We start from the raw sequence: 144,179 nt of genomic DNA, 5'->3' as shown, positions 1-144,179 counted from the left end.
TCCGAGTTTTGGAACTCGAGATATGATTTTTAAGGCGACAGTGACGCAATTTTCCAGCCTGTCTGGAAAGGCCAAATTGGTTGGTACTTTGAGAGGATTTGGCCCGTTAACCCCTCGTGTCCGACACCGGCGACGGTCACGGGTTCGGGGTGTTACATTTAATTGGTATCAGAGCTATGGTTTAGTCGGTTCTAGGACTACCATAGCGCGTGTGAGTCTAGCTATACATGCCAAATTGTTAGTGCTTAATAATGTGATGACTTCTGACGGTTGAAATTTTTGTTTTGATTAGCAATGGAACCCGGGGTAGAGAGACCCTTGGCGGATGACGTTGGAAGTGTAGCGGCTGCTCCTGCACAAGGGACACCGCCTGTTGAGCCTCGATCATCCGCGAATAATCAAAATGAAGGCGAAACAAGCCTTCTTCACCATGATGAATGAGTGGGTCGCGAATATGCCCGAACCAATCCGGCTGTCCAACCATTCCCGAATTTAAATACTCCACCCCAAGAGCCCGCAATGCCTCCGATTCTTCGATCCTGTGAGGATGAGTAAACCACCGTGGACTTGATTAGGAAGCGTGGGGCCGAGGAGTTCAAGGCCATAGTTACTTGATGATGCCGAAAAGGCCGAGTTCGCTCGATAACACCATTAGAGTGTTAGATGAACTGTCATGCACACCGATGAATGTCTTAAGTGTGCTATATCCTTGTTATAGACTCACTTACTATTGGTGGAGGACTTTAATTTCCATAGTCCCAAATGAACGAGTTACTTGGGATTTCTTTCAATCCAATTTCAAAGAAATACATTAGTCAACGGTTCATCGATCGAAGCGTAAGGAATTCTTGGAACTCAAGCAAGGCCGAATGATCAGATCTCGAATATGAACATGAGTTCGTAAGACTTAGTCGGTATGCTCGGAGTGTGTGGCTGATGAGGTTGCGATGTGCAAAAGATTTGAAGAAGGATTGAATGAAGAGTTAAAGTTACTAGTGGGAATTTTGGAGATAAAGGAGTTCGTGACACTAGTCGAACGAGCTGCAAGGCGGAAGAACTTGGGAAGGAGAAGAAGAAGGCTGAATTTGAAGCAAGAGATTACCGTAAAAGATCGATTTGAGTAAAGCTCCGTTCTCGGCTGTAAAGAGGTTCGGGGAGGACACCAAGAAGTCGAGGACGATCGGGAATTTCCATTAGAGCCCGACCATTGACGGACTCGAGCTACTTCAGTAGCTAGTATGGGCAATAATCGTCAAGAGAGACCCGAATGCCCCAATGTGGAAGACGACACCTAGGTGAATGTTGGGGTAAGTCTGCATTAATAGGGCTCATTATGGATGCGGTTCAAGGACCACTTCATTAGAGATTGCACGAGCTAGATGAGAGGAATAAGACGCAAGGTGCAAGACCTAGTGGAACGACGGTGGAGGTAGGCCCCGAGAATCTCTCGGAGGTAGGGGTGGTAATCGAGAGGAGCCTCTAATACTGGTGTCCGATCCGAGACCCGTGCTCTGCTAGAGCATATGCCATCCGCGCATCGAGAGGAGGCATCCTCCCCGACGTTATCACCGGTACTTTTACTCTCTTTGATACTATTGTGATTGCATTGATTGACCCCGCTCTACTCACTCATATGTATGTGAAACCTTAGCATCCAAAAAACTCTACCGTTGAGTCTCTTGAGTTCGTAATTCGAGTGTCAAACCCTTTGGGTCAATACGTGCTCGTTGATAAAGTGTGCAAGAGATGCCCCTAATAATTCGAGAATCGCTTTTCCTACCGATCCGATGCTTCTACCATTTAATGAATTCGATGTTATTCTTGGTATGGATTGGCTGACCAGTACATGATGCAAGGTGGATCGCAAAAGGAAAACCATTGATTTGAGGAGTGCAAATAATGAGGTAGTCCGAGTCGAGTCTCATCGATTTAAAAGGAGCGCCAATGATAATATCTTCTATGACCGCTCGGAGGTATGTGAAAAGGGTGTGAAACATACCTTGCGTATGTGTTTGAAAGTAAAGAGACGGAAAGGAAACTCGAATCGGTACCGTGGTTTGTGAGTATTCGATGTTTTTCCCGAGGAGTTACCGGATTGCCACCGGTTCGAGAAGTGGAATTCGCATCGGTTGTACCGGTACTACACCGATTTCAATAGCCCCGTATCGTATGGCATTAACGGAATTAAAGGAATTGAAGGTTCAATTGCAAGAATTGACGGATAGAGGTTTCGCCGACCGAGTTTTTCTCCATGGGCGCTTTGTATTGTTTGTGAAAAGAAGGACGGAACCATGAGGTTGTGCATCGACTATCGTCAACTCAATAAAGTGACGATAAAGAATAAATATCCATTGCCACGAATTGACGATTTGTTTGATCAATTAAAGGGAGCCTCGGTGTTTTCAAAGATAGATTTGAGGTCGGGGTACTATCAGTTGAGGGTCCGAGAATCGGACATACCCAAAACCGCTTTTAGAACGAGGTACGGTCACTACGAATTCTTGGTGATGCCGTTTGGGCTCACTAATGCCCCTGCGGTGTTTATGGATTTAATGAATAGAATTTTCAGGCCACTATGACAACCGATATACGTGTATGAGAGGCTAAGTTTAAGTAGTAAGGCCGAATAAGTTGTGATTAAGGCACTTGTGAGTTTTGGCCAAGTAATTTACAAATTAAATTAGAGTTCTTGTGATATTATCTTTGATTGTTTATAATCGAAAAAATGGGAAAATTAGCAAGGGTGGTGGCGAATGTCCAAATATAAATATATGCATGTGTGATTAGATTATTGATAGTATGGTAATTGCATAAGGCTATTAGTCAAATAGCTAAGGACATAAGGTAGCAAGATAAAAAAATTTTACCATGTCGTTCGTATGTCATTAAATCATTAAAATGTGGATACCAATATATGAACCAAAGCGGTTGAATGAGTTAATTTATTTGTTTAAGCTCAAGATCTTAAAGGAGAGGCATCCAACAAGGGAAATCAAGGTCATCGAGTAGCCGACTGGAACTACCTTGCCTAACACAAGGTAAGTCATTAAGCATATATTTGGTATTGATTTAAATGATCATAATATATATGCAATTGTGTTTAATGAATTGATGTGTAAATGGAAATGTATGTGTATGGAATGATGCCATCGTTGAATGTATAAAGGTGGTAAATTGCATAAAGTATTGGTCTCGGCACTAAGTGTGCGGGTATAAATGGACACGGTGACAAGATTGGCACTAAGTGTGGGTATAAATGGACACGGTGACAAGATTGGCACTACGTGTGCGGGTTTAAAATTGTACAGCACTAAGTGTGCGAATTTGATTATATAGCACTATGTGTGCGAGCTGATTTTATAGCACTAAGTGTACGGATTCACTATATGCTCTCGCATTACAATTGGCACTGAGTGTGCGACATTATCGAGTTAATCCCGGACAGCGGATCGGGTAAGTACCTTGAGCTCATGACGAATAGGCAATATGTTCATGCTCGGGGTTGAGCTTGGTAAGCTTTAAATCTATGTGATGATTGCAATTGTGTGATTGTGGTGAAAATGAGTTAGTGCGTGAAAATGCCTCAAATATCTTATCGTATAAATATGAAATGTGGATGTATGACTTGGTATGAGATTGAACCGAAAGGTCCGAGGAATTATGGTATAGTTTCGATATGGATGAGTACCTAGCCTCGCTTATTGTTTCATGTTGTGATAACTTTATCAATGGGTGGTTGATGAATGCTTATGACTTACTGAGTTATAAACTCACTCGGTGTTTTCTTGTCACCCATTTTAGGTCTCTTGGACTCGTATTGTTGCGTGCTCGGAACCGTCGTTGAAGTCATCACACCGGCTGGAAATCTTTTGGTATTGTCTTCGTTGTTGAAGAACATTTGGCATGTATAGGCTGTTATGTTTTGTTGAACTGTGGGTTGTAAACTTTAAGCCATGTGAAAATGGCCTATGTGGTCGCCGAGTGGGATGCTAGAACCTATAGCCACGAGTCTTAGAAACTTTAATTTTGATAAGGTGGCCATAATTTGTGTCATGTATGATGGATGATTAAGGCCAAGGAAAGATTCATGAAATTAGCATAGTCTCTGCAGTAACTGTTGCGGACAGCAGCAGTGAGATGAGATTGAAAAATCACTAAAATAGTAGAAGTAGAATTAAATAGTGAATAAATTATGAAATTTAACCTTGATGAATCTATTCTTATATGGATGAAACGAAACGACCATATGAGCAGTATACTGAGAGATATTAAAGTTCTCGTGAGACAGGGCCGGAACGGTTTCTGGGTCCCCTGTCGCGACTTTGAAAATTTACTATAAATTATCCAGAAAGAATTAGAAGTCATGCCTTATATGTGCAGATTTCATTTTGAGTCTAGTTTCATTAGAAACAATCGACACCAGTATTAAAGCCCTGTACAGAGAGATATTCAAGTTGTAACGCGCAAAGGTCAGTGTAGTCGACCCCTGTAACATGGGTGACTTTAACTAATAAACTGTACCAATTGGCCCGACCAAAAATTCTAGAAATAAATAAATGGATGGATATATTAGTCTCAATTCAGGGAAAATTTACGGAATCAGTTTCTGAGTTTTGGAACTCGAGATATTATTTTTAAGGCGACAGTGACGCAATTTTCCAGCCTGTCTGGAAAGGCCAAATTGGTTGGTACTTTGAGAGGATTTGGCCCGTTAACCCCTCGTGTCTGACACCGGCGACGGTCACGGGTTCGGGGTGTTACATACACCTTCACATTCATCACATCGGCCATTAGGCCTTATCACATATATATACACTTTCACATTCATCACATCGGCCATTAGGCCTTATCACATATATACACACTTTCACATTCATCACATCGGCCATTAGGCCTTATCACATATATATACATTTTCACATTTATCACATCGGCCATTAGGCCTTATCACATATATATATCTCATACATATTTCATATTTTTCTTGTACATCAATTTCAGCAATAGCTTATAAGCAACTCAAATAGTTTCATCAAAGTTTACAACAAAATCACATATTCACTACAAGCAGTTTTCCTGAGCAACAGTCACTAAATTGTTTATAACTGGAGATACAAAACTCAAAATCAATTGACATTAATTTTCCCCGAATGTAGACTCATGTATCTTTCATCCATAAAATTTTTAGAATTTTAGGCGTGGCCAATCAATACCAGATTTTTCTTAAAGTTTTCCCCTGTTTCACTGTTTGACTAATCTGACCACTCCTCACTACGAATCAGATTTCTCATTGTACTGAATTCAAAATGTGTTATATTCAATTTCATTTGAAACTAGACTCATTAAAGAGTCTAAGAATATAAATTTTACCTTATAACCATTTTTGTACAAATTATAACGATTTTCTAAAAACAGAACAGGGGATTTCGGAGTCATTCTGACACCGTCTCACACAAATTTAAATATCTTTTTATAGGAAATTTCTTTGCTCACACGGCCTCTTTTATAAGGAACTAGACTAATTAAGCTTTGATTACATATTTTATTCAGCCTATAATCCCACACCAACAATTTATGGTGATTTTCTAAAATCACGTTACTGCTGCTGTCCTAAGCAAATTATTACAATTTGCTCTTAAATTTCCAAGTCCAAACACTTATGAACTTACCATTTGAGTTTAAAACATATCATGGCCACATCATATCTTATTAAATCAACTCATTATGTTCTATTATGATTGAATTTACTCAACGTTTAATCACTTAAAACTTACCTCGGATATTTTGAATAGTTGCGGATAGGCTACTCGATTGCTTTTTCTTTTCCTTTATCTGATTTTGACCCTCTTAGCTCTTGAGCTTGATTCAAACAAATAGATCTTATTTAATAACTTATCAAATTATCTATTCGATTAAATACATGTATATTATACAATTAAGTGCGAATGATTTTATTAACTAGTTATTCAAGCATTATACATATGCTCTACTCATGCCCCCATCGAACATAATACTAGCTTAATACCTTGCATATTAGGATTTCATAGACATCATTTAGTTTCACATAGTACACATATTGTCCCAAATCGACACAAGAGTCAAACGCATCACTCAAAATGCCGAAATCCAATTAAGTCTACCATTATAGCATTATCATATTTATGTACTTGGTAAGTTGGGTTTGAACATGTTTGGCACTAGGTGTCCAACCAAATATTCCTTGAACACTAAACTCAATTTATAATCTTTCCTAATTAAAACATTTAACACCGATTAGACATGTTTACAAGCCTAGGCTGAATATTATTTTAGACATTCGAGAAATCATTTCTCAACTCGTGATTCACTAACTTGGGAGTTATTTTCTAACAAATTTTAACTTACTCTAATACCGAATGCTACTCAAGCTTTAAGCTCATGTCCTTTCATTATTAAGCAAATGTTATAACATAACTAACATCCCTTTTCAATCCGAACATCAACACATAAAGAAATTAAACACAAAGATTCATAGTCAAACCTATACATAACATCATTCAAGGTTTAATCCCTAAATTCATGCACAAAGCCGAACCTATTGAGAGATGTATATAAAACAATATCTAGTTAGTACATTCAAGCACCTACGGCATTCCCTTCAATTTAATACTAAGACAAACCAAAAGATTTATTCATGTAAATTCAAAATTTCAAGTTCATCTCTTTCACATATAAATACCAAAAATTAAGTATTAGTAGCTTAAACTCTATTAAACCTTAAAACATCAATCTATCCCTACCATTTTCCCCATGGCTGAATGCTCAAGACACCATAAAACTAAAAATTTTGTCATGGGCTATGTAATGAACTTAACATCTAACTCAAAATATGCTAAAAAATCCATAAGCTAACATGAATTTCTCACCTTATTCATGACTTAGAATCACCGAAGGGTTGCTCCTCTCTCCTCTTAGAATCGGCCAAGAAGAAACAAGAATAAAGACTTGTTTCTTTCACCCCTTTCCTTCTTTCTTCTTCTTCTTGTACGGCTAAGAAGAACAATGTGATGCCTTTTTTTTCTTTCCTTCACCCTTCATCCCCTTATTTTATTACTAACTCATTATTTTATTCTTTCCAACATGAACATTAGCACACCATGCTTAAAATATGCTATGACCCATAGCATGGCCAGCCACTAGCTCAATTTTTGGGCAATTTGACATGCAAACCCTCACTTCTATAACATGCATTAACGTGCCACTTTACATTTGCCTAGCACACTTCTAAATTTTCTCACATAAGTCCTATTTACTAAATTTCACCTACAATTAGCAAAATTCAAATATGAAATTTTCACACATGCATATATACATATAGTAAGCATTAAACATGACAGTTAATTATTTTTATGACTCGGTTTTGTGGTCCCGAAACCACTTCCGACTAGGGTCATATTAGGGCTGTCACAACTCTCCCCCACTTAAGAAATTTTCGTCCCCGAAAATTTCTACCGATGCATAGTTTAGGATAACGTCCTCTTATTGAATTATATTCATATAAACATTAGCTCATTGATACCAATTGTAATTCATTATTGATTTCGCATCGAGCTATAAAATCATTTTCTTATCTTAAAACAAATACATAAACATTTCTACAAGTATGCACCTATATCTCATTTTCTTGATTTCATAAGCAATAATCACTTAATTTAATTCACAATGCATTTCAAACACATTTTAAGCACGTTTTAACATGTATAATTCACATCATCAACCCACATATTCATTCATGTATAAGTCAGTAACTCAACCGAAAGTACACACATACTCAAACACCCCAATAAATATCCTTTATAACTCTATCGTATCTCAATATTCAACTTAACTTATTTCCAATGTAAAATTCAACTTCCACACACGAACATTTAATTCATTCAACACATTCAATCACCGTTAATGCTACCCGTATACGATCGATTAGGCATAAAGCCTCGTATAGTACATCGGCATGGGATTTATGTTAGCACGTAACCCATATATCCAAAAATTATCAGATTCATCACAAATTCTTACACTTTCAAATGTCGAACTTAATCGAAATAATTTCTTGAATATGATTAACAACAAAAAATAGGGTCATTTAGCAATAGCACATATGACTTCATATACCAAGCATTCCATAGACTAAATCAGTAACACATTTATAACTTGAATTCATTTCTTAACAACATATCCACCATCTTTTACTTTCATCCGATTTTCTCATACCTTCCGTACATACCGTATCACTTATTCGATCTTACTTAATTTATCATCTTAAATATACCCGTTGAATCATTCAAATCATTACGGATACTCATTAAGCACATATAGCTCTTACAATGCCATATCCTAGATATGGTCTTACATATTCTCACATATCGAGCCGATGCCATGTCCCGCACATGGTCTTACACACTATCTCAAATCAATGCCTTCGTCCCTGCACGAGGTCTTACATGAATTCCACTTCACACACTTAGTGCCCATCGACCGATCTCGCACTCACAAGGCTTTCGGTTAAAGGAATTTGCACACACACAAAGCCTCTAATCATTCACACACATAGTGCTCTTATTCATTTGTTATTACACATTGAAATGACTTAACCAAGTCTACAAACATCATGTATGTACACTTTTAAACATATCATCTCATTTAAGTTTGAATTCGTATAGTAATGAACACTTAAACTTTGCTCAAATTACCAAAGACGAAGCCTACTAGGCACGAAGGCCCTAATACACGCCACCAAAGATGATTGCTCTTCTGGACCTAGCCGGATACATCACTAGCACGAATGCTCTTCGGGACTTAGTCCGGTTGCATTACTAGCACGAATGCTCTTCTGAACTTAGTCCGGATACATTACTAGCACGAATGCTCTTCTGAACTTAGTCCGGATACATCACTAGCACGAATGCTCTTCGGAACTTAGTCCGGATACATCACTAGCACGAATGCTCTTGAACTTAGTCCGGATACATCACTAGCACGAATGCTCTTGATTTAGCCCGATATATCACTCTCAATTCTCATGTACATATACATATATAGCAATACACATTAGTATATCATTTACGTTACTTGAATACAAACACAACATGCTTATCGACCATTCAACTTCCAGTTCCATAGCCACATACAAAAATCACATTTATAGTCATAACACTCTTTCAAAATTGCATCACTTATACCCTTAATTCAATCCAAATCGAAATTCAAATACGAGTACATGATACGTACCTGATCAACTTAATAATTTAGGCATATCTAAGTGAAGTTATATCGCAAATTCTCATAGTCAGAAGCTTGCTACAGCTCAATCGGGATGAAGATTCATTACAATACAGCAACCACAGTCGTCTCGTACGACCCGTGCAACCTTAACAATTTTAACGGCGAAAATGGGCCCAAGCCCAAATACGGCCCATGTAAGCCCACACACTCGTATGGCCCAATAAGCCCAAATAATGGCCCTGGCCATGTAACCACACAACTGTCCCAATTATCTCCACACAATAGTGTGGTTTACCCGTGCAGGGCCTACGAGCCCGTGGGCTCACACGACCCATTTCAGCCAACGCGGCCCAAAACGGCCTAAACCCATGAGATCGCTCATGGTGCCCTCTACTGTCAAACGCACGTTTTATGTATTCGATTCACCATACGAGCGAGCACACGCTCATGTAACGTGTATCAACATGCTTTCTGGCTTTTGCCGATTAATAACTTTACAGTGTGATTACACATCTGTTATGAATCTGAAGTTAAACCCGCGCTCTGAACACACTTACGCCTGAAGAACAAATAATGCGATAACTAATTTACTTAACCTATGTCTCGATTGGAAACTAACAGAGTTCCAAAGCAATCATAATCACTTACCCAAAAGCCAACAATAATCGCACCCTTGATCCTCAATCGGTGTGTCAATCAACTTCGATCACTACCTACACCAAAATACCACCTTCTATATCACACTCACATTTGAAACATAAAAACATCATCACAACCGTACCATACTTACCACAACAACTGAGTAGAGTACAGACTATTGAAGTAACGCACACAGAAGCTCGTATAAAAATTGATCTATACGGTAAAGGAGATAATCGGCAAGAAGAGATAAAGTTAGAAGATGGGTCACAAGGTGAAACATCCCGAAAGGGAAGAAATGGAACCGTGGCTTACCTAACAAAGTTCGGCTAACACAACAACAACTGAGTAGGAGACAAAAGCCACGCACCAAACCCAACCGGTCACACCACACTTGCCAATCGAAAGCAGAACAAAGAAGTAAGATGAGTATTTAGTTAAGAAAAACCAATAAGGGAGGGAGGAGGAACAAAGCCGAGATTGCTGAGAGGAAACAACAATCGGCCAAGAAAGAGGGAAAAGAAAATAAAACCAAATGAGAAAGGGGAAAAGGAAGTTATTAAGTAAAGAGATAAAACCGTGAAGCACAAAAGGAATAAGACATGAATGAACAAGCACAATTCGGTCACGACAAGTAAGGAAGCCAAACCCCAAAAAAATTTAGCCAAATTTGGCACCAAAAGAAAAGAAAGAAACCAAAACCGATTTTCCCAAAAAGAATCCCCTAATTCGGCAAAACCTCAAACAACCCTCACACTAACTCAAACAATCCTTTCCTACCTCAGCCGAAACTCTCATGAACAAGAATCCACTTTCGGCACAACTTTCCCCACTTTCAAAGTTCTACAAAATCCTCCTAAAATCCCTCCTCCTTAACCAGCAGATTTTCGGTGGACTACAACAACCCACACGGCAGAGCTGCAAAAATAAACACCCTTTGCACACAACAGGGATTGAACTCAAGCCCCTTAGCATAGCAACACGCAATTTGCCACTAGACTAGCAGTCATTTTATGACACATCTTTCCCACATTTATTTGAGAAGCTCAACAACAGGCGACAGGGTTTATTCAGGCCAGAAATCAAAATTTTGTACAAGCCAAGGCTTGAACTCAGGACACCCAACCACTGAAACAAGCATGTATTATGCAACACGATAGACAAAGATAAAGACCTAAATTTTTAGGGCGTTAAAAGTACATACTGTCCATCATTGATTACTTCACTTTTCTTGAGGGCCCAAGAAAGATCAAAACCAAACATTAAGGGCCAATATGTTCAATGTTGCATAATAAGGCATGACCTTGAGAAGTTACTGAAAAATGTTGGACTATTAAACCAAGTGGAGCCAAATGAACTGAATGAACTAGAATCTGATAAGTCATCAACTAAGTCTGAATCAAAAGTTGACTCAACAAATGCCATAAAAGAAGTAGAAATTGAAGAGGAACCAAACAGCCTTGAGTCGAGGGTGGACCTAAATGCTATTGAACCAGTGGAGCAGAGTTTTAATCCTGAGTTGACCATTCCAATTCCATCTTCTTCAAACACTATGAAGAAACTAAAATTCTCAACTATGATGAATATGTGGAAATTCATGCATAACCAAAAATAAGCTTACTGGAGATATGGAAAAATTAGAGATGATTCCATATGAAATACTTTTAAGAATATCTTTAACACTTTTGTTCCTGAGTTCCTAGATCATATCTTCAAGACATGGCCAAGAGGAGATTGTGGGATCAAGTGCGACAATAAATGAAAAAGGAAAAAGACGTGAAGGATGACACAAATAAAAAAGGGGGAATTTCTTTTTCTTAGCATTTATTTTATTTTTAGGCATTTATATTTCTTTCATAGTTATTATTTTACTTTGGCATAATAAATAAGATATTGCAAGCATGTAAAATAAGTTCAATGCCTCTTCATTAGAAAAAACTGAAGTGATGTGGTAATAGGAATTAACATTTCTAGGATGGATTGTTGAGAAAGACTTGGTACTTAAGTAGTCTTCATGACTCACCTCTCTTTCTTACAACCCTACCTGGTGTACAATTTTCTTTCATTACTTTGTTTTCGCAATGAAGACATTGTTTCTTTTTAAAAGGGGTAAAGCAATATTAGCATGAATTTTAATTTTTTTTTCTTAAGTAGGTTTCAATGGTTTCACATGAATCTGAAATAAAATAATGTTCAGAGAAAGTTTTGTTCATAAGTTAGATCAAATGCAAGTATGATTTCTGGTTTTGTTTGAGTTTTTTTATGTTATCCTGAGTTATGGAATGCTTTATGTTCTTAGGTGAAATAATATGAGGCATAAGAATCTAAACATGATTTAGGCACATTTTCTTTGGATCGTTTGAGCCTTTCGAGCCTACCATATATATTTGAGCCTCGAAACCTTAATTTGAGCCTTAAAGCCTATTTTATTGTTATTTACGTACATTATAAGCCACGCTACCATCTTTTTAAATTTTATTTTATTCTTGCACCTATCTTAACTATACTTGTCTTGGTAAGCAAAAATCAAGGAAAATTTTGAAAATATGTACATGTTCTTCGTATGTTTAAAAAAAAAAGCTCTTTTCAAATGTTAAGCAAAAAGAGAAAAATAAATACTCAAAGTATTGAGAAATGTTGGGCATATGCTTCAAAATTAAGTTTAGGGGGTAGAGAACCCATTAGTAGGAAGAATGTACCTTGAAAAGATCCAAGACAAAGTTACGATTAAGATTATTAAACCTAAAAATTCACTTCTTTTTATCCCTACCTTAAGCCTAGCCCCATTAAAACCTTATAAAAGACCTATTGATTTGGATGATTATGCTGAGTACATTAGTGGAAAGGAATTGCTAAGTTCAACATATAAGGGCCATTAATTAGACCTTGTGATTGCTTTGTTTGGTTGATAAGGAAACTTTGACCGAATGGTGAATGTTATGTATGACCGTGAAAAGCATGTACTCTATGACTGATGCTAGCATTTTTCCGCACTTAAAATAAAATTTTGAAATAATGTTTGCATTTAAGAGACATATCAATAAAAAGAGTTTGTGAGCATGACTTCGTTGATGCATGGTTATGTGTAGAAATTGATATTGTTTAAACTTATTGCAAAATTTTCCTTAGCAAAAGTTGTGCTTTACATGAAACATTACTCAAGATAAGAAATGGATTAAGTTTGGGGTGTATAAACTCTAATTTATATAGGTTTTTTCTAGTATCTTTCACCACCTTTTTACTTAAAAATAAAACTAGTCCCAAGTATTTGTTAATTAATTTAGTAAATTTTGCTTAAACCTCGATAATGGAAATGAATTTATAAAATATATAATTTTGTGCATAAATTAAATTATTACATATTATTTATTAATGTGTTATAGACCATGAAGTTTGTGACAGCCCTAAAGTGAACCTAGTCAGAAAGCGGTTTCGGGACCGCTAAACCGAGTCACCGAATTATTTGAATACAATATTTATTGTCTAAAATATGTGATTATGAATGTGTGAAAGTTTTAAGTTTCGATTTAGTAAATTTCATGTGAATTTAGTCAATAGGACTTGTGTGACACTTTTGAAATGTGATAGGCTAATCTATAAGGATCTAATAGTGCATGTAAGCAAAAGGGAGGACTTGCATGTCAATTTTCCCCTTTTTAATTGCTAGTGGCCGGCCATGACAAAGAATTATGGGCAAAACATGTCATAGACATGTTATGTTGGAGCATCATGGGAGAAAAAATAAAATAATGAAAGGGAGGAGTGATGAAAAAAAAATGGTCTCATCCATTCCCCCCCCATTTTGCCGTGAGTTGTAGAAAAAAAAGAAAAAAAAATTGTTCATCCTTTTTCATTTCTTTGAGCCGAAAATTCTAAGGAAGAAGGAAGGAGTTCTTGCTTTATGCTTGGTTTGGAAGAGGATTAGGAGGAGGTTTGGCCATACTTGTATCAAGATTAAGGTATGTTTGATGTTGTGCCATGAGATTCATGCATGTTTTTAGTTGCTAGCTTGAGTTCTAATTAACCCATGGTTCAAATCTTTGCTAAGTCATGGGGATGATATTCGGCCAAGGTGGATTTTGTGTAAATGCCATTGCATGTTAAATATGAAGCTTGCTAATGATACATGTGATGGTGGATTGATGGCTCTTGGACTTTCTTTTTTTTTAGCATCCTTGAGTGAGACATTAAGTTCCTTGTTCAACCATGACCAAAAATTGAAATGGTATGGGGTTGTAAGGCATTCGGCCATGGTAGGAAGTAAAAGAAAACTATGGTCGTTGTTCAAGTTATTTGGATGGGAAATGGTAGTAAGGTGAAGTACAAATGTTAGTGTTTGATTTACTAGTGTATAAGTGCGTATTAGCCTAGTTTTGAACTTGAAACAAAATGGTGTTTAGTCGATACAAGTGACCATACTTGTAGAATGTACCAAGTGTTGCAATCGGCCTCAACATAGACATGTATGTTCGGCCACATGAATGAGTACATATGTTGATGTGTATGTTCGGCCTTAGGTAGCCTATTGATGGCTTTAGCTTGACTTAGAAAATTCGGCTAAGGGGGAAATATTAGCTAGTATGTTGAATTCGATTCGTGATTTCGTACACATGTGACTCTAATGTCTAATGTATATATGAGCTTCTCTTTGATGTTTGAATGAATTGTATTGAATTGCTTGATGTGATTAAAAATGTGCATGACCATTGTGTATTTGAGCTAAAGGGTGGCCATATGACCTTTTAAACTCCTTGTCATATTCGGCCATAAGCTAGCATAATGAGACTTTAATAAGTTAAATTTGTGTGAATTAGCTCAAGAGCTTAGAGGACCACAGTTGGATAAGGGGAAGGAAAAAGTGATCGAATAGCCGTCGAAATCGCTCGACCACATCCGAGGTAAGTTTTCGAGTAATGGAACTTAGATTATGATCTAATTAGATTATGTAATAAACCGAGGTAAGTTTTCGAGTAATGGAACTTAGATTATGATCTAATTAGATTATGTAATAAACAAATCAAAATCATGCCCTTGTATATGGCTATTGAGCCGAAATTGTAAATATGATAAGTGTCTTGTGTTTGAGCTTTGGTAACGAGAATGTAATAAGGATGTGTTATGATTTGTTGATATATGTGCTTGGTTATCCGAATGGTATCCGGGCTAAGTCCCAAAGGCTTTTGTGCTAAGTGACTAAATCCGGGTCAATTCCCGAAGGCATTTGTGCGAGTTACCAAAACCGGGTTAAGTCCCGAAGGCATTTGTGCGAGTTACTAAATTCGGGCTAATTCCCGAAGGCAATTGTGCGAATTACTATAACCGGGCTATGTCCCGAAGACAACCGAGCGAGTCGCTATATCCGGTTAAATTCCGAAGGTACGTGATTCGGGAATGAGCAATCTTGCTGTAAAAATTTCAGTTAATACGCTTGAAAAATTCCAGCAATGAGGTATGTTCATATGTTCATTGGAATAGTTGATTCCCGTCGAATAATATTCGCTCAGTCGAGTAGTGAGCTCCCGGTATTTGGCTAAGATGATCCCTCATGTATGAATTCAGGGGTTGGAATGTGAAGTAGGAATGATTTTGAGAATATGTATATACGTAATTATCCGTTTAGTTATATGAATGCTATACCTCTGATGTGCTTAAATTCTTTGCTCGAAACTTACTAAGCATTAAGTGCTTACTCCGTTTTCTCTGAATTTTTGTTTTATAGATTTTGGCTCGTCAGCTATCGGACTCGGGATTTTGGAAGTCAAAGTCTCCCACACTATCAAAACCCCCTTTTGGTACAATTTTGGTTGAACTTTGAAATGGCATGTATAGGACTACCCCTTTTGTTGTTGGTCATGTACTCATGGATTTTGTGTAAATTTGGATAGCCATGCGAAAATGGCTTATATATGTTTTTAGCATAGTACTATAATCGTTTTGTATGTGGATCATTAAGAGGTACGGAAATGTTTGGAAACGATTAGCCATTGGAATGGCTAATCATGATCATACTTTGTGCTATGTATGCAAAAAGGGCTAATTGAATCATGGAAATTATTAAATAGGTAAAGTCTACCTCAAGAGCAAATGATGGCAGCAGCAGTGATGTGGATGTGAAAAATCACTAAAAATAGTAGGAATGGAATTAAATAGTGAATAAATTATGTAAATTAACCTTGATGAATCTACTTTCATATGGAAGAAACGAAACTATCATATTAGTTGTATGTTAAGATATATTTAGGTGTTCGTGAAACAGGGCCAGAACGGTTTCTGGATTCCCTATTCCGACTTTGGAAATTCATTATAAATTAACCAGATATAATTAGGAGTCATACCATATATGTATATATTCCTCTTTGAGTCTAGTTTCTATAGAAACAAACGGCATCAGTATTGAAGCCCTGTACAGGGAGATAACCAAGTCGTAATGCGCGAAGGTCTGTGTAGTCGATCCCTGTAACATGGGAGACTTTAACTAATAAACTGTACTAATTGGCTTGACCAAAAATTCTAGAAAAAAATATGTAGATGGAAATATGAGTCTAGTTTCACGAAAAAATCACAAAACTGATTTTCGAGTTTTCAAACTCAAGATATGATTTTTAAGGCGACAGTGATGCAGTAACCAGCTTGTCTGGAAATTTTTAAATAGACTGTGAAAATAATTAAGTTAAGTCTGTATGCCCCTTGTGTTCGACTCCGGTAACGGACTCGAGTACGGGGTGTTACAATTTTATTGGTATCAGAGCTACGGTTTAGTTGATTCTAGGACTACCGTAATACGTTTGGGTTTAGCTATACATGCCATTTTATGTGATTATTTGATAGTGTGGTGATTTCTGACATTTGCAAATGTGCTTATTTATAGTAATGGATCCCGATCCCGACCGAGCAGTAGCTGATGATCTTGAGAGTGTAGCGCCTGCTCCCGCACAAGGGACAGCGCTGGCAGACTCTCAACCTATTGCTAGCAATCCGAATGATGCGGCTAGGCAAGCTTTTTATAGTGTGATGAATGATTGGTTCAACCAATACATTCGAACTAATACGGCTGTTCCACAACCTCCATTCCTGACTAATACAACCCCCGAACCTACAATGCCTCCGGTAACTGACCAAATAAGGTCAAATAAGCCCCCAGTTGATAGAATCTGAAAACACGGGGCTACTGAATTTAAGGCTACGGATAGTGATGATGCCGAGCAAGCTGAATTTTGGTTGGACAACACTATTCGAGTACTCGATGAACTATCTTGCACACTCGATGAGTGCCTAAAGTGTACTATCTCCTTGCTACGTGATTCTGCCTACTATTGGTGGAATACGTTGACTTCAGTTGTGCCTAGAGAGCAAGTAACTTGGGAGTTCTTCCAAACCGAGTTTCGAAAGAAGTATATCAGTCAGAGGTTCATTGACCAAAAACGGAAGGAATTTCTTGAACTCAAACAAGGTTCTATGTCGGTTACCGACTATGAACGAAAATTTGTGAGGCTTAGCCGGTACGAACGAGAATGCATTTCTTCGGAAGCTGTGATGTGTAAACGCTTCGAAGATGGGCTGAATGATGATATAAAGCTGTATGTTGGCATTTTGGAAATCCGAGAATTTGTGGCACTTGTCGAGCGAGCTTGCAAAGCCGAGGAGCTCAGTATGGAGAAAAGAAAAGCTGAGGCGAGAGCAAAGGAGTTTCGTAAGAGGTCTTCGGGAAAGCCCTTCCCACAGTCATCAAAAAAATTTAGAGATGGCTTAGGCCGGTCTAGAGACACTTCGGGCTTTTCTAGACGAGATCGCGATCGACCCCCTGTGAGCACACGAGTCACTTCGATCGCCAGTGTTGGAAATGATCGTCGAGACAGAACGGAATGCCAATATTGTGGCAAATGGCATCCTGGGAGTTGTAGGTTCCGTGACCGCTCCTGTTACAAGTGCGGATCAGTTGACCACTTCATTAAAGATTGCCCGAGGTTGTCTCGAATGAATGTAGATCGAGTGTGAAACCGGTGCTACCACTGCTCGAGGTAGACCATCTAGAAATACGGGCAATGCTAGTGGTGGTCAGAGAGGATCTAGAGATGCTGCAACCAGATCTGAGGCTCGTGCTCCTGCTAGGGCTTATTCCATACGCACACGCGAGGATGCTTCCTCTCCAGATGTTATTACCGGTACTTTCACTCTCTTTGATACTAATGTGATTGCTTTGATTGACCTGGTTCTACTCATTCTTATATATGCGAAACCTTAGCATCCAAAGAAGACTTTACCTATTGAGTCTCATCGAGTTCGTGATTCGGTGTCAAATCCTTGGGTCGTTACGTGCTTGTCGACAAAGTGTGTAAGAAATGTCCCTAGTAATTCGAGGTTCCTGCTTTCCCACGGACTTGATGCTTTTGCCGTTTGATGAACTTGACGTTATCCTCAGTTTAGATTGGTTGACCGTGCATGATGCGGTTGTGAATTGCAAAAGCAAGACTATTGATTTGAGGTGCGCAAATAACGAGATGATCCGAGTTGAGTCTACGGACTTAAAGGGTTGCCACCGTAATATCATCAATGTTGGCCCAGAAATATGTAAGAAAGGGGTGCGAAGCATACCATGCGTATGTACTTGATGATAAGGAGTTAGAAATAAAACCCGAATCTGTGTCGGTGGTTTGTGAATACCCGGATGTTTTTCCCAAGAATTACCGGTTTGCCACTGCTCGAGAGATAGAGTTTGGTATTGAGCTTGTACCGGACTACGCCGATTTCGATAGCTCCGTGATCGTATGGCACCAACCGAGTTAAAAGAGTTGAAAGCTTAGTTGCAAGAATTGACGGATAGAGGTTTCGCCGACCAAGTTTCTCACCTTGGGGTGCACCAAGATTGTTTGTGAAAAGAAGGACGGAACCATGAGGTTGTGCATTGACTATCGTCACCGAATAAAGTGACGATAAAGAATAAATATTCGTTACGCCTATTGATGATTTGTTTGATCAACTAAAGGGAGCCTCGGTGTTTTCAAAGATAGATTTGAGATCGGGTTATTATCGATTCATGGATTCGAGATTCGGATGTACCCAAAACCGCTTTCGAATGAGGTACGGTCACTACGAGTTCTTAGTGATGCCGTTCGGGCTCACTAATGCCCTCGCGGTATTTATGGATTTGATGAATCGGATCTTCGAGACGATGATTTAGACCGGTTCATAGTTGTGTTCATTGATGACATCTTGGTCTATTCAAGAGATGAGACCGAACATGCCGAACACACGAGATTAGTGTTGCAAATTTTACGGATAAGCGGTTATATGCTAAGTTCAGCAAGTGTTAGTTCGGTTAAGAGAGGTTAGCTTTTGGGTCATGTGGTATCTGCGATCGGTATTCGAGTCGATTCGAGCAAAATTTCAGCCATACTTAACCGGAAGCCTCCGAGAAATATTACCGAGGTTTGGAGCTTTTTGGGACTTGCTTACTACCGACGGTTTGTAAAGGTTTCTTGATGATAGCCACACCCATGATGAAGCTACTTCAAAAGATGTTAAGTTCGAATGGACGGAAAAATGTCGAAAAAGTTTTGATCAACTGAAAACTTATTTGACTAAGCTCAATTTTAGTGCAGCCCGAATCGTGCAAAGAGTTTGTCATCTATAGTGACGCCTCCTACTTGGGTTAGGTTGCGATTGACGCAAGAAGGTCGAGTTGTGGCCTATGCGTCGAGACAATTAAAGCCACATGAGAAAAATTATCCGACCCATGATCTCGAATTAGTCGCCATCGTATTCGCTTTGAAAATATGGCGACATTACTTATTTGGTGAGAAGTGCCATGTATTTTCGGATCACAAAAGTCTCAAATATTTGATGACTCAAAGAGACTTAAATCTGCGACAAAGACGTTGTTGAAAGATTATGAGCTTGTCATTGACTATCACCCGGGAAAGGCTAATGTGGTTGCGGATGCCTTAAGTCGTAAATCACTGTTTGCTTTACGAGCAATGAATGTACACTTGTCCGTTTCTACCCGACAATGTGTTAGTGGTCAATTAAAGGCCAAACCATTATTGATTCATCGATTCGTGAAGCTCAGAAAGCCGACGATGAGTTGGTTGCAAAACGGGCTGAAGGTGTTCCGAATGTGGAATCGGAGTTTCAAATTGATGATAACGATTGTTTGAGGTACAGAAATCGGTTGTGTGTTCCAAGAAATTCAGAACTCATTTCGATGATTTTGAACGAAGCTCATTGTAGCCGAATGTCAATTCACCCGGGGAGTACAAAAATGTACAACGACCTGAGACGCCAGTTTTGGTGGCATGGTATGAAACGAGACATTTCTAACTTTGTTTCGAAGTGCTTAGTATGTCAGCAAGTGAAGGCGGAACATCAAGTGCCCACGGGTTTGCTTCAGCCGATCATGATACCTGAATGGAAATGGGAACGAGTCACGATGGATTTTGTATCTGGGTTGCCAGTGTCGGCAAGTAAGAAAGATGCGATTTGGGTCATTGTTGATAGACTGACTAAGTCGACTCACTTTATCCCCGTACGTACGGATTTTTCATTGGATAAACTAGCTGAATTGTATATTTCTCAGATTGTGAGATTACACGGGGTACCGATTTCTATTGTGTCGGATAGAGATCCGAGATTCACCTCGCGATTTTGGAAGAAATTGCAAGAAGCTTTGGGTACCAAACTGCATTTTAGCACTGCTTTTCACCCCCAACCGATGGCCAATCCGAGCGGATAATTCAGATACTCGAGGATATGTTGAGATGTTGCATCCTCGAGTTTAGTGGTTCGTGGGAACGGTATTTACCTTTGATTGAATTCGCCTACAAAAATAGTTTTCAATCAAGTATTAAGATGGCACCTTACGAGGCTTTGTACGGGCGTAAATGCCGTACACCATTGTTTTGGACCGAGCTCGGTGAAAGTAAAATTTTTGGAGTCGAATTGATTAAAGATGCTGAACAGAAAGTAAAGGTAATCCGTGAAAGTCTGAAGGCGGCCACAGATCGTCAGAAATCGTACGCGGATTTGAAACGAAAAGACATTGAATATCAGGTGGGAGATAAAGTATTTCTTAAGGTTTCGCCTTGGAAAAAGATACTCAGATTTGGCCGTAAGGGCAAGTTGAGCCCGAGATTCATTGGGCCGTACGAAATCTCCGAACGAGTTGGTCCAGTTGCGTATCGTTTGATTTTGCCCCCTGAACTCGAAAAGATTCACGACGTCTTTCATGTTTCGATGCTTCGATGTTATAGATCTGATCCGTCTCACGTAATTAGTCCATCAGAGGTTGAAATTCAAGCCAATATGAGTTATGAAGAAGAACCGATTCGTATCCTAGCACGTGAAGTGAAAGAGTTGCGAAACAAAAGGGTTCCTCTAGTGAAAGTGTTATGGCTCAAACACGGAGTCGAAGAAGCTACTTGGGAAACCGAGAATGCCATGAAAGAACGATACCCAAACTTATTTACCGGTAAGATTTTCGGGGACGAAAATTTCTTAAGTGGGGGAGAGTTGTGACAGCCCTAAAGTGACCCTAGTCGGAAAGCGGTTTCGGGACCGCTAAACCGAGTCACCGAATTATTTGAATACAATATTTATTGTCTAAAATATGTGATTATGAATGTGTGAAAGTTTTAAGTTTCGATTTAGTAAATTTCATGTGAATTTAGTCAATAGGACTTGTGTGACACTTTTGAAATGTGATAGGCTAATCTATAAGTATCTAATAGTGCATGTAAGCAAAAGGGAGGACTTGCATGTCAATTTTCCCCTTTTTAATTGCTAGTGGCCGGCCATGACAAAGAATTATGGGCAAAACATGTCATAGACATGTTATGTTGGAGCATCATGGGAGAAAAAAATAAAATAATGAAAGGGAGGAGTGATGAAAAAAAAAATGGTCTCATCCATCCCCCCCCCATTTTGCCTTGAGTTGTAGAAAAAAAAAAGAAAAAAAAATTGTTCATCCTTTTTCATTTCTTTGAGCCGAAAATTCTAAGGAAGAAGGAAGGAGTTCTTGCTTTATGCTTGGTTTGGAAGAGGACTAGGAGGAGGTTTGGCCATACTTGTATCAAGATTAAGGTATGTTTGATGTTGTGCCAGGAGATTCATGCATGTTTTTAGTTGCTAGCTTGAGTTCTAATTAACCCATGGTTCAAATCTTTGCTAAGTCATGGGGATGATATTCGGCCAAGGTGGATTTTGTGTAAATGCCATTGCATGTTAAATATGAAGCTTGCTAATGATACATGTGATGGTGGATTGATGGCTCTTGGACTTTCTTTTTTTAGCATCCTTGAGTGAGACATTAAGTTCCTTGTTCAACCATGACCAAAAATTGAAATGGTATGGGGTTGTAAGGCATTCGGCCATGGTAGGAAGTAAAAGAAAACTATGGTCGTTGTTCATGTTATTTGGATGGGAAATGGTAGTAAGGTGAAGTACAAATGTTAGTGTTTGATTTACTAGTGTATAAGTGTGTATTAGCCTAGTTTTGAACTTGAAACAAAATGGTGTTTAGTCGATACAAGTGACCATACTTGTAGAATGTACCAAGTGTTGCAATCGGCCTCAACATAGACATGTATGTTCGCCACATGAATGAGTACATATGTTGATGTGTATGTTCGGCCTTAGGTAGCCTACTGATGGCTTTAGCTTGACTTAGAAAATTCGCTAAGGGGAAATATTAGCTAGTATGTTGAATTCAATTCGTGATTTCGCATACATGTGACTCTAATGTCTAATGTATATATGAGCTTCTCTTTGATGTTTGAATGAATTGTATTGAATTGCTTGATGTGATTAAAATGTGCATGACCATTGTGTATTTGAGCTAAAGGGTGGCCATATGACCTTTTAAACTCCTTGTCATATTCGCCATAAGCTAGCATAATGAGACTTTAATAAGTTAAATTTGTGTGAATTAGCTCAAGAGCTTAGAGGACCACAGCTTGGATAAGGGAAGGAAAAAGTGATCGAATAGCCGTCGAAATCGGTCGACCACATCCGAGGTAAGTTTTCGAGTAATGGAACTTAGATTATGATCTAATTAGATTATGTAATAAACAAATCAAAATCATGCCCTTGTATGTGGCTATTGAGCCGAAATTGTAAATATGATAAGTGTCTTGTGTTTGAGCTTTGGTAACGAGAATGTAATAAGGATGTGTTATGATTTGTTGATATATGTGCTTGGTTATCCGAATGGTATCCGGGCTAAGTCCCGAAGGCTTTTGTGCTAAGTGACTAAATCCGGGTCAATTCCCGAAGGCATTTGTGTGAGTTACCAAAACCGGGTTAAGTCCCGAAGGCATTTTGGGAGTTACTAAATCCGGGCTAATTCCCGAAGGCAATTGTGCGAATTACTATAACCGGGCTATGTCCCAAAGACAACCGAGCGAGTCGCTATATCCGGTTAAATTCCGAAGGTACGTGATTCGGGAATGAGCATTCTTGCTATAAAAATTTCAGTTAATACGCTTGAAAAATTCCAGCAATGAGGTATGTTCATATGTGCATTGGAATAGTTGATTCCCGTCGAATAATATTCGCTCAGTCGAGTAGTGAGCTCCCGGTATTTGGCTAAGATGATCCCTCATGTATGAATTCAGGGGTTGGAATGTGAAGTAGGAATGATTTTGAGAATATGTATATACGGAATTATCCGTTTAGTTATAAGAATGCTATACCTCTGATGTGCTTAAATTCTTTGCTCGAAACTTACTAAGCATTAAGTGCTTACTCCGTTTTCTCTGAATTTTTGTTTTATAGATTTTGGCTCGTCACCATCGGACTCGGATTTTGGAAGTCAAGTCTCCCACACTATCAAAACCCCTTTGGTACAATTTTGGTTGAACTTTGAAATGGCATGTATAGGACTACCCCTTTTGTTGTTGGTCATGTACTCATGGATTTTGTGTAAATTTGGATAGCCATGCGAAAATGGCTTATATACATTTTTAGCATAGTACTATAATCGTTTTGTATGTGGATCATTAAGAGGTACGGAAATGTTTGGAAACGATTAGCCATTGGAATGGTTAATCATGATCATACTTTGTGCTATGTATGCAAAAAGGGCTAATTGAATCATGGAAATTATTAAATAGGTAAAGTCTACCTCAAGAGCAGATGCTGGCAGCAGCAGTGATGTGGATGTGAAAAATCACTACAAATAGTAGGAATGTAATTAAATAGTGAATAAATTATGTAAATGAACCTTGATGAATCTACTTTCATATGGAAGAAACGAAACTGTCATATGAGTTGTATGTTAAGAGATATTTAGGTGTTCGTGAAACAGGGCCAGAACGGTTTCTGGATTCCCTGTTCCGAATTTGGAAATTTATTATAAATTAACCAGAGATAATTAGGAGTCATACCGTATATGTCTAGATTCCTCTTTGAGTATAGTTTCTATAGAAACAAACGACATCAGTATTGAAGCCCTGTACAGGGAGATATCCAAGTCGTAATACACGAAGGTCAGTGTAGTCAATCCCTGTAACATGGGAGACTTTAACTAATAAACTGTACTAATAGGCTTGACCAAAAATTCTAGAAAAAAATCTGTAGATGGACATATGAGTCTAGTTTCATGGAAAAATCACGAAACTGATTTTTGAGTTGTCGAACTCAAGATATGATTTTTAAGGCGACAGTGATGCAGTAACCAGCTTGTCTGGAAATTTTTAAATGGACTGTGAAAATAATTAAGTTAAGTCTGTATGCCCCTTGTGTTCGACTCCGGTAACGGACTCGAGTACGGGGTGTTACAAAGTTCATTTAATAAAGAGCTTATTATAAAGTTACATGAACATGAGCTATTTATTTCCTATGTTGGACAGCAAAACCGTGCTAAATGGGTCAACAAGGTGATATTCAGACCCAGTTAAAATAATGTTAGATGATGGACAAGTCTGATTATTTAATGGGTCACAGAAACGTCTAACAAGTGAGAGTCAAGCCCAAATTCGACACAAGCATCTTGGCTACCCAAAGATCTATTTTGGGATATTTACTAGAGGTCCATTGAAACTGTCTAACCCATGCCTAAATTTAGCATGATTCTATGCTCAAATAAAGGAACCATCATTCACCTTCTTCAACAAAATGTGGCTGGCCAAGATAGGGAGAAAATGAAGGGATTCCAATCCCTATTTTTAGTAAAATTTACCATCTACTTCAAGTATAAATACCCCCACTCATTCTACATTTCAATCATACCTCATCCCTATATCCCTCATCCTTTACTCAATCCCTCATCCGTTACTCAATCCCTCATCTCTCATTTCATACCATTCTTTCATTTTCTTATTTCCTCTCTTCATTTCCAGGCATAGCATCCAATATTTTCTTTCTTAGCCAAAAACCTTGAAAAGATTATCTCTTGCTCGACCACCTTGAGGAGCCATTAGCAAAGGAGCAACACAAGGATCGGAGAGTTCACAAGACTACTGATTCGATAGAGTTTATTCTTCCTTTACTTTGTTATTTTTATTTTAATCATGTTTGCAATGTGCTTTATTAGCTTGTCATCAACAATGATAGCTTCATTCTGTTTAGCTAGGATGATTGCATTTATTTATTGAAGTTTGTTTAAGTCATGTCTATGGTGTTTGTGCCTCAGTCGTTTAAATCATGTCTATGGTGTTTGTGCCTCAGTCGATCATGTTCTCAATTATACTCAAGTATGTATTTCATTCATACGTGATTGGATACATTAGAATTAGTTTAGAGATCCTAACCAGACGATGGCTAGTGGACACAATAATTGAAATGTGCATGCTTAATTTAGATCCTAACCCAACAAAATTAAAGGTTCATAATAACTTTAATGAGCTCTATTATCTTGCATAGCTTTTAGGTTTATGTGATTAAACTGTTTCAAACCTAACCCATCCCTATTACTTCACATGAATCCTAAGAAACCCTTAGTTTAATATGATCAGTAAAATACATGTTGTACTAAGTAAAAGATTCTGAAATGCCTTAAGTTGGTTTCCGAACTAATGAAAGATCGAGTTGCCATGGAATAATTTCCAAACACTGTTATGCATGATAAATGTAAGCTAAGTTGAATGATGTAATTATCCTAGGCTATTCATGTTATTGATGGTTGAAGTTTGTATTTTTGTTATATTCACCCATAAATTTCATTTTATACTTTGCATTTAGTTTAAATTGCATTAGGGATAAATATTGCATCTATATAATTTAATTTACTTAATCACCCATCACTCAAGATATGGTGTTTTTATCATCAAATTGTTAACTTTAATTTTGCAATATATTGATTAACATACATAGTCCCTATGGAGACGATAACTCTTTTTCTTACTTATTACTTGATAACGACTGTGTACACTTATACAAACCGAACATTACAGTCTGCAAATATACGGGCTAAGTTGTAATATAGATTCAACAAAGTAGGTGAGTATTTTGAGGATCATACCCTAGGGAGTGAATACTAAATTAATATTAACCTTAGAGAAAACAGATCTAATTTGTATTTTAAGCATAGTATATTACAATGAAACATAAATAGAGAAAATATCTTTAAATATAAGAAAAGAAATAACATGCAGAAAATAGTGACAACAAAAAACCTAATATTCATACTCAACAAAATCTAAGTATGGGTGATTAGCTCACTTCAGTAATCATAACTAATTCCTATTTCGAATTTCTACTCAATCTAGTCATTACCCTAGCAGGATCTCTCGATCTTCCACTAAATTAAAGAGTCAGCAAGAACTACTTATCTCTTTAACTCACAGTCTAGATCAGTTTGGGGATAAAGTGCTCACTTATAGGCCATACTAATTTTTGGTTAATTCCCAGCTAAATGACTTCCTAGGGTTGTGAAGCCTAAGCTTTACTTTCTTCCTCTCCGAAACAGTTGATCGGCTAAGAAAACCCTACATATCATTTAGTTAATTACACCTCCACTCACTAATCCCCCATAAGAGGATTAGTTCATCACAAAATCCATAAGCATAGTAAACTTGATAAATAAATTAAACATAAAAAACAACTCAATAATAAGGTTTAAGATAATCCTGATTATATTGATTAAATTGAAGAAGTGAAATCCATAGAGAGTTGGTCAAATCCACAAATTAGATTCTCCGTTGAACATGAGAAAAATAATTAAAAATAAATCTAAAGCCTAAGAGTAACTGAAAACTAAAAACTAAATTACAAAGAAAATTATGAACTATGAAAATTGTCCCTAAACAATTGTCTAATAAGTCTATTTATAGAGTTAGGGTTAGCCATCATCCTTAGCCTTAAGTCTGCTAAAGTTTATATGTAAAAATACATTGTGCAAACCAAAATGCCCTCAACTCATTATAATTTTCCTAGCAAGGCCTGTGTCACGACATCCAAGGTAGTATGCTTGACACAAGTTTGGCTTCAGGGATGTGCCACGACATCCTTTGGCTGGAGTCGTTGTAGCTTAATCCAGCTAGCCTAGGGACGAATTTGCAAAACTGTTAAAAGATTAGGGTTTTTCCATGAATGTGTTCATGTTGTTTTTTATGTTTGATGGAAGAAAATGAATCTATGTTGTTAGGTAAATAACATTTGTAAAGTGATTTTGGTTGAAAATGTCAATTAGGGATTTATTTGTAAATTCTATAAAATGTGTGGTGGAAATTGTGAAATAATGAAATGTATGAGTTGTTATGGATGCATTGAAATTTTTCTAGCTTGGGTTAAGGATGAATTGTAACACCCCTTACCCGTATTTGAGGTCGGGACAGGGTACGAGCCATTACCGGGAAAGTACACAAATATTCATGCAAAATCGGGTTATAAAACTTCCTTTCAAACCAACTTCAATAATATACATGTTTAACATCCCTTATATGGACCTACGAGGTCCATAACATGCATTGGGGATAGTTTGAGACCAAACCGAAAACTTTAGAAAAACTTGAACGATTTTTCCTTTGAACTGAGTCACACGCCCGTGTGAGACTGGGGACACACCCGTATCCTCGGGCCATGTAATTCTCTGACTATGACGTCAACACCAAATTAAGGTCACACGGCTGCACAACATGCCCGTGTGGCCAAACCATGTGATTAATTAAAAATTTAATGATTTTTTTCATAAAATGGTGCAGACTTCACACAGCCAGAGTACACACCCATGTGGGTAGGCCGTGTCTCTCACACGGCCAAGCCATATGCCCGTGTCTTAGCCCGTGTGTTTACTGTTGGACATTCTAACTTGTAAAACTAAGGTGCAGGGGACACACGGCCGAACAAAACTCCCATGGGGCAGACTGCGTGTCACACACGGTCTAGACACACGTCCGTGTGTCTGCTCATGTGGACAAATTCTAGGCTATTTTCCAAGCCATTTGTCACCTTTAAGACTGACTTACTTATACATTTTTCTTAGCATGCAACAAGGCACATCTAGCTACTCAAGTACCCACATTCATGATTAAAAGATTAAAATTATGCCCCTAATACTATTTAAGTCTATCTCAAGTTTACAAACTTCCTTCAATCTTTTCATACTAATATGTAACTACTAGGTTTTATAACCCTCTTTCCAACTTTACCCATTATTACATTGTTATAGCCATCTTTATAGTTCATGATTCATCACAATTCAATAAGCCATTATTCACATCCATCATTCTCAAACAATCACATTAACATGAACACTTGCATGCATGCATGATTAATAAAGGTTACAACCCAATAGTGAAATATGAACCATATCTCATGGCCAGATACGAAATGATTTGTTAACAAAATCTCATGGCCAGATACAAAATGATTTGTTAACCATCATAAGCCATTACACTTGGCTAATTTAAATGACACATATAACTAAAAAGATAAGTTACCCTATACGTGCCATTATATCAAAATGAATAGTTCTTTTATTCCCAAAATGAGATTGCTGATAGTGTGATCAAAGCTCCAACCATCCTCCAACCTTCACGAGTTCGTAGGCTCTATAAGACAGAGGGAAGTGAAACGGGGTAAGCATTACATGCTTAGTAAGTTCGCATAACAAAAAGTAAACTTACCGGTCATTTTAACACATAATCTTAATAAGCCATGTTATCCATCAATTATAACTAATTTTCCCTAAACACATGATTTCAAGATCCATAGATGAGCTCATCATATCATGTACACATTCAAATTCATATTTCTCAAGTCATTTACATGTACTTTATCCATTGAATCATTGAATTCCCGATGGATATTTCATCATTTAGTACACTCTAAATGTACAATTTACTGACCGTCAATTCATATTCAGTAGTACCCTTTCGGTACACTCTCGAGCCACACCTCTTACAGCAGAATTACCAGACCAAGCTAAATTCTAGCTGTGCCATGTACTCTAAGGGCTTTTTTGGATTACCAGTCCAAGTTAAAACCTTCTTATGACAAAGAATTCCCTACAGAGTCCAATCTGGATTACCAGTCCAGGCTAAATCCAGTCAATTAGGATTACCAGTCCAAGCTTAATCCTAGCTGAAACATATGATCGATAGGCTCGTTTCAGGATTACCCATCCAGGCTAAATCCTTTCTATAATGAGATCAATGGATTACCCGTCCGAGTTAAATCCTTTATGCAACACATGCAGGATCCCATTTCACGTTAGAAATAACTTATCCATCGGAATTCAGTATTCGAACGGAATATAAATCTTTTCACTCAAATTCAGGATTATGGACATTTTCATACAATTCAATACAACACAGCAATAGAATCAACACATTTATATATATAACCGGTTAAGTTACACGAACTTACATGAATGATGTCTCGGGTTTGGATTCTGACTATTCCAAAACCTTTTGTTTTCCACGGTCTACTTCTGGAATTGGTCTTTCTGAGTCTATATGAACAAATTAAATTATTAATTCATCACATTCTTCAATTTTAGCTCGAAAACTTACTCTATGGAAAAATTACCTTTTTACCCTAACTTTGTACATTTTTACATTTTAGACTCTAGGCTCGTAAAATGAAATACATGCATTCCCTTGTTTTCCCAAGCCTAGCCAAATTATATTCTAGCTGATAATAGCCCACATTTTCCTTTATTTCTCTTTTCTACTACAAACTTTTACAACTTTTGCAACTTGGTCCTTTTTACGTGTTTTCATGGAAAACCACTTAATAAAAGATGTTTATCATACATCAAACTTTCATATTCCTCCATTAAACACCAAAATACAAACATGTCACACATGGGTAAGTTTTTGAACATGAACCCTAGCTTAAAATAATGGTAGAAATGGCTAGAACATGCTTCAAGGATCTCAAAAATATAAAGAACATAAAAAATGGGGCTAGGAAGCACTTACAATCAAGCTTGAAATGTTGAAAACCCTAGCTATGGAACCCTCTGAATTTTCAGCACACTATGAAGAAGATGGACAACATTTTTACTTGATTTTTCCCTTTTAATTCTTTCATTAACCAATGACCAAAATGCCTTTAAGGCCTTTCTTTAAAATTTTACCCATGCATGCCCATTTTTGTCCAAATTTTTAGAACTTGGTCAAATTACTATTTGAGAACCTCTAATTTATAATCCAAACTCAAATTCATGCTAAAAGCTTCTAGAACTCAAGTTTTTCAACATATTCAATTTAGTCCTTAAAACTAAATTGGGCATCTTAAGCATAGAATTTCTCCATGAAATTTTTACACAAGCATCTATCCTCATACAAGGCTCATAATAATCATGAAATAATTATTTCTATTTCAGAGATGTGGTCTCGAAACCACTGTTCTGACTAGGCCCTAAGTTGGGATGTTACAACTCTCCCCGCTTTAGGGATTTTCGTCCCCGAAAATCTTACCAGTAAAAAGGTGTTGGGTATTGGTTTCTCGTAGTCTCTTTAAGCTCCCATGTAGCCTCTTCAACTCCATGCCTTTGCCACAGTACTTTTACGAGAGCAATATTCTTATTTCTCAATTATTTGACCTCCCGAGCTAGTATCTTAATCGGTTCCTCTCTGTAAGTCATATCCGAACAAATCTCAACCTCTATTGGTGAAATTACATGTAAGGGATCAGATCGATAACGGTGCAACATGGATACATGGAACACATCATGAATTCTTTCCAACTCTGATGGCAACGCCAACCAATATGCTATCGGTCCAATCCTTTCAGTAATCTCTTACGGCCTTATAAAATGAGGACTTAATTTGCCTTTCTTTCCAAATCTCATGACTTTTTTTCCACGGAGACACTTTTAAAAATACCTTATCACCAATTTGATACTCAATTTCCTTTCGTTTCAAATCAGCGTAAGATTTCTATCTGTCAGAAGCAGCTTTTAAACTATCACGAATGATCTTTACTTTTTCCTCGATCTCCTTAATTAAGTTGACCCCATGAATCTTATTTTCTTTGAGCTCAGTCCAATATCGGGGTGTTCGGAATTTACGCCCATATAAAGCCTCAAAATGTGCCGTTTTCAAACTTGATTGATAACTATTGTTGTAGGCAAATTCTATCAACAGTAAGTACTATTCCTAACTGCCTTGGAATTCAAGAACACAACACCAAGCATATCTTCCAAAGTCTGAATTACTCCCTCGGATTGGCCGTTGATTTATGGATGGAAAGCGATATTAAAATTTAGTTTCGTGTCCAAAGCTTCTTGCAACTTCTTCCAAAACTGAAAAGTGAACCCCGAGTCTCTATCCGAGACAATCGATAAGGGTACTCCGTGAAGTCTCAAAATTTCAATAATGTACAGTTTGGCTAACTTATCAAGCAAGAAATTGATTCACACTGGTATAAAATGAGCCGATTTAGTCAACCTGTCAACTATGACCCAGATGGCATCTTTCTTCTTTGGGGTCAAATGCAACCCTGTTACAAATTCCATGATAATACGATCCTATTTCCACTCAAGAATCATGATAGGATGAAGTAACCCTGAAGGCACTTGATGTTCGGCCTTTACCTGTTGACAAATTAGACATTTCGATACGAACTCTGAGATATCTCTTTTCATGCCATTCCACCAGTACGATTTCTTCAAATCATTATACATCTTTGTACTACCTAGATGAACTGATAAACAACCTCTATGCACCTCATATAAAATATTCTGAATCAACTCGACGTCGTTCGAAACACAAATCCTACCACAGAACCTCAAGCAACCATCAGAGTCAATTTAAAAATCTGGTTCACTGCTAGACTTGCATTGAGCTCTTTTAGCTTGTAACTCTTTATAGACTTTCTGGCTATCACAAATCCTTTGAAAAAAGGTCGTTTTAGCTCTCAACTCTGCTAGGATCGAGCCATCATCAGACAAATCTAGCTGTGTACCCATAGCTCTCAAGACAAACAATGATTTCCTACTCAAAGCATCGGTTACTACATTCACCTTACCCGAATGGTAATCAATCACAAGCTCGTAATCTTTGAGTAATTCGAGCCATCTACATTGCCTTAGGTTCAAATCCTTTTGATTCATCAAGTATTTTAAGCTTTTATGATCGGTGAACACCCGGCATTTCTCACCATACAGATAGTGTCTCCAAATCTTTAATGCAAAAACAATGGCGGCCAATTCCAATTCATGTATCGGGTAGTTCTTCTTGTGAGGCTTCAACTGCCTTGAAGCGTAGGCTACCACCTTACCTCCTTGCGTGAGTACACATCCCAAACCATTCAAGGATGCATCACTATAGATCACGAATTCTTTACCCGACTCGGGTTGTACCAAAATCGGTGCTTCGGTCAATAACGCCTTTAGTTTCTCAAAGCATTGCTGACAACTTTTTGACTACTCAAACTTAACATCTTTTTGGAGCAACCTGGTCATCAGAGCGACCATAATAGAAAATCCTTTAACAAATCACCTGTAGTAGCCAGCCAAACCTAAAAAGCTTCTAACTTCTATAACGTTTCTCGGCGATTTCTATTCGATGATAGCCAAAATTTTACTCGATTTGGAAACTTGTTCGGGTTGGAAGATCGTCGAAGACCTATCACACTATCCATTGGGTATATCAATATATTTTGATGTTTTAAAGTCATGGTTATAATGGCATGTATAGGTGTTTTGTACTTGTAAACAGCCAATATGTTTGGTTGGTAAATAAGGTACTTTGGTTGATGACATTTTGGTGCTTGTTGGTTAATGTTAAAATGGTTAGTGATGATATATTTTGAATGGCTCTTTTGGTATGCTTGAATGTGATCTTAGGTATGACTTGGTATGGAATTATGTTGCAAATGTTGAGTTAATAAATGGCTAAGTTATGCTTATGTTTAAGTATCTTTGATGCGATATGAATTGATATGCCTATTGGCATATTGGTTGTATGCAAAATACCACATTGATATAGCTTTATTATGCACATTTTAGGTACATTTTTAAATGCTTGAAATAGGTGCAAAGGGCTTGTATGTGTAAGCATGATTTGGGTGAAGGAAATAGCTTGAAAGTGGCCTATTTCTTATCCACACGACCTAAGACACGAGCATGTGTCTCAGTCGTGTCTCCCCTATAAGTTTCAAAGGGCTGCAAGTCAGGTAGTTACATGGCCTAGCACACGGCCTGGCACATAGTCGTGTGGCTTGGTCGTGTGACCCAAGTCAGTGAGTTACACGGGCACCGACACAGGCTGGGACACGGCCATGTGTCTCTAATTCGAATGCCTACATGACCTGAGACACGGGTGTGTGTCTCAGCCTTGTGACCCCTGCAATATGAAAATTTTCAACCTTTTTTATGAAATTCTATATGATTTTGATTTAGTCCCGAGTCGTTTCTAATGTGTTTCTAAGACCTCGAGGTTTCGAATAAGGGACGTTATGAATGTGATTGATTGATAATTACAATGATTTATGAAATGTTTTGAATTGAATGTTTAAAGTTATGAATTTTTGCTAATGCTCTGTAACCTTATCTCGACGACGGATATAGGTTAGGGATGTTACAAACTCAATATGAACTATGAGTGCTTATCTCTCTCTCTCTCTCTCTCTCTCTCTCTCTCTCTCTCTCTCTCTCTCTCTCAAGCCATCTTCAAGCATCGTACTCTCATCCTTCCTTCCTTCCTTTTCTCTCTTTTCTTTCTACCTAATTACATTGTTTTCACCTTACGACTCTCAAGCTATCGGGTGAACCATCATATCTACCTCAACCCACTTTTTCCCTCCACAACTACGTTATTAGGAAAATATAAAAAACAATCAAAGTTAAGATTTTATTAATATTTAACTTGATACTGAAAATGAACATACGATGTATAATGATCTTTTTTTTGTTTTCTCTTTCATAATCAAAATTTTGTTCTACTAATTGAAACATTAGTTCTATGGTAATGTTGAGATTTTGAAATTTTTGTGATCTCATGTTCGAGTCTAACCTTATATAAATGTATGGATTCTCTCCATATTTATTCAATTTTAATTAGTAGGTTAGTCTGAATTTATTTAGTTTTTGAGTTAATTGTAACCTCCCTAACCCGGCCTAGACGTTATGGCTAGATTGAGAAGGCTACATTAGCCACCGAAATGGCTAAGCTAACTTATGTTACTTTTGAAGACCATAAATAAACTCATTTTAAAGAAAACTGTAGTTGTACTTTAAGTTAGCTTAAAAGCATTCATTCATTAGGTCGTGTATACTTAGGATTCAATTTATTATTGATAGTGTTGTTTCAGAAAAACCATTTGCTTATCGCTCTTCTTTAAGAAAAAACTCGAAGTTAAACTAATGCAGCGGAAAAAAAAAATTCAAGTCATTTTGGAAACTTAGTTACCTTATTGATTTGTTTTTCAAAAACGATTCCTTTGCAATGTAGCGAAAACAAGGGAACAATATCAAATTTTACTCAATCTCGATATCATGCATTATCCAGTTATTATGCTTGAGTAATCCACGCATGCAAAAATCCCCAAATGAAAAGTTACCAAGCAACAGACCAGAAATAATTAAAAATTACAAACTAAAACCAATAAATACTTAATAATACTTATTAAGAAAAATAATCTAAGGTCCAACGTGAGTCTCCGAATTCAAGTCTGGTCCTAATTTTCAGGTTTATCTGAAAAGTTAAACACTATTGGGGGTAAGCATATGAAAAGCTCAGTGTGAGTCGAACAATTATTCAAACAAACATAAATATCGAATACAGTGAAATAGACTAGCTCTAACAGAAGAAAACAGAACCATCGTAGGAATTTCATGTCATTACATAGCCATTATCAAATTGATGTCAAACAGTGTGTGAGCATGAGACATCATTCATTCGAGTAACAATCATTAATTTTGATACCATTCAATACAACACAATACAACACATATCATAAATTAAAAAAAAATCGAGTATGTCATGAACATGATGCGATGCAAAAAGGTTCCTACCCATACCGTCCGCTACACACTAGGAGTTCCCTAGAAGCCGTCATCTGAACTCCAAAACATTATGGGCTTAAGCCCATTGTGATTAAAACCACCGATAACAATATGCAGAAAATTCTGCCAGTAAAAATGCAAAAAATCTGCCAGTAAAAATGTGATAAATTGCTATTCCCCTCGATACTCTAGGTGCAATGCACTAACTACGAATAATGTGGATTTAATATGCTGCCGGTACTCCACGGAACTCCTCCGTCAACCACAAAATCCCAACCCAATGCATATGCAATATGTCACACAATCTCATACATAATTATATCTCAATACTTTTCACATTCATTTGACATGCTTAGCATGTCCTCAATAATAACATATTTTTAGTAAATGGAAACACTGTTCCAATCTTTCAAATTACCATTGTGTTTGTATCAATCAATATCGTTCAATTTCACTTACTTTACTGATTTTAGTTACGCATAAATAGCACCCTTTTCAGTACACAATAAAAAAAATATCTTATATGTTTAAATCATATATGTAACACCCCAAACCCGGCCTAGACGTTATGGTCGAATCTGGCGATGTCACATTGAAGTGGTTTTCGAAAAACATAGTTTCGTTGAAACATGTGTTCTAAATAAAAACCTCTTTGAATTCTAAACGAAAAATTAAGATAGCTCGTTCATTGTTAAAAACTCTAGTCGTCTTAGTAAAATGTTAATCATGTTAGATTGTTATTACACTTTAAAACCATGCTTGTAGCGGAAGCTTTGAAAATATGTTGCGTATACGAGGTGTTTTGAAAAGCATTTATCTTTTGAAAACACGTGTCCTACTGCTAACAGATGTAAATCCAACAAATATAAATCCCCAAATTAAAAATAAATTCTCGAGAGGCCTTATTACATAAAAATACCCAAATTTAACTACTTATAAATTAAAAGACAAACATGAGAGCATAAGTTGTTGTGTGGCTACCTTTGAGTCTCTCGCAGCACTGACCCACCTAAGGATTACCTGCACAGATAAGCAGAAAGGTGAGTTTATGAAAACTCAGTGTGTAATCCCTTATTAAACAAACAATCAGTCATACAATAGGCTAATACAGTCTGGACCTAAGCCCGTATTAGAAACAGTCCAGTATCAATTAAGCCTTAGCCCAATACAATAACAGTAGCAGTTTAGGCCTGAGCCCATTACAGTAATAGTATCAGTGGGGCCTAAGCCCACAATAGAATCAGTACAATATGTAATCAAAAAATCTGACCCACTCTAGCCTCTACACATCATCCTCGTACCAACCCTACACACCATGTGGGGATTAAATTGACCCACCCATCCCTACACACCATGTAGCATCGGTTGCGGCGATAAAACAGCATTTGCAGCAGAGATGCTAGTAATAGGCTTATAGCTTTTCAGTACACTTCCTCCAAATCATATATCCCACCCCGTGCAATGCAACATAATAAAAATGTATATACAATAAAGATGGCATGCTCAAACAGTCATACATCACATAGGGGTATATCGGTCATTTAGCTAAGAAGGGTATAACGGTCATTTCATCAAATTAGGGTCTAGGTATAGTCAGCGTCCCAACAGTAGGTCCACAATCGTCTCGGACAACCCATGCAACCTTGACACTCAAACAGTGAAAATAGGCCCAAAGCCCATAATGCGGCCCATGTGGGCCCACACGCCCGTGTGGCCCACAAAGCCCAAAAATGGCCTTGGTCATGTAAGCTACACCGCCTGGCCCAATAATCTTCACACACCCGTATGGTTTACCCATGTGGGGCCTACAAGCCCGTGGGGCCTACAAGCCCGTGGGGCCCACACAGCCCATTTCAGCCCAACATGGCCCAAAACAGCCTAAGCCCATGAAAACGCTCATGGTGGGCTCTACGATCAAATGCCTACATTTTACACATTTGGATTACCGCACGAGTGAGTGCATGCTCATGTAGTGTCAATAGTCATGTTTTTAGGCTTTTGCCAGTCTATAGTTGGGCAGTGTTTACACACCTGTTTGGATTCCTGGTACGAATGATCCGGGAATGATTCACACCTAAAACACAAGACAAGTTCATGACCAACGCTAGTCATGTTTTGTAACACCCCGAACCCGAGACCATCGCCGGTGTCGGACACGAGGGGTTAACAAGCCAAGTTCACATATTTTGCCCCCCCCAATTTGACATTTTCAGTCAGGCTGGAAAACTGCGTCACCGTCGCCTTAAAAATCATATCTCGAGTTTCAAAACTCGGAAACTGGTTTCGTAAATTTTCCATGAATTTAGACTCATATATCCATCCATGGATTTATTTCTAGAATTTTTGGTCAGGCCAATTGGTACAGTTTATTAGTTAAAGTCACCCATGTTACAGGGATCGACTGCTCTGACCTTCGCACATTATAACTTGAATATCTCTCTGTACAGGGCTTTAATACTGGTGCCGTTTGTTTCTAATGAAACTAAACTCAAAATTGAATCTGTACATATAAGTCATGACTCCTAATTCTTTCTGGATAATTTATAGTAAATTTTTAAAGTTGCGACAGGGGACCCAGAAACCGTTCTGGCCCTGTCTCACAATAGCTTTAATATCTCTTAACATGTAACTCCTATGACCATTTCGTTTCTTCCATATGAAAATAGACTCATCAAGGTTCATTTACATAGCTTATTCACTATTTAATACCATTCCTACAAATTTTGGTGATTTTTCACATTCACGTCACTGCAGCTGGCAGCATCTGTTTTAAGGTAGGTCTTACCTATTTTGTAGTCTCCATGAACCAACTAGTCTTGCCATACATAGGTTCATATATGATCATTTTAACCATACCAATGGCTGATCATGTGACCAACATTCCCATCTCCAATCCATAATCACATCATGACACCATATATATATATACAAACCGCAAATAGTCTAAGTTCAGTACTTCACTTTTACGAGCCATTTTCGCATGGCCGTACACATATACATCACAGCATATTTAAACCAACAAGGGTAGTCCTATACATGCCATTTCAAAGTTCAACCAAAAATTTATACCAAAATAGAGGCGTTGATAGTGTGGATGACTTGACTTTATTGATCCCGAATCCGATTGCTATCGAGCGAAATCTATAAAACAGAGAGCCAAAGTAACGGGTAAGCATTTTTATGCTTAGTAAGTCTCAAGGAATATAATCAACTCTAATTACAGCAATACATTCACATAGCCAAATGCATCATTTCATTAATACACATTCTTACTTCACACTTCATCATTATATACTTTCACAAAGTATCAATCAATTCAATAACTGAAATTCATTAGTCGATTGAGCTAATGTTGCTCAAACATGTCGACTTTCCAATGCACATATAAACGTACCTTATTCTTTGGGCTTTTCGAGTGTACTAATTGAATTTATTACAGCAACCAACACTCACCTCCAGCCCAAGATTCTTCGAATATAACCGGATATAACCATGTGCACAAATGCCTTGGTCTTAGCCCGGATAGAATGACTCATACGAATGCCTTGGTCTTAGCCGGATGTAGCCACTAGCACAATTGCCTTCGGTCTTAACCGGATATAATTTCCAGCATAATTGTCTTCGGGCTTAGCCGGATATCATTCAATTTCTCATGCACACATACATCAATAATCATTGGACATACATATTTCATTTTCAGTTACTAAGGCTCAAACACAATTATAATTACTAGCATAATCGCCTTCGGGACTTAGCCCGGTATCATTCAATACTCATACACACATAAATCAATAATCAATACATCCATATTTCATTCCACATAATTCAAGTAAGGTCACTTCTTGAGGACTTACCTCGGATGTTGTCGAACGGCTTTTACGGCTATTCGATCACTTTTTCCTTCCCCTTGTCCAATTGTGGCCCTCTTAGCTCTTGAGCTAATTCAAACAAATTCAATTTATTAAAACCACATTGTGCTAGCTTATGGCCGAATATGACAAGGAGTTTAAATGGTCATATGGCCACTCTTTAGCTTGAATACACAATGGTCATGCACATTTTATACTACATCAAGCAATTCAATACAATTCATTCGAGCATCAAGGAAAAGCTAAGGCCATCAATAGGCTACCTAAGGCCGAATATACATGTCCATGTTGAGGCCAATTATGCACTTAATACCACACAAAACAGCATGCATTTTACTAGTTAATGCTTTGCATATTGTAGCTCAAAACTTGTAATATAGCATCAAGCACTCATATGTGTGCTAGGCCGAATGTGCTTACAATTTCACAATTATTCTTCAACATCTTCTTCTTTAAACAAACATATTCATCACTTACTTCATAACCAAAGCATCATGTGCAAACATATATATACATATATGAGCATGGCAATTTCAAGGTGTCCATAGCCATCCAAAATACAAATTTTAACTAACATGCAAGAAGCATGAACCATGCTCATGAATGCATCATGGCGAATATGACAATCATGCCCTTTTCAACTTCAATCAAGGTTAAACAAAAGAAAACTCAAAGTCTTACTCAAGATGGCTACAAAGAAATCTCAAGAGTAGACAATCCATCATTGCATGCATCATCATCAAGCTTCACACTTAGCATGCAATGGCTTTATCACCATAACAACTTTGGCCAAATACCATTTCCATGGCATAACAAAGATTTGAGCCATGGCTAACATGCACATCAAGTTAGCAACCAAGACATGCATGAAACTCCTAACACAACCTCATACATACCTTAATCTTGATGCAAACTTAGCCAAATCTCCTTCTAGATCTCTTCCAAACCAAGCATGAAGCAAAAATCCTCCCCCTTTTTCCTTAGTATTTTCGGCCAAGAAGTGAAAATGGATGAACAAAATTTTTCTTTTCTTTCCTTAGGACATTCGGCCAAGAGCTATGGTGAAAGATGAACACTTTTTTTTCCATACTCTTATTTTATTATTTCTAACATGCACCACTAGCAAAACATGTTTAAGACATGTTTTCTTTTGCCCATATTCATCACCATGGCCGCCACTATAGTCAAATTTGGGGAATTTGACATGCAAGGACAACATTTCCTAGTGTGCATCAATAGGCCACTTCCACATTTGCCTATCTCAATTCTAAATTTTCTCACACAAGTCCTTTCTAGTGAAATTCACCTTTATAACACTAAATCAATCATCATAAAATGTCATACATGAGCACACACATATTATAGGCATCAAAATAAATTTTAATTATTTTTATGCCTCGGTTTTGTGGTCCCGAAACCACATTCCGACTAGGGTCAAATTAGGACGCCACAACTCTCCCCACTTAAGAAATTTTCGTCCCGAAAATCTTACCGGTAAATAGATTTGGATATCGCTCTTTCATAGAGTTCTCGGTCTCCCAAGTAGCTTCTTCTATCCCGTGCTTGAGCCATAACACTTTCACTAGCGGAACCCGCTTGTTTCGCAACTCTTTCACTTCTCGTGATAGGATACGAATCGGTTCTTCCTCATAACTCATATTAGCTTGAATTTCAATTTCGATGGACTAATCACGTGCGATGGATCGGATCTATAGCGTCAAGCATCGAAACATGAAAGACATCGTGAACCCTTTCGAGTTCAGGGGGCAAAATCAAATGATATGCCACCGGATCGACTCGCCGGATATCTCATATGGCCCAATGAACCTCGGGCTCAACTTGCCCTTACGGTCGAACCTGAGTATCTTTTTCCAAGGCGATACCTTGAGAAACACTTTATCACCCACCTGATACTCGATATCCTTACGCTTCAGATCCGCGTACGACTTCTGACGATCGGCGGCTATCTTCGACTTTCACGGATTACTTTCACTTTCTGCTCAGCATCCCTAATCAAATCCACCGAAAATCTTACTTTCACCGAGCTCGGTCAAAACAATGGTGTACGGCATTTACGACCGTACAAGGCCTCGTAGGGTGCCATCTTAATACTTGATTGAAAGTCGTTGTTGTAAGCGAATTCAATCAACGGCAAATACCGCTTCCCATGAACCACTAAACTCGAGGACGCAACATCTTAACATATCCTCAAGTATCCGAATTATCCGCCGGATTGACCATCGGTTTGGGGGTGAAAGGCGATGCTGAAATGCAACTTGGTACCCAAAGCTTCTTGCAACTTTTTCCAAAATATCTCGGATCTCTATCCGACACGATGGAAATAGGCACCCGTGTAATCTCACAACTGAGAAACGTACAATTCGCTAATTTGTCCATTGAAAAATCCGTGCGTCGGGGGACAAAGTGGGCCGACTTAGTCAATCGATCTACCACGACCCAAACCGCATCCTTCTTACTTGCGACAATGGCGGTCCGGATACAAAGTCCATTGTGACTCGATCCCATTTCCACTCGGGTATCGTGATTGGTCAAGTAATCTCAAGGCACCGATGTTCCGCTTTCACTTGTTGACATATTAAACATCTCAAACAAAGTCGGAGATGTCTCGCTTCATACCATGCCACCAAAATCGACGTTTCAAATCATTGTACATCTTCGTACTCCCGGTGGATTGCCATTCGGCTACAATGGGCTTCATTCGAATTATCGAAATGAGTTCAATTCTTTGGAACACACAGACGACTTTTGAACCTCAAACAATCGTCATCATCGATTTGAAACTCCGAATCCTTGTTCGAACACACTCAAATTCGTTTTGCGCCCAACTCGTCGTCGACTTTCCGAGCTTCTCGAATTTGATGTGTCAATAATGGTTTGGCTTTCAATTCAGCCACTAACACACCGTCGGATCGAATGCACAAGTGCACATTCATCGTCAGAAAGTGAATAATGATTTACGACTCAAGGCATCCGCAACCACATTCGCCTTTCCGGTGATAGTCAATGACCAGCTCATAATCCTTTAACACCGAGCCAACGTCTTTGTCGCAGATTTAAGTCTTTTGGGTCATCAAATATTTGAGACTTTTGTGATCCGAGTACACATGGCACCTTTCACCAAATAAGTAATGTCGCCAAATCTTTAAGGCGAATATGATGGCGCCAATTCGAGATCATGGGTCGGATAATTTTTCTCATGTGGCTTTAATTGCCTCGACGCATAGGCCACAACTCGACCTTCTTGCATCAATACACAACCTAACCCAAGTAGGGAGGCGTCGCTATAGATGACAAACTCTTTGCTGGACTCAAAGTTGCACTAGAATTGGGGCTTCACCAAATAAGTTTTCATTGATCGAAACTTTTCGACATTTCTCCGTCCATTCAACTTAACATCCTTTTGGAGTAGCTTCGTCATCGGTGTGGTTATCGTTGAGAAACCTTTTACAAATCGTCGGTAATAACCTAAGCAAGCCCCAAAAAGTCTAACCTCAAGAATATTTCTGAGGCTTCCAATTAAGTATGGCTGAAATTTTATTCGGTCGACTTGAATACCCGATGCGATACCACATGACCCAAGAAGCTAACCTCTCTTAACCGTAACTCACACTTGCTGAACTTAGCATATAATTGCTTATCCCGTAAAATTTGCAAAGACTAACCGCAGTGTTCAAAGATGTTCGGTCTCATCTCTTGAATAGACCAAGATGTCATCAATGAACACGACTACGAATCGATCCAAATATGGTCTCAAGATCCGATTCATTAAATCCATAAATACCGTAGGGCATTAGTGAGCCCAAACGGCATCACTAGGAACTCATAGTGACCATATCTCGCTCAAGGCGCCTTGGGTACGCCTAAATCTCGGATTCGCAATTGATAATAGCCCGATCTCAAATCTATTTTTGAGAACACCGAGGCTCCTTCAGTTGATCGAACAAGTCATCGATACGTGGCAACGGATATTTGTTCTTTATCGTCGCTTTATTAAGTCGGCGATAGTCGATGCACACCGCATGGTTCCATCCTTCTTCTTCACGAACAACACCGGCGCACCCCAAGGCGAAAAACTCGGCGAGCAAAACCTCTATCCACCAATTCTTGCAACCGAGCTTTCAACTCCTTTAATTTCATTGGTGCCATACGATACGGAGCTATCGAAATTGGAGTGGTACCAGTACCAATTCGATGCCAAATTCTATTTCTCGAGCAGTGGTAAACCCGCAATTCTTCGGGAAAACATCCGGTATTCACAAACCACGGCACAGATTCGGGTTTCTTTTCGATTCCTTGTCATCGAAAGCACGACGCAAGGTACGCCGCACTCTTTTCTTACATATTTCGGGCCAACATCGCGATATTACGGTGGCAACCCTTTAAGTCCGTAGACTCAACCCGAATTATCTTGTTATTCGCGCTCCTCAAATCGATAGTCTTGCTCTTGCAATTTACAACCGCATCGCATGGTCAACCAATCCAAACCAAGAATAACGTCGAACTCATCGAACGGAAAAAGCATCAAGTCCGCCGGAAAACAAGAACCTCGGAACACTAGGGACTTTTCTTGCACACTTTGTTGACCAAAGACGTAATGACCCAAGGGTTTGACACCGAATTACAAACTCGAGAGACTCAATAGGCAAAGTCTTCTGGATGCTAAGCTTTCACATATATAAGAGTGAGTAGAACCAGGGCAATCAAAGCAATCACATTAGTATTGAAAAGAGTGAAAGTACCGTAATGACATCCGGAGAGGCAAGATCCTCACGCGCGCAGATGGCATAAGTCCTTGCAGAGCACGAGCCTCGATCCGATGGTAGCATCTCTAGATCCTCTCTGACCACCACTGACATTGCCCATATTTCTAGATGGCCTACCTCGAGCAGTGGTAGCACCCGGGTTTCCACTCTGACTTACATTCTGTTCAAGCATCCTCGGGCAATCCTTCATAAAGTGGTCGGCCGATCCACACTTATAGCAGAGCGATCACGAAACCAACAGCTCCCCGAATGCCATTTGCCACAATGTAGACACTCCGCCTCTCTGGAGATCATTTCCACCATCAGCGATCGAAGTGACTCGTGTGGTCACAGGGGTCGATCGTGTCCTCGCTCTAGAAAAGCCCAAACGCCTCTAGACCGCTCACATCATCTCAAAATCTCTTCGATGCTTGTTGAAGAGACTTTCCGAGGACCTCTTTCGAATTCTCCAGCCTCCCACATTAGCTTTTTGTTTCTCCTTTCTAAGCTCTTCGCTTTACAAGCTCGCTCAACAAGTACTACGAACTCTCGTATCTCGAGAATGCCAACAAACATCCTTATATCATCATTCAGCCCATCCTCAAGTGTTTACACATAATAGCTTCGGACGAAATGCATTCTCGCAGCGTCGGCTAAGCCTCACAAACTTTCGCTCAGAATCGGTATTACATAGAACCTTGCTTAAGATCAAGAAATTCCTTCGCTTTTGGTCGATGAATCTCGATGATATACTTTTTTCTAACTCGGTTTGAAAGAATTCCCAAGTCACTTGCTCTCTAGGCACCACAAGTCGAGTACTCCACCAATAGTAGGCGGACTCGCGTAGCAAGGAGATAGTACACTTTAAGCACTCATCGGTGTACAAGATAGCTCATCGAGCACCGGATAGTGTTGTCCAACCAAAATTCAGCTCGCTTCAAGCATCATCATCATCCGTAGCTTTAAATTCAAGGGCCCCATGTTTTCGAATCCTATCGATGGGGGCTTACTTGACCTTATTTGGTCGATTCATCGGAGGTATTGTAGGTGCGGGGTTGCGCTTGTAGGAATGGAGGTTGTGGAATAGCCGTGTTAGTTCGAATGTATTGATTAAACCATTCGCTCATCACACTATAAAAGGCTTGCCTAGCCTCATCATTCGGATTGCTGGCCATAGGTTGAGAGTCCGCCGGCGCTGTCCCTTCTTGCGCGGAGCAGCGCCACACTCTCCACATCATCAGCTATCGCTCGGTTGGGATCGGGATCCATTGCTATAAACAAACACAAAGTCAAATTGTCGAAATCACCACACTATCGATTCATCATTTAATGGCATGTATAGCTAGACCCCAAACACATCACGGTAGTCCTACAATCGACTAAACCGTGGCTCGATACTAATAAAATTGTAACACCCGAACCCGAGACCATCGCCGGTGTCGGACACGAGGGGTTAACAAGCCAAGTTCACATATTTTGCCCCCAATTTGACATTTCCAGTCAGGCTGGAAAACTGCGTCACCGTCGCCTTAAAATCATATCTCGAGTTTCAAAACTCGGAAACTGGTTTCGTAAATTTTCCCTGAATTTAGACTCATATATCCATCCATGGATTTATTTCTAGAATTTTTGGTGGGGCCAATTGGTACAGTTTATTAGTTAAAGTCACCCATGTTACAGGGATCGACTGCTCTGATCTTCGCGCATTATAACTTGAATATCTCTCTGTACAGGGCTTTAATACTGGTGCCGTTTGTTTCTAATGAAACTACACTCAAAATTGAATCTGTACATATAAGGCATGACTCCTAATTCTTTCTGGATAATTTATAGTAAATTTTTAAAGTTGCGACAGGGGACCCAGAAACCGTTCTGGCCCTGTCTCACAATAGCTTTAATATCTCTTAACATGTAACTCCTATGACCATTTCGTTTCTTCCATATGAAAATAGACTCATCAAGGTTCATTTACATAGCTTATTCACTATTTAATACCATTCCTACAAATTTTGGTGATTTTCACATTCACGTCACTGCAGCTGGCAGCATCTGTTTTTAAGGTAGGTCTTACCTATTTTGTAGTCTCCATGAACCAACTAGTCTTGCCATACATAGGTTCATATATGATCATTTTAACCATACCAATGGCTGATCATGTGACCAACATTCCCATCTCCAATCCATAATCACATCATGACACCATATATATATATACAAACCGCAAATAGTCTAAGTTCGTACTTCACTTTTACGAGCCATTTTCGCATGGCCGTACACATATACATCACAGCATATTTAAACCAACAAGGGGTAGTCCTATACATGCCATTTCAAAGTTCAACCAAAAATTTATACCAAAATAGAGGCGTTGATAGTGTGGATGACTTCGACTTTATTGATCCCGAATCCGATTGCTATCGAGCGAAATCTATAAAACAGAGAGCCAAAGTAACGGGGTAAGCATTTTTATGCTTAGTAAGTCTCAAGGAATATAATCAACTCTAATTACAGCAATACATTCACATAGCCAAATGCATCATTTCATTAATACACATTCTTACTTCACACTTCATCATTATATACTTTCACAAAGTATCAATCAATTCAATAACTGAAATTCATTAGTCGATTGAGCGAATGTTGCTCAAACATGTCGACTTTCCAATGCACATATAAACGTACCTTATTCTTTGGGCTTTTCGAGTGTACTAATTGAATTTATTACAGCAACCAACACTCACCTCCAGCCCAAGATTCTTCAGAATATAACCGGATATAACCATGTGCACAAATGCCTTCGGTCTTAGCCCGATAGAATGACTCGCACGAATGCCTTCGGGTCTTAGCCCGGATGTAGCCACTAGCACAATTGCCTTCGGGTCTTAACCCGGATATAATTTCCAGCATAATTGTCTTCGGGGCTTAGCCCGGATATCATTCAATTTCTCATGCACACATACATCAATAATCATTGGACATACATATTTCATTTTCGTTACTAAGGCTCAAACACAATTATAATTACTAGCATAATCGCCTTCGGGACTTAGCCCGGGTATCATTCGAATACTCATACACACATAAATCAATAATCAATACATCCATATTTCATTCCACATAATTCAAGTAAGGTCACTTCTTGAGGACTTACCTCGGATGTTGTCGAACGGCTTTTACGGCTATTCGATCACTTTTTCCTTCCCCTTGTCCAATTGTGGCCCTCTTAGCTCTTGAGCTAATTCAAACAAATTCAATTTATTAAAACCACATTGTGCTAGCTTATGGCGAATATGACAAGGAGTTTAAATGGTCATATGGCCACTCTTTAGCTTGAATACACAATGGTCATGCACATTTTATACTACATCAAGCAATTCAATACAATTCATTCGAGCATCAAGGAAAAGCTAAGGCCATCAATAGGCTACCTAAGGCCGAATATACATGTCCATGTTGAGGCCAATTATGCACTTAATACCACACAAAACAGCATGCATTTTACTAGTTAATGCTTTGCATATTGTAGCTCAAAACTTATAATATAGCATCAAGCACTCATATGTGTGCTAGGCCTAATGTGCTTACAATTTCACAATTATTCTTCAACATCTTCTTCTTTAAACAAACATATTCATCACTTACTTCATAACCAAAGCATCATGTGCAAACATATATATACATATATGAGCATGGCCGAATTTCAAGGTGTCCATAGCCATCCAAAACACAAATTTTAACAACATGCAAGAAGCATGAACCATGCTCATGAATGCATCATGGCCGAATATGACAATCATGCCCCTTTTCAACTTCAATCAAGGTTAAACAAAAAGAAAACTCAAAGTCTTACTCAAGATGGCTACAAAGAAATCTCAAGAGTAGACAATCCATCATTGCATCATCATCATCAAGCTTCACACTTAGCATGCAATGGCTTTATCACCATAACAACTTTGGCCAAATACCATTTCCATGGCATAACAAAGATTTGAGCCATGGCTAACATGCACATCAAGTTAGCAACCAAGACATGCATGAAACTCCTAACACAACCTCATACATACCTTAATCTTGATGCAAACTTAGCCAAATCTCCTTCTAGATCTCTTCCAAACCAAGCATGAAGCAAAAATCCTCCCCTTTTTCCTTAGTATTTTCGCCAAGAAGTGAAAATGGATGAACAAAATTTTTCTTTTCTTTCCTTAGGACATTCGGCCAAGAGCTATGGTGAAAGATGAACACTTTTTTTTTTCCATACTCTTATTTTATTATTTCTAACATGCACCACTACCAAACCATGTTTAAGACATGTTTTCTTTTGCCCATATTCATCACCATGGCCAGCCACTATAGTCAAATTTGGGGAATTTGACATGCAAGGACAACATTTCCTAGTGTGCATCAATAGGCCACTTCCACATTTGCCTATCTCAATTCTAAATTTTCTCACACAAGTCCTTTCTAGTGAAATTCACCTTTATAACACTAAATCAATCATCATAAAATGTCATACATGAGCACACACATATTATAGGCATCAAAATAAATTTTTAATTATTTTTATGCCTCGGTTTTGTGGTCCCGAAACCACATTCCGACTAGGGTCAAATTAGGGACGTCACATGTTTAATACAATAACAGTTCCCATCAACTTTGTTATTGGCACTTACTTCCACTACTTCAATCGATGTAGCCTTACAAATCCATAGATAAACTGAGTTCCATACGATTAGATGTTGCCAAAACAAAGCGACATGATCACATGTTAGGAACTTTAATAGATTACTAAATAACACACTATTTACACGCTTGCAACGTTACTTTTATCCTTACCGAAATACCTATCAACCAGAAGTAACTCGCGTTAGGCAGAACCAACCGCTAGGATGAGGAAAGTTGACAGAAGTTGGAGGATAGCTAGACCAAATATTTGGCCAAGGAACAGAGGAACACCAACAAGTTTTCCCTCTTTTAAGAGAAAAGCTAAAAGCAAAAGAGGGAACGAGAAGAAGGTAATCGGTTAAACAATACAATAGGGACACTCAATAAAAGCCGAAGGAACAAAGGGAGAGGAGAAAGAAATGTTCGCCACTGCAAAAAAGAAGATGATAATGACGGCACAAAATCAATTACGATGGGAAAAGTGGTATTCGGTTAGGGTCACAAGAATAAGCACATTTGGTAGTATAGTAGATGAGAAAGAATCAGCTAACAGCAGAGAAATGGTCAAAAGAGGAAACAACGATGAGAAAGAATCAGCTAACAGTAGAGAAATGGTCAAAAGAGGAAACAACACTGAAAAGCAAGTAGGAGGAAAAAAATACCCGATGGTTTTTTTCTATTTTCGGCCCCAAGAAGAGATGGAGTAATCAGTCAAACCAAAAAATGCAAAGAAGAAAACTAACCCCACACACCCTAACATTAATCGGTTTTCAGAGAACAAAAGGAAAAGAGCCAAAAATGCTCACAAAATGCTCACAAACCCAAAAACTGAGTACTTCAACTTGCCAAAACCAAAAGTTTAGAGTGCCACGGTTCAAATTCGGCAAAACTCTTCCACCAAATTTGAATTCCCCAATTTCCTCCTAAAAACCCTCCTACTCACAAACCTCAACAACCGAAAATCCCCCTTTTCACTCCCCAAATTCGGCCAACAACAACCCCTTCAAACTCATTCAAACTCCTCGATGTTTTGATCAAACACAACTTCCTCCCATGGCCACTAGTAAAAATAATCTCCATTAGCATAAGTATGGATTCGAACCTCAGACCAATAGCACACTCCACGCTAATATCCATTAGACCAGCAAGCCCTTTCTATTATGTTTTTACCAAAATAAACTTATAACCCTATTGGCCAAAGAAAGGGGTTTTATCCTTAAAAGAAAAATTTTTGTGGAAGCCAAGGCCTGAACCCATGACTTCCCAGACACTTCCAGAGCACACAACCACTAAGCCAAACATACATTTATGTCACTTTCTTGCACAACTAAATATTTATGTGCAGCCTCCTAACTGTTTTCATGCTAAAGACCTAATACTTCTTGGCCAAAATTCAGGATGTTACAATATATAAGCTTAATATCTCAACACATTATATCATTCAATCAAATATTCTCATATCTCATAACTCAAATATGCAATTACAAACTCAATCAAACATCCATACTATCAAACTAGCAATTTTGCCAACATGTCAATATTTTAATGCTCGAAACATACTTGGATTGGCCACTCACAAAATAAATAATTTGGCTATTAAGCCAATCCAATAAACAAGCTAATTTATCAAAGATAACATGATATTTAATATTTTCAAATAATTTTATGATTTTAGGACCCACACCTTATTTTTCTCTTACTCGCAGTACACTAGCGAATCTTCCAATTTTCCTTAATAATTCCTTAAACGAACCTAAACCAAAATTTAGCGTAAATTCAATAAATTTAATATTAAAGCAGCCCCAAAAAATCTACTTATGAGTGCAAACCAATTGTTGAAATTATAACCATTTTATGAATCAAACCTAGTTAGATTCCTTGCACTATACCGATGCGAACCGTACGTGCAATTGTTCTTCACCTTTACGGTTGATTTCGAGTGTTTGGGTTAGCACCTAATTCAATAATATACTAGAAAATAAGTATCTAATTAATTATTAATTCCTTCATTTAATCAATTCATAACCTTTACCCAACAACTACGTCGAAATAACAAACTAGTTATCCTTAATTGCACTTATGCTTCACGATTTGCGAGTTTCAAATGACCAATTGATCAAGAAAATTTTTCCATAATTTACATAGGTTTAAAAGATAATTAGGAGGGTTCAAGGATGGAATTAATTGGGCAAGACTCAAGAAACAAAACAGCCCCCTTTCTTGCACATAGGCACACACACCACCACCCATGGTTGCCAAAATTGGGGTTGAATTTTAAAATGGTTTGAGATCTCATTAAAATCTGGAAAAATAATTTGAAATCATTTAAAATCCACCAAATTCCAGATTTGGATTTTTTTTAATTGACAAGATTAATCAATAAATTGAAAAGAAAAGAGATCTTACCCAAGCTAGTTGAGAGAAACGGCAATGACACTTTCTTGGCAATGTTCGAGATCAATCTTGGGGTTTAAGATTTCAGATTTGGGTCTGATTTAGATGAGGATAAATGGAATCAATATAATAAAGAAGATGGTGCACAATCTTGACACAATAAGTAAAAGGAAGAGATTGTGAAATGGGAGGTGTAGGCGATGGCATTAATGGAGGAAAGAAAAAACAAACTAAAATCAAAGAGAGGGAATGGAGGAGATGAATAGATAGGGCAATGAGTAGGAGGATTAAAGGCTGATTATTTGTGAAAAATTAACATTTATACCTAGGGTTACAAGACTTGGGTGGCACACACATTAAAAATAAGGATTTTTGCCAAAAATTAAATTATTTTGCAAGGAAAAGAATTTGAACTTGGGACCTCATTTAATTTTCATACTTTCTCATATTTCTTTTAACCATTAAGAATTTTCCTCATTCTTGAAATAATTTTGCAATATTTATTTTAAAAGCAAGGCATGTCACATACTAGGGTTTAAGACAAAATTTGCAAAATAGTAAAAATGGTGAGTAAGAAAAGATTTGAACTTAAGTTTCAAGGAACGTTTCACTAACACTTAACCAACAAACTAATGCCTCATTTATTTCCTAAAAATGCATAGATAATCTTAAAATTAAGGCATTACCACTTTCTCTCGATTTACAAACCCAGTTCTACTAACCCTCGATTTTTGAGATGTTATATTAATTATCTAATTCATGTAATGACTAATTTTAGTTGAAATAGATAATATAGTTGTAATTTCAAAAAAGAGAGTTTTTGTTCATACCAATAAAACTTTGGTTATTTTAGCAAATATTGACAACCTCTAATTTTGAGTGTTCAATTGGGTCTTATCATATGTAAATCATATTTATTTTAGTTAGCTCATTGTTAAATTAGCTATTTAGTTTCATACTTTTAATGATTATTTATTTTAATTAAAAATTTGTTGAATATTTTGAATTGTGAATATAATTGTAATTTAAGTATTGTTTATACAAAGTATAACAAGGGAGGAAGATAAGTTGGAACGAGAAGGAGATCAATGTGATGTAGTAGATGTTGGTTCACCTATAGTGGTTGAGAACTGAAACAAGGGCAAGAGAACAAGTTGATTGAAATGATAAATGCAAGTAATTTAAGGTATAAAACGGATTGATCCCTTGCCCATACTTTTTCAAGGTATTTCTAGGAAAGAAGTCTCATTTTTCACTAGTATGATATTGGCTAGATAAGCATTTTAGCATGTTAAACATGTAATGAATAATCATAGGTGCGTATTATAAGGTTCTATCAGTTTGAAGTAATTAAGCCTAAATGGGCTCCTTATTGTCTTGGAAGTGTGTTCACATTAAGATAACAATCTATTATGACCACGGTGATAGGTTCCGTTTGAAAGGGGTTGGATGGTTATGCTTAGAGGGTCAATGCAAAGTCAACAATGTCTTTTGTGCTTGACACGTGTCTTTCCCGTAGAGGGGTATAACAAGTATATATTAGATTATGAAAAACATGCGAGTAACATAAAATTATAAAAATATATTTATTAAAATTTATATAAAAATAAGTAAAGTCTTAATTGAAAGGATAAAATTTAAAATTATAATGTTTAGTAATTTTAATATAAATTTTTTATTAAAAATAAAAAGATTTTAATAATAGTACAACTTATATCATAGAAAAATATGGTTTTTAAATTTTTATCTAAAATTTATCTGTACCGTTAAAAAAATCTCTGGCTATGTTGGTGTAATGGGTCAACTGAGCACCAACTCGGTTAGGAAAATTACAAAAATGTTTAACCATATTTAAAATAAGTTATATTATTCAAGGGTACTTTAACCTTTTTAAGTTAAAAATAAATATATATATATATATGCATATGTTGGGGTTTGAACCTATGTCAATTACATTGAAAAAAATTTTAAATTTATTACTCAACCAAAACTTTATTTTAATATTTTTGTATATGTTTTTGTTTTAATATGCACATTTTATTACTTACATTCGGTAGTGTTTAGAAACCCACATAGTAAATAGATTTGAGTGTAATTGCTTATAATTACACAATGATGGCATGTTTGGATAAACATTGTAATTATTAGGTCTCACTGAGTTGGGTGTAATTCGGCCGTGGCAACATATTGAATCCCGTGTTCTGGGAAAAATTTTTCTCTATTTCCACACGGCCGTATCGCACTTCCGTGTCGCCACCCGTTGTATGAGCACAGCCTCAGGCACGCTAGTGTGCTTGGTCGTGTGGGTTTGGAAAACCTGTGCTCAAGGACTCAGTTAATGCTTTAGATGTTAAAAACTAAAATTTAAAGAAATAAACACCGTTAGTACTCGAGTTGCCTCTAGAGAAGCGCTTATTTAGAGTCTAAGCTCGACTTACCTCTTTGTTGCGTGGTCATGGTGGTGCGAGGAGTTTACACTCCTCATTCCTGCTATCAATTTCATCAAAATAAGGTTTTAAATGAGTACTATTTACCTTAAAAGTGCCGAATTTGGAATAAGTTACCTCTACTGCATGGTATAGAAAAATGCTAAGTACCGTAAAAGGGATTGCTCCATTTGGTTCAAAAGTGGTAATATAAAGGTATGCCGCATCTAATAGTACTTTGTCCCCAACCTTAAGTTAATTTGATAAAACATTTAGTCCATCATGGCGTGGTTTTAGTTTATGGTGTGTTCTCGGTTTCTGTGTATATCATTCAGCTAGTTCCTCGATCTGTAGCCTTCTCTCTTCATAGATGGGTCCTTTGTTGTTACTTGAACATGGCTCATGTATGCTCTTCGAACATGTTTCCTGCAAAGAAGGTTGCACTACATGATCAGATTAGTAACATTATTTATACAACCACCCTCAATATTCGATGTTTTACTCAAATTACGAGCTTGAAGAGTGATTGTTTCATCACCCACACGAAGTGTGAGTTCACCTGTACCAACATCAATAATAGTTCTAGCAGTTGCTAAAAAGGGTCGTCCTAAAATCAAAGGTACGTCACTATCCTCTTCTATGTCTAAAACAACAAAATCAATTGGGAATATAAATTTGTCAATTTTAACAAGTACATCTTCAATAATACCCCTAGGAAATCTAATTGTTTTATCTGTCAATTGAATGCGCATCCTAGTTTGTTTGGGTTTCCCAATACCTAGTTGTTTAAACATTTTATAGGGCATGACATTAATACTAGCCTCTAAATCAGCCAAAGCATTGTTAATGTTTAAACTGCCAATTAAACAAGGAATTGTAAAACTCCTTGGATCTTTCAACTTGTTGGGTAGCTTATTCTGTAGAATGGCTAAGCAAACTGCATTTAACTCCACATGCGACGCCTCATCCAACTTCCCCTTATTTGCTAAAAGCTCCTTTAAAAATTTAACAGCGTTTGGCATCTGTGAAAGAGCTTCAGTAAACAGTAAGTTAATATGTAATTTCTATAATAATTTAAGGAATTTACAAAATTGTTCATCTGTGTGGTCTTTCCTTGTCACTCTGGGATATGGCATACGGGGTTTGTACTCTTTACTTGCCGATTTTCGCTCACTATGGTCCACCTTATCCTTACCTTTACTTACCACAATTTCTTGCCTCGATTCTGGTTGAGGATCAACTAACCCTTCTTTATCTCGAACGGTAATCACATTAAGCTATTCCCTTGGGTTAGATTCAATGTTACTCGGCAAGCTACCTTGTGGTCGTTCAGAAATTAGTTTAGCAAGCTGGCCTATCTGAGTTTCGAGCCCTTGATTGACACTTGTTGATTCTTAAGTGTTGTTTCAGTATTCTAAAAACGAGTTCTCGACCTCGAGATAAATTTTGTTAGCATCTCTTCAAGGTTCGGCTTCTTTTCCTACTGGTAAGGTGGTTGTTGAAAACCTGGGGGATGCAGTGGCCTTTGATTTCCCTGGCCACCCCACGAGAAATTGGGATGGTTCCTCCAACCTGCATTATAAGTGTTACTGTATGGGTTATTTTGAGGTCTAGAATTATTGTTACCCATATATTGAAATTGTTCCTCCCCGGTGCTAAGGTTGAAAGATTCATATTCTGTGTGTACTCCTCCTCCATTTGAATCGTACCTCATCACTAGATGTACCTGAGTAGAACCATACAAATCGTCAATCTTTTTATTTAAAAGATCTACCTGGTTAGACAGTGTAGTAACCGCGTCGAGGTTGAAAACACTGGCTGCTTTTGTCAGCTTTGTTCTCATGACTTGCCACTGATAGTTATTCAGTGACATCTCTTCAATAAATTCGTAAGCCTCTTCAGGTGTTTTGTTGTTCAAAGTTCCACCGGCGGCTGCGTCGATAATTTACCTTGTTGAGGGGTTCACAGCATTGTAAAAAGTCTGAACCTGCAGTCATAAAGGTAACCCATGGTGAGGGCACCTTCTTAATAGGTCATTGTATCTCTCCCATGTATCATACAGGGTTTCTAGATCCATCTGGACAAAAGAGGAGATATCATTCCTTAGTTTAGTCATTTTAGCCGGCGTAAAATATTTTAGTAAAAATTTTTATGCCATTTGCTCCCAAGTTGTGATTGACCCTCGTGGTAACGAGTTCAACCACTACTTAGCCTTATTCCTCAATGAAAAGGGAAATAACCAAAGGTAAATGGCATCGTCAAAAATGCAATTGATCTTAAAGGTGTCGCAGAATTCCAGAAAATTTGCCAAATGAGTGTTTGGATCTTCGTCGTGCAAACCATCAAACTGAACAAACTATTGTATAATTTGAATCGTGTTAGGTTTCAGTTTAAAATTATTTGCAGTAATAGCAGGTCTAACTATACTCTATTCAGGTCCTGTTAAACTAGGTTAGCATAATCATACATAGTACGAGGAGCGGGATCCTGATTTACTCGGTTCGCAATAGCCACAAGAGGTAGCGGATTATTATGATTATCCGCAATCTCCTCGGTTGTGGTTTGAATATCATCCTCTTGCCCTTCCTCTATGTATTGTAGGCTTTGTCTTATCTTTCTTCAATTTATACGAGCTGTGCTTTCGATCTCACTATCAAAAAGTAGAGGTCCTGACAGGTTCCTTCTAGTCATAAACTATAAAAACCTGCCAGAAGTAAATAAAATAAAATTTAGTAATATAAAAAAATAATATTTAAATTGCAATAAAATAAATGGCTAAAGTAATAAAAATTAAGCGTTCCTAATATCTTAGTTCCCCGGCAATGGCCCCAAAAACTTGTTATGCATGATAAGTTTTATATTTATGATTGATCGTACTTGAAAACTAACTATTATCACGATAAAGGCAAGCGTACCTATCGAACAGTAGTATAGCTTATAGCAAGATCGAAATATCGAACCCACAAGAACTAAAAGTACTAGTATTAACCTTCTTTTTATTATCTAGCCTAAAAATAAGGGGATTTGCTTTATCTAAACTAATTAACTAAATTAAGAATGCACAGGAAGTAAATTGGGGAAATACTTTTGGGAAAATTGATTGATTTAAACAATACCCAAGGAAGAATCCACCTAGACTTCACTTGATATTTGACTCTGAACTAAACGATTTATTCACTTGACTCAATCCATAGAAATCCTTAATTTATATTATTATCTCTCTCGAGACTAACAACGTCTAACCCTAGGTGGATTAATTGAAATCTCTTTCTAATTAAAACCCCTAGTGTTGCATTAACTTGCTCTATGGATTCCCCTATTAGGTTTGACCCTAATCCAGCAGATTTATGTCGCCCTATGTCTGGGGATGCAATCAACTCCACTTAATTTTGCTAGATCTACTCTTAGAAAGTGACTTTTGCTCTTCTGAATAAGCACATCAATACTTGAATCAATATCCTAGAATATTAAAGCAAAAATTAAGAACACATAATTAAGAACAAATCAAGTATTTATCATATAATTCAGAAAATAGTAACAAGATCCGTCTTGGGTTTCATCCTTCTTAGGTATTTAGGGGATTTAGATCATATGTGTAAAAGAAAACATCTCAGAAGAATAATGATAACAAAACATAAAGAAAACTCAAAAACCCCTGAAGGAAATTGAAGGGAGATCTTCAATCTTGAAGGAGAATTCAGCTTCTGAGATGGATTGACCGGCTTTTTTCGAGTAATTCCTTGCCTCCTACTCCGTGTGTTCCTCTAGGTGCCTCCTCGGGTGTTTATATAGGCTTTAGAATACTTCAAAAACCTCAAAAGTGGCCTTTTCTGAGTAGAACTGGACTTGGGCTTGACAGGGACACGGCAGTGTGCCACCCCCGTGTGGGGTGGTTTAGGCTATGTTAAAGTCTGCTAAATAGACACAGGCATGTGGTGTGGCTTAGGCCATGTTACAATCTTTTAAATAGACACGAGCGTGTGGTCTACCCGTGTAAGGAAGTCTAGGCCGTGTTAATTTCCCTTATTGACCCATTTTCTCCGTTTTTGGCTTGTTTCTTGCTCTTTTTAATCTCCTATCCTCACCTAAGTATAAAAAATGAAATTAAAGGATTAGGAGCATCAAATTCCACAAATCTAATGATAATTCATCCGAAAATGTACTAATCATGGGATAAAAATATGTATAAACTTATCAAATACCCTCATACTTAAGCGTTTGCTTGTCCTCAAGCAAAGTCCTCAATTCACAATTGAGAATTCATTTTTCTCAACTTATAATTCCTATCAATAATATCTCAAAATAATCCATAAGTAATCATACATTGAGAATTCAACTAGAAGAACATCAAAGTTTCAAACATTCCAAGTTGATCATTTTATCACGAAAACATAGGTGTCTCCCCTCATCTAAGTAATCACCTTTGATTCAAAATATCACAGAATTCAACATCCTCACTAAAGATTCACTCAAATCACTTGAGGTGTTTAAGGACAACAAATTTAGCACTCATCAATCAATATGAAAAGTTATTACCATAGGCTTGCATGAAAATCAAACTTTCACCACTATATATTAAGATGATACATCAATCAAAAGGTCTTTAGAGGGTTGTAACGTGGCTTTGGTTAGGGGGTGTGGTCACAAGCTGAAAGAGAAAGTTAGAATCGAGAATGAATTGAAAAATTACCTAACTAGAAAAATACTAAAGCTGAAAAATTACATTCCTAATTAGATGATCCTAGAATTGAGCTTTTTTTCATGGTTAACATAGTTTTAAACCAAGTATTACATAATTTCGTAATATGCTAGACGACAAATCTCAATTACAGCAACTTCGTTCGTTTTTTTTTTTTTAAGAACAAATCAAGTAACATAGAACTTTGCTAACTATCAAAAATAAAACATAGCTAAGCAATTTATTCAAATCAAATCTTGACAAAAATAGGGATCAAATTAATTGAGGGGATTTCAACAATAATGGGTTATGGGTTAATATTGAGGGTAAATCAATGAATGGCTTGTTAGGCTCAAGGAGGTTCACTAAGGGTTAAATATGAAGGTAGACTTTTATGGAGTGAGTGGGTTAAACCTAAGTGTCTTTATCATCTCGATAAATCAAATCAATGGTGTGGTCTTGAATGCATAATCGAAGCAAGTTCTAGAATAACAAATCAATATTGATGCACTCATAGCAACAATAAAAGTGAGCATGAAAGAAATAATATATGCTCTAAAGGCTCAAGATCTCTCAAAAATTATGGCTTTTTGATTTTAATCCTGTGAATTTCAACTTCAAGATAATACCTAAACTTGGGGAAATAACCTAAAAAATTTTAATTCTCAAAAATCAACTTATCATGTTTGATTCTCTAATTCCTTAAAGTTTAAACAATCAATGCATAAATGCCTATGTTTTAATTCAAGACATATCAATAAAAATCATAAATTAATCAAAATTCATTCTAATAGTGATATGAGTGAGTCACGTGAGAATAAGACAAAATTCATGGATTTTTCTGATAATGATATAAATAACCCCCCCACACTTAAGATGTACATTGTCCTCAATGTACAAAAATAGATTTACTGAAAAATATAAATATAAGCTCATAAGATAGGGAGAGAAGTGAAACTTCCTGAATGTTAAATGGAATCTTTGAATTGGAGTCATGAAAAGTAATTGGCTAAGACAAGGGTGAGATTGGAGGAGGATACTCCCGTGGTGGTAGAGGTTGTTAGTCCACAAGTCCTGCGCTAAAAGAATATTATAACTGGTGGTAGCTATGGCCGTGGTTGAGCAGGGCATGGCAGTCGTGGAGGACCTTTTCCAATGGAGTTGCAAATTCCTAAGTAATAGTGAGCTTTGGAGCTCTTCACAACTGCGATAGAATCATTAACTCTTTAGGAAATATAAAGTAGCATGATTACTCGTAAAGAAATGGCCAAAAACATAAATTACATAATATAAATTGTAAAACCTAAAGATAAAAATAAAAATAGTATCAAAGAGAAATAAAATGAAAAGTAATTTAAAAAGATAAATAAAGATAAAAGTAAAAATAATAATAATAAATAATAAATAAGTCTTCAAAAATCCTCATCGCCAGATGGTTCGCGAGGTGGGGGTGGCGATGAGATGTGAAGGTGCTGACAAATCTGATGTAAGGTTGCATCAATGTGATCGAAGCGCTAAAAACATTGCTGCTCGAATCGAGTAAGATGCTCAGAGATGTCAGAGAGTGAAGCAGTCGCATGAACTGGACGATGAATAGGTAGTGGCTGAGATGGTGGATCCTCGTGAGGTGGAGGGACATCATCAGTAATGCCCTCTGGGTCTTCCTACTCAACTGACTGGACGAGGCGGTACTGAGGAGGATCAAATCCACGTCGCCGCTCGATCATCCTCTTTTGGATCATACTCGAGATGCCCTGTGGGGACATCTGATCGATGAGGGTGAGGGAGGATGATTGTGCTGCCGTGTTGAGGAGACTGAAGAACCATGATAGAAATGTCTCCCTACTTATGCCGCTTTGTCTGATGGCCAATGGCGAGGGCGATGAAATAAGCAAGGTCGAATACGTGCCCATAAGCCATGCTCCATAAAAAATAAGTGTCGTTAGTGCTGACGGCACCGGTACTCTCTTGCCGTTCTGTCAGGATGTAGGCTAGGATGGCATGTAAGTATCTCAGTGATGGTGCGAGAGCTGATGCCTTGGAGCAACTAGGGTCATAAGTGGTCGAAGCAGGGACTAGGGTCTTCCAGCAATTTGAAGGAGAATAGTGGATGTGACGATGGAGACTGTCGAAGTCGTCGTCGTCCATGAACTCCTCCGTATAGAGTCCTAATACGACATCGAACTCAAGCACGTTCAACTGGTGAACTAAACCGTTGAGACGGAACTGGACTGTTTCGAGATCATCAAACTCTGTCATAATGGTTTGAAAGTGGAAGGTCGAACAGAGTTCTAATGTGAGATCGAGACATGTCGGCTCGACGATCTCAAAAAAGAGCCCCTATGGATTAGTAGTCAGGAAAGCTCGGACTGCGTCAGTGAGTTGGATCTGCTCTAGAGCGGTCCAATCAATACATCGGCCTGCGTTGATGGGTCTTGCACGAAGTATTTAAAAAAGTTCCTCTTGGGGTCCCAAGGGAAACTATAAGAAGGGGTGGCGCACTTCGGCAGATGCGATTGCTGACGTGGCTCTAGATCCCTTCCGTTTTTTTGAAGCGAAGGCGGCGGTTTTCTTACCACGTGGATTTGAAATAGTGTGCCTATGAATAAAAGAGTAAGTCATCAATAATAATTCCTACATCTGCAAGCAAAGTCTAAGTAATCCAAAAATAATAACTTGCTCATAAGATAATATGGACACAAATTCAAGCATGCTAAAAACAAAACGTGGTGATATTTCATATGAATCAACGGGCTAAATATAAGATGGACAGAGTACTAAGGCTAAACCAAGCGAATGCTAAAGGACCAATCAAGTGATAGTGGATAATACTATTAATAATCCTAATCACGTGGGCAAATCAAACAAGAGTAAAGATCAATGAAATGACTAAGTAAATCTTTATCATTAGTAAAATTGGAAATCACTAAACATAGATAAGCATGCAAATTATTAACAATGAAAACAATTATAAGTCTAGAAATCAATAAAAGAAGTAAAATAAAAAGTAATAGGGTGAAAGGGAAGCAAACGATTGATGAACGATGGTGGTGCTTGACGGAAGAGGGGTGCGGCGTCGACGTGTTGCAGATGACGGCGGCGGTGGTACTGGTGCGACAGTAGGGTGTGGGATAAGTGAAGTAAGGAAGAAGAAGATGGGAATGTGTAGGGAATGAAGGACAAGAGAGAAGATTTTGATGTGTATGGAAGAAAAAGGAGAAGAAATGGTGGATTTTGGGAGCTTAGGTAGTGACGGCAACGGAGAGGCTGGCGGCTAGGGTTAAGGTATTAGGGAAGGGGATGATGAATAGTGGGGGTTTATATAGATTTTGGGGCACACGGCCATGGGGCACGCCTGTGTGCCCTTACTTTAGCTCGTGTGTTTCGTGGTTTTCGAATTGGGGCGCGTCTGGAATTCGGCCCATGCCCGTGTGTTTTGGGCGTGTTGGTGCACACGATCGTGTCACACGGCAGTGTCCTGCTTTGTTTGCTTCTCCCATGCCTGTGCACAAATGCGCACGCCCATGTTATTTTCACAGTTTCGACCACGGTTGGTAGGCACGGGCATGTCGCACACTCGTGTTAATTTCTCAGTTTCTACCAAGGATTATAGACACGGACGGGTCGCACGCCTATGTTGATTTGGTAGGATTGCCCACGGCCATGTCGCACAGCCGTGGCAACATATCGAATCCCGTGTTTTGCGAAAAATTTGGCTCTGTTTCCACACGACCGTGTCGCCGCCCGTTGTATGAGCACGGCCTTAGGCACGCCCGTGTGCCTGGCCGCGTGGGTTTGGAAAACCTGTGTTTAAGGACTCAGTTAATGCTTTAGATGTTAAAAACTAAAATTTAAAGAAATCAATACTGTTAGTGCTCGGGTTGCCTCCCCAGAAGCGTTTATTTAGAGTCTAAGCTCGACTTACCTCTTTGTTCGTGGTCATGGTGGTGCGAGGAGTTTACACTCCTCATTCCTACTATCGATTTCATTGAAATAAGGTTTTAGACGAGTATTATTTACCTTAAAGTGTCGAATTTGGACTGAGTTATCTCGACTGTATCGTATGGGAAAATACTAAGTACCGTAAAAGGGATTGCTCTATTTGGTTCAAAAGTGGTAATATGAGGGTCTGCCGCATCTAATAGTACTTTGTCCCCAACCTTAAGTTGATTTGATAAAACATTTAGTCTGTCATGGCGTGGTTCTGGTTTATCGTGTGTTCTTGGTTTCTGTGTACGTCATTCATCTAGTTCCTCGATCTGTAGCCTTCTCTCTTCATAGATGGGTCATTTGTTGTTACTTGAACATGGCTCATGTATGCTCTTCGAACATGTTTCCTGCAAAGAAGGTTGCACCCTATGATCAGTATTAGTAACATTATTTATACAACCACCCTCAATATTCGATGTGTTACTCGAACTACAAGCTTGAAGAGTGATTGTTTCATCACCCACACGAAGTGTGAGTTCACCTGTACCAACATCAATAATAGTTCTAGCAGTTGCTAAAAAGGGTCATCCTAAAATCAAAAGTACGTCACTAGCCTCTTCTATGTCTAAAACAACAAAATCAATTGGGAATATAAATTTGTCAATTTTAACAAGTACATCTTCAATAATACCCCTAGGAAATCTAATTGTTTTTTTCTTCCAATTGAATGCTCATCATAGTTTGATTGGGTTTCCCAAGACCTAGTTCTTTAAACATTTTATAGGGCATGACATTAATACTAGCCCCTAAATCAGCCAAAGCATTGTTAACATTTAAACTACCAAATTAAACAATGAATTGTAAAGCTCCCTGGATCTTTCAACTTGTTGGGTAGCATATTCTATAGAATGGCTAAGCAAACTGCATTTAGCTCCACATGCGACGCCTCATCCAACTTTCCCTTATTTGCTAAAAGCTCCTTTAAAAATTTAACTACGTTTGGCATCTGCAAAAGAGCTTCAATAAACGGTAAGTTAGTATGTAATTTCTTTAATAATTTAAGGAATTTACAAAATTGTTCGTTCGTATGGTCTTTCCTTATCGCTCTGGGGTATGGCACTCAGGGTTTGTACTTTTTACTTACCGGTTTTCGCTCAGTGTGGTCCACCTCATCCTTACCTTTACTTACCATAATTCCTTGCCTCGGTTCTGGTTCAAGTTCAACTAAACCTTTTTTATTTCGAACGGTAATCGCATTAAGCTGTTCTCTTAGGTTAGATTCAGTGTTACTCGGCAAGCTACCTTGTGGTCGTTCAGAAATCAATTTAGCAAGCTGGCCTATCTGAGTTTCAAGCCCTTGGATCGACACTTGTTGATTCTTAAGTGCTGTTTTGGTATTCTGAAAATGGGTTTCTGACATCGAGATAAATTTCGTTGGCATCTCTTCAAGGTTCGGCTTCTTTTCCTGCTGGTAAGGTGGTTGTTGAAAACTTGAGGGATGCTGTGGCCTTTGATTTCCCTGGCCACCCCACGAGAAGTTGGGATGGTTCCTCCAACCTACATTATAAGTTTTACTGTATTGGTTATTTTGAGGTCTAGAATTATTGTTACCCATATATTAAACTTGTTCCTCCTCGGTGCTAGGGTTGAAGGATTGATATTCTGTGTGTACTCCTCCTCCATTTGAATCGCAGCTCATCACTGGATGTACCTAAGTAGAACCATACAAACCGTCAATCTTTTTATTTAAAAGTTCTACCTGGTTAGACAGCATAGTAACTGCATCGAGGTTGAAAACACCGACTGCTTTTTTCGGCTTTGTTCTCATGACTTGCTACTGATAGTTATTCAGTGACATCTCTTCAATAAATTCGTAAGCCTCTTCAGGTGTTTTGTTGTTCAAAGTTCCACTAGCGGCTGCATCGATAAGTTGCCTTGTTGAGGGGTTCACACTGTTGTAAAAAGTCTGAACCTGTAGCCATAGAGGTAACCCATGGTGAGGGCACCTTCTTAATAGGTCCTTGTATCTCCCCCATGCATCATACAAGGTTTCTAGATCCATCTGCACAAAAGAGGAGATATCATTCCTTAGTTTAGCCGTTTTAACTGGCGGAAAATATTTTAGTAAAAATTTTTTGGTCATTTGCTCCCAAGTTGTGATTGACCCTCGTGGTAATGAGTTCAACCACTGTTTAGCCTTATTCCTCAATGAAAAGTGAAATAACCGAAGGCGAATGGCATCATCAGAAATGCCATTGATCTTAAAGTTGTCGTAAAATTCCAGAAAATTTACCAAATGAGTGTTTGGATCCTCGTCCTGCAAACCATCAAACTGAACAAACTGTTGTATCATTTGAATCATGTTAGGTTTCAGTTCAAAATTATTTGCAACAATAGTAGGTCTAGCTATACTCGATTCAGCTCCTATTAAACTAGGGTTAGCATAATCGCACATAGTACGAGGAGTAGGATCCTGATTTACTTGGTTCGCAATAGCCAGAGGAGGTAGCAGATTATTATGATTATCCGCAATCTCCTTAGTTGTGGTTTGAATATCGCCATCTTGCCCTTCCTCTCTGTATTATAGGCTCCGCCTTATCTCTTTTTAGTTTCTGCGAGCTGTGCTTTCGATCTCACTATCAAAAAGTAGAGGTCTTGACGGGTTCCCTCTAGTCATAAACTATAAAAACCTGCCAAAAGTAAATAAAAGAAAATTTAGTAATATAAACAAAATAAAATTTAAATTGCAATAAAATAAATGGCTAAAGTAATATAAATTAAGCGTTCCTAATATCTTAGTTCCCCAGCAACGGCCCCAAAAACTTGATGTGCGTAATATCCTAATTTTGGGCCTAGTTGGAATATTGGTTTCGTGACCACAAAATTCGAGATAGAAATAATGATTTTATGATTATTTTGAGGTCTATGATATGATTTCATGATTGTGTGAAAATTTCGTGAAGAAATTTTATGCATAAAGTGCTTAAATTGAAATTAGGGACTAAATCGAATAATTTGCAAAACTTGCATTCTAGAAGTTTCTAGTATCAAATTGTTTTGAAATATTAATTAGGAGGTCTTAAATAGAAATTTTACCAATTTATAAGTCTATGGACAAAAATTGGACATGGATGGAATTTTTGGAAAGTTTAGTAGTAAGGGCATTTTGGTCATTTAGGGGTAAAATGAATTAAAATACAAAATTAAAAGCCAATTTTGCTCATCTTCAACCCCATGGCCGAATATACCAAGGGAGACTCCATGGCTGGGGTTTTCAAGCTTCCCAAGCTCAATTGTAAGTCTGTTCTAACCCCGTTTTTCAAGTTCTTTACGTTTTTGGAGTCCCGGTAACTTGATTTAGCTTATGCTAGCAATAATTCAACCTAGGGTTCTGTAACACCCCAAACCCGAGATCGTCACCGGATTTGAACACGTGGTGTTACCGGGCTCACTTCCCTTATTTCTCTCTTTGTAATATTGATTGCTGTTCCAGGCAGGCTAGCTAACTGCGTCACTGTCGCCTTAAAAATCATATCTCGAGTTTCAAAACTCGGAAACTGATTCCGTAAATTTTCCCTGAATTTAGACTTATATGTCTATCCATGGATTTATTTCTAGAATTTTTGGTCGGGCCAATTGGTACATTTTATTAGTTAAAGTCGCCCATGTTACAGGGGTCGACTACACTGACCTTCGCGCATTATGACCTGAATATATTCTAGTACAGAGCTTCAATGCTCATGCAGTTTCTTTCTAATGAAACTAGACTCAAAGGGGAATCTGCACATATAAGGTACGACTTCTAATTCCTTCTGGATAATTTATGGTAAATTTTCAAAGTCGAGACAGGGGACCCAGAAACCATTCTGGCCCTGTCTCACGAGAACTTTAATATCTCTCAGTATACTGCTCATATGGTCGTTTCGTTTTGTCCATATAAAAATAGATTCATCAAGGTTCAATGTCATAATTTATTCACTATTTAATTCTACTTCTACTATTTTTAGTGATTTTCAATCTCATCTCACTGCTGCTGTCTGCAACAGTTACTGCGATGAACTATGCCAATTTCGTGAATCTTTCTTTGGCCTTACTAATCATCCATCATACATGACACAAATTATGGCCACCTTATCAAAATTAAAATTTCTAAGACTCGTGGCTATAGGTTCTAGCATCCCACTCGACGACCACATAGGCCATTTTCACATGGCTGAAAGTTTACAACCCACAATTCAACAAAACATAATAGCCTATACATGCCAAATGTTCTCCTAGTTCAACTACGAAGACAATACCAAAAGGTTTCCAGCCGGTGTGATGACTTCAACGACGGTTCCAAGCACGCAACAATACGAGTCTAAGAGACCTAAAATGGGTGACAAGAAAACACCGAGTGAGTTTATAACTCAGTAAGTCATAAGCATTCATCAACCATCCATTAATAAAATTTTCGCAACATCAAACGATAAACGAGGCTAGGTACTTCATCCATATCGAAACTATACTATAATTCCTCGAACCTTTCGGTTCAATCTCATACCAAGTCATACATCCACATTTCATATTTTATACAATAAGATATTTGAGGCATTTTTACACACCAACTCATTCACACCACAATCATACAATTGCAATCATCACATAGATTTAAAGCTTACCAAGCTCAACCCCGAGCATGAACGTATTGCCTAATCGTCATGAGCTCAAGGTACTTACCCGATCCGCTGTTCGGGATTAACTCGATAATGTCGCACACTCAGTGCCAATTGTAACGCAAGAGCATATAGTGAATCCGCACACTTAGTGCTATATATTTTCAGCTCGCACACTTAGTGCTATATAATTTTCAGCTCGCACACTTAGTGCTATATATTTTCAGTTCGCACACTTAGTGCTATATATTTTCAGTTCGCACACTTAGTGCTGTACAATTTTTAAACCCGCACACTTAGTGCCAATCTTGTCACCGTGTCCATTTATACCCGCACACTTAGTGCCGAGACCAATACCTTATGCATGTTGCTGCCTTTATACATTCAACCATGGCATCATTCCATACACATACATTTTCATTTACTCATCAACTCATTTAAACACAATTATGTATATATTATGGTCATTTACATCAACACCAAATATATGCTTAATGACTTACCTTGTGTTGGGTAAAATAATTTCAAGTCGGCTACTCGATGACCTTCGCCTTTCCCTTGCTTGATTCTCCTTCTTTAACTCCTTGAGCTTGATCAATAAATCAACTAGTTTAACCATCTTGCTAAACATTCATAATTTAACTACACATGCATATGTATGCTTGTATATTCGGCAACCGTCCTCACTAATTACCCATTTAGTCGATTATACACATAATTAAAGGTAACATCATGATTAGATTTAACACCATCTTTATACTCAATTAGATGGCGAATGTATGTATATATATACAATGTCAACTATAACATCTTTTAAACACCTAATTTCATCTCATGAACATTTAATCAAATTTTCCTAATCTAGCATATATTTTCACATCTATTTGTAACATCATGTAAATTCACATACAACTACAATTAACCAAGCTCTTCATCCAATCATGCTCTCATGTTCGGTCATCCATATCTATTCTAGCCATAACAAAATAATTTCTAAGTTTTAACACAAGCACAACACTTTAGTACCATGGCGAACACTTCATGCCTCATCACCACAACATCAAAACACCAACCGCATCATTCCTATCACCGAGACTATGGTTCGCACCTTAGCTTCCCACATTCTTCTCATAACCCTCATAGTTCATTCGCCACCCATCATTCAACCAATAAAATTTCCTAGCAAACCCCTATGGCCAAGCACACACACACACACTTACATCTCAACTCACAATACCCAAAAAAAATCACATACTATCTAAACTATCTTAAACAATCAAAGAGTTCCCCCCTTTTCCATAGCCTAATGTTCCATTCCCCAACATTATTCAACATTTTTGCATGGCTAAACAAGAACCATGATCGTTCACTCACAACAAGTAAACATCTTACAAGTTAACACAATGTACTAACCTCCTTAAGGCTTCAAGTGACCGAAGTTCTCCCCTCCTTCCTTCCTTCTAGCCGGCCAAGTTCAACAAAGAGAGAACTCTCTTTCCTCCCTTTCTCTCCCTCACTCACGGCAATGGCAAAGGTAAGGATGAACATTCCCCCTTTTTCTTTTCTTATTTTATTCCCCTTTTCTTTTCAATTCCTTTCTTTATTTTAGCTTGTCTCCCATTACCCAATTTCTCATTATAAAATCTAAGGCAAACAAATACATTGCCCATCCTCAATCTATCTTGGCTGGCCACCATAAGGAAATTTGGCAATTTGACATGCAAATCCAAGCATTTTCTAATATGTATCAATAGGCCACTTTAACCTTAGCCTAGCACATTTCTCAATTTCCTCACATAAGTCCTTTCTAATAAATTTCACCTACAAATGACGAAATTAAGGCACTAAATTTTCACATATGTATATTCATGCACAATAAACATAGAAAATAATAATTAATTAATTTTGTGTCTCGGTTTTGTGGTCCCGAAACCACATCCCGACTAAGGTCAATTTTGGGATGTCACAGGTTCATATTTGGAAAAATACCCATAGGTAAAATTTGTGTATTCTGGTGTTTTATGATACAATATGAGGTTTTAAATTATGTTAGACGACTTGTACTGCTCGGTTTTAAGCAAAAACGAACAAAAGGGCTTAATCGGTAAAAATACCTAATAGTCATAAGTACATGTTAGAGTGAGAATTTGATGTTGCCATAGAAGGGAAAAATGATCAGCATGTCATAAAACATATGAAAATAGGCTGAAGTTTAATTTACGAGCTTTGGGGCAAAAGTGTAAATATGCAAAAGTTTAGGGGCAAAACTATAATTTTGCCAAAATATGATTTTGGGTCAATTTGAATAATGTGAGTCCTAATTAGACTATATTTTAAATGATAGAGCAAGGAAAACTAAAATTCGGGCTAAAATGGAAAAATACCAAGTTGTGGACGAAATGGTAAAAGTAGCCATTTTCGCATACGAGGTAAGTTCATATGTAAATGTTGGTGACATAGTTATTATTTTAAATGTTTTACTGTTATTTAAATGATATGATAATTATTATGAAATATTATACTGTGATAATTGTTTGTTAATATGTCAAATTATGTGATATACTTGGAAAATGTGAAATACTACCGAGTATCGGTAACGGCATTCCGTAGAAGATGGTTGAGACACATGATTGGGAAAAAGGTCCCGTTGAACCTTAGGAATGGATTAGGATACAAGTGACATATCACTAGGATGTTTGGGCATCCGAACTCGTTTAGTTGAGTCCGAGTTCACTTATGGATGCGAATGTCCGAACTCGTTGAGTTGAGTCCGATTTCGAGAGATGTAACTAGGCATCCGAGCTCGTTGAGTTGAGTCCAAGTTCACTTATGGATGAGAACGCCCGAGCTCGTTAAGTTGAGTCCGAGTTCACTTATGGGCGGGTTACATAGTAGCTTGGCTACATATGTGGCACTTATGTGCAAACTTTCCATGTATCCGAATTATATTCCGATGTGTTCAACGGTAAAATTCTACTCAAATGGAGGAATAATCAAGATGAAAGGGACATATTGGTAAGTGTTGTGAAATGAATACTTTGAACAGGTGTGTACTTAACCCTCGGGTTGAAAACTCGATATAACAACAATATGGTAAGATGATAAATGAAAATGTGATATGAATGTCTCGGTGATGATTATGCAAATGATGTTTTATGTTTGCTTATATAGTTGTGTTACTTGCTATTTGCATGTGAGCTTACTAAGCATTTATGCTTACTTTCTCCTTTTCATTCCTTGTAGTGTTGACAAGCCAGCTCGAAATCGGGAGCGATGGAGGCATGCTCACACTATTCAGTATACCATCTTGGCATAATGGCTTGCATATTTTGAGTATGGCATGTATAGCATTATAATCATTTTGTATATATGGTCTTATGATATGGTTATTGAGTGGTATGGAAATGCTTGGTAATGATTAGCCATTGGAATGGCTAATCATGATCATATTTGGTGTTATGTATGCTAAATTGCTAGCTAATTCATGGAAACCATGAAATAGGTAAAATTTACCATAAAATAGATTCAGACAGCAGCAGTGACGTGAGTTTGAAAAATTATTAAAAATAGTAGAGATACAATTAGATGATGAATAAATATGGAATTGAAGAATTATGAGTCTATTTTCATATGGATGGAACAAAACAGGTATATGAGTTATATTTTATGAAATGTTTAAATTTTTGTGAGACAGGGCCAGAGCGATTTCTGGATCCCCTATTCTGACTTTGAAAATTCACCATAAACTGTTCAAAGATAATTAGAAGTCATGATTTATATTTACAGATTCCTTATTGAGTCTAGTTTTATTAGAAATAAACGGCATAGTCATTGAAGCTCTGTACAGGGAGATATCTGATTCGTAATACACAAAGGTCAGAGTAGTCAAACCCTGAAACAGGGGAGATTTTAACTAATAAACTGTACTAATTGGCCTGACCAAAAATTCTAGAAAAAAATTAATAGATATATATATGAGTCTAGTTTCAGGAAAAATTTACAGAATTGGATTTCGAGTTTCGGAACTCGAGATATGATTTTTAAAGCAACTGTGATGCAGTTAGTCAGCTTGTCTGGAAATTTTAAAATGAATTGTATGAGCTGTTTAAGTAATGAATTAAGTCTGTTAACACCTCGTGTTCGACTCCGGCAACGGTCTCGGGTACGGGGTGTTACAATGTGCATGAGAAGTTTTATATTTATGATTGATCGTACTTGAAAACTAAATATAATCACGATAAAGGCAAGCGCACCTATCGAACAGTAGTATAGCTTATAGCAAGACCGAAATGTCGAACCCACAAGAACTAAAAGTACTAGTATTAACCTTCTTTTTATTATCTAGCCTTAAAATAAAGGGATTTGCTTTATCTAAACTAATTAACTAAACTAAGAATGAACAGGAAGTAAATTGGGGAAATACTTTTGGGAAAACTAATTGATTTAGACAATACCCAAGGAAGAATCCACTTAGACTTCACTTGTTATTTGACTCTAAACTAAACTATTTATTCACTTGACTCGATCCGTAGAAATCCCTAATTTATATTATTATCTCTCTCAAGACTAACAACGTCTAACCCTAGGTTGATTAATTGAAATCTCTTTCTAATTAAAACCCCTAGTGTTGCATTATTTCACTTTATAGATTTCCTTATTAGGTTTGACCCTAATCCAGCAGATTTATGTCACCCTATGTCTAGGGATCCAATCAACTCCGCTTAATTATGCTAGATCTACTCTTAGACAGGGACTTTTGCTCCTCTGAATAAGCACATCAATACTTGAATCAATATCTTGGAATATTAAAGCAAGAATTAAGAACACATAATTAAGAACAAATCAAGTATTTATTATATAATTCAGAAAATAGTAACAAGATCCTCTTAGGTTTCATCCCCCTTAGGTATTTAGGGGATTTGGTTCATATGTGTAAAAGAAAACATCTCTGAAGAATAATGATAACAGAACATAAAGAAAACCCAAAAACCCCTGAAGGAAATTGAAGGGAGATCTTCAGTCTTGAAGGAGAATCCGGTTTCTAAGATGGATCGATGGGCTTTCTTCGAGTAATTCCTTGCCTCCTACTTCGTGTGTTCCTTTAGGTGCCTCATCGAGTGTTTATATAGGCTTTAGAATGCTTCAAAACCCTCAAAAGTGGTCTTTTCCGAGTAGAACTAGACTTAGGCTCGACAGGGACACAGCCGTGTGCCACGCCCGTGTGGGGTGGTTTAGGCCGAGTTAAAGTCTGCTAAATAGAAACGGGCGTGTGGTGTGGCTTAGGCCGTGTTACAATCTATTAAATAGACATGGGCATGTGGTCTACCCGTATGAGGAAGTCCCGGCCGTTTTGATTTCCCACATTGACCCATTTTCTCCGGTTTTGGCCCGTTTCTTGCTCTTTTTACTCTTCTATGCTCACCTAAGTATAAAAAATGAAATTAAAGGATTAGGAGCATTAAATTCCACAAATCTAATGACAATTCATCCAAAAATGTGCTAAGCATAGGATAAAAATATGTATAAATTACAACTTATCATACGTATTATAAAAATAGATATAACCTAGTATAAGTCTTTTTTCGTATTAAGTTTATATAAGTTTTTATAGTTAAAGCTACAGACTATTTGGATTGTGAATTCAGATATTATAATGTCGATACTAATTATGAAAATAGAAAATGTTTTCTTACATCCGTTCGTGAGACATGATATCATTTGAGAGAATGGTGCTAGACACAAGTATAATAAACAGTTGGCGAACTCTTTTATTTGAAGCATTCAAGGCTTCAAAATGTGGTTGAGAAGACATTTGTTCTAAAAAATTATTTTTCATATTAACAACATCACCTTTGTATAACATAAAAAAATTTAGACCATACTAGCATGTTGCATATTTCATAACTTCAATCATAGGTGGAAATGAGAGATCCATACTTCAAAGAGTTCATGGAAGAAGAAGATCTTGATAATCTTAATTATGCAGATTCAAATTTAGATAATGATGAGCTCAGTCAAAGACCAACAGATGATGATAAGAAGAATATGCTAAATATTAAAGAGGAAATAGAGAGGAAATAACTTTATAAAATGAACAAGAAGAAATAAATAAAATTGAAAAATGGTTTATTTTTCTTGTTTTTTTTAATAATCATATTATCAACTACTTTTTCAAACTAACACAATACATATGATTATTTGATTTTAATTTTTGTTACTTTTTATAAATTAATTTTATCATACTAATAAATTTTATAGTAATTAATATTTTTAAAATGAAATTTATGTAACTCTATAGTTAAAATTTGTACTACCAAACATTACATAAAGAATTACGATGTAATTACTCTCATCATCCAAACATGTCTAGGAAATTACAATTCATTGTAAATACAAGAGAGTGTAATTATTATCTTAGTAATTACATTTTCATTCAATTATTTTGCGATGTCCAAACAAACTCTAATTGTATACATATTAATATCTATTAATAATGTTGTTGATTGAGTTGGTGTCACAAATTAACTCAACATCAACTTAATATTGACGAGAACACCATGTTAAAAAATTGTAATCATTTAGTATTCTTAGTACGATGTATTTATATGTTTAAATTTCATTTTACTTACAATTTGATCTAATTTTTGTTAATATGATGTATTTCGTGTTTAACTTTTTTACTCATGATTTAATCTAATTTTTATTTTAATATAGTACATATTTCATGTGCTATTATGATTACTTAGTTTCAAACCATATGTTTCATTGTTTATTGTATGTTATTTTTAAACAAATATTTGTGTTCTAATCCGTGGTTTCCATACACATACATGTGTGATAAAATTTTTAGTAAGAACCTATAAGGTTTGAGCGGATTTTTTTTTTAAGAATTGAGCGAATTGTTGAATTTATATCATTTTGTAATATTCTTTTAAACCAAAAAAGAAAGGGTAGACTACACTCAAGATCACTAAACTACTAATAAATTTACGTTTTGATGACTCAACTTCAAAAAGTTACAAAATGGTTATTAAACTATTCAAAAATTTTCATGTCATTGAATTATTTGAACGTTTTTATTTAAATCATTGAGTTGTTAAGGTTTTTTTCTAAAGTCTGACTAGCGAGCTCCAAGCAACAATTCAATGATAGGAACAATGGATCAGTACCCTTACTTAGATCCAAGTCGATCTAACAATCAATATCGAAGATCGAAAAAGAAATTTGATTGGATTATGGTTCATAGATTCGTGATGTTTAAAGTTTTTCATGAAAAAAACTAAATTGTAAAAAGGGAGGGGAATGAAACCTTTTGATCAGTGTAAGCAGTGCAAATAGAGAAGGCCATACAACAAAAATATTAACAATCCATTAACTTGAATGAAAATTTTTTGTATAATTCAATGATCATCTTATAACTTTCTGAAGCTGAGTGACCAAAATATAAATCTATTAATAGTTTAGTGATTTTAGTGTAGTTTACCTAGAAAAGGAAAAGAAATGGCGGCATAGCTTTGTTTTTCTTAACTTGTCTGCCGCTGCTAGATGCCTACTCTTGATAGGGCTATTGGGAGTGAGGCGTGGCTCAATTCATTTCCAAATTATTTTGTGACCCACTTGCCTAGACTCAAGTCTAATCACAAGCCTATCTTTCTTTCGCTTCGATCTGAGCTTTATCCTTCTAGGGGTCTGTTAGAATTAAGTGACCCAAATTCTTATTTAAATAAAATACGATGGAAAATAAAATAAAAGTAAAATCCATATAGAACTAGACTTCTTTTATTTTATTTTAGAATAAGGTTTTTAGACCTTATTAAACTCCATCTATTTTATATTGATTAGGATAAGGTGTTTCAATCCTACTAGAATATGGCTTTGCAAGCCTATAAATAGACATAGTCTATTCCTCTTGTATTAGAGTAAAATTTTTCGACATAGTGAATTTTCTTCTCCTCTGCCCGTGGTTTTTTTCCCGAAAGGGTTTCCACGTAAAATTTATGTGTTCTTTATTTTTATTTATTTTATTCTATTTATTTTTCACAAATTGGTATCGAGCTTAGGGTTATTCATCTCGATCACGGTAATGGCGTCTTTGAAGTATGAAATTCATTGTTGGATCGCAACACCGATTTGCGTTGTGGCAAATTAAGATGCAAGCGCTTCTTGCAGATGGATCTAGAGGATGCCCCGCTAGGATAGATAAGATGCCTTCGACATTAACAGATGAAGAGAAGAAGCGTAAGGATCGAAAGGCATTAACACAATTACATCGCATTTGTCCAACGAAATTTTGCGAGGATGTGATGAAAGAGAAAACCGCCATGCATTATGGAAGAGGCTAGAACAAATATGTATGTCGAAAACTCTAACAAGCAAGTTGCATATGAAGCGGCGTCTTTATGCTCATCGTTTGGAGGAAGGTGCGTCATACACGAACACTTAACAGTGTTTAAAGAAATTCTCTCAAACTTGGAGGCCATGAAGGTTCAGTATGATAAGGAAGATCTAGGGTTGATTCTACTTTGTTCGTTGCCCCCGTCTTATTCAACCTTTAGAGACACGATTTTATATAGCCGCGAATCTCTCACAGTTGATGAGGTTTATGATTCTTTAACCTCGTATGATAAGATGAAGCATCTTGTGGTTAAACCCAACTCTCAGGGAGAGGGTCTCATTGTTCGTGAGAGACAAGACCGGAATGTTGATGATGATCATGGTAGAACACAGAACGGAATCCTCGTGGTAAATCTAAGGGTAGATCGAAATCTTCAAACAGAGGTAAAACTTGCAACTTCGCAAGAAGAAAGGGCACATTAAATCTGAGTGCTATAAGCTACAAAATAAGATTAAAAGGGAGGCTGCGAATCAAAGGAAAACAACCGAAAAATTCGGTGAAGCCGATGTTGTAGAAGACTACAACGATGGTGAACTTCTAGTTGCTTCATCAATGATTCTAAAGTAAGCGAGTGGATACTTGATTCAGCTGCACCTTACATGAGTCCCAATCGGGATTGGTTTACAACTTATGAAACAATGATCTCAAGGTGTTGTTTTGATGGGAAATAATGCTTCATGTAAAATCGCGGTGTTGGAACAATTAAAGTTAAGATGTTTGATGGAGTTGTCGAACACTTAGTGACGTGCGGCATGTTCCGAATTGAAAAGAAATTTAATTTCGTTTAGTACTCTTGATTCAAAAGGGCAGATACACAAATGAAAGTGGGGTTTTAAAGATTTCAAAGGGTCCTTGTTGTAATGAAAGGGCAAAGAAAGATTGCCAAGTTATATGTTTTACTGAGGTTCTCTCATATCGGTGATGCATTTGTCGCTTCCTCTTCCTTGTCGGATGATGATATTACTAAACTTTGGCATATGCGCCTAGGGCATATGAGTGAGAATGGCATGGCGAAATTAAGCAAAGAGGACTTCTTAATGGGCAAGGAATTTGCAAACCTGAATTTCGTGAGCACCTTGTGTTTTGGGAAGCAAAGAGAGTTCGATTCACTAGAGGAATCCATAACACGAAGGAAACGTTGGAGTATATCCATTACGATCCGTGGGGGCCGTCGAGTGCCTTCGAGAGGTGGAGCTAATTATATGCTAACCTTTATTGATGATTTTTCCGAGAAAAGTTTGGGCGTTCTTCCCAAGCGAAAAGCGATGTGTTTTCCACATTTAAGTCTTGGAAAATTATGATTGAAAAAGCAGACGGAAAAGCAGATAAAATACCTCCGTCTGCACAATGGCTTAGAGTTACGTTACGATGAGTTTAATAGATTGTGCAAGTCGAAGGATCATGAGACACTTGACATTCGTCATACTCCACAGGAAAACAGCGTTGCGAGCGAATGAACGAACGATCATGGAGAAGGTTCGATGTATGTTGTCAAATGCCAACTTACCGAAGTCATTTTGGTGAAGCGACCTCTCGCATGTTTTTGATCAACCGATCTCCATCCGTTGCCATTGAGAAAAAGACTCCACAAGAGGTATGGTGCGGTAATCCCGCTAATTATTCGATTTAAAGATTTTTGGGTGTCTGCGTATGCTCATGTTGATAATGGAAAATTGGAACCGAGATCCATTAAATGCGTTTTCTTGGTTATAAAGTGGTGTAAAAGGCTATAAGTTATGGTGTCCTGAAAATAGAAAAGTTGTGATTAGCGAGAGATGTTGTTTTGATGAAACGCTATGCTACCTAACTTATCTCTTAAAGACTCTTCCAATAAAGAAAACCAAAAGCGGTGGAGCATCAGTTAATCTGAAATCAACTCCTCAAGCCATTACAAAAATTGAGAATAGAGTTGCTTCTTCACCGCAATACTCTATCGCCAAAAACAGGACAAGAAGAGAAATTAAACCTCCAAAGAAGTATGCCGAGGTTGATCTAGTTGCTTATGCTTTAAATGTGGTGAAGATATAGATGCGAATCAAGAGCCATTTAATTATTCGAGGCGATTAGTGTGAAGACTCGAAAAATGGATGTTTGCTATGCAAGAGGAGATGGAATCACTCCACAAAAACAGAACATGGGATCTTGTAAAACTTCCTAAAGGTAAAAAGGCATTCGTTGTAAATGGGTGTTTAAAAAGAAAGAAGGGACTCGGAGTTGAAGAACCCGGATATAAAGCAAGGCTTGTTGCAAAGGGTTACATCAAATTCGAGTGGACTTCACAGATGTGTTCTCTCCGGTTGTTAAGCATAGTTCGATTCGAGCTTTGCTTGGTATTGTTGCCATGCATGATTTGGAGCTTGAGCGTTAGATGTAAAAGCGCATTTTGCATGGAGAACTTGAGGAAGATATTTACATGCAACAACCGGAGGGTTTTATAGTCTCGGAAAAAGAGGACTATGTTTGCTTGCTGAAAAAGTCCCTTTACGGTTTGAAACAATCACCAAGACAAGGGTACAAGAGGTTTGATTCCTTTATGACTTCTCATGATTTCAAAAGAAGTAGTTTTGACAGTTGTGTCTACTTTAAGAAAAAAATGATGGTTCTTTTGTGTATCTACTTCTTTATGTTGATGACATGTTGATAGCGACAAAAGATAAAGAGAGATAAGAAAGGTTAAAGCCCAACTAAGTGAAGCATTTGAGATGAAAGATTTAGGACCAAAAAAGAAGATACTTGGTATGGAGATTCTCGAGATAGAAAAGCAAGTAAATTGTACCTAAGTCGGAAGGGTACATTGAGAAAGTTCTTTGCGTGTTCAATATGCAGAGTGCTAAGCTCGTTAGTACTCCTTTAGCACCATTTCGGACTTTCATCGGCCTTATCTCCTCAATCGATAATGAGATTGAGTACATGTCACATGTTCCATACTCTAGTGCGAGAGGATCTCTCATGTATGCTATGGTTTGTTCACGTCCGTTATATCATATGCGGTCGGTCAGGCGCTTAGCGATACATGGCGAATCTGGTAAAGAACACTGGAAAGCGATTCGGTGGATTTTAAGATACTTACGAGGCACTACTAATGTTTGCTTACGTTTGGAAGAACTAAAGATGGAGTTATAGGGTATGTTGATGCTGATTTTGCTGGAGACCTTGATAGAAGAAGATCTCTCACGAGTTACGTCTTTACAATCGGAGGTTGTGCAATTAGTTGGAAAGCCACTTTGCAAACTACGATCGCTTTGTCTACCAATCGAAGTGAGTACATGGCGATTCTTGAGGCTTATAAAGAAGCTATTTGGTTGAAGGGACTATTTAGTGAACTCAATGAAGACCTTCAAATCAGCCACGAGATTTTGTGACAATCAGTGCCATCTTTCTTACAAAAGATCAAATGTTTCATGAGAGAACAAAACACATTGATATTCGGTATCATTTTGTTCGTGATATTATTGCTCGTGGTGATATTGTTGTGAGCAAAATTAGCACTCATGAAAATCCTGCAGATATGATGACTAAGTCACTTCCTATAACCAAGTTTGAGCATTGCTTAGACTTGGTTGGTGTTCATTGTTGAAGTTAAACCCTTAAGGGGTTTTTAGAAGAGGTGAAGAACTTGTTTATTGAAAGTTCGCGATGAAGAACTTGTTCATTGAGAATTTGTGTCAAGGTGGAGATTGTTAGAATTAAGTGACCCAAATTCTTATTTAAATAAAATACGATGGAAAATAAAATAAAAGTAAAATCCATATAGAACTAGACTTCTTTTATTTTATTTTAGAATAAGGTTTTAAACCTTATTAAACTCCATCTATTTTATATTGATTAGGATAAGGTGTTTCAATCCTACTAGAATATGGCTTTGCAAGCCTATAAATAGACATAGTCTATTCCTCTTGTATTTGAGTAAAAATTTTCGACATAGTGAATTTTCTTCTCCTCTTGCCTGTGGTTTTTTTCCGAAAGGGTTTCCACGTAAAATTTATGTGTTCTTTATTTTTATTTATTTTATTCTATTTATTTTTCACAGGGTCATCGTTTTCATTTTTTGGCGGGATGGATTAAGCATACAGAGTTTGAAGAATAATTGGAATTTTGCTGGTTTTATGTCTAGCTCACTTTCTAATTTCACAAGCCAACTTAAGAAGTAGAATAAAGAGGTATATAGCCATGTTGGGCTACAAAAAAAGAGTCTGATTCAGAAACTTCATTTGATTTAGAGTAGGTTGAATTATTCTCAGTCTGACCATTTATTTTAGTTGGAATTATAGACTAGAGAGGAATTGGAAAATGTACTGTATCATGAGGAGCTTATTTGGAAACAAAAGGCGAGGTGCGATTGGATTTCTCTGAGAGATTGTAATACTAAATTCCTTTATAGGTGCACCCTTAAAAGGAGAAAGTATAATCAGATTACGGCTTTAAAAATGAGGAAGGAGAGTGGATTTTTTATGATGGGGATCTACGTCAGGAGGCGTCATGTTTTTTCAAAAATTTATATGGAGAAGACTCGGGGCCGATCAGAAGTCTTCCTACTAGTTCTTTTCTGAAGCTTGAAGATGATGAGATCCAAATGTTAAGCAAACCAGTTTCAACTGAGGAAATAAAATCTGCCCTGTTTGATATAGTCCTCTAAAGGTGCCGGGGAGTGATGGATTACATGCCCTCTTCTTTTAGAGTTAGTGGGAGCAGATTGGGGATTTTGTTTGTACCTAGGTCAAGAATTTTTTTTTATGGTTAAACGATCAATCCAGAGCTAAATAATACCCTTTTAGTCCACATTCAAAATCCCAAATCCAGAATGTTTTCCCAATTTTTATCAATCAGCCTTTGTTCAGTTCTTTACAAGTTGGTAATGGAAATTATTATCAATAGTTTCAAGCTAGTATTTTCAATAATTATTGGTCAAGAATAGACTGGGTTTATTGAGTAAAGGAGTACTATGGATAATATTGTAACACCCCTAACCCTTGTCTGATGTCGAAACAAGTTACGAAGCATTACCGGACTTATAAATCAAACAATCATACGTTTCATGACCAATTCTCTAACAAATTAAAATCCATTCATAAACATTCATATAGTCCCTAATACGAGCCCTGATGTCGAAACAAGTTACGAAGCATTACCGGACTTATAAATCAAACAATCATGCGTTTCATGACCAATTCTCTAACAAATTAAAATCCATTCATAAACATTCATATAGTCCCTAATACGAGCCCTCGAGGCCCCAAATAGACATTAAAAATAGTTCGAGACTAGACCGAGTACTCAAAAAATTTTTAGAAAAACATTGAAATTTTTCAAAGTGCAGGGGACACACGCCTGTGTGGCCAAGTCATGTGTCTCACACGACCAAGAGACACGCCCATGTCTCAGGCCATGTGGGCATTCGAAATGGGGACACACGGTCGTGTCCCAGCTGTGTCCGACCCCATGTAACTCAATGAGTTGGGTCATACGACCAACCCACACACCCGTGTGCCAGGCCGTGTGCTAGGCCTTGTGAAGTTACTGACTTGATTTTTAAAGAAGTTGTGTCACTAGAACGATGGAAATGTGTAAGTGTACACAATCGCAACAAGTAATAAAGTGACAAGTAAATGTCGAGTTATCATACCCATAGGGACTATGAAAAAATTTATTTATGAAATTAATTTAAAACACTTTGGTGAAGGAAAATATTTTGATTTGAGGAGGTGATTAAAAACTAGGATTTTAGCTAAGTAAAATAAATAAAAATGAAATAAAAGTTTCAATGCACTATTTCAAAAGATGATTAATTTTAATCAAAATGACTTAATTATGCTAGATTAATTGCATTTCTTAACTTAGAATTATTAAACTCATGTTCATGTTGTTACGAATAAATTCACGGCAACTCGGTAATTTTCTAACCTATGAACATACTTACCTACCAAAATTCATTTATCTCTTAACTATATCTCTATGTCAATTCAACCGATTAAACAAATTCTAATAAGCAAATGTGTTAATGTACATACATACTTATGAACTTAAAATAATCTCTTATACATATCTCTATGCCAATTCAAAGAATTAATTCAATCTCATAAGCACATAAAAGATTACGTGACGTAACAATGTATGTGACATCCCTAAATTGACCCTAGTCGGAAAGTGGTTTCGGGACCACTAAACCGAGTCATAATAATAATTAACCATCATAATTGATGCTCATTATATGTATATATGCATGTGTGAAAATTTCATGTTTGGATTTTGTTAATTGTAAGTGAATTTTTATCAAATAGGACTTATGTGAGAAAATTTAGAAATGTGCTAGGCAAATGTAAGGTGGCCTATTAATACATGTGGGAAAGTGTTGTCCTTGCATGTCAAATTAGCCAAAATGAAGCATGATGGCCGGCCATGCTATGGGTGGAAACATGTCTCCAACATGTTAGACTAGTGATGCATGTAGGAAACAATAAAATAAGAAAGTTAGCATTAAAGAAATGGAAAAAGAAAATGATGATAACAAAAAAAAAAAAAGAGTGTGGATGCTTTCCCCCCTTGCCGTACATGAGAGAAACAAAAGCAAAGAAAGAAAGAAAAAAGGGTGTTCATTCTCTCATTTTCTCCTTGCTTGGCGAATATACTAAGAAGAAAGGGGAAAAAGCTTGAGAAAATCAGCCATGGAGCTTACTAGACTAAGGTGTTTTGATACAAGAAGGTATGTTTTATGCCACTCTTGAAAATGCATGCATGATTTGGAGGATTGGTTCAAAATTTTCCTTGAATCTCAAATCGAAACTAAGTTGTTAGGTGAGTTAAAATTGACCATGCATGTTGTTTTCCTTGGTGAGTGTTTTGATGTTGTGATGAAAGCATGGAAATGAGTAAGTTCGAATGTTTAACAAAAGGAAATTTTGTGCCATTGAGTTCTTGTTGTTATGTGTGTGTGCATGAGTATTCGCCATGCTATAGAATTTATGTTGCAACATGATTAATGCTTAATGAGATGTATAATAGTACTTGTGAATGAGCTTGAGAGTATTTAAACAATTAGACATGAAAAGGGTGGTAATGAGGCTGAAAAATTGTTGGATGGTTAATTGGGTAAGGAATGAAGCATTCGCCATATGGGGTACAAATGGGCATAGGTGTTAAATACCTTGTATTGGAAACTTTGATAAATAAGTAGCAATAAATTAAGATGAGATTGAGTAAATTTTCAGCTTAGTTGTGTTAAGTATTCGGCAATAACCATAATAATGCATGTGAATGCCGTATGTTTGTGTTTGATGGAGAGGTAAATTGTTTGATTTAGCTCAAGAGCAAAGGGAACTAGATTGGACAAAGGAAAGGAGAAAGCAAACGAGTAGCCGATTTGGAACCGTTCTACCCCAAACAAGGTAAGTCATTAAGCACGATTTGATATTGCTTAAATGATTGTAAAATTTATACAATTGTGTTTAATGGGATGATATATATATATATGAATGAAAATGTATGTGTATGGAGTGATGACATTTGTTGAATGTAAAAGAAATAGTGAAATGTGTAGAAAGTTTGCTTTCGGCACTAAGTGTCTTGAACAATACGTGTGTACGGTGATGAGATCGGCACTAAGTGTGCGTGCTGGAAATATATGGCACTAAGTGTGCGTGCTGGAAATATATGGCACTAAGTGTGCAAGCTGGAAAAATCTGACCTTGGGTGTGCGAGCTCGGAGGGTATGGCACTTGTGTGTGCGGGCTTAAATTACGTGGCACTAAGTGTGCGAAATCGAGTAGTAAGCACTGTATGTGCGTACTTTAAATATATGGAGGTGTGTCTCCATTGAATTGAGTATGGACAGCGGATCGGGTAAGTACCTCGAGCTCATGACGAATAGAGAATACGTTCATGCTTGGGGTTGAAATTGGTAAGCCTTAAATCTATGTGATGATTGAAATTGTATGGTTGTGCTGGAAAATGAGTTAATGTGTAAAAATGCTTGATTATCTTGTTGTGTAGAATATGAAATGTGGATGTATGAATTGAGTGCGAGATTGGACCGAAAGGTCCGAGGTATTATGGTATAGATTCGATATGGACGAGTACCTAGCCTCATTTGTTGTACATGTAGTAGTAACTTTATCGGTGGATTGATGAATGCTTATGACTTACTGAGTTGTAAACTCACTCGGTGTTTTCTTGTCACCCATTTTAGGTCTCTCGGCCTCGTATTGTTTGCGTGATCGGGACCGTCGTTGAAGTCATCACACCGGCTGAAATCTTGTGGTATTGTTTTTGTTGTTGAAGAACATTTGGCATGTATAGGCTATTATATTTTGTCGAATTGTGGGTTGTAAACTTTAAGCCATGTGAAAATGGCCTATGTGGTCGTCGAGTGGGATGCTAGAACCTATAGCCACGAGTCTTAGAAACTCAAATTTTGATAAGGTGGCCATAATTTGTGTCATGTATGATGGATGATTAAGGCCAAGGAAAAATTCATGAAATTGGCATAGTCTACTGCAGTAACTGTTGCGGACAGTAGCAGTGAGACGAGATTGAAAAATCACTAAAAATAGTAAAAGTAGAATTAAATAGTGAGTAAATTATGGAACTGAACCTTGATGAATCTATTTTTATATGGACGAAACAAAACGACCATATGAGCAGTATACTGAGAAATATTAAGGTTCTCGTGAGACAGGTCTAGAACGGTTTCTGGGTCCCCTGTCGCGAATTTGAAAATTTCCCATAAATTATCCAGAAAGAATTAGGAGTCATGCCTTATATGTACAGATTCCATTTTGAGTCTAGTTTCATTAGAAACAAACAGAACCAGTATTAAAGCCCTGTACAGAGAGATATTCAAGTTGTAACGCGCGAAGGTCAGAGCAGTCGGTCCCTGTAACATGGGTGACTTTAACTAATAAACTGTACCAATTGGCCCAACCAAAAATTCTAAAAATAAATCCATGGATGGGTATATGAGTCTAAATTCAGGGAAAATTTACGAAACCAGTTTCCGAGTTTTGAAACTCGAGATATGATTTTTAAGGTGACGGTGACGCAGTTTTCCAGCCTGACTGGTAATGTCAAATTGGTTGGTATCTTGAGAGGGTTTGGCCGTTAACCCCTTGTGTCCGACACCGGCGTCAGTCACGAGTTAGGGGTGTTACAATGTATTTCTACCTTGAAACAGTTTAATCACAATAATCTTGCAAGTTATGCAAGGCTAATGTATCGCTAGATACCGTTGTTAATTTAACCCTCAGCTACCTTAGATGATTAAACATGCAATGATTAAGTATCGTGTCAATTAATTACAATTTCAATTTTTTTAAATAATTAATTCATTAGTTTCCTTACAATAGTAATGCAAGAATAACTTAGTCATGGTTTTACTTAATCAAACATCTTACTGAGGCTTATAACAACACAAACACAATTTTAATAAATTAAATAGACAAAATGCAATCAACCTAACACGAATTAAATTTAAGCCTATTAATTAAGTTGAACATATCGAAATCACAAATATTCATAGACATGATCATTATAACAACAAAAAAATTAAAAGGATAGGGAACAAGAATCAAATCAAGTGTTTTCTCCGTGGCTTGACTAGTTTGCTCCACTCCTCCTTCTCCACTTGTTCTTGTCGAACCGAGGCTTCTACGAACACTTGAATGCTACTCCAAATGTTGGTTGATTGAATCTTTTTCAAGAGGTGAAATCGGCAAGGGAATAGGGGAAGAGAGTGAAAAAAATAGAAGGGAATGAAGAGAGAAAAATAAGAGAGAAGTGAGGAGATGAGAAGGGTTGAGATGTTGTGCTTGAAGTGAGCAGCAAAGGGGGTATTTATAGGTTGAGATGGCTGCTAAAATTAGCAAAAATCAGCAGCCATAGAGTCCCCCCATGGCCGGCCACACATGTGGCAAGTTTGAAGAATTCAAACTTGCTATTTTAAGGTAGGGGCAAATCTAGAAAGGCACAAATAGTGAAGCGGTTTGAATGCAATTTGAAGGAGTCTTCAAGGGCCATTTTGCAAGTTAAATAATCAGCCAAGCAAGCTGATTGGTTCAGCATGTCGAACGATTTTGGGCTGCCCAGTGCTAGGTTGGATCGGTTTTCTCAGTTCATATAACGCCCCTCACCCATATTCAACACCAAAATAAGGTTACAGAGCATTACCTGTAACACCCCACACCCAAGTCCTACACCGGGATGGGACACGAGACATTACCACACTTAAACACATGCATTCCAACGTTTTTGAATCATCAAGACTTAATCAAATTTAAAACTTTAACTAAACTCCTTAACAAAGGCCTACAAGGCCTTAAACGTCCATTGGGAATCACTCGAGACCATCTCGGGTTCTTGACTGACTGAAAAAAATTTACCCTTGAAACAGGGAACACGCCCGTGTGGAAGGGCAACACGGTCGTGTTGATGGCCCATGTGACACACATGGCCTAAGCCTCTAGGGACACGCTTGTGTCCCACGCCCGTGTGAATTAAATTCTAAATTCTAACCTATAAGGGTTTTCACACGACCTGACACACGCCCTTGTCTATAGCCCGTGTCTCTCACATGGCCATGACACGCCCGTGTCCTAGCCCATGTCTAAAAACCTTGACATTCTGTTTCTGACGTCAGCATCCAATAAGGGGCACATGGCCAAGGCACACGCCCGTGGCCAAAGGCCGTGTGCTCCACACGGCTGAGACACATAGCCGTGTCTCTGCCCGTATGTTTACTACCATGAATTCTGACTTGAAATTTTTACGTGCAGAGGACATACGGCAGGACAACACGCCCATGGGGCTAGCCGTGTGTCACACATGGTCTAGACATACGCCCGTGTGTCTACCCGTGTGGACAAAATAAGGCTATTAACCAAGCCTCTTTGCCACCCTTACTAACACTAACCTACATAAGATCAACCAAACCAATACAAGCATAATATATATATAACGAATTCAACCACAACCGTTTGAAATTTTCATCAAATGCATGTAATAATAGTAATTAATATTAGCCAACACATGTGGCCAATCGAACAAGACATAAACTAAAGATTCGAGTCACTATACATGCCAAAAATCAAAATATTTGAACTAGCTATACCAAAAGCTTCAAGTGATAGTGTGATCACTGTCTCCGACGTCTCTTGATCCCCAATACTAGCTTGACGGCACTATAAGAAAATGGAAAAGAAGGGGGTAAGCATAAAGCTTAGTAAGCTCACATGCAAATAATAAACAACATAACTCATAAATTAAAATAAGGAAAAGTTTCATAAGCTTAACTTTCTCATACACACTCTTACCACAAGTATTTAACATATCAAATTCTCTACTCAAAAGTTTTACGTACATACCTGTACCAAACTCGTAATACAATTGCATAATTCCCAATATTAACTTAGTCACCGAATAACTACTAACTTACTCGTTGAACACTAGGAATATTATTGGATACTCGGAAATCTTACACATAACGCGTTATATGTAGCCACATGCTACCTTATTTAATACACCACATGTTGCTCGTTCTCAAACTAATCACAAGCCTGTTCACACAAGCTGACAGTCGAGACGTAACTACACGAGCTACTCACACAAGCTGACAGGTACCCGCAACACATGCCAGGTTACCCAGCCACCGGTAGAACGTACATGACTAGCGCCCGGATTTATAAAATCACACATCACATATACAAATGAGCTCATAACCACATAGTTCCTAGTGACATGTCATTTTGTATCCTAATTTTATTCCTAAAGTTCAAACGAGATTTTTCTTGTAGACTTACCTTCAACAAATTTGGTCACATAAGCAGTTACATATTTTCATGAGAAAAGGGTTACCACAAAATCCCGCATAAAAATAAAAAGAGTAATGTAACTTACCTTCAAGCGTAGAAATTACAATTCATGCATCAATTAAGCATTTATACATGATTCACATTGTATTATTTACATGTGCACTTATATCGGTACAAAATTTGTAGAAACGAGTCTAGTCTTCGTACACATTGTTTTTCCCCCGGTCAAGGTCCGTTCCTCTTTTTCTTAATCTAAAAGGATAAAAATTCACTAGATAAGTCCACATAATCAAAAATTCACATTCTTGGCAAATTGACCATTTTGCCCCCCAAACTTTTACAAAATGACCATTTTACCCCTAGGTCCAAAATTCTATTTTTATCGAATTTCCTTCTTAACCAAGCCTAACCTACCATTTATCTCTCTTATGACAACCCTAAATTTCAAATATTTCACAATATTACTATCTATTTTATAAACTTTGCAAAATGGTCCTATTAGGGTTTTCATGAGAAATCCTTTCACCAAAGTTGTTCATTTCACCACTATGATTCATTTCCTTCCATAAAATTTCAGAAAACAACATAAATTCTCTCATGGTAAAATCCTAGACTTTCAACCATTTTGCAAAATAGTCCCCTCATTTGAAAGCTCATGTTACAAGGGTTCTAAAAATGCAAAAATCATCAAGAAAGACCATCAAAATCACTTACTTGTGAGGGCTACAAGTTGCTGAAATTTCAAGCTTCCAAAAACCCCATTTTTGCTGAAAAATTTTGGTGGAGAATAAGGGAAAAATGAAAAAGATTATGGCTAGACACTAGGGTAATATTTTACTATGTAATAAGTCACCTAACCATTGACCATGCTAATTTCTTGTCCCCTGTGGCCGGCCATTAGCTACTAAAGGGTCTATTACCCTCAATTCTGGTTCTCTAGCTATTAACACTTTTAACTATCAAAATAGGACTTTGTACTTTATGCGATTTAGTCTTTTTCGCAATTAAGGTCACAATCGCTAAAATTAGCTCATCCAAATTTTCATACACTTATATAATTATACTATAACACATAAAATAATATTAAAAATAATTCTCTGACCCCGAATTAGTGGTTCTGAAACCATTGTTCCGATCAACCCCAAAATCAAAAAATGTTTAAAATATAAAAATTACAAAAGTGAAAAAATTATAGAAAATTAAAAATATATTATTAAAAGTTATTCAAAAATTAATATAAAAATTAAAAAATATAAAATAGAGAGAAAATGTTTACAATTTTTAGGAAAATATATGTTCGCTCATATTTAGGTAGAAAGTTGCTATATATGGGTGCCCTTTTAGGAAATAATGTTATAGAATAATATAATTTTCTTTTAAGGTACTATCAGTCAATTAGTGTTGTCCTTTAGTTAAATGCACTTGGATAACTATCTTCTCTTTCACTTGACCTTTAGGTTCTGCAAGTTGAGTCATTAATATCGAAGATTCGGAATTTTAGCCTTGATGTATTCCAGTTCTTGAAGTCTTCCCATCAGCATCTGCCTGATGAATTGAATTCAGCATCTCTTGAGGTAATTTAAAACCCAAGTTAATTGAAGCTTTTACTTTTATTTGAAGATTGTACTCTTCATCTTGTATTTAAGTTTTATAAATACAGCATAATTATTGTATTCTCACAATGATTACCAAAAAACTGTCATGTATTGGAGCGTGAATGGCATCTAAGTATACAGTTGTGAGATGTGAAAAAATATGCAGCTTTCATTTTGATTTAATTTCTGAGTTCAAAGAATGCTAAAGGGGATTCCACATTTCAGGATGTTTAACTATTGGCAATTGATTGCAGCACTGCTTGCAGAAAATTAAGCTTGTAGCATATGAGCAAGCATCATCTGTCATCAGGGAAGCCATACGGGATCAAGTGGATAGTGTTGGACCATCCTTGGACATAATAGTGAAAATTGCAGAGAACTTGAGTTTGAGGTCAAACCAGGAGATTCTGATAGAGGCCGTGGCCCTTGAAAAGTTGAAGGAGAATGCTGAACAAGCTGAAAAAACTGCAGACGCTGAGTTTATTGATCAAATTATTGCTCTTGTAAATCGCATGCATGATCGTCTTGTATTAATGAAACAATCTGAGACCTGTAGCCCAGTTCCAATACCTGCTGATTTCTGCTGCCCCCTTTCCCTAGAGCTAATGACTGATCCAGTGATTGTGGCATCTGGCCAAACCTATGAGCGGGCTTTCATCAAGAACTGGATTAGTCTTGGGTTCACTGTGTGCCCCAAGACACGGCAAACTTTGGCTCATACCACTCTTATACCTAATTACACAGTAAAGGCACTAATTGCAAATTGGTGCGAGTCAAACAATGTGAAGTTGCCTAATCCCACGAAGTCCATCAATTTAGACCAATCCCACCCCCTTCTTGTGCACGCAGAGTCTGGCTTGCCAAGGGATTCAAATAGTTTTCCTCCCCCTAGAATCAGCCAACCATTGTCACCTGAGTCACGGTCTAGAGGTCAAGCTGGTAAGAACCTAGTCACATCCAGTGGACTTCATCACAAGGGAACCTCCCCACTACATCCTCGTTCTACCTCAGAAAGTTCCTTGCCAGCTATAGCTGGAAATGGAGGGGGTGGATGTTGCAAGAATATCACTAAAGAGTGTGGAAGACAGGTCAAAGTTGGAACGAAGGTATAGCGATTCTGTTGGTGAACCCCCTGTGTCACCTTCTAACAATATTGGTCAGTCATCTCAGAACCACACAAGATCTGTCTCAGCCTCTAGTGCACTTCCTAATCCAGATTCTCCTCTAGGAGCTGTTGGAGATGCCAATGAGACTTCTGATGGTTCAACTCATCTCGCAGCCTACAATAGTGATGCTTCTGGAGAGGTGAAATCTGATGCACAGCCTACAGTTAGCCCAGCCATTCCACAAAGAGAACCTCAGTTTCCTCCTCGGTTGATGGATACACGATCTCGAAGCCAAACAATCTGGCGACAGCCATCGGAAAGATTCATTCCAAGAATAGTTTCTTCTCCTGGTGTTGAGAACAGGGCTGACCTTTCTGGCATTGAAGCCCAGGTGAAGAAGTTAGTGGAGGACTTGAAGTGCACTTCAGTTGATACTCAAAGAGAGGCCACAGCTCAACTCAGGTTACTTGCTAAGCACAATATGGATAATCGGATTATAATAGCGAACTGTGGGGCCATTGTCTTGTTAGTTGATTTGCTTCATTCACCGGATACGAAGACTCAGGAAAATGCTGTTACAGCACTTCTTAACTTGTCAATTAATGATAACAACAAAACAGCAATCGCTGATGCCGATGCAATTGAGCCTCTGATTCATGTCCTTGAGACAGGAAGCCCTGAAGCTAAAGAAAACTCAGCTGCCACTCTCTTCAGCCTTTCAGTCATTGAGGATAACAAAGTCAAGATTGGAAGGTCTGGGGCAATCAAGCCTCTTGTTGATTTATTGGGGAATGGTACTCCTAGGGGAAAGAAAGATGCAGCTACCGCTTTGTTTAATCTGTCAATATTTCATGAAAACAAGGCTCGAATTGTGCAAGCCGGTGCTGTAAGACACCTTGTGGACTTGATGGACCCAGCAGCTGGAATGGTTGATAAGGCAGTTGCTGTTTTGGCTAATCTTGCTACAATTCCTGAAGGGAGGAATGCTATTGGGCAGGAGGGTGGGATTCCTGTGCTGGTCGAGGTTGTTGAGTTGGGCTCAGCGAGAGGAAAGGAAAATGCTGCTGCTGCCCTTTTACAACTCTGCACAACCAGTGGTAGATTTTGCAATATGTTTCTCCAAGGAGGAGCTGTTCCACCACTAGTGGCATTGTCCCAGACCGGCACCCCAAGAGGTAAAGAGAAGGTAATAGTTATGCTGTTCTTTTTTCTTTTATTTCTCACTAAACCTTTCTTCTTTACCGTTAATTAAGCATGAGTTGATCACAGGCACAGGCACTTCTGAGCTACTTCAGGAACCAACGACATGGTAGTGCTGGAAGAGGCTGAAAGTAGGCATTGGGTCTAAATACAGTTTGTATACATTTGGTGCTTCAAATAATGCATTTTGTAGGTTTGCTGCCTGGGCTTACATTTTATACAGGGTTTTGTTGTAGAGAAAAAGAGAAATTTTATTTGTAGAGTCCTCTTGTGAAGTGCTTCTGATACATGGCAATTGTGAAATGTTAGAAGTTTCCTACATGTGAGTCCGTCTGGTGTTTGCAGCCGGGGGAGAAGACGATAGGAACCAATGAATAACGTCTGTCCTGGTTTATCCCATGCGCCTAATTATTTTTCGCTCAAAACTGTTCTTTCAGATTAAACTAAATAATCAGATTGATTTGTAAGATATGCATTTGCTGCCATTTTAAGCTTTTCTGTACTTTCATTGGAACATTGTCTAACCAAACAACTCCTTTTTTCGCTGTAATGGTTCATAAGCTATATATGATCGTTTCAGTTGTTACTTTGACAATGTTTAACCTGCACAAACGATCTTGAGATTCATTAGCATTGGTATTAGTAAAATAAATTGTGATTTTATTATATAATCGAAAAATTAAAGACAGAAAATGGGTAAATGAAGGGGAAAAAACAAGAATAGTGGAAATTACAGAGGAAAAAAAAAACTAGAGTTTCCGCCTCTCAGTACACCAGCCAAAGAATTACAACGCAAAATGTGGAATGTGATCAAAACCAATCTAGAAGCTCAAAGCAATGGCTGCCCATCCCAACGCCAACCCTCCAATTATCTTCTTCATGTTCTTCATTGCCTCTGCTCCACTCTGCATTTGTTTACAATAACTCTTTAAATTTTACAGATAAATATAGTTTTAAGATGAAAAAAAAAAAAGATCCGTTGGTCTGTCCTTTTTCAGAAAATTAAATGAACTAGCTCAACGGTGCATCCTTTAGACGCGATTAAACGAAAAACAAGATCTCTCTACATTTATGCAGTGTAAAAGTTCAGATCTGAAAGCGCATTGTTATATGATGTAAGCTACTGAAACGTTAGTAAAGAGAAGAGAATGTACCTCGTCGGCAGCGACAGATGGACCGGGAGAGGAAGCATCGAGGCTCGGTCCAGGAGCTCCAGTTGGTGGAGCGGGAGGTCCAAGCATATCAGGTGAAGGAGCCGGAGCATGGTGTTTCTTGGATTTCTTGCTTTTGCTCTTGCTCTTGCTTGGAGCTGGGGCCGGAACCTCAGCAGTAGTTGGTGCCGCAACAGGAGCCGGAGGAGAGGCCGAGCTCTCTGGTGGAGTCGTCGGTGCAGCAACGGGAGGCGATCTGGCTGGAGGAGAGCTCACAGGTACTGGAGCCGGTGGAGAACTCACCGGAGCAGCAGCCGGAGGAGAAGACGGAGCAGATTTAGATGGGGCTGGAACCGCCGCAGACTTCTCCGGAGCCGCAACCGGTGGTGAAGAAGTTGGTGGGGAAGTGGTAGGGGCAGCTGTTGGAGCCGGTGATTTAGGTTTGCTAACAGGGGCAGTAGCAGGGAGCAGTAGCAGGAGTAGTCGCGGCCGGCGGAGCTTTAGTAGGTGAGGCTGCCGGAGATTGACCACCGACAGCGGTCACCACAAAACAAATCAAAACAACTGCAAATGCACTTCTACGATCCATTTCTTGAAGACAGAGGGAGAGTGAAGTAGTAACAGAAACTAATGACAAGGAGACAAGAGACTCTCAATAAATATATAAATAAATGAGGGAGAGAAAATCAGAAAAAATGATGATTATAAAAAGAAAAGAAGAAAAAGTTAGGAACGTGTTTGGATCAGAAATAGCCGTTGGATGAGAAGCTATTGCGGGGCCCACCGGCATCAAACTATCAAACAAAGACACATTGTAATGTGGCGATCAAGACTCGACACAGTCTGGATTGGGGGCCCACACACGTGGACCATGTAATTTGCTGTTACATTACCTGATTAGGGTAAACTACACCTAAGGTTACTGAACTATTAATAAATTTACATTTCAGTCATTTAACTTTAAAAAGTTACAAAATAATTATTAAATCATTCAGAAGTTTTTATTTAATTCATTGAACTATTAAATCACTGTTATATAACTTTTTTTTATTCACACGGTCTGCACCAATCAAAGGATCTCATTTTCCTTCTCTTTAACAATTTAATTATTTTCATGAAATAACTTTGAATATTATGAATTTACGAATAAAAATCCAAACAGTTTTCTTCTCCGATCTCTTACATTGACCTAGATCGAGGTATGTTCTTCTACTCGCCTATAGGTACTAATCTATTGTACCAATCGTCAAATCATCACTTGGAGCTCACTAACCGAACTTTAGAAAAAATACTTAACAATCCAATAACTTAAATAAATACTTTCGAATAATTCAGTGACCACGTTGTAACTTTTCAAAGTTAAGTCACCTTAGGTGTAGTTTATCCTACTTAATATTATAATAAATGTTTAATTCTATCCCCAACCCCTATACTCTTTGGGGTTTTGAAATTTAGCCTTCCTACTTTTGATTTTAAAATTTTAGTTTCTCTTTGTTTTATTTAAAAGTTAAATTCCAATTCATGAAAACTTGGTTAAATTTGAATATAGATCATTTTAATATTCGAATAATTGATCTAAAAATAATAATATATATTTAAATTGAATGGAAATGTTATTAATTAAATTTTAATTTTAAATTAAGCAGGAGAGATATGGAATTAAAAGGTGATAGATTAAAATTTAAAAGCTGAAAGAGTACAGGGTTGAAAAAAATTAAACCTACAATAACTAATTGAATGAAGTAGTGAGACAGCTGGAGGTAGGGATAGTGGGGTATTGCTGGGCAAAGAGACAAACCAATAGGAGGCGGCCACGTAACTGGGTAAAGCTGTTACCGGTGATATTTTGAGATGGGTCATCGACTCACCGGCAAGAAACTGTATCTCTGCAAGCAAAACTTGTCTGGAATAACGTGACGTGTATTATACTTAAACACCCTAACCTTTTCTCTTTTCGTTAAAAATTGTAAAGTGGCTAAGGCCTTTTTTGTGTTTTTTTTTTTTTTATCATCTATATATTAGAGTTTTAAAAGAAGTTTTGCAAAATAGTTGTGTAATTATTTCACCTACACCCTTTGGCCTCTCTCGGTATATTATTGAGAGAGTATTTAATTGAATCGAATAAAAAAAATTAAGTTAATCAAGTTAACGAGTCTTATTTTATCATTCTAATTCGATTTGAATTTTTTTCAAATTGAATTGAGTAAAATGAAATTCGAGTCGATTCGAATGAAATTAGTTGAGTTAAATTAAAATCTTGTTTTACTATAATTAAATCCATATTATAGCACATAATTTTGAAACCATATATATTTGAAAAAATTTCAAAGCAAAAATAAAAAAAAATTTACTTTAGTATGATAAACTTGAATCATTAATTAACTTATTTAGGCCCCAACATTATTATTTTAGAAAATTTTAATTTTTAAATTTCTTTATATCTTTTTTAGAATTTTTTTGAAATTTTATAATTTTTAAAAATATAATTTTGGAATTTTTATAAATATTTTGAAATTTTAAATTTATTTTGAATTATTTTATATTTTTTATTGAGAGAGAGGTCAAGTTGCTCATTTTCAAACTTGGCAGAGACCAAAAAAGTATTTATACCAATATGTTATTCGAATTATTCGAGTTATTTGAATTGTAAAATTTAACTCGATTCGAACTCAAAACTCGAATTACTTATTCGAGTTTACTTGAATAATTTGAATGACTCGATTCAATTAACTTAAAATTTGATTTTTTTTTAATCGAATCGAATTTTGCTCACCCCTACTGTTTTGCACAGCATCACAATATAGATTTTTCGGTTTTAGAATATCGCCGATCCATATTCTTCTTCAATACTGTCGAGCTCGACCCTTCCACAATCATTATCTGTACATCATCATCATATATTATATGAATAGTAGAATATATTATTGAATTGTCATATATAATAAATTCATATCTCTATAATTTAATCGAAGCTTCGATTTTTAATTGATTTTACACTTCATCTTCACTAATATGATATCTTTTAAGAACATCATATTAATCAGACTCAAATATGACATTGATATCTATATCATGAATTTAACCATTATAGTTCACCACAACAAAGAACATAATGCTGATTTTATATAAAATTTCTATATATAGTATCAATTTAAATTAAAAATTTATCAATATATAACTAATAAAACAATAATATCATTCTGCCTAATATAATATATGAGTATAACATAAACATATTTCATAAAAAAAAACTATGCTTAATGTGATGCATTGGATTTATAATATTAAATAAATTAAACTTTATTAAATTATTTCTATTTTAATATTTTTAAGAATAATATTGAGGGAAATTAAAATAGATTCTCAAATATGAAATAAAATATAGGATTTATTTTCTAAATATAAGGACGCAAATTTCATAAATAAATAATATTATATAAATCATACAAATCCTATTTCAAATAATTTTTTAGTTTCATCAGTCATTTGTTTTAAGATCAACAAATTCAACCGCGTTTGTAAAATATATTTTTGTAAAAAGTTAGCTTAATAATCAATTTTTGTTATAAAATAAAGAGAGATGGAGAGAATAAATAACAAATAAAATATGAAAGCAATAGAGAATGTATTTTATTAATCAAAATGGATGATTACAATGCTTCTTTAGAGTCTCTATTTATATGTATAAGAAGTATAAAAGAATTACGAGATCTAATTCTAACTATTATAATTTAAAGTACCTTGAAACTTTATCTTCATCATGATGGACATCCATTTAATAAGATATTCATAACACTCCCCCTTAGATGTCCATTGATAGAAGATAATATGCCTCATTAAAACCTTATTAGGAAAAACCCTGTGGAATAAAAACCCAATGAAGGAAAAATAGTACACAATCTATAATACGCATAATCTGTTGCCTCATTAAAAACTTTACCAGGAAAACCCAATAGGACAAAATCTCGGTTAAGAGAAAAATAGTGCAACACGTATTTACTCCCCTCATGAAAACTATAACAACCCGTTTTTAGTGAAATCAAATTAGTGGTTTCGGGACCACAAATCCGAGTTAAAAAGAAAATTTATTTTAATATTATTGCATGGTCCGCATTATGATAGGAATGCTATATGAAAATTCTGATAAATTTTTTTTATAGATTATATGTTTAATTAGGGAAAGGACCGAATTGCATAAAATGTAAAAGTTGAGATATAGTAGCTAAAAGGATCAAATAGCTATGGATTTCAAAATAAGAGGTCCTTATATGGCAATTAAACCATTAAATAAAAGTTAGTAGATATTTTTGGTGATTCATCCATGAAAAATTAGAAAAAGAAAATGATAAAATTGGAAAGTTTGAAAAATTAAAGATGATAAATAAAATAAATATCAAATAACATCATTTTATACCATCTTCTTCCCCTAAATTTATATGGAAACCCTAGGAGAGAAAAAGGAAACTAATCAAGCTTAATTAGCTATGAATTCTTTGCATGCCCAAAATTTTTTGATAAATAATAAATTTTGTTTGAATAATGAAATGCGATGGATACAGTATTTTCTCGTACTGATTATAGTCCTGAATATGTTGCAGACATTATAGCTCAGAAGAGCAACCTGTTAGTAGTAATGCTTAAAATGAGGAATAAAGCTTAACCGAGTTCCCGCTACACTAACCCGATCAAGATTGGGGATCACCTGAAATCTAATCCAAACAAAATGAGTTGTGAACTCAATGCATAAAAGAAGGTTAAGTTTATTCAATTAGTGTTCATTTATAAAGTAGTTTCAAAATCAGAAATTCGGTTCGGTACAAAACTATTTACAGTTCAGTTTCAGAACAGATCAGTTATATACATATATTTATATATCTAAAAATTCATATATATATTGTAGATCAGATTTAGATACAGATATTCCTAAACCCCACCCGCTACACACCATATCTGACCATTTCAACACACCGTTAAGGACATTCAATGCCCATCCAACCATATACACCACAAGTGTCTGTTTGACACGTTTACAGTAACACAACTTAGCTGCTGGATCATAATGTGTCAAGTGCCAAAATTGAAACTGTGACAGCCCTAAAGTGACTCTAGTCGGAAAGCGGTTTCGGGACTGCTAAACCGAGTCACCAAATTACTTGAATATAATATTTATTGTCTAAAATATGTGATTATGAATGTGTGAAAGTTTTAAGCTTCGATTTAGTAAATTGCATGTGAAATTAGTCAATAGGACTTATGTGTGACACTTTTGAAATGTGATAGGTTAATCTATAAGGATCTATTAGTGCATGTAGTCAAAGGGGTGGACTTGCATGTCAATTTCCCCCATTTAATTACTAGTGGCCGGCCATGACAAAGGGTGATGGGCAAAACATGTCATAAAACATGTTGTGATAATGGTTTATGTTAGAAAAAAATAAAATAAGGAGTATGGGCAATAAAATAATAATAGGAAGGTAAATGATGATGAAAAAAGGAAAAGAAAGAAAAAAAAAAGAAAAAAAGCTCTCATGTTGTTCTTGGCCGAATAGAAGAAAGAAAAAGAAGGAAAAAGAGCTTTGAGGAAATCGGCTATGGTGGTTTGCTAGACTAAGGTATGTTTGATGATGTTCCATGAGATGCATGCATGTTTTAATTGTTAGCTTGAGTTCTACCTAGCCCATGGTCTAAATCTTGCTATGTGATGGAGATGACACTCGGCCATGGATGTATCATTCTTGCTTGGTGTTGATGTTGTGTTGATGAGATATCAAGTTATTTTTGTGACCCAAGTTGAGATTTGGATTTTGGAATGAGTAAGGTTTTCGGCTATGGTAATTATAAGGGTGATGGATGTTGTTTCATGCTAAATCTAGATGAACAATATTAGTGCTTATATCTCGATATTTATGAGTTTCTTTCTTGGTTTTACCTCAAACCCCTGAAGTATTCTCAATTGGTGTTGTTAGAGGTTTCGGTCATGGGATTATAAGCTTGTTAGTTTTGATGGTGAAAGTTATGCCTTGTAGGGGTAAATGGTTCAAAGGAACATTCGGCCATGATGTAAAAATTATGGTGGAGTGATGTTAAATGCTTTGAATATTGAATATATATATATATTGTTATAAGTTGAATTTAAGATTTGCTAAATTGTCTTTGTCATTGCCGAATGTGTGTATAGTTAAAGAGAATTTGTTTAAGTGCTTAGTTAATTGATATTGAGTTAATGATATGTGTATTCGGTCATAAAGTTGCACATGAGGAAATGTTAGATTAATGGTATTAAATTGCTTAATGTGATTAAAAATGCGTATGACCATTTTGTATTTGAGCTAAAGGTGGCCATATGACCTATCAAATTCATTGTCATATTCGGCCATAAGCTAGCATAATGAGACTTTAATAAGTTAAATTTGTTTGAATTAGCTCAAGAGTTTAGAGGGCCAAAGTTGGATAAGGGAAAGGAAAAAGTGATCGAATAGCCGTCGAAATCGCTCGACAACATCCGAGGTAAGTTTTCGAGCAATGAGACTTAGTTTATGATTTGATTAAGTCATGATGTATGAGCATAACAAATATACGGTGATATGATGATTCTACTTGAATTATATGATGAGTTAATTAGTCTATACGTATGACGGGTAGTCGTATGTGCATAGAGATCGTGTCATAAAGCAAACTAAACCATGTTGTTTGTATGTGGCTAGTGAGCCAAAATGGGAGTGCTTAATACGTGACTTGTGTTTGAACTCTAATTATGAAAATGAGATATAAATGTGTCATGATTTATTGATATGTGCATGAATATTCGGATGATAACCGGCTAAGTCCCAAGGCATTTGCGCTAGTGACTAGTTCCGGCTAAGTCCGAAGGCATTTGTGCGAGTTATTACATCCGGCTAAGTCCCAAGGCATTTGTGCGAGCTACTATATCCGGCTAAGTCCGAAGGCATTGGTGCGAAGTTATTATATCCGGCTATGTCCCAAGGCATTGAGCGAGTAGCTATATCCGGTTAAATCGAAGGTACTTGGCTTGGGAATGAGCGACCTTGCTATAATAGTTTCAATTAATATGCTCGTAAAATCCCAAAGAATGAGGTATGTCTCGTATATGCATTGATTTAGTTGATCCTTACAATTAGTATTCGTCAATCGATAAATGAGCTACCGCCTTTGGCTAAGTTGATCTTTTGTGTATGAATATAAGGGTTGGTAATGTGAAGTAAGTATGATATTGAGAATTTGTGCATATGAAATTATCTGTTTAGCCATATGAATGCTACACTTTAGTTGTGTCAAATTTTATGGCTCAAACTTACTAAGCATTAAATGCTTACTCCGTTCTTTGAATCTCTTTTTATAGATTTTGGTTCGTCACCATCGACTCGGGATTATTGAAGTCAAGTCGCCCACACTATCAAATCCCTTTGGTACACTTTTGGTTGAACTTTGAAATGGCATGTATAGGACTACCCTTTTTGTTGTGGGTCATGTACCCTTTGGTTTTATATAAATTTGGATAGCCATGCGAAAATGGCTTATATACACTTTGAGCGTAGTATTATAATCGTTTTGTATGTTGTTCATTAAGAGGTATGGAAATGTTTGGAAACGATTAGCCATTGGAATGGTTAATCATAATCATATTTTGTGCTATATATGCTAAAAGGGCTAGTTGAATCATGGAAACTATGAAATAGGTAAAGTCTACCTTAAGGGCAGATGCTGACAGCAGCAGTGATGTAAATTTGAAAATCACTAAAATTAGTAGGAATGGAATTAAATAGTGAATAAATTATGTAATCTAACCTTGATGAATCTACTTTCATATGGAAGAAACGAAACGGTCATATGAGTCGGATTTTAAGAGATATTTAAGTTTTCGTGGATACGGGCCAGAGCGATTTCTGGATCCCCTGATCTGACTTTGGAAATTCATTATAAATTAACCAGAGATAATTAGAAGTCATGCAATATATTTATAGATTCCTTTTCGAGTCTAGTTTCTATAGAAACAAACGGAATCAGTATTGAAGCCCTGTACAGAGAGATATCCAAGTCGTAGTGCGTGAAGGTCAGAGTAGTCAAACCCTGAAACAGGGGAGACTTTAACTAATAAACTGTACTAATTGGCTCGACCAAAAATTCTAGAAAAAAATTTGTAGATGGATATATGAGTCTAGTTTCAGGAAAAATTTACGAAACTGATTTTCGAGTTTTGAAACTCAAGATATGATTTTTAAGGCGACAGTGATGCAGTAACCAGCTTGTCTGGAAATTTTTAAATGGACTGTGAAAATAAGTGAATTTAGTCTGTGAACCCCTCGTGTCCGACTCCGGTAACGGTCTCGGGTACGGGGTGTTACAGAAACTATTCACATAATGGCCTAACCACTGATTCAAAGTAGATTACTTCCTTCTTCATAACATCCCAACCCATGCAAATGCAGAGTACAATTACCCACAATGCACTTACAATTGTAATATTCATACATCCATTACAGAGTATCAGAGAGTTCTCATTCAACCAAATTCAGATCATTCATACAATGGGAAAATCATTATCAGTCATAAACAACATTTACAGCCTCAAAAACGAGTTTCGAACCCCTTTTATAATGCCACACGGTCATATCCTTGCCCATGTGGCTCACACGACCTGGGCACACGCCCATACCCTTTGCTCATGTAGTTCTAACATGTAAACAGAGAGTTACATGGCTTGGACACATAGCCGTGTCCTTGTCTGTGTGATTCACACAGCATGGGCACACGCCCGTGTGCTTACCCACGTAGTCCTAAGTCACAAACAGTGAGTTACACGGCTTGGACACACAGCCGTGTCCTTACCCGTGTGACTTTCCTGTATGGTTCCAAATTGATGAACAGTGAGTTACACAACCACCCACACGGCCTAGACACATGCCCGTGTGCCTGGCCGTGTGACGTCGAAAGCCAGCATTTCCGGCTACTGAAACTTGCAAAATTAAGGTCTCTGGTACGCACCTAGTTTCGTGTTGATTAAGAGACAATACGGAGATTACTCGGAACCTAATTAACTATTCAGCAATCAATCATTTGACTAAATCGACTGATTAACACAACATTAATACACAATCAACTATGTCGAATAATTCGACAGGAGGAAACTTCAACTACTAACGCTTACAAACAATTCAACCGTGTTAAGTTGGCACAACACGCAAAGGGTTGCTTCTCTCTACACTCACTGTAACACCCCTAACCCGTATCCATCGTCGGACTAAGGTTACGGGGCATTACCGGAAATATTGGAACATTTCGTAATCACTTTACAATCAAAAGTCAAACATAAGCATAAAGTCCCTACTTAGGTCAATGAGACCATAAACAAGCATTAAAAAGAGGTCGGGACTAAACTAAACACACTCGTAAATTTCAGAACTTAGAAATTTTTTTCAATTCTATTGAGGTCACACGCCCGTGTGACCAGGCTGTGTGCCTTACACGGGCACCAGACACACCCATGTAATCCAGCCGTGCCAAAACAGAGCATGCATAGTGACTTTTCCCCACGGCCAATAAACACGCCCGTGTGTCAAGGCCGTGTAATTTTTAAGAGAATACTGCTTTTCTTACACGGCCACAAGGCACGCCCGTGTCCCCTGACCGTGTAGCACAAAGAAGGCTTGGTTTAAGCCAACTTGCCACCCATTATGAGTCAACCTACAACAAGGAAACAAACATATATATGTACAACCCAATCAACCATTCTTTAAGCTAAAACATACATCATTCATGCCATAGTTGCAAATTAACATCACATATCATAAGCCATTATCAAATATGAGTTCAAACACAAATTAGCCAAATCTCATGGCTAACTATATACATCACAAAACATAATTCACAACTACTAGCCTATACATACCATACTTCAAATATTTACATTTTCAATAGTACCAAAATGAGATCGATAGTGTGGTGACGATCCTCAACTATCCCCGAGCCTTCAGTAGCTACGATATCTGTAAAACAGATAGTAAACACACAGAGTAAGCTTTCAAAAGCTTAGTAAGCTCGTACTCAAAACATTCATAGTATATGAACATAAAATGATAACCTATGAGTATTTGTACAATTTCAATCCATATAACTATATCAACTCAATGAGATTCATATACATAACATCATCTACCACTTAGGCATTATACATACCTGAAGCTTCCTGTACTTATTCACTTTTGTACTTACCTCATGTTGAATGTTATGAGACTTTCCATAAGTTATTCATATTTTATACATCAGCACACTTAGTGCTATAAGGTTAGTTGAAGCTAAATATTTCCGCACACTTAGTGCCATCTCAAATAATCGAGACTAAGTTGGTATCGCACACTTAGTGCCTCAAGTAGCTGAAGCTAGTTAAATCGCACACTTAGTGCCAAAGCTAGTTTAAATAGCACACTTAGTGCCAAAACTTCTGTTTCATCACCATATTATCCAATTCAATTATATACAACCTATGTATAATAAAGACATCAAAACTTACTTAACATCATATTTTAAGTACGAACTTACCTCGTACTCGGAATTTGTCGACTCGGACTATCTACTTGATAACCTTCGACTTTCCTCGATCTAAGTCCGAATTCCTCCTTTCTTGATCTATAGGTTTTCAAAATTAACCCTTTTATTCACCAATTAATTCAATTCAATCTATAAACACATATTTAGGGCAATTTTCAAAATAGCCCTTGCATTTTCACATTTTGACACTTTAGTCCCTATTTCACAAAATCACAAAATACACATAATTTGTATATACTTATGCTTGGCCGAATTCTACTAGTACTCATACTAGTCCACACATTTCATTTATTTCACATTTTAGTCCCTCAAAATAACATTTTCACAATTTAGCCCAAATTTGCTCAAATCCAACTAAAATCCAAAGACAAAACATGTAAACTCAACATCAAGCTTTCATATTTCACCATTTAACAACGCAAAACTCATGAATTCATCCATGACACATTTTTAAATCATCACAAAATCAGAAATTGAGGCATGGGCTTTATAGTACACTTAGCAACGATCACAAAAACGTAGAAATTATCAAAAATCGAAGCAAAAACATACCTCAATCAAGGAATACAATGGCCGAATCCTAGGTGTTCTTTTTCTTTTATTTTCTTTGTATTTTCGGTTAAGAATGGACATAAAATGATCCATTTACATGCATTTGTTTTATTATTATTAACATAAAATCTAAATGACCATTTGCCCTTTCATTCAACCATTAAAAATTCACCTAACACATGCCCTTTTTTGTCCATTCAAATCTCCAATGGTCAAATAACCACATAAGGACCTTTACTTTAGAAAGCCAACTTAAATAAGCACTTAAACATCTTGCACACAGCTTTTACATTTTATGCGATTAGGTCCTTTTTGCAAATTAAGTACACAAACAGTTAAATTTTCGCACGAAACTTTTACACAAATCAATTTACATATCATAGACACAGAAATTAATATTAAAAATATTTTTCTAACTTGGATTTGTGGTCCCAAAACTACTATTCTGACTAAGGTCAAAACCAGATTGTTACACTCACGCCTAAGGGAAAATACGACTAGTTAACAGAGAGTTTAAGTAAAGCAATTCAACAATTCTCAATTTAACATCGTAACAAAAATCTATCCAAAAACTCGTAGAAGTCAAAAGATTTCAACAGAACTTACACAAAAGTCTTTCAGTAATGTAAAGAATTCACTAATTCCCGATGATCACATGTAGAACACACTCGACGAGAAGAATTCAAAGAAGTAAACCAAAGAAAGAAAAGGACAATAAACATATATAAAAAAATAAAAAGAAGAAAAAAAATACAGATGTTAACTAAATTCTAATAAATTTTGTCTTAACCACCAGCATACCTTTAACAACTAGAAAAAAAATTTCTCTTAACGCATATGATAGGGTTCGAATTCGGGACCAAATAGATGCTTAACCAGTGAACCAGTAGGCTTATTCTTGTCATAAGTTCTTACAGAACTACCTTTACCTATATACCACATGGATACAGATTGATCTAAAAAAATAAAACTTTTAATGATGGCACTCGAACTCTAGACCTTAAACATAGAAGCAGAACACAGAACTAGAGATACAAAAATTAATTACTACAAAATCTCACAATTGAACTCTTAAAATTTTGGGGCGTTACATATACTTTAGCTAATTGGTCATGCAGCTGCGCTTGCAATTGATCTTGCATGTCTTTTTGAATTTGTTCTAGTGTCTCTAACCTTTGATCCATGGCTTTGGTTTTACCACGGGAACTATAACGATATTCGGTTGGCAGATTCTTGTTGGTTTCCAGGGTAACTGTCATAATTTTGATTAATTAGGGTTTATTTATAAAATTTAATGTATATGATGAAATTTAATGCTAATGAATGAAAAATGAATGCAAAAAGAGGCATTGATTTTGATTTAATTCTATTAAAACAACTTTATTAGAAAACAAATTTCTTTACATAAAACGGATATATTTTACATATACAGTCTTGCCCTAATACTTAAAGCCTTGACTTTCCTAAGAAGCCAAGCTAATTCTCGGCCTCAACTTGTTTTTGATTCATATCTCAAGCATAACATGTCAGCTTGAACTGCTAGGGTTTGCAAATGGTCGGCTACTTCTCGTACTTGAGTTAAAGCTTCGCCTATGATGTGATCTTTATCCCTGATCTAACCTTGAGAGTGTTAAAATTGCTCTTTCCAATGTTCATTGTTCGTTTCAAGAAGCTCAATTCGAAGTTCACAATTTTGCAGTGTGGTCTCGAGCCCTTCTATTTTTCCCTTCAACCCTTCAATCTGCTCTTCTATTTTTCCCTTCAACTCTTCAATTTAGTCAGGCTTGCTTTCAACTCGATCACAGAGTTGCGACTATGATGTTGATGCAGTGACCTTTCTAATTCCGCTACATGGGCTCTCAATCCAACGTTTTCATTTTGGCTTTCTAACAAATCCCTTTTTAGAGCATCTTCTCGAGCTTGAGCCTCTTGAAATTTCTTTTCCCACTGATCAGCTTGAATATTTTCTTCTTAGATTTCTTACTACCACTATTCTGATGTTTTACCCAACCCAACAGTCCTTATCGACAAATGCAGCTTCTTATAATCTATTTTTAGACTGCCTAAATCTTCCTCAGCCTTATTCTTTCTTTTTTCTCATTTTTTCATCTTCTAACTTCTAGACGTCGACGTCTAATCATAGCTAAACCTTTTCCTCTTCCAACTTTTCTATCCTTTTCCTTAGCTCCGAACTCTTCTTTTTGAAGTCTTGCTTTACAATCTCTAATTTAGATGGGATCACTTGCAAGTGTTCTTCTATTGGCTAGGTACTTTCTTGGCTTGTGAAGGGACATTGTCATTGATTCTTTTACCCTACCACCAATCATATTCTGGGGTCGTGATGAGATTTGCGAAAAATCTATTCATTTTGTGAGTTTGGTTCCACATGTTCGAAATTTCACGAACCTTCTTTGTGTACTTATCAGCTTTGTATGCAAACTCACATTGACCCAACCCTTGCGTTCCTAGTATAAACTGCCTCAACCTATACTGTCACAATAAAAGTAGAAGGGTATATCTATCAACTATTCATATCCTGAGTAAAGGGACCCAGTCAAAGTCTCCACATCTGTACAAAATTTCATCAGGGATCATCCAAGAGACCCTCCATTCAATGTCTTCATCTTGAAGACTCTGGAGAATTGTCATCCACTTTTTTTCAAAAATGTTGTCTCGTCTTGGGATAGCTACGAATTCTTTCAATAGAGAGTAGTCCTCGAAGAACACTCAATAAGAGACTTTTTCTACCTTCCAAAAGTAGCTATGGAATCAAGCTAACAAGATTTATACACACCCGATAAATCTTCCTTCACCAGTTTTTCGGTATGCACTTAAAGATTTGAAAGTTTCAGCCAAAATTGTCTGGACGGATATGACCTTTTTGTCAAGCCGGTCAAATAGATCTGAAACTGCATCATCAACGTGCCTTAGTGCTTTGGGGAAGATAACTAACCCATAAATACTCAAGGCAAAAACATCGACTCTTTTCCTCGCATCTAGATGTACCAAGATTAAATCTCGCAGACTTTTCCAAGAGATGCATTTACTATCCTCTTTTTGTTTGATCTAGGCCATGACCCATTGCTCGCTCATCCCAGTTATGTTCATTAGTTTCTTTAAGAAAGTCAGGACGTTGGCAGCTCTAGAATAAGCTTTGTCAACTTGGATCCTCGGGCAACAGATGTAACACCCCTTACCAATGTCTGACGTCGGGATAGGATATGAGGCATTAACGGACTTAAACGCAAACAATCATGCAAAGCAGGCCATAAAATTTCATTCATATTTTAAAAAATTCAATCACATACATATGGTCCCTTATTTGGGTTACAAAGCCCAAAACATACTTTAAAAGGGTTCGGGACTAAACCGAGAACTTTGGAAAGCTCTAGGAAAAAGTTAGAAATTTTTCTCATGAAACAAGGTCATACACCCGTGTACCATCAACACGCCCATGTCTTCAGGCCGTGTAACTCTCTATTTATGACGTCAGTAAATAAATTGAACCACACGGCCAGGCCACACGCCCGTGTCACCAGGCCGTGTCCCTCACATGGTTGAGACACACGACCGTGTCTCATCCTGTGTAGTTAAATCTTAGGCTATTTTCCAAGCCTTTTTGTTACCCTTACATGTACACACATATACATGGATCCAGTGGCATTCAAAATCCTTAATTATGATACAAACATATCATTTACCTATCAACATGTATGTGTTACACATTCCCACATTAAGCTAAGACTAGCCATACCATAGTTATCTTTGTGCCAATTTATTTCAACTTATCATCAAACTTCCATGTTCAAAGCATTATTATTTATCTCCATATTACACATTTAATTCATGGTCATAAAACATGCATTCAACACACATGACATATTGCCAACCATGCATGACAAACAAACATAATCATATCTTCACATCATAAACAATAAATCATAACTTGATTAGCTATACTTACAAGCCATAATCAATATGAGCCACATCTCATGGCCATATACAGTAGCACAAAATAGGCCAATACATTTGGCCAAATCATAATAACACATGTTTTAGAACTAGGCCCCTATACATGTCACTCACTTGATAATTCTAACATATGTAACAATATTCCAAAGGTATTGGCTTGATAGTGTGATGCTGCCTCCAATGATCTCCAACCCCGAGCTGACCTGACAACACTAAAAGAAATGGAAAGGAGGGAGTAAGCTTAAAGCTTAGTAAGTCCATATGAAAATAATAAGCAAATTATCAACATGATTCCATGGAAATATAATCATAATTACACTTTTACTTATTTTCTAGTCATGTTGTTTTCTCGAGTCATAGTTACTAAATTATTTATATCTAGAGCTACGAAACTCAAAATTAAGATTCGTAAATTTTACTTGAAACTAGACTCATATATATTTTTACCAAAAAATTTCCAGAATTTTTAGTCTAGCCAATAAGTACAGTTTATTCTTTAAAGTTAAACCTATTCTGCTACTTGACAACTTCAACCTTTCTTTACTAAAAATCTATTATCTCATAGTACGGGTTTCTATTAATGTTATTGTCTATTTATCTTGAAAATAGACTTATTAAGGATTTTAATCATATAAATTATAACTCATAATTATTTTTGAAAAATTTTTAATGATATTTCCAAGTCAAAACAGGGGATTCCAAAATCATTCTGACCCTGTCTCATAAAAATTCAAATATCTCATAATATGAAATTCTTTTGCTTACATCGTTTCCTTTATATTAAAATAGACTCAAAAAGCTTTAATTTCATATCTTATTCAACCTAAATTTGATTTCCATGATTTTTTGTGATTTTTCAAAGTTACAGAACTGCTGCTTTCCAAAACTATTTTATTACAAATTTCACTCTTACATAATTTCACTTACTTCATTCCATCTTACCAAAAGTTAGCTCAACAATCGAGCAAATTGTTCATAAATTTCCACAAACATATACCTTTATTTATTCATCATATGGTCATGTTCACATGTATTTTCACTTAGTCGATTTCCCGTTGAACTCATCGGAATAATAACTGATACACGGTTGCCTGCACATATTACCACCCTTGTAACCGAAGCTATCTAGTACGCATAGTAGCTTGCACTTAGTACTACACATGCAACCAAAAATCTGGTCCACGTTGTAGCCTGCACTTAGTACTACACACGTGATTGAAGTTGCCGGGTACGCATAGTAGCCTGCACTTAGTACTACACATTCGACCTAATTATCTAGTACACGTAGTAGCCTGCACTTAGTACTGTACACGTGACCTAAAACCATCTTAAACACATAGTAGCCTGCACATAGTACTACACATGTGTTCTCACAATGGATCATTTGTACCATTTCTATTCCGAAGGTTCAACCGGGAAATTCCTCACTTTTCAACATTTAACAAACTCATTCATAGTCTATTTCAATTCGTAATATACATCAAATGATCATTCTATAGGCAGCCACATCTCATATAATAACAAAATATAATAACATAAAAAGAATCGATTTATTATTTACATACAAACTTACCTCGAATGTGAGCACGACTATTTATTCCGATTTAGTCCATAATCTCATTCATTCCCAATCTATGCCCGAATCTCATTTTCCTTGATCTATAATATCACATTTAGCTTAATAATTAGTCACATTATTCATATGGGTCCAAAAATTATATTTTTACAAATTTATATTTTGACCCCTAAACTTTCACATATTTTCACTTTTAACCCAAGGCTCGTAATATGATTTTTATCCAATTTCCTTGAATTTTAAGCCTATCCGAATCATTTTTCATAACTATAGCATCCCCTAATTTCCACTAAATCACACTTTTATGACAAATTTTACAACTTTTGCAAAACAGTACTTTTTGACAATTTCACAAAAAATCACTTAGTAAAAGTCGTTTATTACACACCGAGCATTCATTTTATACCATTAGACATCAAAACACATGCATTTCATCCATGTTTAAATTTTTAAACACAAACCCTAGCTCAAAATATGGGTAGAAATGAGTAGATCTTGTTACGAGGATTTCAAAAACGTAAAAATCATAAAAAACTGGTCTAAAACGGACTTACAATCAAGCTTGGAAACTTGAAAAAACCTAGATATGTCTTCTCCATGCAAGTTTCAGCCATGGGGTAGAAGATGGACAAAAATTGGCTTTTAATTTGGTTTTAAATTCATTTTAATTACTAGATAACCAAAATGCCCCTAACTTAAAAATATTCTATTTCACCTATTTCATGTCCATTTTTGTCCAAAAAATTATAAAATGGTCTAATTACCATTTAAGGGCCTCCAATTTAAAATTTCATAATAATTAGACACCTCTAACATGTAAAACTCAACTTTTTCACTTTTTACAATTTAGTCCTTTTGACCAAATTGAATGCCCAAACGTAAAAATTTTCGAACGAAATTTTAATGAAATCATCCCGTGAAATTTTAGACCATAAAAATATAATAAAAACAAATTTTACTGTGTCAAATTTGTGGTCCCGAAACCACTGTTCTGACTTGGCTTTAATTCGGGATGTTACAACGTAACAGAGTTGTGTACTCTTCTACGGTGGGCACCAAGTCTACCTTCCCAAAAGTGAAGTAGCTATAGGCGGGATTTCAATACTGGGCAAGAGCTCAGAATAAGTGCTTATCCACTTTGACATCGAGTAAATAAGGTAAATCACCATATCCACGGTAGAATAACTGCTTGATTTCGTCATCCTATTGGTCCCATATTTCTTTCAACTTTTGAAGATTATTCTGAGTCACACTAATGTGGGTGAAATCCCATAATTCCGGCATGTACCCATCCGTCAGACTGTCACCCTTCTCTTGTTGTATTTTCTTGGACCATATTCATATGGCCGCATTGTCTTCCACTTTATCAAGAAAACTTTTTTCCATGACAAGCATTCTATTTAGCAACTGAACGCAAATCAACACCCTTTTCTATGATGAAAATGCAATGCAATCATAGCCAAAACGAAAGAAGTCAGTACATTTCATACAAAGCTAGAATACAAAACAAGAAATAGTAAATAGAATATATATTCAGGTGACCACTAAAGGTTTGATATGGTCCTACCCAAAGTGGGTTCTTTAGGACTCATTACATACGGTTCGGTTCTAAAGTACCTGAACGAGTAAATTTCTCAATCTTCACCTATTATAGGCTCATACGGACCAAGTTCAGTTTAGAGAAATACATTTCCCTATGGCTATACGGAGGTGAAGACCTCACAAAGACATAGGTACGGATGTATCCCGAAAGCGATCCACTATCTTATATGGAGGTGAAGACCTCAAGAATGAATAGCTTCTCACTCCCACCTAAGAAGGGCAAAATGGAACAATTATGCCATGTAATGTGCGAAAATATACTAAGAGAAACTCGAACCAATAAAGCAAACATATTAAATCATTATGTAACCCAAGATAATAAAGACATTATTTACCACCAAAATAAAATATAAAGAATGAAATACAATGAGAGGATCGTCAATTTAAACCGACTTATCAATTTTTGACAAAAAGACCAAAAATTAACTCGTGGCTTGACTCACTTATTTATCCCCAATAGAGTCGCCAAGCTATCGAAACCTTTTTTTTTAAATTGACTTTTATTTTAAAAATGAAAATAGAGTCGCCACCAATCCTTTTTAATTAGGTGTGATTGGATCAGCTCAAAACTTTATTATTTTAATAAAATGTTAGATTTAATAAAATTATTTTCGGTCTTACAAAATCCAGGATATAGGTTCGGGAATTGGTTACATATGAGGAAGGATTAGCACCCTCATAACGCCCAAAATTAGTACCTAATTGATTACTTGATATCTTAGTGTCGAAAACTGAAAATTTGAAAAGAATTTAAAACACGATCCCTCTTTGCATAATGTTATTTGATTAAGATATTACTTAACTAAATTAAATTTAATGGAAAAGGCCTTATCGTGAGTTAATCGAGAAGAAAGACCATGCCCCGTGAGTTAGGAAACGATGCCTCGAATTCTCGAAAACCAGAATAATCGCCATTTGATCGGTTCCTAAATCTTGCTTTTCGTTATTTTAAATAGGATATTCGATTACTTCGATTTTAGGAAGATGTGATGCTCTGTAAGTTAGGAGCACAACTCCTCGAATTCCAAAAATAATGAACATAGCATCGGTTTTAAGTATTTTCTATACGTTAGATAAGACGAAGGTAACTTTTAAAATGATAGACAATTAATTTATTTAGGCATAGTGTAAAAAAATGAATAAATATATTTTAACATGATGGCATGGTAATTAACAAAATAAAGCAAAATAGTGAAGGTAAAATAAAATGATATTAGAATAATAAATAAGTAAATAAAGAGAAAACAAATAAAAGGTAAAATAAAAATGCCATGCTAGTGAATAATAATAATGCAACTATAATAATAATAATACATCAATTTATAGTAATAATAGCGATAATCATGTCACGACCATTATCATAATAATAATAATAATAATAATAATAATAATAATAATAATAATAATGATAAAATAAAAAATACATAAAAAGGGAATATAAATAACATAAATTTTAAATGTTAAAATAAAAGATATAGTAAATGAAGAGGCAAAATTAAATAAATGAGGGATCAAATTGAAACTTAAACAAAATTTAAAACATGAATTGTGAAATAAACAAAGAAAGGGGAAGCGAAGGATTAAATTGAGAACATAACAAAATTTAAAGTCTAAATTACAAGAAAATAGAACATAAAGGATTAAATTAAAAGAAAATGGAAAATACAGGGATTCAGGGGGAATTATCCCAACCCTATTTACATGTGTCATTCCCAGAAGGATCATCAATGGGTTAAGAGGACCAAATAGCAAAAGAGTAAAATAAAAGGGCCAAAATAGAAGTAAAAATAATAAGCTGTAAGACGAAATTGAAAAATAGCAATGAAGCGGAAGGGGCAAAGCAGCAATTATACCCTCCCCTTTAAAAACACGCAGTTCCTAAGGAAATTCAAGTCGGCCCCAAAATGACATCGTTTTGGGGCGTTTAGGGCCACGATGAAACGACGTCGTTTAGGCAACCCTATTTACGTAAAAAATATTAAAAAAATTATTTTTAAACAGTTTTCAAGACAAAAATTTCCTTTCTCTTTTTTCTTTGAAGCTCTTCCTGTCCTACCATTGTAGGTGGTCGGTGTTCATTGTGGCCATCGGTCATCACGACGACGCAATTGCTCACCTCCGGTATGAAGTTGTAAAAAGAAAGGCTTTTTTATCTCCATTTTACGGGGAACCCGAATCTAAGGCCGAAATCCTTAAAATCCGGTCAAAATCCAAAAACACAAAAGGGACCTTTTGGTTCGTGGTCCTCCTCCGACACAGTCTTTCGGTGAATCCCCAAGGATTCGACAGCTTTTCAAGCCAGAGGGGACATCGACAACGGCGACAAAGGTGAAAAAATGTTTCGTATTTTATTTATTATTTTTTAAATGTATACGATATAAAAAAAAAACCTTTTTTAAGAACAGGAAGTTTTTATATCTTTTTGCTCTTCTCTTTCTCTTATTACAATCTGTTTATTCGGCTTTTATAGCCGATTGATTACAAATATTTGTATTTGCTTTTGCTTTTCTGCTTCTACTTCTATTTTTTTTTTCTTTCTTCTTTGCAGGTCAAGATGTTAGTCAACGATGATGGTGTAAGAGTATGCCTAAAGATTAATCATGAGATGGTTGTAATAACATACTTGATTTACCATGTTTATTAATATAAGGCGTTTCCATTATTATTTCAGTTTCTTTTCTGTGTGTATAAATAAATTGTTTTATAATAATGTCCTGAGAATAATATGATTGTTCTTAAAAGATCCTTAGTCAAGTATTATTGTTGACTAGGACAACAATAATGCATTAAGTCTAACATGTAGTTGATTGATGATAAAGAGTTGTCATTGATATGGAGTGTCAAAATCAATGCATGAATATGTGTGTTAGAGAACAACATATTGGACTGACCCACTATGAGTATGTTTCTTGGATTATTATGTAATTGTCACAACATTACTCATAGTGATTAATATGTATCTGATCCTCAGACTTGAGATCATCATTATCCCAACATCGTGAGTTGTATATTTTAATACAGTCAAATGTACACCGTAACTGATTGTTCTATAAAGGCTGATGTTGGATATACCACAATCTATGTAGAGGGATATGGTTGATCAATATAGAATAAGTCCCTCCTACATAATGGGAGTAATATCTTAGGCCACTTGATTGAGTGAAACTAGAAATGCATGGCCATGCTCAAATAAGTTTATATGAGATGTCATACTTATTTGTATATCATAGTCTACTCAAGATATCAAGAAACATGAGATGGACTATGCAAGTGTGATTATTCCATGACTTGTGTTCATTCCAAAGATAAAGGACTTAAGGATTAATGCATGAAAGGTAAATCACAAAAGGTTATGTCGAATCATGACTTCCTGTAACTTAGGTAGCAATGATGCATTACTAGATGCCACTCATTGTATGTAACATTAGAATTGTTCTAGTATTACTGCTAACGTTATAAGAGCCTACTGGGTCACACCATATGGTTGAGATGATCGGAATAAAACATAGTTGGTATTGTGTTTGGTTGTCACATGAATTAAATTAATTATAGAATTAATTTAATTGGGCAATCAAATATCGAACATATTATATGTACAAGGATGTTGTATACATAATGAGAACATAATTCTATTAATATATGAATTTGGTTCGTATATAAATTTAAATAAATATAGTTTACCGAAATCTTTGTTATAATTAATGTAATTATAATTTTTGGTTAAAACATTATTATATTTATTTATTTTAAATTTTTTTGAATTAGGATTCGTTATAAATATACCAATTAAAAAGGGGAGTTATATATAAATAAAACCCGAAAACCTAGCTTGAGTGGTCTAGCGGCCGTCAAGCAAAGAAATCTCCAAAACAGTTTTGGGGACTTCTTCCGTTCATTGTCAATTGGGTAGATTACGTAGAGGTCGGCATATGAAAAAGTTGCAACTTGGTTCGATAGTAGTTCTGAATTCTTGTTGCCGAGGCGTCGCTATCTACTCAGATTGAAGTTTTGATAATTTCGAAACCATTATTATAATTTTTTTTCTTGATTTGTTCTTCACACATGGATCCATGGTTAGGATTGCCGGAATTTTATTTTTCAGCTGCGCCTTAGGGGCACCGGCATTCCAACAAATGGGAATCACACCCTTGCCATTTCGGTGAAACGATGGCAGGGGAGGCAGTCCTCAGGCGACGCATCAGCTGACGTGGCCAAGAGCAGCGGCACATAGGGGATCTAGAGTTTTTTTTTTTATTTTTTGAAAAAAAAATTAGGTTGTGGGTTTGAGCTTGTGTAACATTGGGTTTCAGTTTGTAAATTGGGTTAAGGTAAATTGAGTTAAGGTAAATTGGGCTGTATTTATTTTATTTTTGTTTTGTCTTTGTTTGAGTTTATTTATCTTTATTGAGCTGGACAAAATTGAGCTATTACAATATTAAAAATGGTTATACACATATTAAAATCTTTAAAAATAAAAATTAATATACTCGTTGGATTCATCCTCGATGGTTCAGTCATGTAAATTTCCTTCTCGCCCACCCTTTCGCATTTAAAACACTGAATCAATGACCTCAAGAAGAAGCCTAAAATAAGGTGGTCTAATCCCATTCTACGGCAAGTTCGTCTTTACTAAAAAGGGCATCAGTTTTGAGCGTCTAATTCAATTCTAGCTTCTGTATTTCAACAAAACTAGAATGTTGGTCTAACTTTTTTATTGATCACCAGTAGTCCCCGCAAGAACATGAACCATTCACAAAATGGTGGAACCTATTCCGATCCCTCATTACAATTTTACGGCCGGTGATCTTAGAAATCAACTTGGTCACAGCATGGCAATCCGAACACACCCGGAGGTTTTTTACAATCTTGATAGGGGTCCCCGGTTGAGTGCTGATAAGACCATATGCAAGCGCCAGCTTCTCACTGTGAACTTCAAGTGACTGCTCTTTTTGTTCATCCCCTATGTCATGTAGTACAATCTCTGTTTGTGGGGTGTAACCATGAGCTTTGAGCCAACCATTTATTTCCTCTAACATCTCATATATTTCTTTGGTTTTTGGATGTTTCAAATCCCCAGCAAGGAACTCATGAACCCTATTGTGCACTTCAATTGAGCTACAACCAGGCTCCTTCTGCACCCCACTGTCTTTCATCAAGGTCCTTATCCTCGCCACCTCTTCCCAATCGCCTTTCGCAGCATACATGTTGGAAAGAAGAATATAAGTCCCTGAATTAGCAAGATTGTGGCTGACAAGATACTCTGCTATTTTCTCTCCCAATTCAAGATTACCATGTAACCTACATGCCCCAAGCAAAGCTCCCCACAAGATGGGATCGGGCTCTACCTTCATGTTCTTCACAAGCTCATATGCCTCTTCTAATCGACCAGCACGACCAAGAAGGTTTACCATGCATCCATAATGTTCGATCTTGGGTTCGATCTCATACTCCTCTCTCATTGCATTGAAAAAACTCCATCCCTCTTTGACCAAACCAGCGTGACTACATGCACCCAAAACACCAATGAAAGTAATATCAGTAGGGCGCAAACCAATCCTGCACATTTCATGAAACAACTCCAATGCATCTTGGCTGAACCCGTGCAAGGCATACCCTATAATCATCGAATTCCATGCAACAACATCCTTATAATGAATCCTATCGAACACTAATCTCGCATCCTCCAGGCTCCCACATTTGCTATACATGTCAATCAAAGCAGTAGCAACACGAACACTCACTTGAATATCATTATTTTGCATATAGGAATGAAGCCATCTGCCTGACTCTAAAGCTCCAAGCTGACCACAAGCTGATAAAACAGTCAGTATAGTGATTTCATTAGGCCTAGATTTCGCTGCCAACATTCGCCTGAAAAGCACCAAAGCTTCCTTAGGCATTCCATGTTGAGTATACCCATCGATCATCACATTCCAACATACCACATCCTTCTTCACCATTCCATCAAACAGCAACCTTGCCTCCTTAAGCTCCCCGTGTTTCGCGTAACAAGTTAGCATCGTGGTCAAAGAAACTAAACTCTTCTCGGGCATTCTCTCGAACACGAGACGGGCGGACCCAACGTCACCCCCTCTCGCGTAAACATCGACTAGACCTGTCTTTACATACAAATCTGAATCAAACCCAAGTTTGATAACTTGAGAATGAAGCATTTTTCCATGTTCAAGAGAACAAGATTTCAATATGGAAGAGAAAGTGAACTCGTTAGGCTGCACACCTTCAAATAACATTTGCGTATAGATAAATAAAGCTTCTTGGGAGAGACCATGGAGGGCGTGGGCGTTAATGATAGAAGTGTAGAAAAAGATGTTGGGGTTGAGAGTTCGATTGAAGAGAGCAAGTGAATAGTCGAGACGGCCTCGAGAAGAGTAAGAGCGTTGAAGCTTGAAATTTAGGATGGGGTGTTGATGAAGGCCGTGGCGGAGAAGAGCTGCGTGGATTTGGAGCAAGTGATGGATGGAGCTGGATTTATCTAAAAGAAGAGCTAGCTTGTCTGGTGATGGTGGAAAGTTGGTGACGGCGGCGAATGAGAGAGTGCTACGGTTTATGGAGGGTGCTGGCGGTGGAGGAGAAGTGAAAAGCAGGGCTGAGGACATGCTTGAATGAAGCAAAGTCTCAACAATTCAGGCACTCACAAGCTTTTGATAAGCATTTTGATTTACAGAGTATACTCATAGATTTGCTTGCTTTGTACTTTTACCTTATCCAACATAGATTTTAAACAAACTTGAGTCGAGTGGAACGGAAGTACCTAACAAGTTCAGATTATGTTTGCATCTAATTTTATATTTTAATTTGAAATTTTAATCTTACGATTTCAAATTATCGAATACATAACATTTGATTATTTGAAGACTGAACGGATAACAAGCAAATAATTATTTGGATCCTATTTTTTTTAAAATTTTTTAATTTTATAAACACAATTTAAGAATATATGACCAAATCATAATCAATACCAAATAATTGGTAGTTGTACAACTCAGACTCCAGATCTTTGAGTCCCCATATTTGAGACTACATTATCAACATCACATAAGGTGGCCCAAAGAAGAAGACCACAAGTTAAGAAGGCCCACGCTGGAATGTTGGAGAGAAATCCCCTATTTCAATGCTCAACAAAGAATCTCGTGCACCCTAAGCTTCCAACACGAAATTGACACCTACCACCTATTAAGCCCTTAATAAGACCGTAACATTTGGCTCTCTAGTTGTCACCAATCATCTTATAAATGGCAAGCACCTTCACCATTTATAACCATCTCGTAAGTCCCCAAATCATATGGTTTATCTCTTTTCTTTCTTCAATATGTTTAACTTGAGCATCAAGGTGTGAGATGAAAGTTTTACAATTCCCTTCTTGCAAGTTCAAGAAAGCAATCCGAAGAGTTCGTAAGCCCTTATAATTGCTAGCAAATTATGGGAAAAGCCTTCAATTGCACCAATATCTCACAGGAAACATTAGCCATGAGTCCTTCGCATCGTAGGAGTCTCAGATGTCTACAAGCTATTTGGAAATTCAAGAATTGTTGGAAAAATCTGGTTAAAAAAATAATTTATATTTATAGTGAAAGTTTAAAAATTTTCAAAATCGACTTGATTTGTGATTTTTATAGTAATAAACTTTTATTAAAAAATAATTGTGTTTTGTGCAAGATGAATTCAAGTCGATCCTGACTTTCAACCGATGACATTCTCTACTATTCTTGTACTACAAAATCCGTCGAGTGTGGGCTCAAGTAATACGAACCAAACACAGAATATGAAAAAACCAAACACAGAATATGAAACTTACTTTCAATATGAAAGTAATTCTCTCAATAAAAATCAATAAATATCGTAATTTCCAAAAATTAAAATTTATTCTAAGTAAATAAATTACTATTATTATAACACCTTATACCTCACCCGATCGAAGAATTCGGATACAAAGTATCATATCTTACTAATTGGACTATGAAAACAACTAAGCATTTAAAATCATACTTATTTTCAAAAATTGTCAAAAACATTTTTACCAAATTTTTAAGTAACTGGGCTTTTTAAATACTTTTTATTTTTAAAATTTTAATGATTTATTTAATTAAACTATATGGATCAATTGAACTAGTAGAATTAATGGCCTGATTGGTTCAATTATCGATCTAATTCTAAAAATCTTGGTCGAATATTTTATAGTAATATACTAATATTTGCAATTATTGGATAACGAAACTTTAGTTGATAGTTTCTAACTGTACCAAAAATACCTTATATCATACAATAGTTAGCATACAATTTTCAACTTAATAAATCCAAACTACCTTATATCATACTTAGCATACAATTTTCAACTTAATAAATCCAAACTACTGGACTATACTTAGAAAATTAGAGATAAAAATTTACAAAAATAATTTATTGAAAAAATGAAAGGGTCCCGCAATTATTGTTTTATTTGCATAGGATTGAGAATATTTTATTCAACATGAAAATGATCCTAATAATTTGATGACTATTCTCATTATCCAAATATTGGTCTAATGTCATGTGTTCATTATGCTTTTAAGGATTTAAATAACTTTTTTTATAATCTCTAATTTTTCTAATTTTTAATAATATTATAATTTATTAGATTTTTATTATTTATAAGTTTTATAATATTTCAATATTTTAAATATGCTTTATTAATTTTATAATTTTTATAATTTTTATAAATTTTAGGTAAACTATCAAAATAGTCACTTTTGTTTTCCTCATGTTATATTTAGTCACTTTTGTTTACTTTAGGTTATATTTAGTCACTTATGTTTGAAATGTTATGTTTTAGTCACTTATGTTATTGCGTTGTAACATTTTAGCCACTGAGCCGTTAATTTTCGTTAACGATGTAACAGTAAGCTGACGTGGCATGTTAAACTATCATTTCAAATAAAAATTTTAGGTTAACTTATGCAATCAGTCCCCATATTTTTTCGTTTTGAGCAATTTAATTTTTTTCTTTTATTTTTTTAACTTTCTTTTTTTTTCCATTCTCTTCTGCTTCTTCCTCTGTTTTTCTCCTTTTTCCATTTCTTTTAACGTAGTTTTTCTATATTTTCTATTTATTAAAACTAGTCCTTATATTTTTATTTTTTTTAACAATTTAATTTTTTCGAGTAAGGTAAGCTTGTGGACTAGTTTTAACAAATGAAAAATATAGAAAAACTACGTTAAAATAAATGAAAAAAATGAGAGAAACAGAAGGAGAAGCAGAAGAGAATGGGAAATTAAAAAGAAAAAAAGAAAAGTTAAAAGAACATAAAAGAAAAAAACTAAATTGCTCAAAATGAGAAAATATAAGGATCAATTGTAGAATTTCACCTAAAATTTTCATTTAAAATGATGATTTAACCTGCTACCTTAGCTTACTGTTACTCTGTTAATGGCTTAGTAACTAAAATGTTATAACATGATAACGTAAGTGACTAAAATGTAACCTAAAGCAAATAAAAGTGACTATTTTGATAGTTTACTCTAATTTTTTATAATTTTATAATTTTTAATATTTTTATGAACAAATATAAGATTAAATTATAAATTAACACGTGTAACTATTTTATTGGCCTGTCAATTAATTTTAATGGTAACATAGTCAAATATAAAAACTAAAGCTCAATTGGTTGTAAATTTAGTGGGTTTAAAAAAAATTATATTTAAATCGAAAAAGCTCATAGAGTAAGCACGGTCATGACATGAAATCGAGTTGAATTTAACATAAAAGAAATTTGTTAAAATATGCTCAAAGTTGTTATATTCTTCGTATATTTATGATTTAGTCCTTATATTTTTATTTTAAAATTTTAGTTTCTCTATTTTTAAGATTTAAAATTATAAGTTCAATTATTAATATTATTAATTCTTATGTTAAATTTAAATTCATTACAATTTTTTAAATGATTACAAGTGAATAAATTTTTATTTCAAGATATTACATTAATGAATTTAATAGAATAATTTTGACGTATTTCATGATAAATAGATTAAAACTCAAATGTAAGATTGGATTTAAAATTGAACCTTTCTACTTTAAAGAAATTTGATAATTTTTATGCTGAAGTTTAAATTCAATCATTTTTGTTTGAGGTTAAAATCAAGTTGGAATTAATTTTATAATATTGAACAACAACAAAGTAAAATAAAAAATAATTGATTAAATTTATAAATGATTGGTCAGCATATTAAATTCAATTCTATAAATAATTTAACTCGATAATAATAATGAAGTTAAATTTAACTTTTCAAACTAAACTAAAGTAAATTGCGAGCAAATGCTTGATTTGCTAGCCATTGCATCTATGTAGGTGGCAAATTGTCAAAATAACATAAAACTTTCACGTTATTTTAGAATAATAAATCAATTTTTTTCTAAATTTTTAACTTTTTAAAAAATTTAAATTTAATTAAAATATTAATAATTAAAAGTAAAATTCTAATTTATTATTCTCCTATTAAAAAATATAAAAAATATATGGAATCGTAGTTTTATACCCTCTTCCATTCTCTATATGGTATATGGTAAAAAAAAAAAAAAAAAAGCGAAGGCGCTAAAGCCGAAAAAGAAAAGGCCACGAACAATGGTGGGAAGGAACGTTAGTTGTCCTTTTCCTTTCAGTTTTGTTCAAGCCAAGTCCAAAAGCCAAAAGCACCCTCCACTAGACGCTGCCTACACCCCAACATGCAACCGGAAGAAAATAAGGTTCCGTTACTATCCGATCAAGACTCGGACGAGGATGTTGCCTACGACTCCGGTTAAAAGGTCCACATCGTTGGAATCAACGAACCGGACGATGAAGCTTCACTGGGTGTCGTCCCACCTTTTTCCTGGAAAAAGCTTTGGCTTTTCGCCGGAGCCGGTTTTTCAATCTCAATAGCGTTTTTGGACCCTGGGAATTTAGAAGGCGATCTCCAAACCGGAGCTATAGCCTGTTACTCTTTACTGTGGCTGTTGATGTGGGCTACGGCTATGGGGTTGTTGGTTCAGTTGTTGGCTGCAAGGCTTGGTGTGGCGACAGGGAAACACTTGGCTGAGCTTTGTAGCGAAGAGTACCCGACTTGGGCTAGGAGGGTTTTGTGGGTGATGGCGGAGCTGATATACAGGAAGTCATTGAAAGTGCTATTGCTATTAAGATTTTGAGTAATGGTGCTTTGCCTTTGTGGGCTGGAGTTCTTATTACAGCTAGTGATTGGTTAGTGTTCTTGTTGATATTTTGAGTTATTATTATTGTAGTTAGAAGTATTTGTGTGCATTAAAGGTTGCTTCTTTATGATATATGATGTCTGAATTTTCAAGGTTTTCGGTTTATTTTGTATGCTCACCTGGTTCTTCGTTTTCTTTGCCTTGGTACAGTTTTATCTTCTTGTTTCTTGAAAACTATGGAGTGAGGAAGCTGGAAGCATTTTTTGCTGTCCTTATTGCAACAATGGCCGTCTCATTTGCTTGGATGTTCGGTGAAACAAAACCAAGTGGCACCGAGCTTCTTCACGGTGACAAACTCGGCTCCATTGTAGCAAATTCCATGCTTCATATATCTCAATAAATTTCATTTAGTATTGCAGTTCATTGATGCTCAAATGGTTTCATATTTTCACATGTGTTTTGGTTCCAAAACTCAGCTCCAAAACCATCAAGCAGGCTGTGGGAGTTGTGGGCTGTATTATTATGCCTCACAATGTATTCTTGCACTCTGCTTTAGTGCAATCACGCGAAATCGATCGTAACAAGAAAGGCCAGGTGCAAGAAGCTCTCAATTATTACTCGATCGAGTCGACTGCTGCACTTATAATTTAATTTATAATCAACCTGTTTGTTACCACTGTCTTTGCTAAAGCATTTTGCAGGCCAGTATCTTGAAGAAAAATATGGAGGCGGGTTACTCCCCATTTTGTATATTTGGGCTATTGGGTTGTTAGCAGCTGGACAAAGTAGCACTATTACAGGCACTTATGCAGGGCAGTTTATCATGGGAGGCTTCTTGAAGCTGAAGTTGAAAAAATGGGTAAGAGCTTTGATCACAAGGAGTTGTGCAATTATTCCTACTATTATAGTTGCTCTTGTTTTCGATTCGTCTGAAGCAGCCCTCGATACATTGAACAAATGGCTTAATGTGCTTCAGTCAATTCAGATCCCTTTTGCTCTTATCCCACTTCTTTGTCTAGTATCCAAGGAACAAATCATGGGTGCCTTCAGAATTGGCCATGTACTCAAGGTATGCTGCTAATCGCCTTGTGTTGCGCCTTGTTAATACATTAACCCGTCTCTCCTGCCACTGACTGTGGCATGAGCTATATAAAATGCGAAATTGGTTCATTGAAAACGATGTAGCGACCCTGATAGCAGTTAGAACTTCTTACATTCCATCTTTTAGCAGGGGACAATGTACAACTTTTGTTGTCTAAAAGCTACCTCTTGAGAGTTCTAGTTTCAGTACATTTTCCATTCATATACACTGTTATACTGGAATTCCTTGACGCCATTGATATAACCTAGCTCTTTTTCTACACCCAGTCATGAACTAAATACTTGTACCGTTCCATCACGCAAACTATCGACTCATGCTATTTTATAAGTTCCACTTATTTGGTGATCAACATCTTCATACATGCTTCAGTTCATCAATATTTTCCCTATTAAGCATAGGAAAGGAAATGTCAGTGAGTGATGATTGCCTTATCAACACTAAAATAATGTGGTTACTGCATGTAGATCCTGTCAATGAAGAATTCGCCTTGTTTACGTTTTCCCCTCTCTTCTGCAGACAGTGGCATGGATTGTGGCAGCGCTGGTGATCGTGATCACCGGGTTTCTTTTACTCAATTTCTTCTCCTCCGAAGTGAGTGGCCTAATGTTCACAAGCATAGTGTCTGCCTTTACAGGCGCATATCTTGCATTTTTAGTTTACCTTGTTTCTCGAGGCTTTTCGACGTTTGATACTCCCTAAACCGGCATATCGAATCAAAGAAGTCGATCTTAGACACCCTTGTCAAGGCATGATATCAGAAAGCTCGAAACACCTTACACCTACTACCAAATGCCAATATTGATGAAAGCCTCCTAGTGGGATTACTGTTTGAAACAACAGTGTTGTAAACAATATATTTATCATATCTTGCTGGATATAGAGGATTGGAGTGAGTGAGACTCTAAACAAAAACATTCTTTTCAAACATTTCAAGGAACCAAACACTGTAGTTTTGAAAATCTACCTTAAACTTTGTCCAAGTTGGATAATACGTGAACCAGCTTTTCAACAAAACATGTATTTCAATTTGGATTGCTTCTATAAAAACAAGTTGGTTTTATTTTATTTTATTTTATTATTATTATAGAAATTTCTACTAATATTAGGATTGCTTTTAACAAATTGCTTTTTTTTCTTCATATTCTTTGATTCTAAAATATCTATTTATATTGTGACCGCTTTCAAAAGATTGAAACACCAACATTTCGTATTGCTTGTACTTGAATAATCTATTCTAAATAAAATATATATTACTCAGAAAGTAAAATGTTAAAATTTTGAATTTTTTCATAGTTTTTACAAATGGTTTAATAATGATTAAAATTTTTCATTAGCATTTTATTTGAATTTTTAAAATAATTTCTATGTTAATTATTATTTTGTATAATGATGTTTTGTATTGATTACATCTTGTATATTGAATACGGTAAAATTGATTTAATTAAAATTTAAATATTTTTAAAATTTTTAATATTTAAAGTATTAAATAAGTTAAAATATTTTAAGTATAATGATTTTTTGACCCTTCAATTTTTAAAAAGAAATATTTAAACCCATATAATTTTTCGCCTCTTTTAACTTTTAAATTTATATTTCTTGTTAAATTATCCAAAATAAATAAAAGTTAACATTGCGACGTGTCATTCACATAGTAATCTATATGTATGTCACGTAAATAAAATTAAAAACATTTAGTTTTTCTTCTATTTTGAGGAAATTTAATAAAAAGACAAAAAATTAAATAAATTGTTAAAATAAATTTTTTATAAAATTAGAGAGTCAAGTCATTATGTCTATATTTTAATAGATTTCATTTAGATGGATGATCAGATTGATTCCAATAAAGCTAAAATCAGCCGCGATGATAAGATTAATAACTATAGCAATTAGATTAAAATTAGTGATGAATAAAATGCGTAAAATTTATATATACGGGTATTTTAATGAATTTTTTATTTTATCCGATAAAAATGATGTAAGGATATTTAGTTATTTATTACATGAAGTAGGATTACTACTTTTGGCCAATCATAAAAGTATAAAAGAAAATAAATTCTAAAATTCCAGTCAAAATACCCATAAAGAAATTCCAAAACGACGAGAATCTGCCAATCTCCAACTAAGCAACGCCAGCAAAACGATTAAATAAATTAAAAAAAGTAACTAATTCCCAAAAATTAAAAAAAAAAAAAGAGCTTGAAAAAGGAAAAAGAATGGCCTAAAGACCCAGCAACAGGATAGCGAAATCTGGGACTTAATTATTTTTTCTTTTTGGAAAGATTAGTGATATCAATAAACAAGAAGGAAAAAAAACCCAAAATTCAAAGCTGCATTAAGGTATTTTTTCTTTGGCTTTGGAAATCTCTCTTTATATTGTTGAGTTCAATTATCTTTTTGGTTTTTGTATATGCATTTGTGTTGTTGTTTACTTATTTGGAGTTGGGTATTTTTTTGAAATAATAGGTAAACCCATTTGATCTAATTACTTCCTTTATGATCATATTGTTTCATAGTATGATTTTGAAAGGCTAAGTGGGTGTTTTGGATAAATTATATTTGAAGGACCACTGATGGGGTTTTAGGGTTAATTTTTATTCATTTATTTATCTGCCTTGCTGCTGGGGAAGTGCGAAAAACAGCTTATGTTTGTTCAATGAACAAATTAATTTTTTAATGAGTATGACACTGATATGCAGGAGTGCCAAAATCAGTAAGTTCTAAAACGATTTGATTAGGTTGTGACTTTACTATTCTGTTATTGGGAAGTTGGAAAGCAAGTAAATTATAAACTAAGAAATATAAATGATATTAGAAACCATTTCTGATAGGTTTTGGAAGTAATGGTTTAGGTAAATTTGTAGCTTCATTACAGCGCGCTTGTTTTCATCTAGTAGCATGTGGAACTTGACCATGGTTCCCACGACATTTTATGTTTGTTTTTGTAATTCTTGTTGAGACCTTTATGTCCTTGATTTGAAGCATCAACTGATTGATTTGTATAGGATGGCTCTTTATCCCAGTAGTCTTATCCGGTTATTTTGTTCTAATAGTGTCTTTTTTCTATTCTAAAAGGTGTGTCTGATGTGCAGTAGGCGAAATATATCCAAATAACTAATTGTTGATTTCCTAGAAATTAGGGCAGTAGTGAAGAGGGACTGCAGGTAGTACAGAAGCTTACAAAGTATTGGAGTTAAGGCAAATTCAGTTTATCTAATCTTTAGAGAAGGGTTTGGCTTGTTTTTAGTCAAGTAACTCTCTTTGGTAGTGGGTGAGTGGGGATTGTGTTATGTTTAATGTGGAGAGGTCGCTGCTCTTGATTATTTCTTTTAGGTTTGCGTTTGTTACATTTCATGGATGCTAGGAAAATTATCAGCATAATGAACTTTTTAAGGAAACTTTGCTGTAATTGCTGTGAGTGTTTTGGAGGTAAATATTATATTTGATGGTTTAAATATTTTTATTTTTATTTTTTTCGTGCTCTTAATATTTTAAGTTTCAATCAAGCTTGATCTAAAATTTTGATTCTACAGTGGGATTACTAGTTGGCAAAAGTGAGATTTCAAGAACCTGTCTGGTTCTTGTTATCAAGATAGTGTGCTACATGGGCTATGGTGCTGATGTTCAAAAGGGTTTTCTTGAGTTTTATGGAATAATATGGTTTCCAAAGTATTCGTCATCCATTATTGAGAAAGGATTTTGCTGTTAGAATTTATGAAACACGGTATGTACTATGTCCTTGTTGTATGTGTCTTTCAGGCTTCACTTTTTTCTCCCTCCAAACTTCTGCAAATGAGTTCATGCATTTTGTCCTGTATCAGTTCGGTTATGAAAAACTGTTATGTTGGCAGCATAAGCTCTAGTTCATTGATATTTTGCTTTAGGTTAAATTGAATTCCGAGAAAGGAATTATGTTGTTAAACTAAAGTAATTAGGCCCAAAGTTTTCTCCCTGTTGTTTCACGACAAAGATACTTGCATCTTTTGTTTGCTTATTATTATTCTTAAAGTTTTTCTCCTTCTACTCTTTCTTACGCGCGATCTTTCTGACTTTTTTTGTTACCCAGATCATATGGAGATTTCTTTGTTAAAAGCACTTCTGGGTAACATTTCCTCATTTTTAAATTTGTCATCTTTTGAGAACATTAACTCAGAACCAGTTCAGAAGTTTTACCAGAGAGCAGAAGAGATACTACAGTTGTTGAAGCCAATTCTTAGCGCAATCATTGATTCAGAAATTACTTCTGATGAAGTGCTTAGTAAGGCATTTGAAGGATTGAGTCTCTCTATAGAAGAATTGAGAGAGCAATTCGAGAGCTGGCAACCCCTTTTGAGTAAAGTTTACTTTGTAAGTTACTAGTTACTTGAGTTCACATCTTCACTTAGCAATTTTAGTCCACTTATGACTAGAAGTACCTAAGTTAAACATCTAGGCATTGACATTCACCTGATATTGTGAAGCTTTGATCAATTACCCGTCTGAACATTAATATTTTCACATGAGATGCATGTTGTAGATTATTGCTGTCATTTTACAGTTAATTCTTGTGGATGTTTTCTGCCACTATGGTCTATGAACACATTTTCTTCTAATTTCTTATGGTTATTAGAACATCATCATGTTTGTCCTAAGAGATTGTTGGAATATATGGCTTTTGGAATAAGTTTAGCCCCTAAGTGCTGATTCTTGAATGTTCGCTCATATTTAGGTAGAAAGTTGCTATATATGGGTGTCCTTTTAGGAAATAATGTTATAGAAGAATATAATTTTCTTTTAAGGTACTATCAGTCAATTAGTGTTGTCCTTTAGTTAAATGCACTTGGATAACTATCTTCTCTTTCACTTGACCTTTAGGTTCTGCAAGTTGAGTCATTAATATCGAAGATTCGGAATTTTAGCCTTGATGTATTCCAGTTCTTGAAGTCTTCCCATCAGCATCTGCCTGATGAATTGAATTCAGCATCTCTTGAGGTAATTTAAAACCCAAGTTAATTGAAGCTTTTACTTTTATTTGAAGATTGTACTCTTCATCTTGTATTTAAGTTTTATAAATACAGCATAATTATTGTATTCTCACAATGATTACCAAAAAACTGTCATGTATTGGAGCGTGAATGGCATCTAAGTATACAGTTGTGAGATGTGAAAAAATATGCAGCTTTCATTTTGATTTAATTTCTGAGTTCAAAGAATGCTAAAGGGGATTCCACATTTCAGGATGTTTAACTATTGGCAATTGATTGCAGCACTGCTTGCAGAAAATTAAGCTTGTAGCATATGAGCAAGCATCATCTGTCATCAGGGAAGCCATACGGGATCAAGTGGATAGTGTTGGACCATCCTTGGACATAATAGTGAAAATTGCAGAGAACTTGAGTTTGAGGTCAAACCAGGAGATTCTGATAGAGGCTGTGGCCCTTGAAAAGTTGAAGGAGAATGCTGAACAAGCTGAAAAAACTGCAGAAGCTGAGTTTATTGATCAAATTATTGCTCTTGTAAATCGCATGCATGATCGTCTTGTATTAATGAAACAATCTGAGACCTGTAGCCCAGTTCCAATACCTGCTGATTTCTGCTGCCCCCTTTCCCTAGAGCTAATGACTGATCCAGTGATTGTGGCATCTGGCCAAACCTATGAGCGGGCTTTCATCAAGAACTGGATTAGTCTTGGGTTCACTGTGTGCCCCAAGACACGGCAAACTTTGGCTCATACCACTCTTATACCTAATTACACAGTAAAGGCACTAATTGCAAATTGGTGCGAGTCAAACAATGTGAAGTTGCCTAATCCCACGAAGTCCATCAATTTAGACCAATCCCACCCCCTTCTTGTGCACGCAGAGTCTGGCTTGCCAAGGGATTCAAATAGTTTTCCTCCCCCTAGAATCAGCCAACCATTGTCACCTGAGTCACGGTCTAGAGGTCAAGCTGGTAAGAACCTAGTCACATCCAGTGGACTTCATCACAAGGGAACCTCCCCACTACATCCACGTTCTACCTCAGAAAGTTCCTTGCCAGCTATAGCTGGAAATGGAGGGGGTTTGGATGTTGCAAGAATATCACTAAAGAGTGTGGAAGACAGGTCAAAGTTGGAACGAAGGTATAGCGATTCTGTTGGTGAACCCCCTGTGTCACCTTCTAACAATATTGGTCAGTCATCTCAGAACCACACAAGATCTGTCTCAGCCTCTAGTGCACTTCCTAATCCAGATTCTCCTCTAGGAGCTGTTGGAGATGCCAATGAGACTTCTGATGGTTCAACTCATCTCGCAGCCTACAATAGTGATGCTTCTGGAGAGGTGAAATCTGATGCACAGCCTACAGTTAGCCCAGCCATTCCACAAAGAGAACCTCAGTTTCCTCCTCGGTTGATGGATACACGATCTCGAAGCCAAACAATCTGGCGCCGGCCATCGGAAAGATTCATTCCAAGAATAGTTTCTTCTCCTGGTGTTGAGAACAGGGCTGACCTTTCTGGCATTGAAGCCCAGGTGAAGAAGTTAGTGGAGGACTTGAAGTGCACTTCAGTTGATACTCAAAGAGAGGCCACAGCTCAACTCAGGTTACTTGCTAAGCACAATATGGATAATCGGATTATAATAGCGAACTGTGGGGCCATTGTCTTGTTAGTTGATTTGCTTCATTCACCGGATACGAAGACTCAGGAAAATGCTGTTACAGCACTTCTTAACTTGTCAATTAATGATAACAACAAAACAGCAATCGCTGATGCCGATGCAATTGAGCCTCTGATTCATGTCCTTGAGACAGGAAGCCCTGAAGCTAAAGAAAACTCAGCTGCCACTCTCTTCAGCCTTTCAGTCATTGAGGATAACAAAGTCAAGATTGGAAGGTCGGGGCAATCAAGCCTCTTGTTGATTTATTGGGGAATGGTACTCCTAGGGAAAGAAAGATGCAGCTACCGCTTTGTTTAATCTGTCAATATTTCATGAAAACAAGGCTCGACCATTGTGCAAGCCGGTGCTGTAAGACACCTTGTGGACTTGATGGACCCAGCAGCTGGAATGGTTGATAAGGCAGTTGCTGTTTTGGCTAATCTTGCTACAATTCCTGAAGGGAGGAATGCTATTGGGCAGGAGGGTGGGATTCCTGTGCTGGTCGAGGTTGTTGAGTTGGGCTCAGCGAGAGGAAAGGAAAATGCTGCTGCTGCCCTTTTACAACTCTGCACAACCAGTGGTAGATTTTGCAATATGGTTCTCCAAGAAGGAGCTGTTCCACCACTAGTGGCATTGTCCCAGACCGGCACCCCAAGAGGTAAAGAGAAGGTAATAGTTATGCTGTTCTTTTTTCTTTTATTTCTCACTAAACCTTTCTTCTTTACCGTTAATTAAGCATGAGTTGATCACAGGCACAGGCACTTCTGAGCTACTTCAGGAACCAACGACATGGTAGTGCTGGAAGAGGCTGAAAGTAGGCATTGGGTCTAAATACAGTTTGTATACATTTGATGCTTCAAATAATGCATTTTGTAGGTTTGCTGCCTGGGCTTACATTTTATACAGGGTTTTGTTGTAGAGAAAAAGAGAAATTTTATTTGTAGAGTCCTCTTGTGAAGTGCTTCTGATACATGGCAATTGTGAAATGTAAGAAGTTTCCTACATGTGAGTCCGTCTGGTGTTTGCAGCCGGGGGAGAAGACGATAGGAACCAATGAATAACGTCTGTCCTGGTTTATCCCATGCGCCTAATTATTTTTCGCTCAAAACTGTTCTTTCAGATTAAACTAAATAATCAGATTGATTTGTAAGATATGCATTTGCTGCCATTTTAAGCTTTTCTGTACTTTCATTGGAACATTGTCTAACCGAACAACTCCTTTTTTCCCTGTAATGGTTCATAAGCTATATATGATCGTTTCAGTTTTGTTACTTTGACAATGTTTAACCTGCACAAACGATCTTGAGATTCATTAGCATTGGTATTAGTAAAATAAATTGTGATTTTATTATATAATCGAAAAATTAAAGACAGAAAATGGGTAAATGAAGGGGAAAAAACAAGAATAGTGGAAATTACAGAGGAAAAAAAAAAACTAGAGTTTCCGCCTCTCAGTACACCAGCCAAAGAATTACAACGCAAAATGTGGAATGTGATCAAAACCAATCTAGAAGCTCAAAGCAATGGCTGCCCATCCCAACGCCAACCCTCCAATTATCTTCTTCATGTTCTTCATTGCCTCTGCTCCACTCTGCATTTGTTTACAATAACTCTTTAAATTTTACAGATAAATATAGTTTTAAGATGAAAAAAAAAAAAGATCCGTTGGTCTGTCCTTTTTCAGAAAATTAAATGAACTAGCTCAACGGTGCATCCTTTAGACGCGATTAAACGAAAACAAGATCTCTACATTTATGCAGTGTAAAAGTTCAGATCTGAAAGCGCATTGTTATATGATGTAAGCTACTGAAACGTTAGTAAAGAGAAGAGAATGTACCTCGTCGGCAGCGACAGATGGACCGGGAGAGGAAGCATCGAGGCTCGGTCCAGGAGCTCCAGTTGGTGGAGCGGGAGGTCCAAGCATATCAGGTGAAGGAGCCGGAGCATGGTGTTTCTTGGATTTCTTGCTTTTGCTCTTGCTCTTGCTTGGAGCTGGGGCCGGAACCTCAGCAGTAGTTGGTGCCGCAACAGGAGCCGGAGGAGAGGCCGAGCTCTCTGGTGGAGTCGTCGGTGCAGCAACGGGAGGCGATCTGGCTGGAGGAGAGCTCACAGGTACTGGAGCCGGTGGAGAACTCACCGGAGCAGCAGCCGGAGGAGAAGACGGAGCAGATTTAGATGGGGCTGGAACCGCCGCAGACTTCTCCGGAGCCGCAACCGGTGGTGAAGAAGTTGGTGGGGAAGTGGTAGGGGCAGCTGTTGGAGCCGGTGATTTAGGTTTGCTAACAGGGGCAGTAGCGGGAGCAGTAGCAGGAGTAGTCGCGGCCGGCGGAGCTTTAGTAGGTGAGGCTGCCGGAGATTGACCACCGACAGCGGTCACCACAAAACAAATCAAAACAACTGCAAATGCACTTCTACGATCCATTTCTTGAAGACAGAGGGAGAGTGAAGTAGTAACAGAAACTAATGACAAGGAGACAAGAGACTCTCAATAAATATATAAATAAATGAGGGAGAGAAAATCAGAAAAAATGATGATTATAAAAAGAAAAGAAGAAAAAGTTAGGAACGTGTTTGGATCAGAAATAGCCGTTGGATGAGAAGCTATTGCAGGGCCCACCGGCATCAAACTATCAAACAAAGACACATTGTAATGTGGCGATCAAGACTCGACACAGTCTGGATTGGGGCCCACACACGTGGACCATGTAATTTGCTGTTACATTACCTGATTAGGGTAAACTACACCTAAGGTTACTGAACTATTAATAAATTTACATTTCAGTCATTTAACTTTAAAAGTTACAAAATAATTATTAAATCATTCGAAGTTTTTATTTAATTCATTGAACTATTAAATCACTGTTATATAACTTTTTTTTATTCACACGGTCTGCACCAATCAAAGGATCTCATTTTCCTTCTCTTTAACAATTTAATTATTTTCATGAAATAACTTTGAATATTATGAATTTACGAATAAAAATCCAAACAGTTTTCTTCTCCGATCTCTTACATTGACCTAGATCTGAGGTATGTTCTTCTACTCGCCTATAGGTACTAATCTATTGTACCAATCGTCAAATCATCACTTGGAGCTCACTAACCGAACTTTAGAAAAAAATACTTAACAATCCAATAACTTAAATAAATACTTTCGAATAATTCAGTGACCACGTTGTAACTTTTCAAAGTTAAGTCACCTTAGGTGTAGTTTATCCTACTTAATATTATAATAAATGTTTAATTCTATCCCCAACCCCTATACTCTTTGGGGTTTTGAAATTTAGCCTTCCTACTTTTGATTTTAAAATTTTAGTTTCTCTTTGTTTTTATTTAAAAGTTAAATTCCAATTCATGAAAACTTGGTTAAATTTGAATATAGATCATTTTAATATTCGAATAATTGATCTAAAAATAATAATATATATTTAAATTGAATGGAAATGTTATTAATTAAATTTTAATTTTTAAATTAAGCAGGAGAGATATGGAATTAAAAGGTGATAGATTAAAATTTAAAAGCTGAAAGAGTACAGGGGTTGAAAAAAATTAAACCTACAATAACTAATTGAATGAAGTAGTGAGACAGCTGGAGGTAGGGATAGTGGGGTATTGCTGGGCAAAGAGACAAACCAATAGGAGGCGGCCACGTAACTGGGTAAAGCTGTTACCGGTGATATTTTGAGATGGGTCATCGACTCACCGGCAAGAAACTGTATCTCTGCAAGCAAAACTTGTCTGGAATAACGTGACGTGTATTATACTTAAACACCCTAACCTTTTCTCTTTTCGTTAAAAATTGTAAAGTGGCTAAGGCCTTTTTTGTGTTTTTTTTTTTTTTTTTATCATCTATATATTAGAGTTTTAAAAGAAGTTTTGCAAAATAGTTGTGTAATTATTTCACCTACACCCTTTGGCCTCTCTCGGTATATTATTGAGAGTATTTAATTGAATCGAATAAAAAAATTAAGTTAATCAAGTTAACTAGTCTTATTTTATCATTCTAATTGATTTGAATTTTTTCAAATTGAATTGAGTAAAATGAAATTGAGTCGATTCGAATGAAATTAGTTGAGTTAAATTAAAATCTTGTTTTACTATAATTAAATCCATATTATAGCACATAATTTTGAAACCATATATATTTGAAAAAATTTCAAAGCAAAAATAAAAAAAAATTTACTTTAGTATGATAAACTTGAATCATTAATTAACTTATTTAGGCCCCAACATTATTATTTTAGAAAATTTTTAATTTTTAAATTTCTTTATATCTTTTTAGAATTTTTTTGAAATTTTATAATTTTTAAAAATATAATTTTGGAATTTTATAAATATTTTGAAATTTTAAATTTATTTTGAATTATTTTATATTTTTATTGAGAGAGAGTCAAGTTGCTCATTTTCAAACTTGGCGAGAGACCAAAAAGTATTTATACCAATATGTTATTCAATTATTCGAGTTATTTGAATTGTAAAATTTAACTCGATTCGAACTCAAAACTCAATTACTTATTCGAGTTTACTTGAATAATTTGAATGACTCGATTCAATTAACTTAAAATTTGATTTTTTTAATCGAATCAATTTTGCTCACCCTCTTGTTTTGCACAAAGATCACAATATAGATTTTTCGGTTTTAGAATATCGCCGATCCATATTCTTCTTCAATCTTGTCGAGCTCGACCCTTCCACAATCATTATCATACATCATCATCATATATTATATGAATAGTAGAATATATTATTGAATTGTCATATATAATAAATTCATATCTCTATAATTTAATCAAGCTTCGATTTTTAATTGATTTTACACTTCATCTTCACTAATATGATATCTTTTAAGAACATCATATTAATCAGACTCAAATATGACATTGATATCTATATCATGAATTTAACCATTATAGTTCACCACAACAAAGAACATAATGCTGATTTTATATAAAATTTCTATATATAGTATCAATTTAAATTAAAAATTTATCAATATATAACTAATAAAACAATAATATCATTCTGCCTAATATAATATATGAGTATAACATAAACATATTTCATAAAAAAAAACTATGCTTAATGTGATGCATTGGATTTATAATATTAAATAAATTAAACTTTATTAAATTATTTCTATTTTTAATATTTTTAAGAATAATATTGAGGGAAATTAAAATAGATTCTCAAATATGAAATAAAATATAGGATTTATTTTCTAAATATAAGGACGCAAATTTCATAAATAAATAATATTATATAAATCATACAAATCCTATTTCAAATAATTTTTTAGTTTCATCAGTCATTTGTTTTAAGATCAACAAATTCAACCGCGTTTGTAAAATATATTTTTGTAAAAGTTAGCTTAATAATCAATTTTTGTTATAAAATAAAGAGAGATGGAGAGAATAAATAACAAATAAAATATGAAAGCAATAGAGAATGTATTTTATTAATCAAAATGGATGATTACAATGCTTCTTTAGAGTCTCTATTTATATGTATAAGAAGTATAAAAGAATTACAGATCTAATTCTAACTATTATAATTTAAAGTACCTTGAAACTTTATCTTCATCATGATGGACATCCATTTAATAAGATATTCATAACACTCCCCCTTAGATGTCCATTGATAGAAGATAATATGCCTCATTAAAACCTTATTAGGAAAAACCCTGTGGAATAAAAACCCAATGAAGGAAAAATAGTACACAATCTATAATACGCATAATCTGTTGCCTCATTAAAAACTTTACTGTGAAAAATAAAATAGAATAAAATAAATAAAAATAAAGAACACATAAATTTTACGTGGAAACCCTTTCGGGAAAAAAAAACCACGGGCAGAGGAGAAGAAAATTCACTATGTCGAAAAATTTTTACTCAAATACAAGAGGAATAGACTATGTCTATTTATAGGCTTGCAAAGCCATATTCTAGTAGGATTGAAACACCTTATCCTAATCAATATAAAATAGATGGAGTTTAATAAGGTTTAAAACCTTATTCTAAAATAAAATAAAAGAAGTCTAGTTCTATATGGATTTTACTTTTATTTTATTTTCCATCGTATTTTATTTAAATAAGAATTTGGGTCACTTAATTCTAACAATCTCCACCTTGACACAAATTCTCAATGAACAAGTTCTTCATCGCGAACTTTCAATAAACAAGTTCTTCACCTCTTCCAAAAACCCCTTAAGGGTTTAACTTCAACAATGAACACCAACCAAGTCTAAGCAATGCTCAAACTTGGTTATAGGAAGTGACTTAGTCATCATATCTGCAGGATTTTCATGAGTGCTAATTTTGCTCACAACAATATCACCACGAGCAATAATATCACGAACAAAATGATACCGAATATCAATGTGTTTTGTTCTCTCATGAAACATTTGATCTTTTGTAAGAAAGATGGCACTCTGATGTCACAAAATCTCGTGCTGATTTGAAGGTCTTCATTGAGTTCACTAAATAGTCCCTTCAACCAAATAGCTTATTTACAAGCCTCCTCAGAATCGCCATGTACTCACCTTCATTGGTAGACAAAGCGATAGTAGTTTGCAAAGTGGCTTTCCAACTAATTGCACAACCTCCGATTGTAAAGACGTAACTCTGTGAGAGATCTTCTTCTATCAAGGTCTCCAAAAAAATCAGCATCAACATACCCTATAACTCCATCTTTAGTTCTTCCAAACTGTAAGCAAACATTAGTAGTGCCTCGTAAGTATCTTAAAATCCACTGAATCGCTTTCCGGTGTTCTTTACCAGATCGCCATGTATCGCTAATCGCACCGATCGCATATGATAAATCGGACGTGAACAAACCATAGCATACATGAGAGATCCTCTGCACTAGAGTATGGAACATGTGACATGTACTCAATCTCATTATCGATTGAGGAGATAAGGCCGATGAAAGTCTGAAATGGTCGCTAAAGGAGTACTAACAGGCTTAGCACTCTGCATATTGAACTCGCAAAGAACTTTCTCAATGTACCCCTTCTGACTTAGGTACAATTTACTTGCTTTTCTATCTCTGAGAATCTCCATACCAAGTATCTTCTTTGTTGGTCCTAAATCTTTCATCTCAAATTCTTCACTTAGTTGGGCTTTAACCTTTCTTATCTCTCTTTTATCTTTTGCGGCTATCAACATGTCATCAACATAAAGAAGTAGATACACAAAAGAACCATCACTGTTTTTCTTAAAGTAGACACAACTGTCAAAACTACTTCTTTTGAAATCATGAGAAGTCATAAAGGAATCAAACCTCTTGTACCAATTGTCTTGGTGATTGTTTCAAACCGTAAAGGGACTTTTTCACAAGCAAACATAGTCCTCTTTTTCGAGACTATAAAACCCTCTGGTTGTTGCATGTAAATATCTTCCTCAAGTTCTCCATGCAAAATGCGTTTTACATCTAACCGCTCAAGCTCCAAATCATGCATGGCCACAATACCAAGCAAAGCTCGAATCGAACTATGCTTAACAACCGGAGAGAACACATCTGTGAAGTCCACTCGAATTTGATCAGAACCCTTTGCAACAAGCCTTGCTTTATATCCGGTTCTTCAACTCCCGAGTCCCTTCTTTCTTTTAAACACCCATTTACAACGAATGCCTTTTTACCTTTAGGAAGTTTTACAAGATCCCATGTTCGCTTTTTGTGGAGTGATTCCATCTCCTCTTGCATAGCAAACATCCACTTTTCTCGAGTCTTCACACTAATCGCCTCGAAATAATTAAATGGCTCTTGATTCGCATCTATATCTTCAGCCACATTTAAAGCATAAGCAACTAGATCAACCTCGGCATACTTCTTTGGAGGTTTAATTTCTCTTCTTGTCCTGTTTTTGGCGATAGAGTATTGCGGTGAAGAAGCAACTCTATTCTCAATTTTTGTACTGGCTTGAGGAGTTGATTCTCAGATTAACGATGCTCCACCGCTTTTGGTTTTCTTTATTGGAAGAGTCTTTAAGAGATAAGTTAGGTAGCATAGCGCTTTCATCAAAAACAACATCTCTGCTAATCACAACTTTTCTATTTTCAGGACACCATAACTTATAGCCTTTTACACCAGCTTTATAACCAAGAAAAACACATTTAATGGATCTCGGTTCCAATTTTCCATTATCAACATGAGCATACGCAGGACACCCAAAAATCTTTAAATCAGAATAATTAGCAGGATTACCAGACCATACCTCTTGTGGAGTCTTTTTCTCAATGGCAGCGGATGGAGATCGGTTGATCAAAAACATGCGAGAGAGTCGCTTCGCCCAAAATGACTTCGGTAAGTTGGCATTTGACAACATACATCGAACCTTCTCCATGATAGTTCGTTCATTCGCTCGCAACGCCGCTTTTGTCATGGAGTATGACGAATCGTCAAGTGTCTCATGATCCTTCCGACTTGCACAATCTATTAAACTCATCGAGCGAGAACTCTAAGCCATTGTGCATGCGGAGGTATTTTATCTGTTTTCCGTCTGCTTTTCAATCATAATTTTCCAAGACTTAAATGTGGAAAACACATCGCTTTTCGCTTCGGAAGAACGCCCAAACTTTTCGGAAAAATCATCAATAAAGGTTAGCATATAATTAGCTCCACCTCTCGAAGACACTCGGACGGCCCCCACGATCGAATGGATATACTCCAACGTTTCCTTCGTGTTATGGATTCCTCTAGTGAATCGAACTCTCTTTGCTTCCCAAAACACAAGTGCTCACAGAAATTCAGTTTGCAAATTCCTTCCCCATTAAGAAGTCCTCTTTGCTTAATTCGCCATGCCATTCTCACTCATATGCCCTAGGCGCATATGCCAAAGTTTAGTAATATCATCATCGACAAGGAAGAGGAAGCGGCAATTGCATCACCATGTGAATAGAACCACCTCAAAACATATAACTTGGCAATCTTTCTTTGCCCTTTCATCACAACAAGGACCCTTTGAAATCTTTAAACCCCACTTTCACCGTGTATCTGCACCTTTTGAATCAAGAGTACTCAACGAAATTAAATTTCTTTTCAATTCGGAACATGCCGCACGTCACTAAGTGTTCGACAACTCCATCAAACATCTTAACTTTAATTGTTCCAACACTGCGATTTTACATGAAGCATTATTTCCCATCAAAACAACACCTTCAGATCATCGTTTCATAAGTTGTAAACCAATCCCGATTGGGACTCATGTGGAAGGTGCAACTGAATCAAGTATCCACTCCTCGCTTACTTTAGAATCATTGATGAAGCAACTAGAAGTTCACCATCGCTGTAGTCTTCTACAACATCGCCTTCACCGAATTTTCCGGCTGTTTTCCTTTTGATTCGCAGCCTCCTTTTAATCTTATTTTGTAGCTTATAGCACTCGAGATTTAATGTGCCCTTTCTTCTTGCGAAGTTGCAAGTTTTACCTCTGTTTGAAGATTTCGATCTACCCTTAGATTTACCACGAGGATTCCGTTCTCGTGTTCTACCACGATCATCATCAACATTCCGGTCTTGTCTCCCACGAACAATGAGACCCTCTCCCGAGAGTTGGGTTTAACCACAAGATGCTTCATCTTATCATACGAGGTTAAAGAATCATAAACCTCATCAAGCGTGAGAGACTCGCGGCTATATAAAATCGTGTCTCTAAAGGTTGAATAAGACGGGCAACGAACAAAGTAGAATCAACCCTAGATCTTCCTTATCATCTTGAACCTTCATGGCCTCCAAGTTTGAGAGAATTTCTTTAAACACATTAAGTGTTCGTGTACTGACGCACCTTCCTCTAAACGATGAGCATAAAGACGCGCTTCATATGCAACTTGCTTGTTAGAGTTTTCGACATACATATTTGTTCTAGCCTCTTCCATAATGCAATGGCGTTTTCTCTTTCATCACATCCTGCAAAATTTCGTTGGACAAATGCGATGTAATTGTGTTAATGCCTTTCGATCCTTACGCTTCTTCTCTTCATCTGTTAATGTCGAAGGCATCTTATCTATCCTAGCGGGGCATCCTCTAGATCCATCTGCAAGAACCGCTTGCATCTTAATTTGCCACAACGCAAATCTGTGTTGCGATCCAACAATGAATTTCATACTTCAAAGACGCCATGCTCGATACCAATTTGTGAAAAATAAAATAGAATAAAATAAATAAAAATAAAGAACACATAAATTTTACGTGGAAACCCTTTCGGAAAAAAAAACCACGCAGGCGGAGGAGAAGAAAATTCACTATGTCGAAAAATTTTTACTCAAATACAAGAGGAATAGACTATGTCTATTTATAGGCTTGCAAAGCCATATTCTAGTAGGATTGAAACACCTTATCCTAATCAATATAAAATAGATGGAGTTTAATAAGGTTTAAAAACCTTATTCTAAAATAAAATAAAAGAAGTCTAGTTCTATATGGATTTTACTTTTATTTTATTTTCCATCGTATTTTATTTAAATAAGAATTTGGGTCACTTAATTCTAACATTTACCAGGAAAACCCAATAGGACAAAATCTCGGTTAAGGGAAAAATAGTGCAACACGTATTTACTCCCCTCATGAAAACTATAACAACCCGTTTTTAGTGAAATCAAATTAGTGGTTTCAGGACCACAAATTCGAGTTAAAAAGAAAATTTATTTTAATATTATTACATGGTCCGCATTATGATAGGAATGCTATATGAAAATTCTGATAAATTTTTTTTATAGATTATGTGTTTAATTAGGGAAAGGACCGAATTGCATAAAATGTAAAAGTTGAGATATAGTAGCTAAAAGGATCAAATAGCTATGGATTTCAAAATAAGAGGTCCTTATATGGCAATTAAACCATTAAATAAAAGTTAGTAGATATTTTTGATGATTCATCCATGAAAAATTAGAAAAAGAAAATGATGAAATTGGAAAGTTTGAAAAATTAAAGATGATAAATAAAATAAATATCAAATAACATCATTTTATACCATCTTCTTCCCCTAAATTTATATGGAAACCCTAGGAGAGAAAAAGGAAACTAATCAAGCTTAATTAGGTATGAATTCTTGTCCCCTTTTTAGTAATTTTTATATTCTTGTGATCGAAATAGTTTTTAGTAACAAGTGTTAAAAGTCTACTATCTATTTTGGGGATTAATTTGTAAAGTTATCAAAGTATCAAAGTTTTTCCATGGATGAATATGCTGAAATTTTGAAATTTATGGTAGAAAATGAAAGGTTGTTGATAGATAAACAACTTTTACAAAGAGAATTTTGATGAAATTATGATTTATGGACTAAATTGTAAAGATGTAAAAGTTATGGAAAAATTCTAAATTTTGTGAAATATATGTGCTGTAAATGTTATATGAAATTTTCGGTTAGGCTTGGAATAAGGATTAAATTGCCTGAATTTCATTTTTCGAGTCTAAGGACGAAATTAGAATTAATAAAAAGTATAGAGGTAAAATGATAATTTTTCCTAGGATATGAATTGAATGTAAATGAGTATGAAATGGATTAAATTGATGTTAAATTTATTTATATAGATCTGGATAACTCAAATTTGAAGCTAGATCGAGGAAAATAAAAGGTGACAGATTAGTAGACTTTTAAATACGAACAAGTGTCGAGGCAAGTTCATGTAACTTAATTATGTATATTTATATGTTTGAATTGCATGTTGTACTTATGAGAATTGTATAAATGATTAATGTATGAAAATAGTCACATGCCCAAAATTTTTCGATAAATAATAAATTTCGTTTGAATAATGAAATGCGATGGATACAGTATTTTCCCGTACTGATTATAGTCCTGAATATGTTGCGGACATTATAGCTCTGAAAAGCAACCTATTAAAAGCCTTCTTGAGCGTCCTGTTATATAGTTCCTATGAGCATCTTGATCGGTAGTGATTCTGCATGTGTTGCGCACTACCGCAGCTCTTTGTGAGCGTCCTGTTACATGATTCGATCGGTTGGGGTCCAGCATTTATTGCGGGCACAAACGCAGCTCTACGTGAGCGTTTGATTTAGGCTCTTATGAGCTTCCTGATATGGCTCACTTGAACTCCCTGTTATGCTATCCGAGCTCCTTATTAATAACTCTTCGAAGTTACCTATTAAGCTCAATGAGCTTCTTGTTCTAAACTCTTAGGAGTTTCATGTTTAGCCTGGATAAGCGTCCTGTTACATAGCTCATTTGAGCATCCTGATATGTGGGTCGAGAATGTGCTCCTTAATTATGTGCCCTAACGGGTACCCTTGAATATGAATTGACGGATCACTGATTTGTATACCTTGTGTATACTACTTGAGTATCTATTGATATTTCAATAATTCAACGGATAAAACTCCTGACATGAGAAATTATGAGATTAAAAGAATTATGTCTCGAATACTTCTGAAATACTCAAAAGTTTGTAATATGATGAGCTCATCCATGTTTATTTGATGTATATGTGAAATATGTGACTAACTTGCTTAATTGAGTGTATGTGATTAGGCAAACTTGCCAATTTGTTGGGAAGCATGTTATTTTTATGCTTACTTAAATGAATATGATTGGTAAGTTTAATTCCTGTTATATGACCTTACTAAGCATTAAATGCTTACTAGGTTTTCTTTTCTCTGTTTTATAGTGTTCGGAAGCTCGCAAAGGTTGGAGATCGGTCGGTGCATCTCACACTATCCACTAGCTCATTTTGGTATAAATAGTAAACTTTTTTTGGTATAATGGCATGTATAAGCTAATTTTTCCAATGTTGGCATGTAAATGGATGTTTGTAATCTAGACATTAAAATGGTTAGTGATGATATGTTTTGGTATATATATACATCATAATGTTATATCATAAACAATATATAAAAGCTTAATATGGCTGAGTAAATTAAAGTAAATATAAAAGTTTTGATAATAAGGTAAGTTTGGAAATACATGAACGTATATGATAATATATCACACATAATTCTCGCAATTGGCTTGGATAATATGTATTAAATTGGTTGCTATATATGTATAAGTGTTGTTGTAGGTTAATGGCAAATTTGGGTAAGAAATAAAGCTAGGAAACGACTTTATTTTGTCCACACGAGTAGACACATGGGCGTGTGTCTAGACCGTGCGTGACACACGGCCAGACACATGGGCATGTGGTTTGGTAGTGTGTCCGTGTCCCTGCATCTTAAAATTGAGAAACAGAATACTTAGAATTAGACACACGGGCAGAGACACGAGCGTGTGTCTCATCCGTGTGAATCCTGCACCTAATTTTAAAAAATTAAATTGACCACACTGCCTAGCGTGTGTGGCTGGCTGGTGACCCAAGTTAGAGAGTTACACGGGTAAGGACACGAGCTAGGACACGGTCGTGTGCCTCACATTGAATTCATACATGGCCGTGGTACCCACACAGCCTACTTACACAGGTGTGTGACCCCTTTATATAAGAAAAAAATTGAATTTTGTAATGGGAAATATTTATAACTTATTGGCTTCATGCGTACAACACGTAAATCAAAATAATCTCATGTTGAAATAGGAAGTTTAGTTCTCATAAGTAATGGTTTAGACATTAATCACAGGTATTCAATCAATAATTTCTCTAAACAATTATGCGCAAACTTTTACAAAAATTTTTCAAATTCAATCAATAAAAGATTGAGATATAAACTCATCAGTATTAGCAAGATAAATTGTCTTAATTGCATGATCTAAAATTAATTATTTAAACAAGTAATCTTTCAAATGACAGGTCAAATTGATAACACATATGTGATTATTTTGTAGATGCATCTACTAAAATTATATAATATTAAAATCATCCACATTATGGATGAATGAGCACATATTCATTTCAGAAATGCAAGACATTAAATCTCAACTTTAGCTAGTGAGTTTCTAAGAATCAATTTTCATTGAGAACAAACAATAAATGAGAATATTTTTAAATGAAAGAATCTTCGGTTCTTTAATAAATGTCCATATAAATTCTCAATTAATTTTTACATCATATATGATCCAGGATGGTCTAACTAGTCACACAAAATAGTAAATGTATTTGTATTAGTAAAATTTTGGTTTACTTTAACATGTATTTCAATTTTACTAAATTGTAATAAATTAATAATTTTACTATCATTCCTTTTACTTTATATTCACATATAATTGCTATTGTGACTTTTACTATTAGAAATGTCTAAATCAATGTGAAGATTATAATGTCACTAAGTCAACAAAATAAATATAATTTCTAAACAATTATATGCAATATTCGCTTCAAGGAATATGGCAAAATCTTCAACTATCTAAAAAAAAAAATTGCAACTTTAAGTGCATCCAACCGTAACGAGCTTTAGATAGAATTATCAAATTTTATTTTTCATAAATTGATCTTTCACAGTTAAATATTTTGCTTCCAACCCCTTAATGGGGATGATGACAAAAAAGATCACAAAGATTATAAAATAAATATAAATTAATAATCCAATCATTTCTTTTCATTCTTTCAAAATAGATATTTATAGCAATAGTGATTCATATAAATATAATATTTTCCTCATTCACAATCTCAATATATTATCCATTCTAAATATCTTTAAAACCAATGAACCATCATAAGATATTAATATATTAGCTCTTCTAGAGCTTTCAACTAATTTTGTACTATCAAATATTGGAATAATACTTATTTGTTTTAGTATCAAATAAGATAAATATTTTCTATCTATAATGATAGAATTTATTACTACATTAACATATCATTTCTCAAAAATATTAATGAAACAAAATATTTGGGCATATGCCACATGTTGCCAATAATATTTCATATCACATTGATAACACAAGTTATATTTACCCTTTAAAGAGCTAACTTGAGGACTCTCATTGTTCTCTTATTTATTATTATGTTCCCACTTTTATTTATCTATGATTATATATTTTATTTTCTTTATATTTGCATTCACTTCAGGGAATGTAACAAATCTGGTAAGGCAGACTTCTAAACACCTCTGTTATTTTTTATTTCATAATCACTATCGTAAACATATGTGGATTTTAAATCAAAATCATTCATTCATGTTGTTATGATTATTCTCCAATTATAATAAATATGATATAATAA

The 144,179-nt window shown here is 36.1% G+C and overlaps 3 protein-coding genes, 2 non-coding genes and 3 pseudogenes across 5 annotated transcripts; 5 read left to right on the top strand and 3 right to left on the bottom strand.

The window, feature by feature from the left end:
* Window positions 1-55,407: 55,407 nt before the first annotated feature.
* Window positions 55,408-55,514, top strand: LOC128285983 (small nucleolar RNA R71). Its single transcript, XR_008276530.1, has one exon. It is a non-coding gene; the product is annotated as a small nucleolar RNA R71 (small nucleolar RNA).
* Window positions 55,515-61,126: 5,612 nt separating this feature from the next.
* On the top strand, window positions 61,127-91,666 carry LOC108477798 (U-box domain-containing protein 4-like; annotated as a pseudogene).
* Window positions 64,001-64,107, top strand: LOC128285840 (small nucleolar RNA R71). The gene has a single exon (XR_008276388.1). It is a non-coding gene; the product is annotated as a small nucleolar RNA R71 (small nucleolar RNA).
* Window positions 91,401-92,607, bottom strand: LOC108479292 (lysine-rich arabinogalactan protein 18-like; annotated as a pseudogene).
* Window positions 92,608-114,644: 22,037 nt separating this feature from the next.
* On the bottom strand, window positions 114,645-117,186 carry LOC108476948 (pentatricopeptide repeat-containing protein ELI1, chloroplastic). Its single transcript, XM_017779332.2, has one exon. It carries the CDS (start codon window positions 116,795-116,797, stop codon window positions 114,899-114,901), a length of 1,899 nt encoding a protein of 632 aa, XP_017634821.1. The 5' UTR covers window positions 116,798-117,186; the 3' UTR covers window positions 114,645-114,898.
* A 3,481-nt stretch (window positions 117,187-120,667) lies between these two features.
* On the top strand, window positions 120,668-122,440 carry LOC108477446 (metal transporter Nramp3-like; annotated as a pseudogene).
* A 2,112-nt stretch (window positions 122,441-124,552) lies between these two features.
* LOC108479291 (U-box domain-containing protein 4-like) lies at window positions 124,553-130,644 on the top strand. Its single transcript, XM_017781795.2, is given in 9 exon segments — window positions 124,553-124,798; window positions 125,992-126,182; window positions 126,525-126,805; window positions 127,313-127,429; window positions 127,705-129,310; window positions 129,313-129,357; window positions 129,360-129,421; window positions 129,424-129,744; window positions 129,828-130,644. Coding segments are annotated over 8 exon segments (2,502 nt in total). The 5' UTR covers window positions 124,553-124,798; window positions 125,992-126,172; the 3' UTR covers window positions 129,888-130,644.
* On the bottom strand, window positions 130,400-131,609 carry LOC128285668 (lysine-rich arabinogalactan protein 18-like). Its single transcript, XM_053023533.1, has 2 exons — window positions 130,913-131,609; window positions 130,400-130,666 (listed from the first exon to the last, which is right to left on the bottom strand). The coding sequence occupies exons 1-2, from the start codon at window positions 131,495-131,497 to the stop codon at window positions 130,583-130,585; spliced, it is 669 nt and encodes a 222-aa protein (XP_052879493.1). The 5' UTR covers window positions 131,498-131,609; the 3' UTR covers window positions 130,400-130,582.
* Window positions 131,610-144,179: the final 12,570 nt, after the last annotated feature.

The sequence above is a fragment of the Gossypium arboreum genome, chromosome 12 (assembly GCF_025698485.1).
Source record: "Gossypium arboreum isolate Shixiya-1 chromosome 12, ASM2569848v2, whole genome shotgun sequence".
Classification (NCBI taxonomy): Eukaryota; Viridiplantae; Streptophyta; class Magnoliopsida; order Malvales; family Malvaceae; genus Gossypium; species Gossypium arboreum.
The sequence above is the reverse complement of the archived record's forward strand: the minus strand, read 5'-3'. Positions and strand labels throughout refer to the sequence as shown.

Coding starts and splice junctions, on each gene's coding strand:
- LOC108476948 (XM_017779332.2), bottom strand. CDS start 116,797: ATGTCCTCAGCCCTGCTTTTCACTTCTCCTCCACCGCCAGCACCCTCC.
- LOC128285668 (XM_053023533.1), bottom strand. CDS start 131,497: ATGGATCGTAGAAGTGCATTTGCAGTTGTTTTGATTTGTTTTGTGGTG. Junction 130,667..130,912: donor CATCTGTCGCTGCCGACGAG/GTACATTCTCTT, acceptor AAACAAATGCAG/AGTGGAGCAGAGGCAATGAA.